Genomic DNA, 112,408 nt, shown 5'->3' on the forward strand with positions numbered 1-112,408 from the left:
ATAAACACGAATTAAAATTCCTGTGCACTGTATTAACAGTAAAAAAACAGAGTTTACTCTCCATTATTTCTGGATGCCTTACCCAGTTTGGGAATAAGCCATGTTACACACAGAGTGGTACCTAAACTGGTTCTGCACTTTGCGGCTTAACTGAGCAGGATCTTTATGCTAGGGCACAGTGCTTATGAACAGGCCAACCCTGGCCCAGAGGTACTTGTATTATCTAGGTATTCCATCTTTCAGTTTTTTCAACCCCCTGTTTCCCCTGATAATGGAGGGTTGATTATATATTAATTTCACAGAGGATTACATTTAGGGTATTGAATTCACAAAAGATTAAATTTCAGGTCACAGAGAAACAGACAGGTTGAGGCACGAACCAAAGAAAGGTCTTAGTTGGACTCAGAGGCATATTGACTTGATATAATCTTTTATTCTTAGATGTGTTTCCTTGCTACTGTGTAACTCTATGGTTAATTGAGCTCTTGAAGCAATGAAGTTATAGCTATTTTTGTTATTTGACGCTGAACTATTTGGGGACACAGTATCCTCTGTGTGCCTGGCTCCATCACTTTTCTACTTTATGGTCCTTTTCTTTTTCCTGGGTTCTGCCTGTGCCTTTGTTAATCTACCCTCCTAAAAATTAAATATTCTGGCTGTGAGTTCATGTACACCAGAGAGCTGCATCTGATTTATACTCATGCAAGTTGAAACAGCAGTTAGATCAGGATTTCTGTCTTAGCATGCAGACTCCCACAGCTGGAAAACCAAAAAAGGCATTGTAAAAGGTGGGGGGGATTTTTAATCATATTTGGAGATGCAGTAAGCATATTAATCTCCGCTGAAATGATTAGCTAGGAGTGTTCTTTGCATGAGCGCTCATTAACACCCATGGCATAGATACTTTGAAAAAATGAACAGTTTTAATTTAAAATCATGGGCATTTAATAAATTGGACATCAGCAACAGGGAAGTCAGCTGTTTGCCAAGTTCATTGCCAAAATCACCATTAGCTGACAGTTACACTAACACAGAATGCGACTCTAGCCAAGGGAAAAAACCTGCAGGTAGGATTTCTCCAGGTGCGTAAGTAACCGTGTTCCGTATTAGGAGAAGAGGAACTGGTACAGCAGCTTGCGTTTGTTCAGTTCTACTGCAAAATCCAGATCCTAAAAATACGGTGTTTGGCCCAGCTACTGTTCTTCCTCTCTTATGGCAGCGCTCCAGAAATACTGTAAGGCTTGGACAGAAAACTGTTTATGTTGATTTCTTGAATAAGAGAGTCCATGAACCTTAGTCAGCCTGTGCTTGTTCACAAGCAGTAATACACCCACCTGTTTATTGCCGTGTAGGACAACCAGTGAAATACCTCCGCATCCGCGTGAGCCTTGTGTTAGCGCCTTCTGGTAAGGCAGGGACCAGCCAGGGGTGAGGGGGCTCAGTGCCTCTGCCACACCAGATCGTGCCAAGCCAAACAGCGTGGTATGGCAGAAAAAGAGGGAAAAAACCTTGACAAAAGGCAGGCATGGGGATGGGGACTGTGGCTTTAAAGAGAGTGAATGGAGAAAAACTTTGCGGAGTTTTACAACCCCATGCTGAGTCTGAATGCCGAGTTGTACGCTGTATGTATTAAATGCAGAAATAGTAGTGCCTAGTAAAACACACTTGATCCATTTTTACGAGTGATGTAATATAACTGTCTGCGCGAAGTAACACGTTCTTGTAACTATCCACCTCCTAATCCAGGGCCGTGCATTAGTGTCATAGCTGGGCTCTTGCTGCCCTCTGGGCCATGAGTCACCATCTTTCGCTTCCTCAAATAATAACAGGCAGCAGAAAGTGGCTGTCCCTCGGTCTCTCAAGGGCTTTCTCTGCTGCTGTAACAAGAAGGAGATTCACACAAAGCCACTTTTTCTGTGGATGATCAGCGGACACCTGAGGCTCACTTTAAACCTCAGGCAAATGGAGCACTGCATGCCAAACCTTTTGTTTCCATGCGTTGCCTCACCTGTCTGCCAGATCTTCTCTTTCCTTTGCTGGAAGATCAGCCATCTGTTAGCTACGCAGCGCTGACCACCCCTTGGCCCTCACTGAACCAGAAACAAATAATATTGCCAAGTTTTCTTCCTTGGGGGAAAGGATGTGAAGCTGGTTTTTGCATTTCTCAGAATACAGTGTGTGTTGGACTCCATGATCTCAGAGGTCCTTTCCAACCTTAATGATTCTATGATTCTAAGTACTGATTGCCATTCGTTTTTAGAAGGCGTGTGCGGTGTTACTTTACTACTAAGTTACCGTGCAACTGAAATACGGCCTGATTCTCCGCTGCCTTGCACCTGGTTAGTACTCTCCATCTGCAAAATGCAAAGTACGTGATAAACGCAAATAACTTAAAATTTTCCAGTCACCGGTGGTAGTATTTTGTACCCATTTACAAGGCTACATACTTGTAAATGACTACGCCAGGTGCAGAGGGGAGGAGAACCTGACCCCCTCCCGAATTAATCTTTCTCCTGAATTAGGATTAATTTTTCAAAGAGGCCAGGATGTTTCTGCTTTCCTCGGTGTGTAAGCGTGCGTGCGTGTGTTGGGGGCAGGGTGCACGGCACACAGAGCCAGCACAGGAGCAAGTACTGAAATGGTCTTTGGCTCATCCCTAACAGGCAGAGCCCGCTACAAAGGGAGCAAGAAGACCTGGAAGGAACATTTTAGTATTACTTATTCAGTACGAGCAGCGCAATTTCTGCTCCATCGGTCATCTGAAATGTCCTCCCAACACACGTGCAAGTAAAACCTTTTTGTCACACCGTATCATCATGCGGCAATTCCAGTCCTTAATCCGGTGTTATTACAGCAGCGGGTAAAGCCTTGCTGGGTAGGTCTTGATCCCGCTAACGCACGTGGTTGGACGGGGGGAGCCCAAGGCTGACGATCCTTTATTAAAAGCAGGTCGTTTGGTTGGGCCCAGGTTTGGGATTTGCTTTAGGGATGGCTCTGTTACTCGAGAAGGTTTGTATTGTTGGCTGGGGCGTACTCTCCTCTCCCGTTTTGCATCAGCTGACAGAGCCTATGTCTGATAAGTGACTAATAACATTTCTGCAGAGGTGCTACTGGTGAGGGATTAAAATAATAAGCGCACTTTTTCCCCCGACCCTTGGGAAGGGGAAAGATTTGATGTTTGTAAACCACCGCCGGAGCCGCTCGCTCCTTGCCACGCCGCCCTCCCTCCTACAGCCCAGCCCCAGGCCGCGGCCAGGTGCGCCCCGGCCGGACCCGCCCGGGGCGGGGGCCGCTCCCGCCGGGCAGGTGCCGGTGCCGGCGGCGGGAGGGAGGGAGCGGGCCCGGCGGCCAGGTGGGGGGGGCCGGGCCAGGGCCGCCGCCCGCCCCTCCGTCCCCGGCAGCAGAGCCGAGGCTGCCTGCGGCGCCGGCCGCCCCCGGCCGGTAGCGGCTGCCCTCCCGCAGGGCGGGCGCAGCCGCAGGGGGTTGCCTGTCCCGCCGTCGCCAGCCCGGCCGCAGCCCGGCGGGGGGGGGCGGCGGGGGGAGCGCGGTTGCCTCCAGGGCCGGTGCTCTGCCCCCTCCTCCCTCCCTCCCGCCCTCCCGCCTTCCCTCCCGCCGCCGCGGCGCAGGGCTGCGCGGCCGCCCGCGCCTCCCGCCGCAGGGGCCTCCCCGCATGGTCCCCGCCGCTGCCATGAGCCAGGCCCCGGCCCCCCGCGGCGCTGACCCGCCGGAGAGCGATGCCCGCAGCGGGGCCCCCAGCCGGGGCCCCGGCCGAGGGATGCCGCCGCCGCCCAGCCTGCCCCAGCTCCTCCACAAGTAAGAGCCGCCCCGCGTTCCGCCGGGCCGGGAGGGCGGGCGGGCGGGCGCGGGTCGCTCTCCCTCCCCGGCGGCGGTTCCCCCCATGCCCTCCCCCGCGCCCAGACTGACAGCCCGGAGGGCGGCCCGGCCCCGGCCCCGGGCGAGCGGTGCCCCGCGGGGCTGAGCCGCGCCTCCGCCGCCCGGCGCAGGGGCCGTCCCCGCTGATGCGGGGCGCGTACCCCCCCGAGGACCGGCACCGGTCCCGCTGCCCAGCAGAAGTTTTCTGCCCGAAAAGCCGCTCCTGTCGGTTTTCCCGGGGCTCGCCCCGCCACCGCGTTTCCTCCAGCCGAGAGGGTCCGCGCCGCCCGGAGCTCGGTCGGGAAAGCTCCCCTTCGCCTTTCCGCGGTCGCTGCCCCACAGCCGCTGCCCCGCTGGCGGGCTGAGGCGTCTCCTCGCCAGGCCTGGGGCGAGGGGGCTCCTCTTGTGCCAGAAGCGGTCGCATCTCTGCAAAACTGTCACAGGAAAAAGTAGCCTGTGCCTGCGTGGAAGGCTTATGAACGAGGGCAACGATGCGAATGGCATTTTGCTGTTTCGTTTTCCATCCGGAAAGAAAGAGAGGGAAAAAGTATTTTTGCCACATAGATGCAGTGGTGTGAGCGATACTTTTCGGGCTAAATGAGAAGCTTGAAGACAAACCGAATGCTCCGTAGTTCGCATGTGAAGCATGAGTAACACAGAAGTTGATCTGTGCCGATTCAAGATGGTTGCGTGCACTGAATCTGATTTTTCTCAAGTTGTAACGTGTTAAAAGAGATAGGGGCTTTTAACAGAGCAGTAAATCTACAACGAGCGCCCAGTTACGGAGCTGATAGAATTGCCTTATATTACTTTAAGATTTACTGCTTGAATTGACGAGCAGGACACTGGGCGCTGTGCAGCGGCGTAGGTTGAGAAACGCTTGTGACATTATGTCCCAGGCCACCGACTGGACTGAGCCTGTGTCCGGCCATCAAGCAAAGCGCCGGTATGACAAAGCACTGTTGAGCTGCGCCGGCCTCGCAGCTGGGCTTGCGCTGCTTTCCTGCAGCAGCCCCTCTCGGAGAGGCGCTGGCTTAGGCATCTCCTCTATCCCTTTGTCAACAAAACCCAACAACGTAACTAACCGAGCAAACGCTTTCACTTCTCTCACTTGTATTTGCAAAATACATGCGTGCACATATATAAATATATATGTGCGTGTATGCTTTAGCGTTACAGCAAACTTGGAGTATGAACCTTATTTTAAGTTGTTAATCGTGTTATCTTTTATAAATATGTATGAAACCGGACTTCTAAAGTTGCTGTGGCACGTGGCCCGTAAATTTCTTGATGCTTTGTTTTCTTTTTGTCTGTTTGCTTTTAAGTCGTGTTTTGTAACTTAATCATGAAAACGTTAACCGTTCTTGTTACCCATGTTTTTATTCCTAATTGGAAATATAGACTTGGGAGTTTGCATTGAAACCGAAACATTAATGGTGGCTTCCTAAGTCCGCTGGGCAGCTGCAGTGCTACACGTGAATTATTGTGCAACCAGAAGGTAATTTGCACTTACTCAAAATCAGTCTTAAATTTTAAACTATGGTCTCTAAAGATGTCCCTTATTTTTTCACGTTTATCAAGACTTTATGTGGACGTGTATTGCAAGTCAGATAGGTGAAGCTGTCGAGACTGCTTTATGATTGTATTTCTAATGCGGCGCATGTTATGTACAAAGGCATCGCGGTCTTGCCGGTCATGCCTGCTAGCAAATTATAGGTAGGGCAACTTGAAATGGTTTCCTTTCGAGCCTATCTTTAATGGAAGGAGAGAGGTGCCATGTTCTGACCGTTCTTTGTCATGGTAATGCGATGCAGAATGGCAAATATCGAACGTCTCCATCTATGGTCCTGCAACTTGATCATACAGTTTTGCAACCATGCGGCATAATTTGGTGTGCGCCTCTGTGTTTACCTGATAATTAATGAACCTCCACCCTGCCTTTAATTGGAAACACAGGCAAATTTTATTTTGGTTTACTGATAATAACTTGGTGTTTTGCAATCTGAATTGGGTATTCAGTGATTGTTAGCAAGTGAGATGTTAGGGAATATCTTAAATTGCTCCTCTGAATTTATTTCTAATATGCTAGAACAGGTGTTATGACTGGCAAAATAAGATGGAAAGGAAAGCAGTGATTCTTCTACAAAATGAAGTCGCGGTTTCATTACTAGGAAAGAAAACGTTGACCTCTTTTCCCAAGCATTTTGATTTTCTTGACTTTTTTTTTTTTAACAGTTGCCATCTTTTTGCTTTGCGAGCTGCAGTAAACAAGCGTGCAATTTTAGAGTGCTAATTCAGAGCGGTGTAGGTCAGAATATTGTGTGGTGTTTAACTGGACCTCCCTGTTTCAACACCTCTATTTTTCCTTTTGCTGTTTCAACATAAAAAGCTCTCTGGATTCCTTCTTTCTTCCCCCCAGTACTTTTGTTAGAAATTTTTACAGGTGTTAGGTGAAGACCAACATAATTTTAAAAAATGACCTCCTACGTGGGCAACTGATAAATTTTCACTGTGAACGCTGAGCATTGAACAAGGATTAAAATTTAGCAAAACCGGAGATCTGAATTGTTTTTGGTAGCAGCTACATTGGCTGAACTCGTGCAACGCAGGTAGCATGTACCACGTTCTTCAAATGTGTCTCTGTTTTAACGTTTATAATGTAATTTTAATATTAAAATATAACCGAATCCCTAGTTTGAAATTCCTTGCTGATAGTACCCAAATACAGTAAGATATAATTTGAAATATGCTGTTTACATGTTGTATTTTTCCCCTGAGTGACAACGTCATTTCAGTTGATAATAAAGGTCCAATCGTAAGATTTACAGGGCAGTTAAAGCTTTCTATGTGCACAGGTTGTTGTGATGTTTGATGGGAAAATACTTCTAATTTTCCAAAAGTAAAAGCCTTATTGCAGTCAAAGCCCTTAAGTTGTAGAGCTGAGAACGAAAAGCTGGTGGGGAAGGGAAACCTGAATTTACACATTCTGGAGGATGACTTACAAAACCGTACGCTTGCATATGAAATAAAGCAGAAGACTGCGAAGAAGGACGGTGGTGATGGTGTTGGTTAGTGTTCAGAACCGGTTTCTGGTGCGGTTGTGGGGAAGGAGTGGAAATGCAGGGTAGGGCCTGTAGCACCAGCAAGCGAAACACGTGTGGGAAATCTCTGAAGAGACCTCAAATACCTGTTCTGCACAAGAAAGGTTTTAATACGTTTTTGGAACTGCTGGTTGTTGGTTTGTTCCCCCCCCGCCTTTAGGTAAGTCTGCTCTTATGAGAAGATTTTTATTTATAATTTGGAGGTGGTATTGCAAAATGTAATTTTTAGATGACAGCCCAGTGTGTGACAAATTTTAGCACCTGCTGTTAGATTGGCTGGAGTGCCTAAGCAGCATGAGAGAGTGGAGAGTCCTATTAATAATTCCAGGTGTGTGATTCATTGCAGTCTGATGGAGCAACTAGCTGGAAATAACTGAGAGAAAGGACCGAATGGTGGCTGTGGGCTAAGTATAAAGATGTTGCACAAAGAGTGCTTTCTGTGAAACTTCTCACTTAAAACATGCCGCAAGTAAACTCCATAATTATAGGAGACCTAATTGTATTGAAATGCAATCTCTTTGTATGTTTTAGTGGCTGGTTGCATGCTTTCGGTTCTAATGATTTGTCATGGGTAATATCTGTCCAGTGGAAATGGAGCGGTTTTTAACTCCCTGTGCTGATATAAGAGCATACATTTGTTTTACAAATTGAATAAAGACGTCTTAAAACAATGGGGGGAAAGACCAAGTTAATATTTTTTTTCCTAAGGGGTTGTGCCCTGGAGATTTTGAGCTCCTCTGGAAGGAAGATGGAATTTCCAACATCTGCGCCCGAGTCGTCATCAGTTTGTGCCAGTTCTGGGGGCAGACAGGAGTAAGCAGGCTGGTGCTGAATGCTTTGAGTCCTTGATTTCCTATAGCAGCAAGGAGGAAACTTGTTGGGAAAAACAACCTCCAACTTTTTTTTTTTTTTTTAAGCTTGAACCCGTTATGTTTAAGCATGTGATTTTGATTTTTTTCCTCATGTGTTTATTTTGTGTAAAGTGTGGGGTTTTCTTTTTCTTTTTTCTTTCTCTTTTTTTTTCCCAACTCAAAGTCTCTCAGGAGAGATAAAATATGAAATGTACTCCCATTATATACATTAGTCATGGCAAATAGTTTGGCATACATGGCAAAGGCTAAACTGATACTTAACAAGGGGACATTAGGAGAAACACTGGTTTTACTGTTTCTCTTCTTACTGTTAGTGATCCAGGCTTTCCATATTTATTTGCCTTTTAAAGTACATCTCCAAAATCTGAGTTGCTTCCCTACCCGACAGAGCCCTGAAAACTCATCGAGTTTGTGTTGTAACAACTGTAACGGCCCTGAATGGACATGAAAACAAACCAGAAAGTGCTGTAGCTGCCTTAGCTGAGAAGCCTTACCAAAACAAGGGAGCACAGGAGCTGAAAAAGCAGACTTCATGATGTGGGACTCGCCAGATAATGTGGGAACTAAACCCACGTTATTAAACAACTCCTTGTGTTTCCCATTCATCGTCTCTGTGTGTTACGGAACACACATTTTAAGTCCTGATTTTAATGTCAGGTGAGGTCTAAGGAGAGTGTGTGCGTGGCGGGACAGGGGCACCTGGGGGTGCTTCACTTTAAGTTTAGTTGCTTACAAAAAGTAGCATCAGCGATGATAACTTCAAGTCAAGTAATTAAAATTTCTCTTTTCTCTTAACATTTCCTTTTCTTAACATTTCTCATTTAAAATACTTTTTTTTTTTTTTAATGGAAACCAAAGACGCCTCCTGTGTATCAGGTGTGACCCAAAGCTTAAAGCTGAATTAATCATATGGATATTCTCTGTTTTAAACAAAAATTATCAAAAGTGTGCGTTTCTTTGTCTTGAAATCTTTTGGGTTTGTATTTTCTGTTTGTTTTGGTTTTTTTTTAAAACTCTTATTTAAAACCCAACAGCTTACTGGGAGAAAAGCACGATAAAATTGAATTTAAGGCTTGAAGAGAGAGCCTTCAAAGTACAGAAGTACAGAAGTACAAAGTGGAAAGGGGTCAGAAAAAAGAATTTAGAATAAATGCCTTGCATGCAAACTTCTCCATGTAATCTGGCTTATATTATCTATTATCAATCAATTCTTAGTTGCTCAGAAATGTCAAAATTCTTTCACATATTTTAGTGGAGAGAGAGATAACAGCAGTGATATCAACTTTAGTAAAGAGTTAAATAATACGTACTTTATAAGAAGGAATGTAATAAGTGGGTTTTGGACCATGACACATGGCGATGACTGTAACTAAGTTGCCTGGATGTTGCTCTTTTATTGGAAATGTAATGCTACTGTTCCCATCAATGGGAAGACTGGGAAATGTGTTCTTTCAGTTTTCCTCTTAATTCAACCCTTGTCCATTCAAAGCTGCGTGCATCTAACAGTGAGTTGTTACGTGTGACCTGCTGAGCTACTGCTACTTCGTGGCGATGATGCAAAAATCTTTCTGACCCCATTTGGAGGCAAGGAAAATGGAGATGGGTAAAAACCTCAACACCTTTTAGTTCTGATCCTTTCTGGGGGCTGTCAAAATGGGAGGAACTAGATCTTCAAAGGTATAGTTATACTTCATAGAGGACTGCAGAAATTTATTTAGGAGGGTAAAAAATTGATTGTTTGCATGAAATAATAATTTTAGTCACTTTAAAATACTCCTTCAAATATAATCTGCTTTTTCTTCGCTTTCAAGAGTAAGCTGTCTTGATTTTTTTTTTTTTTTTAATTCAAACAAACTCCTTTGATCTGATTTGCAGCTAGGCACTTTATCAGACTGACTTTATTCCCCTGAATATACTCACCCCTTTTTCCCCCCTCTTCATCCTTTGTAACATTTTATAGTTGATTTAAGGATGTAATCGCTCTGTTAGCCTCTGCCCCTCTATGTCCAGCTGCTTTCTCTTTGTCACACTAATGACCCGTCACAGTGAAGCTGTCACTTGACACACTGGGTGAAGCCAGAAAACCTGCCCCTTTGGGTTTTAGGAACGTTTAATATCTGTCCTGGCCTGACAACTCAAGCCTAGCCTGTTTTACAAATGCGTCTTGCCTATTCAGAAAAAATGCCAAATAAAAGCATTGGGTATTCCGTTGCAGGAAGGGGGCAAAGGCCTGTTTTCTCAAAGGATCAGTACTTATGAGTGCATAGGCAATTATTTTGTGGCAGGCTTACTGCATTTGTGTGTGTGTACGTACACTTGTGAAATGTGAGTTTAACTGATATGAATGTACCGCAAGCTGCGTATTTATCTCATGCATCTGAGGAACCACAGGGAAGGTGGGTTTGTTGTTAGTTTTCCGCATGTCCATGTTTGGGAGATGAGCTGCACGGGCAGTCAGCGGGACTGGGGTGGAGTTGCACTGTGTGGCTGTTGTGCTGAATGATGCTGTTCAGATTTGTCCTCCATCATCTCCGTTGTTTAAAGACATGCAGGTGTCTCACCAGCCTTTGCAGAATTCTCCAAAGATGCCATGAGCCCTGCCTGACTCTGGGGGTGATGGGAATCTGTAGCTATACTAGTTGTGAAGTGTAGTCCCTCTCCTGCATGGTTTTAACCCTAAAGCCTGTGTTACATGAAATGTTAATGATGGTGGTTGCTTTAAGAGGGATGGGGTGATATTCTGCTTCATCACTTCTGGATATACTTCTTACTAGGAAAAGACAGGGACAGGATAGAGAAGTGTTGAACTCTTGTTCCCTTGGGTAAAGTCTTCTGCCGGCCAGGATGGACAGAGAAGATGGTATTATGGGCAGGTTATGAGCAAGCTCCCTGGCTGACTTTTGATCACCTGGACCCTTCCCTGGCTTATGGGCTTTTGAGGTACCAAAAGCATCTGATGTTATCTAGTCTTAGCTTTCCTCAACTTGCCATAAATCTTGTGATTTTCTGTACAGTAGGCTGAAGAGTATTAGAATTCAGGCAATGTAAAATGTCTTAAATTTGGTACTGTCAAAAGCTACAGTTTTACGTGTTGTGGCTTTTTTCCTGGAGGGGGGAGATGTGTGAGTTGATGGTGTCTGTGAGCCAGGGCTGCTTCTCTGGAAATGTGCAGGAGTTGCTCTTGCATTTTTACTTACGTTTGAATCTTTGTTTTAAGAAATAGACTTTAAGTACTTCTGCAATAAGTGGCTTGATGGCTGACATTTCCTTTACTGAGGTAACAAATACTCTTCCGTGGCTTTTGCATGTTTTATAGTTGAAAAGCAGCAGTAAATTGGCCACAGTCTGTTTCTGCAGTAAGAAACATTATTTCCCTCTCTGCTGATTAACAGGATCTCTTCTTACAGGAAGATGTGCTAAGTAATTTTATGAGGTTGATGACACATACAGTTCATTACACTGACCAACTTCTATTGTTCTCTTTTTGGCCTTAGTTTTAAAAAAAAAAACTGTAAAATAAAATTAGAAAATACTTATTGAGAACATAATGCTTTAATAATGTCTTTTTCACCCTGCTTTCTACTCTGCCTGGAACCAGAGTGAGAGCAGATTAACTTCTGGTACAGGGAAGTTTGCGCCAGTCCGTGCAGAGCTGTGCATAGCTATGTGTGTTTGCATGGTTTGCAGTCTGGATGCCACTCAGAGATTTTTCTCTGCTCCCCCCCATAAAATTCGTTGTCAGAGATTATGCACAATTCAGACTGAGGATGAGATTTGGAGAAAAGATGACTCTTGTCTCCTAAAACTGTAGAGAGAAATATTAGCAAACTAGGGTGAGATTTTTTTCAGCCCTAGGCTCTTCTTATCTTCCAAACTCTTCCATTAACACATCTTAACATTCACACCCCTGCTATCCATGTGCTCTGCGCCATCCATTTGTGCCCCACTCATGGCACATTCTTGTAAGGTCACCTACAGCTTTCCACCGGCCTGCCAACCGACAACCAAACATTGGGCTCTTTTCTTTATTTACCGCTTCATTCAAGGTCACTATTCTCTCCTGTAGCAACACCTTCTCCTCATGCTGCAGGCAGGGCTTGCACTTTTGCCGGCATCTTTCTGTTGACTCTCTGAGATGACCCAAGGAGTTTGCCTCGGGTTACTCTGACATGCATTACGCTTAGGAGAATGTCACTGATGTGTCGAGAGGTGAACAGGTTTGTAAGTAATACAGAAGAGTAGTGGTTGACGGGGATGGTGTTTATAGATACCTCTGTTGGCAGCATGGACAAACAGGTTCATAGGTAAAGTGGTGTAAGCAAAAGAATAAAAGTTCTGTGGTACATGAATCCAAGTCAACTCTTGTATTTTCTCTACTGTTTTGGATGTTATTTGAACATACCTTCCTTTTCCAGCTCCTGGAGAAGTGAAAAGTACTAACTAACTACCTCAAATTTGACAATAAAAAATTAAGTTAATCACATACCAGTGTATCTTTGATAGATCAGACTTCTAAAAGACAAGGGATCATTACTGTTCAACCTAGGTTTTGTTGGTTTTCTGCATTGCAAAGTATTAAAGGATTGAATTTCCTTAAAAAAAAAAAAAGGAGTAAAACTGAAATTTGCAAGGGCTAGAAGTGATTTAGTCATTTTGTTTAGATAGTTAAAGTATATCTGTGCAGAGTAAATCAACATACCTTATATATTACATAAATATGTTAGGTGGCCAAGCCAGTTTGCTTGTCATCGGTGTTTAAGACTTAAATTCCTGTTTGGATATAGTGTATAGACTATGAGACGGATCTTGCAAAGCCTTATTCATACACATGAGGATTATTTATGTGTGTAAGACTTTGGAGGATCAGATCCTATCATCTAAGTCTGCAAGGCTTCATGATTCTTTACTGTTATTTTTTTTTTGCCAGGTCAGTAAGAATTTTGCACAGAAATGTTAAGAATGGTAGCTGCTGATAGGAGAGACCTAATACAGCAGAAGCCAAAGAAAATAATAGAGAGTTACCTTGTGTTCCAGCATCAAAACTTCTCTTTTAAAAAAGAGCATGGAGCTATGTGGGGAAGAGTATGGATCCCTGCTCCTTTGTGCTTCTTAATAGCATATTAATGGTCTGGCATGTTTTAAAACCAATATTCTGGAGTGTTAAAGCCTCACTAGCTATAGGGATTTGTAGAGTCCCAGTTTGTAGGTGGAGAGGGTACAAAGAGCCCATCAGCTCCTCGGCACAACGCGGCACTTACAGGTGGCCATCACGGCTGTCTTCCACTTTGTGCCAAGCATTTGAGAGAAAAAAGGCAGTGTCTTACATCTCTCATCTAAGCTGGCTACTTGCCTTGTTTGCTGTGTAAGTTCTCAGGATTTTTTTTTTTCTTACATTTGCTGCCGTTTTTTAATGTAATAACATAAAAATAACAGATACAATTTTCTGGTATTATTTTACAAATAAAAAAAATTATTTCATAAATTTTATGAAGATCCCATTTTATCCTAATCCATATGGCAAGGACATAAAATATCAGCAACTAAGATTACTTTCTGGATTGCTGGCATAATTTATGGGGGGAATCTGTTGTAAACTGCACAGCAGCCGTTTACAAACAACATACTTTTCTGTACAACATACTGTCTCTTACTGTGCGTTTTGGCAGTACTTGGCACTGGTTTGTTTGTAATCTCCTCCTGCCCCTTAGAATATAAGACCCTTTTACACAATGATACACACAGAAGAGAGACTCCCCCCGCATTTCTTATTGATCTGTTTAGTATGATAGATTTTTCTTTTGTGTGTCCTCCTTTGAAGAATTAAAACCTACTGTTTTGCTTTGGCACTTCTATAATTTCAAGCTGTATTATGGGAAAGTTGGTAGCAGTGTTCCAAAGCCGAGGACTTGATTGGCAAGTTTTAGCTGTGAGTAAATTTTCACAGCTGATCCATAAATCCCCGACAGACCATTAGGAGCTTCAGAGCGGCTCTGGCAAGCTCCCCTACAATAATTGTAGTTTTAAGTTTGTTATATTTAGTTTTCTCAGCTCTTAGCTGGATGCCAGGGGGACCTCACTAGAAGCAAACCAGCTCAATATCTCCTTTCCCCTCCAAGTCGTCAGTTTGTACAAATAGCACAGCGTGGGAGGAGCGCTTGCTGGTTGACTCCCAGTGGACAAGGCAGAGACCGTCCAAGGGTGTGACTTGTGACAAATGGACCCCAGATCTGGGATTAGACATTTCAGTAATTTGAGGAGACTTGGAGTACATCACTTCTCGCCCCCCGCCTCCAGCCCCTGCTCTTAAGAAATAACAGAATCATCAAGGGAGGCAGAAAGAATGCTTCTTCGAGCTTAAACATGACAGGGTTGCATATAACTCTGTGAGACAGAAAGACCACTTAATTTAAATTTCCTGAGGTAATTGTACTTATTTATCTGTAGCGAGGCTGGCAGAGTGACCAGCTTTTAGGAGTGACCACTACTCTAAGAACAGAACTGCCTGGGTGGCAGCGGTGAGAGCAGCAGGCATTTCTTTTGGGTGCCAGGGTTTGATGGTAACGATGTTGCTGGAGCAGGTGGAAGCCTGGCTTCGAGACCACATCCCCTTGAGGCTCATTGCTTTGTACGCATGTAGTAAAACCAGTGACTATACTGCATCTTTGATAAGCCCTGGAGAATGCTTCTTACCTACTAGGGCCCCACCTGGCAGCCGAACAAAGCCAGAGGAGAGGGTCCCATCGTTCCCCTGGATGTGGATCCTGCTGGATGGGCTCTGGTAGCAAACTCAGACTTGGCTGCTTGTCTGAGCAATTAATGAATGTTTTGTACGTTTCCTTCTGAAATCTGAACTGCTTTGCCAAGGATGTACTTGCCACTTGGTGGAGTCTGGTGTATTACCTTGCTGAAGGCACAAGGGGACTGTGTAGAAGGAAGGGCTGTGTCTGCATGGTAAACTCTTCCAAGGGGATATTTTTTCCCTTTCTAGAAGAGGTAAAGATAAATTGAATCTCTTTAGCCTCTGCTACACAAAACCAGCCTCTCATACCTATAACCCATGAAAGATTTCTTTACACAGGAGGGTGACAGAGAAGCATTATCTGAACTGTTTATGAAAAGGAAAGGAAGAAGAATTGGTGGTGGTCTTTTAATTGAATTTTAAAATTTTTTTTTTTTAGAGCAAGAAAAGTAGAAATTTCATTCATATTAAAAGCTCCCTTGAACAAAAATTCCTTCATGTTAAAATTTTAATTTAGGAGGGTCAGAAGCTTTGTTGATTAGGGTCTTGTTAGGATAAGGATAGAGTAAGTAACTATAAATAGTGATACAGTGAGTGATGATCTCACCCTACAAACTTTGTGTTGAACTTAAGCAGGAGAAGGTAAAAATATCAGCTGACAAACTTCTTGTAAGGAGGCATCTTTGATTAAAATAGAGGGTTCTTCAGTAAAAGAAAGAGAATTGGTCATCTCTTTAATCCTTAGTTTTAAGTGCTTTAACTTCATTTAATGCAAGAAGTCAAGTGGAAGATGTCATTCCTGTGGTGGGGAGAGAGTGCTGCTGATGCCTGGGCCAGTTTTGGTATCTGACACTTAAACTAGAAATGCTAGGAGCGATAAGAGTAAATGAGCTAATTACACGTGTACAAATGAAATGCAGAGCATGCTTCAGCTGGAAGAAAAGACGATGCCCTTCATCTGTATCTCGTAATGGAGAAAAGTTTTCACAACTATATGGAACTTCTAACATGAATTGGGATTGGGGTAGGATTGTGGAAAAAAATTAAAAATGCAAACCGGTTTTAAGATTAAAAACAAAAGATATCAGGTACGTGGGTGTAAGCAAACTATGTACAGCTTCCTAGGTTCGCCTGCGTAAGTGTTGTGCTCTGCTTTATTTCCTCAAGAACTGAATGGATGGGAAGCAGGTCACTAAGAGGACAGTGTGGACCTCCTATGCTTTTGGCCAAACAGTTCACTAAGATAGTGGGCTATGGATAAGAAAGGCAGGGCATCCTCACCTAATAATTGCTGACCAGCAGGATGTTAATGCAAACTTGCACTAACTCGCATTTCATCTCCCTGGCAAATAAAATTTGCAAGTGCTTATTCACAGAAGTAGCTGGAGTGAATCAGTGGCCAGTATTTACACATAGAAGTTTACAGATGGAGCCTCAGATGAATTGAAAGCTAAACATAAGAGGGGGTGGATGAATCTAGCGTCTTACTGCTGATTGTTGCTCTAAAATACAAGCAAGGGAATGCAATTGTGGAAGATGAGGGGGGAGTTTTCACCGCAGGGTTAACTCAGATTCCTCCCTATATTTCAACCATTGCCATCTATCAAGCAAAATTAGTCTTAGTTAAAAAGGTGCTTTTGAGACAGTTGAGGATTTTGGGGAGAATCTGGCCTTCGCTTGGATAGCTGTCACTTTGGGAACAATGTCTTAGAAAAATAATCTGCATGCTGGTTTATCCTCCATTTCCACCATTCCCTGAAGAACAGAAAAGTTGTCCATGAGTTGCTATTGACCAGGAAGGGTTTCAGCCCTGCCCCAGGGCAAGAGTTTGCCAGACTGAAGCAGTGTTGGATGGGCCGGGACCTGCTGTGTGGAAGGTTGTATTTGGGTTAGATTAATCAGAGATAGGTCAGGAAGGTGAAGTGGGTGAGAGGCGTACCCAGAAGAAGAACTGGTCTGTCTTTATGCGGGGAAAAGCCTGTCTGCTTCTCCCCAGCTTTTTCGGGAGAGCCTAGGCTGTATGCTGGCATTACATCAAACAACTTTTCTTTTTACCTTTTTTTTTCCTTTCTGCAATGTAATCTTGGTCTAGCTGGTATCAACGTTTTCTTTTCCAGCTATTAATTAAAATGAGAAAGAAGTTAAACTTATCTCAAGGTGCAAACTCAGCCGTTTGCTTTTTCCTCTTCATGAGAGAAAAAGTGCATATTTACAGCTTTAGTAATTGCAAGAGGTGACTGATGGGAAAACTAAATAAGTGTCTTTTCCTGTGTGGATGTTATTTACCTGTGAAGTGGCCGGGGCAGTCGGGAGGTTCTCCAGCGTGTGTGTATGTCTTCGAGAGTACAAGCGATTTGAAGAAACAAACCAGAACTTTTTCCTGATTGAAAGGGTGCCTAGACTTATCTAGGGCTACAGCAGGTTATTAATAGTACATACTGCATTTCCTTTGCATAAAAATACGAAGGGCACTTTGCTGAGAAAAAATCCTGCTGTGCCTTTCTGTCTTTGGGACCAGCTCATCACCCAGCTAAAATTAAAAGGTGAAGTCAGGCAGTTCTTGCTCTCTATTTTTAAACTGCTTCAGCATATGAATGTGAGTGTGAAATCTTTCTTTAGGCCTCTCTTAACTTAATTACCTACTTATTCAAAATATTCTCTTCTCAAATTGCTGATCTATAATTATATTCATCTCTTCTGTGGACACACTTTAGCTACTCGATGTTTGTTTAATTAGTTTTATGCTTAATTTGTAGTTCCGCAGTTATTTACAGTGATGGAAGCCTCGTGGTAAGTGTTTAAAATCTGTTTTGATCTGTTAAAAAATTAGCAAGTAGATGATGTTTTTGTATATGTGTTCCATGTTTTTCTTCCAGAAAATATTGTGAAGAAGCACTGTTTAAAAAAAAACACAAGTAAAAAGAATCCAAACAAATAATTTTCATTTGATCTTAATAATAGAAAATGATGTAGTAACCCAAAATGTTTTGTTACACTTCTTTTCTTCAGATCTTTTGTTCTGTGCAAGCTTATTCCTACTTTATTTTGTTTATACACCTTTTCTTTTGTTTGGGTGGAAGGGGTGATGCGGTCCCAGCACAAGAGGTGCAGTGGAACTGCTTATAAAGCATAGATTTGTCCTGCTTTTCTCCTGATTTGGATATACTGAATTCTTCTTCCTGCATTCAGTGAATCTGTGAAAAATCTCTGTCAGCCACCTTTGAAATTAAATTGACTCCTCTTTGCTCGCATAGAGAAATAATGCTTTCTAGTCTTAGTTTCAGCCTGCAGAGGGTGTGCTTTCCTCCTTCAAACCATCATCGCCTGGCCAGAGCCCGTAACACACTGTCCAGTTAGCACTGTGCTGAGAAGCCAGCATTGCACCCAGAGCTATGAAGGAAAAAAGGTGTCTGTCCGTCTCTGTCCCCTGTGATATCTGTCCCTCGATTTCTTTGACTAGCAGCTATTTGAAGCACAGGCTGTGGGACTCCTTCCCAACTGACCCCTTTCGCAGTGAAAGGGACACTCCTGAGAGCATACAGTGTTTCTTTGCATCCTCTTTTGGGACTGGCTATTGATCCTAAACATAGTACAAAATGGAGATACGTGCTCTTTCCTTCTCAGTGTTTTCCTGGTTCCTTTGCTTTTGTCAGTGGGAGCAGCTGTGGTGTTGGAGATCTTGGGAGAGCCTTCCCTGCAGTTTCCCGTGTCTCGTCAAGGAGTCGTCAGGCTCCACTGTGCTGGGTCGTTTGTGTTTTGTCAGGTACCTGAAGCTGGGTGAGGTGGTAAGTTTTGAAAGGCATTTCCTTCAGCATCCACATACTCCTGGAGTGTGCATATGGGAGTTTCTATGTAGTCCCACCTTTGACAGCTAAATGAGTACACTGCCTGCTGCAAACCGCCTTTAGGGTGGCTGGTACCTGGGGACGGCAATAAGTGTGGTTACACCTCCCCAGGCAAATCCCACGTGCTGTTGATCTGACTGGTATACTTCCACATACCTCCCTCTCCCACTTCCCAGAAATACCAAAGATTTCATAAGCTTGGGTGTTAGATGACAGCGCATTTGTATTGCTGGTGAGAAACATGTTGCTATTCATGGTGTTTAGTGGCAGTATAGTTAGATAGCTAGACGGTGATGTTAAGTAACACAAACCTGGAGCCGCAGTCTTTTGGACACATCTTCCCATGCCAATCTTGGTGCTTGGAACAGTTTGCCCATTAATTTGTTCCAAGCTTCCACCCCCTCCCTGCCCTCTCCAGAAAACCCTTGGCAAACCATCGCTTCTGTAAATCCTCCTGCCTTGGCTGGCTGCTGCCTCTGTTCATGCTGTGCTGTCCTCTTGCCCATTTTTGACTTCAGATTGAAAATTTGTCAGCACAGAGATTTATGTGAGCATTTTACGTCTCATAAAGAAATACACAGACCACTTATTCTTTCAGAAATGAAAAGTTGCGTTTTAAGACTGAAATATGGACACGATGTCCACCTATACAATGGGGTTTTTATAAGGCTAGTTATATGCATAATTTTATTTTCTCCAACTGGAGACTGTAGTCCAATATTAGAAATGTTATACTAAGAGTACCCGCAGAACTTCTGCTGCTGTCATCTTTGCATCTTCTGCTGCTGCTTAGCTTTCAAAACTGATTTTTTTTTGGTGTTTGTTTTTGTAAATGAACATAGTTATTGTGCATTAGTGAAGCACATGCTTGACGAAAGCATCTTGACAAAATCAGTGGGTTTTAATGGTGTTAACATACCTCTCTGCTTGAAATGGAGCCTGAAGAATTTGTTCTCTGGAATCTTACATTATGTTTTGGCCATTGGAAATGAAGCACCTGACAGCATTAAGCTATCAGAACGATTTCCAGTCATGGGCAAGCAGCCATTATGTATATGTTGATCCACAGTAGGAGATTTGGACAGCTTTTGATTTACTAGCGCTCATCTGTTCAATATAAGCTGGAGATCTGCAGAGGAGTTACCTTTAAAATGATCAAAAAGCACTGATAGGGAAAGGGGAATTTTATGGGTATGATGCAAATCTAGTGGAATTGCTAATTGTACTTCTAGATAATCTTAAAAGTGCATTTCTCAAGGTGGCCGAAGGAACTATTTTGTAATTACTATGCCTGTTTAAAAATATATTACGAGCTTTGTCTCATTTAAAGCAGACACTTTAAATTCTCTTATGTCCTTTTCAATAGATTGGATTAAATAACTGAAGAACTAGAAACTATATCTGGCTTGAGCACTTACACATTTGTTTGAATGCTGTAGAGTTTACACGAACAGATTTATTAGCTGAGCTAAACATATGGTTTTAAAACTAGACTATAAAAACTCTTTATGTTTTCTTCATATTGTGGCTTTAAATAATTTTAATAGTAGACTTTATTTGAAGAATTTGAAGCATCCTCATTTTTATTTCCAAAAACGGTACATGAAATGTATTTATTTAAGTGGGTAATAAAACTAAAGAGCCAGGTCATAAAGTGGTGTTCACTAAAGCGTACAAAAATAATACAAAGATTCCTGTCACGTAATCTGATAACAAAGCCAGAGGAAATAACTTTCTTGTGTAGCGTATCACGCAGGTGGAATAGAAAATGTCTCAACATTCGTAATAAATATGTATGTAATCTATCAACATTTTTATGTGCACATGTTTTTTGGGGGGTGTGGGTGTGTGCGTTTGTGCACTTACATACAATTTTATTTTTTTAAGGAGCTCCTATTTTAGAGGCCATTCACAATTTCAGCTATTAATATTGCTAACCTTTCCCAACATATAAATACTCCATTGTGGTCTCCCACGCAGCTGTTGTGTCCTCCAAAAAGACCTGTGCTCATTTAACCAGGGAATTGTGTAAAAACAGCGTTAGGATGATGACGTATAGGATAAACCATATTGTCCAAAAGGTCCATTGCTTTCTTACCCCATTTCTGGGGCAGTCTGGGTCAAAGCATTGATGAGATGGAAACTGTCTTTATATTTTCAAGATGTGATTTTAAAACCAGACAGACCTGAAGTGTTCCGAATTCCCCCTAATGCTTTGACTTTTCTGTCAGTTGAGATTTCAGATTATTGCATGGCCTGTGGCACAATGTAACTTTTACAGCAACTTCTGTAAGGTACTCCTTCTACAGGTTTTACCACATTTGTAATAAATTTGTGATGAGGTTAGCCTGACCTGATTGTTGGAGGGTTGGGGATTGTGGAAGAGTTCAGCTGTTGAGAACGTTGTATGAGCATGGCTTTGTGTAATGTGTGTGTATATGTATACATATATACACATATACACATCTATAAATATGCTTTCTTGTGCTGTGGATAGTAACCCGGTTGCATATCTCTTTAGGTATACTGAAGTCTTGAAAATAAAATGGGAATGGCTGCCTGGGAAAGCCAGTCCAGAGCTTTAATTTGCTGAGCTCTCTGCAGGTTGCCCTGTCAATGGCTTGGCTTTGTCTTCCTGGAACAAAATGTCTCAAGGAGCATGGTGGGATGTGTCAGCCCAGGGCTATCTGTAAAGGGGATCCACTGTGAAACTAAACCTCTGTGTGTTGTTGACCCATGTTGGCTTTCAGCCATGGAGCAAGTTTCACAGAAATGGATCTAAGTGCTGTTGTATAAACTTTGCTTTGCATGTCAGAAGTGGTGCTAGTCCCTTGCTGGCAAGGAGCATGTCTGGCTTCTCTTGCAGCACGAGTGAGCCCTGCAGCACACGCATCATGGGCCAGAAATAACATAGGATGCTGGGCATTCCTGATGGGAAAAGTGGGCAATACTAAAGGCAACTGTGACTATACAAAACACAACGTTGGGCGGCTGAGTTGCTCTCCGGTGCATTCTTTGGGCAGCATTTCTCTTCAGCAGCTGACCATGAGCAGTCACGTCTGCCCCTGCCAGCACAGGGATAACCTATAGCCCAGGAATAACCTATAGCCCCTGTGGCTGCAGTGGCTCTGCCTGCTGCCAGCCTGTCCCACCCACTCACTGAGCTGTTTGGGGCAGTGACCTTAAACTTCTGTGTTGCTCTCAAGTGCCATCACACTTTTGAATCTCGCTGCATACCAAAACCAAGTTGCTAACTAGTCACTGGGGAATCTTCAAATTACCTTGCTCGTCCTGGAGAGCTGTATCCCAGAATGGTTTCCCTGAGCTAACTAATCCACTGCAAGAATGGATATAGCAAGATAATTTATCAATGGAGATTTGCATTGGTATATAAATGGTTAAGGAAATAAGCTGAAATTCAAATTTGTACTTAGATATGGTTTTTATTTAAAACAATATCCTACTTAGGATTTCAGTAACATGTTTTACATATCACTCTTCAGATGCTCTTTCTGGAGCTCAAACAGTTACATTATAAATGAAGAACGGATTCAGGAGGCTTCACAGTACTAGTGATTATCTTGTAATGTTTTCCAGATGGCAGAACATGATGTAATCCATACTGCCCAGTTCGTTTCACTGCGCTGTATACTCTGTCATACCCAATAAGTAACCACGAGACTTTAAGAAGCTCATCAGGCTGTTATGACGATAGCTGGTTAATCCAAATGTTCTTTATTACGTTATGAAAACTGCAGATTAACAAATCACTTGTTGGCGAATGCAGGAAGATTGATTGCTACTCAAAGCTCTGCGAGAACTAGATATGCAACTCGGATTAGTTTAGCTCAAGCTTCACTTTGGTGAATGAATTCCATTTTCCTCAGGGCTATGAAGTAGTTTACATCTGTTCAATTGTAAATTTCTCTAGCAGCACTGGGTAATTTTGATTCCTGTTCTTTGGAGAAGTGATGGAAATGTTTATTTGTTGTTGTTTGCATTGATCTGAAATAAAACCACAGCACTAGCATCACTGGTTGTGTGGGCATGGTGGCTAAGGTCAAATTAATTGCAGCTTGCAGTTGCTCATAATTCTGCCAGTGTTCGTGCAATAATGTTGTTTACTAACTGGTGCTTTTATTAGGCTGACAGACCATCATTTGAATGGCAAACCCATCAACTTTAAGTAGGCACTTAGCTTAGGATTTTCTCAGCATTAATTGAAGGCGCCAGGGGTACTGCGTTGGGACAGGTGCAGGCTTGCTGTGCAGAGGCAGGATTTGAGGAGTACAGGGGGAACGAAAGCCCCCTGTGCATCCTGGCATTCAGCTGTGTGGGGTTTCTCACTTGAACCCACATCCAAGAAGTCTTCAAGGGAGGCTAGGGCTGGGGTGGGAGGTTTCAGACTACTGGCAGTTATGCTGTAGAGTGGGTTTTGTAGGCACTTCTTTAGGCTATCCGACCCTTTGGTTAAGCCCAGAAAAATGTGATGGAGAGAACAACAACAAGAGAGACATAAATACCTGGTATTAACTAACTTCTGGAAAGGAGGAGAAAATTTCCTGAAGTGGGTTTAGTATCTTTTGATTGCCTCATCACCCATGGAGCAGCTGCCCGTAGGTTGCCATTGGTAGGACCCAGATCGCTGGGCTGGTTGATCTGATCTGGCAGGGCACTTTCTGCCCTGTCTGTATGCATTCAGGCAAGGAGGGTTGGAACAGGAGCCAAGAAACACTGGAAAGAAGAGCAGTTTCCAACACAACTGTCATTTTGCTGGCTGTGCCGTGTTTTCTTGTGTTGCTGTTTTACCCAGTGACTTCCTCATCTGGTTTTTATCATGCATGGTATTGCTTGGCTGGTAGCTGTTTTTATTTTTCCTTTATTATGTCTCTGGGGAATTCCACAGTTCAGTGTCAAAACATCCCCTCGTAGGGGAGGAGAGAAAGAGGAGAGGTTTACATGATGCCCTTGTCTCGTTTTACGGTTTCCTGATGATCTTCGGTTTGCCTGCTTGTAGGGAGCATTTTTTGTTCATAGTCACTCAGTCCGGGCTTGTTCATTGACTCAAGCTGTCTTTGCTCACTGCGGTATTGCTGGTGATGAATGTGCTTTGCCATTCTGATTTCTACGGCTTGCCCTGTGAAACAGAATTAATGACAGTGGCTTTTGGAAATTGAAGAGTAGCAGAGAGCTAATTAAATTTTTCATTAAACAGTCCTTTGAGTCCAGGGAAAGGGCTGTGATGCTTAGTTTTACACAACGTCTTTGCCTCTTTCTCTGCATCTTTTGCGAAGAGTGTGTGGAAAATGGGCTCACCAGTGAAATAGGGGCTGGGAGAGGGGACAGAGGAGGGGAAACAGTCCTGAAAAGATGGTGTTTTCATGCCCTTCTTCCACAGCCCTTCTCCCTTTCCTCCCCCACTCCTCAGCAACTTTTCCTTCAGGTTTTCTCCCACGCAAAATCTTTCGAGTCTTCCTAATGCCCTGTCATGTCCCGATCTGCCAGATCCCTAGTTTCTCCTCTATCAATTCTTCTTTGGTTTTAACTTTTTTGTGTAAGAATCGGCTGCTTCTTCCTCAAAAGTTAAACCTTGTGTATAAAGTACAAAGAAGAAATATCCATTGCTTTTTCCTGTTTGCAAGAAACACCATAGAGAATCACAGCAGATTTGACACCCAGAAAGGTTTTTGCTCAGAAATCCAGCCCACTGGCTTGGTTTAAGATGGTGGGAATGAAAATTCAGCATTTGTTTGTGTGAGAGAGGCCAGAGATTTTCAAAGTTGATAGAAAGAGAAAACTTCATGTTCTGGAAATGTAACATTTATCAAAGGCCTGAAAATGCTCTAGTAACAGCGGCTTTCTACCGCTACAGGGTCTCTACTCCAAAAAAATTTGACTTTGTTGATGGAGGAGGGAGTGACTGTAAAAGACATTACCTTCCTGGGGAGGAGCAGGGAGCCCTTTCCTGTATTTTAAAGAGACTATAAAACGAGTTGAAATCCTGCCTCGAAGGATTTTTTGGCGTGCAGAGCACTGCTGTAAGCGTAGATTTTGTGTTGGCTCAGTGCACAGACTGCAGGTCTCATAGCTGTAAGCGCAAAAGGTCAGGATTGCATTTAGCCCATAACTATCAACTCTGTGATACACTATTAGTCATAGAAACCTGAGAAATTTGTTAAGATATTCTGAGTTTGATTTTGATATATTGGGACAGCTTTTAAAATTCCATCACAGTTTAAAGTGGTACTGCCAGTAGGAAAGTCAGTTGATTGAAATACAGTGTTTTTAAAAGATTTTACTCCTCTTACCCTTTTTTTGAATTTACAGTCATCTTCTAATTTTAAGAGAAAAAAGTTATCTGCAAGCGTAAAAGCTGTCTGTCTAGCAGTAAATTCTTTATGCATAATATGGTTAAAATACTTTCTCGTAACTTTTCAGTTGCAGGAATAGTACAAGATCATTTTAGCAGCAATAGGTTAAAAAATTATTCAGATATAAGTGAGATTTTTTTTAATGTTGCAAATGTTCCTTTAAAATTCTTAATTACATTTTTCTTCCCACCTCAGCCCCCAATTTCTAATTCCAATTAGGCAATTTTTTTTTTAATCAGTAGTACGGTACTGTATTTTGTTGTTTTTTCCTAGGAGCTGTGTTTATCTAAAACAGCTATGTCAAACCGTAACTTTTATAGGAAAGCTACAGAGCAAACCATAAACCACTTCTCCTGCAGAAATAATTTATTTTAGCCTTTAAACGTCAGGTTGTACATATTAACCTTGCCTTTCTTCTGTTTAAAAGTGGAGGTTTTTGTGAAGCAGTCATGTGGTGTGGTCTGTTCAGTCTTTTGTTCTACTTGCAGAAAAAAGAATAATTTTTGCAGAAATCATAGAACAGGATATCAAACTGTATTGCTCATTTTTTCCCCACTGATAATAGATAAGATCAAACTGATAACCATCCAGAAGTCTTGTTCTATGCAGAGACTCTTTTGAGTAGGTTAGGGGGGAGTGATGGGCCACTGCAGTGTGGATGGGACAAGCAAAGGATAATCACTCATGTTTATCCATCAGTCAACAATAACATACTGTAGCACATCAGACAATTTTGCTGTAATTAAATATTTTCTATTTAGATACATTAAACAAAATAGTGTCTCATTTGTTCATATTATAGCTCATTACTGCTTACCATATCAGTATATTTCTGCTCTTGTAGGCGATTGCAAAAATGTACCATTCTTGTGCTTATTCTCTAGATATGTTGAGCACAGAAATTTAAATCTTTAGCTCAAGAAGCTATTAGTTTCTGAGAGATACTGGCTTATTCTTATTTTAAATTGTTTCACATTCTTGTATATATATATGTGGTGCAGAAGGAAAATACATGGTTTTGTCTGTATCCCATCAAGAGGATTGCGTGTTATTGAAAAAACCCTCTTCCAAAAGCAGGAGTTTATTTTTCTGGCAAAGGAAGTCCCTTTGGGGTTAGAATCATATAATGTGAAAGCTATTTAGGCATGTCTGAATCTCCATGGTGCTATTTTAATTATTTTTCAGAGCACATATAGGAAAAACCTTGAGAATATCTTTACATTCAATGATTTCTTTTTTTTTTTTTTAGTCAGGCTTGGAAATAACTCATTTATTTAAATTTGTGAATACAAATCCTTTAAATAAGAGGGAGTGTACATTCAGGAACAAATTTCATGGAATAATGCTAATTTCATCTGGTTTAGTAGGGATTTTTGTCCTGTTCCATATGCTGATACTTTGTCAAATGTGGCTGGTTAAGTACTACCGAATAGTACCTGTCCTTTGAGTTACTATATACAGATGATTTTCCCCCTTGATTTAATGAAATTTTTGTTCTCTCTGCATCTGTTCAGTACCATAGAGTGCCACTATACCAGGACGTTTTGAAACTCAAATATTAATTATTTTCTAAAGCTTTCTGTTAAATATCAAGGTTATTGGTAGAATTTTCTTTTAGTAAAAATTCTGAGTAAAATGCAAATGGAAGTTTTTTTTTTTTCTTGTACAATTTTAAAAATCATCCTTCAATACTTCTTATAGTGAAAATGTCTTTATGCAACAATGTGATCTAGTCACAATGCAGAATTCCTAAACTATTACAACTTTGGAAGGTGTTTTTAAAACTTGGTTTCTGGTCTTGAATTTAAAAAACGTTATAGAAATGTATGTTATTTTGAAAAAATCTATCAGTACTCAGTTTATAGAATCTAGAATATACTATTTTAAAATAAAAGCCAAGATTTTCCTTAAAAAAAAAAAGAAAAGGTTTCTCATGCAAGACAGCCTTGCAATGGAAAAAGCTTTGTTCTGCTGTTTTGCAAAGAAATCTGCATGTCTCGGCTAAAAAGCACACCACCTTTTTATTAATTAAATTGCATATCTCGGGAATTTATTTATTTAATTTTGTTTTGAAATTATAAAACCCTGTGATGGAGAAAGTGTGGGTCCAATACCTGCCTATTCGAAACAGATCAAATGATTTGATTAGTAATTGGTAACATCTAGTGGAACCTGGCAGATGATCTTGCTGCCAATGCATTTACTTGATCGTTAATCTACAAACTATAACATAAGGTTAACTTACAGGCTGTCCTGGCCTTAAGTTCTGTTTCAAGGACCCTGTTCCCTTTCAAAAGATGAACTTTCCACAGGCCAGTGCTTATCTGCCTGGCTTCCCGGCTGACTGAGATTTAAGCTATACGGGCTTGGACAACGCATGCAGTTGAACCTTGCTAACTTATGTGAGTGCTCAGCAAGAACATGGGAAATTACTGAATTTTTATCAGTAAGAGGAAAAGCTCAAAAGCAAAGATAATGAATCAGAAAAGGTAGTGTATTCATTTAACTTGATGATATTGGTTTGTTATAATTACTTCGAATAACATTTAATAGTTAACGATGTTTCTTTCCTAGGTCCATAAAAAGGAAGCGAACGTAGGGTATCTTACTGCTGTGTGTGGCTATTCAGTCTTTCGTTAGAAGCATTTGTGCCTCCAATGTGTAACATTATTGTGTTGATTAGCAAAGGCAGATGAAGGTCTATGTGTCTTGGTTTTAATTCTTATTGTGAATGGGATGGTGGTGGCGTTTGTAAAGAAGACATCTACTTCTATTGAAAGCATAATGCACAGACACAAGAGAAAGGACTTCAAGGTAGGATTTATTTTTCTTAATTGTTCCTATTGCCCTTGACAAACACGCTTTTTCTCAAACGTGCTTCAGAGTTGTTGTTCCCAAATGACTTACAGCAGATAGGGATGCCGTTATATGAAGTGCTTAATGTGGTTTGCAAAACAACTAACAATGAGATAACTGTGGAAATGTTCTCTGCTGCTTTCAGATGCAGACGGTCTATTTTTGACCTGGAGACCAATATCAAGCCCTGGATTTTGTCAGGTCAGGGGGTGGGCACCGAAGACCTTATCTCTTTTTCCCTTTGTTGACAACATATCCTTATCCTTCCTGGGTCCTGGGGTGACTGCTTGATAGTGCTGGTATTTCAAACACCTAGAAAGGAGAAGTCACGAACTTCTTTTTCTATTTTTAAGGATGCTTGTTAAAGTTGCTAGCAAGGCTCAGTGAGCCGCAGGGGTGCGGGATGAGACTGGGGGAGAACACTGCTAATGAGCCCAGAAAGCCATAGAAAAGCATGCTGCCTTCAGCAGTGCTTTGCGAAACAGAGATGTATTAAAAGCATCAATTAGTGTTACATAAGCATAAACAATTTGCAAGTATTAAATATTTTATACACGTCTTCATTTATTTATTTATTGTTTTTATTTAATAGGTGTACTTTAAGGAAAAGTGTCTTTCTGGTGCATTTGGGAAATTTTTAATTAAACAGTTAAATTTTTGTTTGTTTTAAAGGAGGACCACTGGAATTACATAGTGTTATTTAAGAAAAAGTCATTTATCTGCATTTTTTTTTTAAGATTTACTGTTAGATAAGCAGTGAAAACTCAATTATACCCCTTCATAAAGGTAAGGAATTGAAGGAAGCTTCAAAATAGCGACTAGAAGGAGCACATCAAATTCTATGCAAACCATTAGAACAAGTGAAGGAGTGCTTGGTCTGTGTTGGAGGCTGGTAGTAGCTAGATTCACTCACGTTATGTTAAATGAATTTTTTTGTTTAACCATTTAGTGTCTTGGCTCGACATTGCTCCCCTGCCCCAAATTCTTGGACCCTGCAGTGTTGAAAGCGCAAAACAGTTTAACTACAGAGTTACTACTCTGTCTCTGCTTGTGGGGTTAATAATAAAGAATTACATAACTAAGAAACTATGTTCTAATTGGCTTTATTTATATTGGGATTTAAAACTAGAACAAAATAATGTAAACAAACTGTAACTCTGTGAAAATTTAAGAAATCTGCAGCTATAAATAATGCACAGTTTTCCGAAAGAAATGATGGGTATCAACTAAAAAAAAATCTCCTAAGAGGTTGTGCATAGCTTCTTATTGTTACAGTATCAGTATGGATAAATATTGGTGGTTTTGGAAACATGGTAGTTTTTCCTCTGTTTTCAGTCTCTTTCATATCATAACAACTCTTCCTTTACTGGAGGGGAGGGGGCAAAGGGAAAGAGAAGAAACAATTCATTCAATATGGGCGTTTAACTGGTAAATGGTTCCCTCTCTAAAGACACATTTGCAAAATTTAAGCAGGACTTTGAAGGAAGAAGTGAAGATGCATCAACTTACGTGTTAACAGAAAAATGAATGCTCTTTAGTGTATTCAGACTGTGTAGAAATGTAACTATTAATAATTGTTATCTCTTCAACTTGATCATACCATGGAAAATATATTACGGGAATATTTTCCTCATGGAAAATATTTCCTCATGGGAAAATATGGAATTTTCTTTTTGTTCAGTGGTTACTGAGGTTTTTTTATGCCATTTGTTGGCATGCCTACCGATGTGAACAATCATTGTGTAATCAGCATTAGTGGTGAATTATACCTACAAAACAAAACTAAGGTGACAAATAATATGTATTTGAACTTGTGTTAGTGAAGCCTGGCAGTATTTAACACTTGCATCTGAATAATCTTATTAGGCAATGGATGCAAATCTCTGTATGAGGAGGAAATACTGCTTTGAACAAAAGAAAACAGAATTTCTTCTGTCTTTCAATATAAATTCCTAATCGGAGAAAACATGGTCATCACAGTGGCAGTTCACACAGTCCAGTAGCTCATCTTCCCTGGACGTCTTCAATGTGGTAACTGCTGTCTGTCTAAATTTTCGTTATCTACAATATTAACCTCATGGGGTTTTGTGTGGACTGGTTTAAAATGGTTGCAGAGAGTTTTATGAAATCTGACTGATGATAATCTGACTCAGAATATTTCTGTAGCGAATGAAAACAAGTGCTACAAGTTGGCATTGGGTAAGATTAAAAAGTAGTTAGAAGAGCTGAACAGATATTCCTTGATATCGTACTTCTTATTTATATCAGTACAGATAATTTCTCAGTTACAGTCTCAGGTGAAAAACAGGAATTAAGTTAAAACCACAGAATAAATCATAGCTTAATTATGCCCCTGTTTTTCCTGTAGTGACAAAGGTCTTCATATCCTTTAGGAAAATGATGACAGTGTATCTTATTAATTACTATTATGATAAATTGTTTCTGTTGCAGTCATCCCCATGAATGCCACTCCCGTGTTAGCTACATACGGTCCTGGTTGTTGTGTTAACTAAAAAATCCAAATCACACAACTCAATTGCTCCATGTCCTGGGAGTTTGTAATTCCAGCTACATAGATTTGTTAAATGTTCTTATAAAAATTATACATTTAGCAGCATAGACTGCTCTGAAGCGCTCCCTAATCCTACGGATTTTAAGTGTAGATTAATCCCCAGTGACTCCCAGGACTAGATGAGTAGATAGGAAAACGTTTACCTGTTAAAAAGTGTACAGTCTGTTTTTCAGTGGATTGTACGTGGTTTCTGGTTAGAGAACTGTAGAGTTGCCGTATGGACGTGTTTATCTTTTTTAATGTTGTTCACCTGTCTTGAAACTGTCATTAAAAAAAAAAAGAAAAAAGCTTGGAGGGGAAAAAAACAAGAAAAAAGAATTATAGTAAAGAATGAGCTGCTTTGGTCCCAGCCAGATCCTCTCTACCTCTCCAGTTAGAGAGCTGGGATTTCTTCTTTAAGCCACCTATCTTCAAGGATTTAAATAGCTAAAATGTTCTATTTGGGTAGTAGAAATGGCTTAACATCTGCAACATATTGGTATTTTCTGTGTTAAAATTTGTCATGGTGACTTTTTAAATTTCCCAAATCCCAGCTTTCAGGCTCTTCATGTATCAAACAGGTAATACAGGTCAGCAGAGTATTAGAACTGTGCTGAACGTAATAGATTCCTTCAGTGGTATTTTTCACTCGGAGCTTGTTTTCTAAAGCAATGGCCCGTGTTTTTCTACTTTTACTTTAGCTGGAGTGAAAGCTAGAGAAGTTTCTTTTTAGCGGAGTTTACCGCTGATCTTCAATATGGTTTGAGTATAATGTTTCCCAGTAAATGGACTGGCAAAGAAAATCTAATAATCTCTTTGCTGATGCAGCGTTGTATGTCTGAAGACCGGAGTTACTAAACTATAAGCTAAACTTCCCAGTGCTGGCAGCGACCTGCTGCATACAGCGCTGTAAGCAAACCTGTGACGGAGTTTAAGCTGCAAGTTGCTCATTTGCACAATATATCAAATATCGCCTTGATGGGACGTGAGGTTTGTTTGTCTTTTAAAAATACTCTGAATTCATTGTTAAGGTAAACTAATAAAAATTAGGAAGGAATTATAGTCCGTGGGAATAATTAGCTCTGGAACAGTTCTTTCCATGTACTCGGTGCGTATACATTATAGGCATATAACGAAGCAAATCGTGCAGTTTTAGAAATCCTATTTTACCAATAAATATATTCTGTCCTGTTGCCCCCAAAGGGAGCATGAACTCTTCCTGTCCAGGAACATATGAATACATTTTATATTCCTTTCTGTCTCTTCATCATATATCACAGTGAGCTTGTACCAAGAATTAAAGTTTTAGAGACTCCTGTTCAACTCCCTCAGAATTGTACTTGCATGCAAAGCTGCCAAAGGCAGTTGGTTTGGGGTTTTCTGTTTGTTTTTCATTAGTCCTGCTGGAGCTTGAAAATTTCCTTTTTAGAATTAGCAGTTCTTTTTCTGAATCTTTGCTTGAGGAAAGAATGGGAATCTTGGCTTTGTTGAGCAGGAAAATAATCTCGTTGCATTCAGTTAGTGATTTCAAATATTCCTTTATGAATAAGTGACGTGGGACAATTTGAAGCCCAAGCCCAATTAATTCTCATCGATGGATCTTAAATCTTAGAGCTGTTACATTCATGGAAATTTGTTCACATATATTTTTGGGCTTGAGAGAAAAAGCAAAACAAAAATGAACTTAAAATAAACCAACCGACAGACCTGTAGAGGTGTTGGTAACCTTGGCCTCTCTCATTGAAAAGTGCTCCCTAAAGAGCCTCTGGAATTAGTGATTTTTTTTTTTTTTCCTTCGTAGCACAACTAGGACACAGAAACCCTGTTTTCTTTAGCGAGAATGCTTGGATGCCCTCCAATCGAGTGGGAACAAAGAGTTGTCTGTCAGGGTCCCGGGAGCCCCCACATCTGCTTTTTAGAACAGGATGTGGGGAAGGATAAAAATCCTCTCCATCTGTGACGCTAGCGCGGCTTTGAGAACACCTGGAATTACTAGACCCAGCATTTGAAGCTTATCGCTGGAGCTGATTTCTGATAGACTAGATGTCTTTAGGGGCCAAGTTTCCATGTTGGGTGGGAGCTTAGTGGTAGGGCAGATTTTCCACTGGAGAATCTGGACCCTAAAATCTGAACCCAGTCCTCCTTTGGAAAATTGTAAAATAATTTCAACAAGTAACTTCTGGGAGACTGCTTAGCCTGTTTTTAGCATTTATTTAAAAAAAAAAAAAAAAAGATAATAAGAATAAAAAATCCTTTGAGTAATTTTTAGTACATTTCACTATCCACTCAGAATTTCATAAGCAAATGCATCAAAGCTATGCCTTTATTTTTGTTATTTGCTTTCTGTTTAAGTTGATTTCACTTGTGTGACTGTCCAGCAAAGCAGAGAACATTAAGCACATGACCAGGTTGTTTAAGGGAAGTTCCTTCCGTGGCTGGAAGAGTATTAAAAAATACCTGTGCATTTTCAGTAGAGCCTGAAAGTGTCTGCTCTGACCAACATGCAGTGAGCATGGCCCAAGTACGTCATATTATCAGCCAGCTTTTAACAGAATGTAATTCAACAGTTTCTCAGATAATTGTCTAGCTAATAAAAAGAAGAAGAAATATTTTGGTGGACAATTCATGAAAGGAAAATTGTTTCTAGACTTCTTTATATTAATTATTCATCTGTCTCCATTTTCAACTAAAGATGCTGTTGGTGAATTCTGTCAACAACTTCAAATAAGTAGTGATACTTAATTTGATTAAAGCTGTCTTAGGTCTCTGTGTATCGTGTCAAAAAGATTTGTTGGGTTTCTATTATTTTGTTTGTTTCATTTGCAATGGGGAAACAATAATGGGTTACCGCGTCTTGGCTCTAACACTTCTAGATTTCAGGAACAGCAAAAATAAAGCTTCTCTGGGCAACTTATAAAAGCTCTGCTTTCTATTTCAAAGATTGTTCATTTAAATCAGTGGCCTAAGTAGCTGCATTCTAATAAGTGTAGAATTTCTTAATATAAAAATAAAGAATCTCGTTCAGAATACATGTTAGAATATATTTTAGAAAGTAGTCATAATAAAAAAATGTGGTTACAGTCATCTTTATTTCTGGAATTTTAAAGGTTGCAGGAAAACTCTGAAATGGAAAGGTTGACAGCCACAATTGTAATTATGTGTTCTTGAAACTAGTAGGTGAGTATGTTAATGACTGCTTTTTGTATTCACTACTCATCATTTATGATAACACATAATCTTAAAAGTTCATCAACTTGTGTTTGATGTTTTTAATATTGAAAAAAACCCTGCCTATTAAGGAGGATATGCAGTACGGATTGAGAGGCGACTGAGTGCGTTAATTCTTGTTGTTTCATTTTAATGGTAAATCCCAAATGTTTAGGATGCTCACTGCTTTGTCGGTCAGCTGAGCTCCTGCTGTTTTTCTCAAGTACAAGTCTGAATGTGCTCAGAGTTTTAAAATGTGATTGTTTTGGAAGTCAGCTTCGGTTACTAAGAATGAATGTTCAAATTCATCTCTTGTAGAATTGTCGTCTTAAAAGAAAATCTTTAAATTGCCACGAACTAAAATAGAGTTAATGTGTTTGCTGGGTTGGTTATGTCCTTCTTAACAGAGAAGTCTGAAATACTGAAACTATAGCACTGAACATATCTACTTCATAAGTTCAAATAAAGACAACGATAAGATTGTTTGAAGGATTACTTTTAAATTTAAGAAACAGAGAATATTTTAAATGGAAAAAACCTATGAAAGGTGGTGGGAGGAAAATCCTGGTGACAGAGCATTTGTGTTAATCTGGCTCACAGCTTGCCTTTGCTCTTTCTTCTGACAGTCTTAATGCTGTGTAACCCTCCATAATCTAAAACTGAGTATGCACTGCTTTTTCTGTGAAATAAAATATCAGCTGGGGGGGGAAGAGTAACAGTTAAAAACAAAAAAGTCCGTGTCTATAACAGAGGTTTTTCTAATTACTTGGGAGAAAGTATCGTAGATGCTATAACTTTCAGCATAATTTTCCATTACTGTACTGCTGGTAATCTAAACATTTAAGAAATTTATATGTCTGTATTGCTGTTCTGAGAGGTTTGAGTTGCACATACAGCTAGAAGCTGCTATGCTGTTGGCTTGTTGGAAAAAAGTACAATGAAAATGTCCCTAGACCTTGGCTGTTATACTAGAAACACCTTCTTTAAAAGCCATCTCATTCTTTGTGAATGCTCTAAAAGTAAACTGTTTATGTTAGAAACTTGTTTTTAAAAAATAGTAACACCTGGCTTGAATTGACACTTTATCCTTTTCAGTCAAATATTTTCAAAGTAATATTTTTAGTAAGTTTTAAGTATATTTCTGTATATTTCTAAGAGGCACAGTATAACAGAAGTATAGCACAGATGAAGGACCATTGAATGGGGGTGAGGAAAAACAATGAATCTCTTGAACAAGGCATTTCATCAATATGTGAGAGCAGTTAAAATGTTACATAATTTCTGTTTCTTTGAAGTTAATATATTCATATTAATGCTGGCAACAAAGTAAATTTTCTTAAAATCCACCCTGAGCTCAGTAGGTAGTGTTCTGTGCTGTCCAGAGGGTACAGGGAACGAATGCAAAAGCATTTTGATGTTATAATTAAATGTCAGAATACTACAACGGTTGAGCAATACGACATGTCAGTCAGACAATTCTTTTATGTGTTTGGCATTAGATTTAGGGGGGGATGTATAAAAGGTATATTACATAAATATTGTTAATTACCATTAATCCACATATTATAATACAGAAGTCAGCTAATGGTTATGTTTAACCATTACAGTGTTTTTAATGTTGCATTTTAAAATTGTAAAGGATAGAAACGTTGTTTTCCTTTGTATGCATTTAAGTATCTTGAAAGGAGTTTTAATTTTCTTTCAGTTGTATAGATGTACTTTTCCTTTATGGAGCCAGTTTTGTTCTTCTAGCTTAGGGGAAAGTGTTCCCATACAAAAATACCATAGTGTGTTACCCATACCCTTTAAAACGGAATGGAAGTACAAAGCCATCGCGTATATCATGAATTCCCTGTCTAGACACACACACACATACCGTACAATCTCTTCTTTCTTCTGTATATGGTGATTTTTTTTTTTTTGGAGATGAATTTAGGAGGCTTGAACCTAGCTGGCTTTTTTGAAAAACAGAGTTTGTATTAGAGTCCTGTTGATTTTTATATCCAAACCGATTATCAATGCTTTCTTTTCAAGTACTTTTAAAGGATATGCAAAACAAAAATACCTGGGAAATATCTGGTAACTCCTGTAAGATCTGTGAAGAGTAGTGATTGGAACATAGAGAGAATGAAATTACAGACAATGCAATAATCGACCATTATACTGCAATAACTAATTAAAAATGTAATAACTAAGTAAAAGCATGAGGACATTATCTTTCCCACCATATCTAGGGCAGGAACAGTCTGTCAGTGCTAGGAAAAGAGCGAGCAGTTGCAGTAAACCTGCTGTATTACCCACCTGGCCATAGGCGTGTGGCAGGGGACTCCAGGCGTGAAGACTGCTCACCCCTCGCTCCGCAGCGGCGTCACTCGTGAGGCTGCCGGCGGGGCGGGCAGGCATCCCACGGCTGCGCCGACAGCCTCGTAGCCAGAGCTCTCGCCCTCTGTATCGCTACGGCTTAGATCGCATGAGGACTGAGAGGTCTCGGTGCCATTCCCATAGGCGCTGTGCACATCTAACAGGAGCGGTTGCCTCTACCTCAAAGACTTTGTTAAGGATTAGAGGGCTTTAGCAAGGATTGTGTGGTTTCGTTGCTCTGAGTGTTGGAAAATGCAGTTGTGGCTTACGCGGGTAGAGGTTACAGTCTGGTTTGAAAGATGAGCTACAAGAGGTTTCCATAATGCCGTGAATTAAATAATGTGAGTTGAAGCACAACAGAGAAGATCATACACACAGAGAGAACAAAGGAGAGGAATAACACCGACAAGTGAACTGGGCACACAGACTAGTTCTGGGAGGGCTCGGGTTGCCTTGAGACAATAGTAAACAATTTAATAGTCATTTGGCAATATATATTGGGCTACCAGTAAGGCTCTACAATATCTTGCATCCTTTTTCGTTTACATATTGATTAAAAATAGAACATATTACTCTTTCTCATGTGAATGAACTGGGATACTCCCCGAGTGCAGTTTAAAAGATCAGTATTATAATTTAAACCGTAGAAAACACAGGTGCACAGAACATAAATAAGATTGCACATGCTTTAGCCATTCCATATCATGAACTGCTTAATTATCCTTCTTTGCTTGTAACTGAACCCAACTGAACTGAAGCCAAACCAGGCTTGTGTTTATGAACAGCAATGGGTGATATTTCTTATGACATTCCTTGATGAGATTGCCATATTATCTGACACTCTTGACCAAAAGTCATTTTCTTACCTCCTAGCCTGTCAAGAGCAGTAGACTTTTTTTTTTTTTTTCAGCTTGATGACAGATGAGACTAGTATGCTGCACATGGGAATCTTCTTTGTACTAATATGTAAATGAATGAGTTTTATAGCAGAGAGTTAAGAAGGCTTGCACCTTTTTATTTTAAATGAGCGTGAAGAGCATTGATGTGGGTCATTAATGGTAATGGTCAAGTCTAAGGAGAAGGCACCTGTCTGGATGCTTCATGGGGGTAGGGAAAGGCCGACTGTGTTCAGGCCACAGTTTTGAGTGTAAAGCCCTGTTGTTAGTATCTGAAGCTGGTCATTTTTGGTAACTCCTGCGCAGCAAACTGATAGGTCTGATTTGTATTCCTCGTGAGTAAGCATCTGTATCTCAAAGCCTGGTTATTGGTCTCAGCAAAGGGAGACTGCGTTACTTTAACCTCTGGAAGGAGTCAACCTTCTCCATAGTATGGGAGCTGCTTGAGTTTACTTTATCCATTCCTGGCTGTCTTGCTGCTATTTGGTGCATCAGTAGGATCCTGGTGGCCAGGCTAGCTGTACTTCCCAATAGATTGAGGACCTCTCTACTTCACCCTTTCTAGACAACCAGGATTTACATGTGGGTTTCAGCAATCTTCTCAAGATGCTAAAATGGCTGCATTTTGCTCTGAGATGTTGCCCATCTCAGCCAGTCACAACTGGGCATTCTCCGTAATTCATATAGAAAGTGTTAGAGAGACACAAAATACAAAGAGGGATGAAAGCCCTGTTGAAACCAGTGGACTTCTGCAGTCAGGGTCAGAATTGCAGTCAGCTTGCTTATTAGTAATTAAGAGTGACATTTGAGAAATAATCCCCCCAAAAGCAGACCTGCCATCCCAAACAAGAAGAGAAACATCACCTTCTCTGGAAGTTTACTATGTGGAAACAACTTACAGGCTTTTACATACTTTTTTCAGTTTGGGGAGGAGCTAGGTTTATTCAGGCCAGTGTTGTGCTGGAGAGAGGTTTGTAAAGAGGTCACCAAGCTGTTGGGAGAATTACTGTGACACGGCTGCGGTTAGTGGATTTGTCACTTCGGGGCACTGGAGTGACAATGTGGCTGGTTGATCTCTTCCAGAAACCTCTGGACTCCAAGAATAAGTTTAAAGGTGACTGTAGTATGTCATATCATTTACATAACTTATCTATCAGTAACACTTCCCGTATTGTCAAATGTGTGTGTTTATATGTATGTCTGCTGAAAGGATTGGGTTCAAAGGATAAACTCTGACAGTGATGTGGACTCAATTTGACCTTGTAAAAGGTAAGTACCTCCTCCTTGGTTGTATTGCTTTTCTTAAAAGAAAAAGCCAACGCCTACGTTAGCCATTTCTTCTTCCACTACACAGGCTATGCAGGACTTCTTGTAAGAGAAGGGAGCAAACCTGATTATATCCCTTGACTTAAGCTTTTGACAACAATCTGTTTTGGTTTTTGTTCATAAGCATTTTCTGTTGTTAAAGACTTGACTCATGATTAGGATAAACGGCTGGAATAACAAGGATTTGGGTCGCTGTTGATAGTCAGCAATGTCTGTAAGTGCGGCTTTTCCCCAGGCTTCATGCCGTATTAATCACAAAGTTTGAGAGCAGTGGTGGGACGTGTCTCCTCGCTGTCAGTCCCCGCAGCCTGTGCGCTGGATGCGTCAGCACAATGCCACTGGCAGATGGAAGAGTCGCAGTAAATATGCACAGTTATGGTTTAAGTGAAAAAGCTGTGGGAAAGGAAATACATTAATCCATTGCGGCTGTTTTTTCTTTTAAGTAAGCCTCTGTAAGAAATTGCAAGTTTTTCCTGGCCTTATCCTTTATATTTCTAGATTCCTTTCTTGAGTGGGGGATGGAGTGGAATAGAAATTGAACTGAAGCATAAAAAAATATTAAAATACAGAAGCAACTGAAAATTAAATTAGGTCGTGCATGTGGAAAGAAATCCCCTCCCCTATGATCTCTTTTATGAACACGCTTCAGGAAATCCTGGTCTAGCAGATCATAAAATATGCACTATGCATACGAGTGCATCGTTTGTTTAGGTGGTGTTGTAGAGGCAATGTTTAGGAAGTGCTTTAAAGCCAGAAAAAAATGGATCCCGGAATCTGGGAAGAGCTAAACTTGATGAGCGATTGAGTATGGGCTTGCTCTTTGAAAGTATACTAAACATTTGGTCTTTTGATTCTTTGGGTTTTAGATACTTTCTTCCTACATAATCAGGAATTTCATGTCTGATCCTCTTTGTTTGATTTTTGCAGTTTTAAGAACATTTAGCATATATGTACTCTGGCCAAAAAGGAGAGGATGTTGAATATTTTACAAAACATTATTTTTAAATGCAAAACTGTTAGTATGATTTTGAAAATCCTTTTGTTTCTCAGATGCCTAATTTTCATTTTGATTCTTATGTCATCATTTGGCTATTTTTCCAGTTGTTACAATTTTTATATCCTAGAAGGACCAGATATCCTAAGAAGGCAATTTCCTGTGCCATACAAATGTCAAGAAAATTCACGTGTTTTTGGCTCCCATTTCACCTTCTCCCTTAGTTGGAAATCACCTTTGAGGTGCATGAAAACTTTATTCCTTACTTTTAAAAATCCTGTGACCCCTGCTCAGTGTGGCAGGGATGCAGGCTGCCTGCTGTTGCAGTGCGGTGTCTCCATACGGCTCTGCAGTGTCTCCATAGGGTAACGCGGGAGGGGGTTAGGCTCCCGCTCTCTGCAGATGCCACAGCTGCTGTTGTGGTATGTGGCACAGCTAATTTGCCTGTTTGATGGCGATGTGGGTGTTGCTGCAAGGGCTTGTGACAAGTGGCTGTGCACTGAGGACATGGGTAGCAGGAGCCTAAACTTCCTCTGCCGAAGTGCTGTTAAAATTGAACAAAATACCTGCTCAAAGATGGGGTAGAAGCAACAGAACCTGCACACGAAGCTGAGCTCAGAGGTGGCCACTGACCCAAGCCTAACATATCTGCAAGCTGTGCCAGTTGCTTTTGGTCCTTGTTGGGATAGATGAAGCCATGGCAGAGCCCTGTGTTGTTACATCTAGACCCGTTTCTTGTGCTCAAGCCAGTTTATTTTAAGCTAGCTTGAAATATCTCCGTGCTGCACCATAGTGGGCAATGTATGCAAAGTCATGCATTTCAGTGGTGGTGGTTGCAAATTACTGTTCTGTCACATGGAAACCTTACAGGGGAAAAAAGATAAATAGAAGTAAATAGTGTAAAACTCTAGCTAAACTGTTGCTGACTCTTAAATATTGGTCTCTTGCTTTCCAGAAATTTTGTGGAAGCTGGAAATACTCTAGGAAAAGGTGGCCAGTTAAGGACACTTGGCTGAATTAAGTCATGGCTTGTGTGAGTTCTGTTGTGTCAGTAATTTCATATCCTCCTAAGAGCTTGTTGATCTTCTTACAAGGGTTTGATGTGAACAAAGTCAGGGCAGAAGCTGATGCAAAATATGTATTACACAGCCAAGTCATGCACAGCGAAATGGGTAAACCCACATGCATTTGTCCTGCGGGCGCTTGCTCATTGGTTAAATGTTATTTTTGTCAGGTCTGTCGTGGTACTTACATATGCATGATGGGTTTTGTTCACCTTCTGGTGGCTCTCCACCATTGAAAATACATTGAAAAAGTGCAAATATTGCCTTAATAAGCTAACACTCAGAAAAACTGTAGCAGTGCTGATTTTTTATCTTTTTTTCTTTTTGCTTTTTCCTTTTTTTTTTTTTTTACTTTACTGTCACTGAGGTACATTGTGAGCAGAATAGCTTCAAGTTCAACTCTCAAAGCAGCTTTTGTCCTTAGAGAAAAATGCCTTCCAGAGGAAAACTGCACGCTGGCTAGTGCTAGCTCTAATGCAGATGGGGCACCTAATTCCCTTGTGAAGGAGAAATTGTAGCCATGCAAACAGGAGGAAATGCAGATGTTTTCCTTGTTCAGATCCGCTCCTCAGATAATGCTGTACTGTGCACCATGTGTGCACTGTGCCATGTGGATCCTGCAATTCTCAGAGGGGCTTTCTTTAAACATACACTGCAGCATTCCAGAGCTGTGGCGACATGGATGCCCATCACAACCTTTCTCCTTCATGCGTCTTTTCTGGTGCTTTACCCGTGCCAGATACATAAGTATCTTAGGAATGAAGCTTTTACAGACTAATTTGCCCTGCTGCTTATTTTCTCATGTAGATTTTATTCCTTTTTCTTGCGTGAGTTGTATTTGTTTGTTGTTGGATGAGAGGTGCGATTTCTTGTTAGCAACCAAGGTTGCAATCTGAAGTTTCATTAATGTTTGGGCAAATTTCTGCCCCTGTGCATTTTGAGATATAAAATGTGAAGCTCTTCTACTGCACAAGCTCAAGGGTTACTTTTCTTCTTAAGTGTTTAATTGTTCTGTTGATCGTCAAAGTGAGATAGCCCAGATGTCTCCTCCCTACCAGAGTAGGGGAGAAGTTTCCTTGACTTCAAGAAAACAGACTCCTATTTCTCTCAAGAAAAAGCTTAATGTTTTGGTGGGGCAGTAAACCTTGATTCTGGCCTTTTGGCAGAGTGCTTTGTGAGCAGCATACCTCATGGAAACGTCTGCTGGCATACATGGAGACTGAGAGGAAAGATAATGCTATCTTTCTGAGGCTATTTCAGCATAAAGGGAACAGCTTCATCAGCTGGGGGAAAGAAATCCTCATTCTGTTGAATTTTGGAAAATTAGCTTCAACTTAATTACTTAAAAACGTTTTTAAAATACCTTTTGTTGCATCAGGGAAAGGGAATATAGCGATCTTATACCAGCTGTCTTTTTGATAAATGTCCCTACATAGACCAGCAGAGGCTGTGACATTCCTCTTACCCCCTCTTGATAATCTGAAAATCTTCTGTGCTGGAGCATCTGCTCCAGGGCAGTAACGTAGGAATGTCAGATAAATTCTGTGTTTCATTCCCTGGTGGATGGATTAGCCAGCAAGTTATACAACAAGCCTGTGTGGGGAAAAAGGGGTTACACCAAAACCTAGTGGGATGTCTTCCCTAGGAATCAGAAAATTAGGAATATGTTAATGGCAGCGCAGAAAGATATTGATGACTAGAAGAAATGGGACTGACTCATGACTTGATCACATTATCTAAGAAGGAAATCTTATACTAATCTTCAGAAAGAGTATTGTAAGCCCACTGCTTAATCCCTGTGTATTATATCAGAGCCCTAGCTCTGCTCCACGTGGGCTGGAGAACTCCATTCTGCTGGGTGTTCAGTTTTCTGAGGACTCTAAAATCAGTAGCTTTTCTTGGGCTGTCCTGAAATCTGGGGCCTCGTTGCATGAGACGATTAACCCTTCTAAGTTTAGGGATCTTATGCTGTCATGTTCCCAAAGTGCAGCATCCCTCCACCATAGAAGCTTTCATTTCAGCAGATTTCACTGCTTTTTTTTATATGAACACATGGGAATAGCGCTATTGTTCTGATCACACCCCAAAAGCAACAGGAGCTCTGCGTGTTCACCTGCATCGCGCGGCACCCCCTTCATCTTTACCAGAGCAAAACTGAAAGCTTGAAAATGATTTTGGGGGACAACAGAGGCAGGAATCTGATGTACAGGAGATACAGATGATCCTACATGTGCAAAGATCATGCTGCCAAAAGGGCTTTTAGTCTCTCAGACATCATGAGAGCTGGATAGTCCAAGGAGACGTACAGCAGCCAGTTGAACATCATTTCTAACCAGCCAATTTCAGTTCTTTACTGTTGGTCTTGTTGATGTGTTTTAGCGTGTTCATCAGAGGGCTATGAAGCTTTTAGCCTTCCTCTGAAGAACTGGCCACTGTTGACAAATACGACAGAAGGTTTGTTCATCAGTAAGTGAATGTTCATTTTAATGAATGAAAGTCATTATGCTGATTAAGTAGTAGTTGCACAGATCAGTGAGTTCTAACAAAATCAGCACAAAGTGCCCTACTTTTTCCCTTGATTAATCTGATCTCTGAAAGCCTGTTAGCACTCAATCTCTTTCTTACGAGTTACCTCTGCTTTTTTTGTAAAGACATACTTCAAGGCATCAGTGACATCTTGCCCTTGTTCACCTCTCCTGTGCTCTGTTAGTGTTCAGAAGCTCTCCAGAGCCTGTGGCATTGCTCTTCAGCCAGTTGTTCAAGCGTGCTGGAATGCAAAGTGACCTTCGCTCTTAACTAATGCTATGGAGATCAGTGGAAATGCAGCAGCGTATCCCAGCAGTAAATCTGGCATCCTTAATTTCAATTACATGTATATTTCTAAATCAATTGTGCAGCCAGGCTGAAATTTGGGCTCCATGTGGCTCAGTAGTGTAAGTTAATTCTAGAATTAAGAACAAATTCTATTTTTCAAAGTTTTCTTCAGTTCAGGCTGGCTTGACAGGAACACGGGTTTTGAAGATATTTAACTGTATCAATAAACAATTAAATGCAACAGCCCCAAACTTAATTATCTTAGAAGATTTTTTTTAAACAAACTTGAGAGCTGGCACAAGACCTCCATAGCACAAAAGTACGTGAGAATGATGCATGATTATGTTGTTGCACAATCCGAAGTGCTTGCCAAGGAGTAGAGAACTATAATCTTCATAGAAGAGGGAGACAGTAAGCTGTTAATGTATTTATTGTCCCAGCTACTAATATGTGCAAACATCAGATTATTTTGAGAGGTACATCTGTATGTGAATATATGTAATAAATAATTTCTCCCACGTTCCATTCCAGGACAAGATTATTATAATATGCTGGATTTGGCACAGAACATGAAATCATTTAGAAGATAAAGCCAGCGCAGAATGTGTCAGCTTGCTTTTTTAAGCAGTGTCACGTTATGAAAAAACACAGCCTATATTATGCCATCTGAGCTAATGGGCTTTTTGCTTGCAAGCATTTCAGATACAAAATTTCTGACCGGTCATTTTTTTCCTCTCAAACGATCCCAGGGGGAGCTCCCTTCTTGAAAGAGGCACTGCCTCTGCATCCATCGCTGCACTGCAGCTGAGATCTGAGTTGCTTTGGCCCTTTTGCTCAGGAGGCTGAGGGTGGAGGAGCTCTCTGCAGAGAAGCTGCAGTTCCCGATGGCTTCTGCAGCACATGCCTGGGTTCCCAGGGCATCCAGCCTCCAGCTGCAGAGCCAGGAGCCGAGCCAGTGCTTCAGGTTCCTGCCTCCACAAATGCGAGACTCGGTCCTGCGTTGCCCAGCCCTCTGCTGAAGAGTCAGCAGACCAGTCCCAATAGCCCTACCTGCAGCCAGCTCTCCCAGGGTTTGCCAGATTTGCTGCTTGGTGGTAGAGAACCAGAATCCTAACCTCGGAGGCTGGAGACCTCAGTAATCTGGCACGAAACCCCAGAAGACCTGCCGGCATTGTCACGCCCAGTACTTTTGCACAGAATATTTTGATTGCAAATGAATTAAGGTCACAAACAACACTTTTAAAGGCATGAGTGTATGATTAAAAGTCTTGATTATTTTCCATGGAAATAAATAGAAATCTTTCTCTTGGCTTCAGCAAGTTTTGGAATAACATCAGGATAGTTGTTTTTAATTGCCCCGAGTCTCCTAAGGAATGAAGTTGAGGAGGTCATGGTAATTATTTACATAGTAGATATTAATTCACTGTATAAAATTACTTACATTAGTATTCATCTAAGCACAACAAGTGATACAGACTAAGCTTGGGTTCTCTGGACATTAATTGCTGAAGAATTGTGTCCACCCAGATAACAAATGAGAATTCATCAAGAATAAATTATATGGTGAACTGGAGTTTGTGAGGAATGAAGGTGGAAGTCAGATTTCAGATTTGTTTTCTGTGTTTAGAGAATGGATTCTTGGTGAGGCTGTGTACCTGGTTTAGACACAAGACGATCTCTGCTTTATTTAACATGAATGCATTATGAAAGGAAGAAAAACAGGTATCTAACTGTTTTGTCTTCAGAACCTCAAGTTCTGTTCATTAGGCTTATAAAGAAAAGACCAACTTGCTTTTATTTCTTGTGGTAATTAGTCATAGAGAAATGTTACATTGTTCCCAATCTAGGCAATCCAAAACCCAAATTATAACCTTCACATGTCTGTCTTTGTTGACCATCAACTTTATCTATTGACTACAAGGGAAACCGAGGGTGACTATGAGGCTTATCATATAGGTAGTGTGGTGGGCAATAAAATAAGGCAGTATTCCCAGGGAGAATTACCTTGATTTGAAAAAATATGCAATTCCTTCCTCCATCCTTTCTATTATTAGTAGATTGAACCACAGAGCAGCTCTTCTGGGCTGAAATGCAGTCACTGTTTAATAGAGCAGAAAAGACCCACCATAGAGCAACTGAGCTCTGATTCTGTAAATCACTACCTATGATCAAATTCTTGTGTTTGCCCAAACCTGTTGAATTAAGATCTTCTTGCCCTTCCCCTCAACCTCCTACCCAAAGCAGTCAGCAAGGGAGAGGTGGGCCAGGAGACTTCTTTAGGAAGTTCTTTGTGAGTTTGCGGGGGGGAACATTGGGAGACGGTGATGGACAGCAGGAAGCTAATACAAACGTAATGGGTAATAAAGGCAGTAGAGAAGATACTTGAAAACAGAGTGCAAAATAAATGGCTTTGCTTTTCATATCTGAATATTTCACAGGGATTTAAAATTACCTGCAGGGTTAACTTGAGGTGAAATAATACTGCAATTGATAAAACATGAAGTGGTGGATATTCAGCAATGTACTCTGTTCTCAGGTCTGGGTTCTGGACTTCTTTCCACTGCCTCTGCAGATGGGCTTGCTTTGTTTTCTGGATAATTTATCTGCTGTCTCTGGGAGCTCTCCTGCGAGGGGTTGGCTCTGCGTGTCTAATTGGCACTTCCCACTTGAAGACCTGAGCAGCATGGAAAGCTTGTAAATCTGAGGTCAGCGATTCCCCTGTATGTTTCTGTAGGCATAAGGATTAAAAGACATACTGGAGGGACACCGCAAAGGTCACTGCTGTAGTGTTCGCTCGGGAGCTTTATGACTGAGAGAGAAGGGTTAAATTTATTTGCCTGTTGGAGAGTAATAAACAGTTGTCACTGATAATAAATTATCTAAACTGCAGGTGGCCTTTGGTAATGACAAATGCAGACTTTATGACCTATGTTCAAGCTAGTAAACGCTTCAGTGCGACTCTGTGCTAGCTGGGCTAAAAATAGCCCCTAGCCCCAGTGAAATCTACTTTAAGGATTTCTGTACTTAAGTAACATTTGTGTTTTACTGTCTGCACTGCAAGAGAGAATGAATAAGAGGGGAAGATCAAAATAGGTAAAATCATTATGGAAAATGAGAAAAATCTAGGACAGGAGTGATTGCAGCAGCCGTGTGCAAAGGCTGATGGGTAAAACTATAAAGATTTGTTTATATTTGTATCTTAAAGTTATGGCAGTGCTAGAAGCAAGGAAGCAATTTCCCTGTAACATCTGTAAAATCTCAATCAGCAAGACTGCCATTTGCTTTAAATTGTTTCTCAGTGCTTAGATTATTTTTAGGCTGCAGGATAATCATTTTTATGTGATCATGATTCCAATTAACTATTAGAAATCTTAGAACTTCTGCATATGGTTATTAATTGTAGCTGCAAGACAAAGAAATGCAACAAGCCTTAGAATAGGCAAGCAGTCCTGGTTTCCTGGGACGTTTCTGGAAGTGGCAGTTATCTGCCTTCTGCGTTGTTTCGGTCCGTATCTAGATAAGCTTGAATGAGCAATGAACACCTTTGCTTCAGAGCACTATTTATTTAACTTGTGGAAGGCTTACTGAAGTCGCGTGGGTACACCTCCTGCTAGTTTAGCATGCGTGCTAACCCGATTTGTTTAAGAAAATACCAGTGTCATGGTCCTGCTTATGGTGGATTCACTTGATTTCTGTGCCTTCCCTCTCTTTGCTCACCTGTAAAAAGTACGTTACACTCAATAGTCGGCAACCCAAAACTGTAAAACATAATTAAGCAAAATTACTAAAACACCTTGGAGCTCTTGAGTAAAGAAAAGGCTTTGCAGATGATTGAAACGCCAAAAGTTAACTTTGGGGAGGCAAGACCAGCAATACAGATCTTTAATGTGGGAAATCCAGGCTGAAGTGATTACTTGACCTCTTATGATGTTGCAAGACACAGAGGAGCGGGACAGCAAAAAGTTAGTTCTGTGTATGTTTGCGTAGTACCTACCAAAACCTCTGTGCTTTGCCGTGGCTGCTAGGTGCTAAGGGAGGATGAAGTATTTTGCCTGGAATCTGTTTTATTATTTCACTGGAAAGTACTATCCCCATGCAAACAAGGACGTTTGCGGAAGGCGTGGGATTCAGTTGCATCTTTCTTCAGCAACGCGCTGAGGCTGTCGCTCATCCCCTGGTGGGAGTGGGAAGGAAGAAGGAAAGTTTCTAAAACTCAGCGTGGGGAAGTGCGGAGAGTATTTCCAAACAGTGTTTTTGTTTCATTTGCATTCTCTATTATGAGTTAAAATTTACTGAAGTGTTTGGCCTAACAGACAGGTTTGTCTACTTGCAGCTCCTTATTCTGAAGACTCTCTAGCTGCTAGATTGACACTGCGCTCATTCCAGTGCCCAGGAGAAGTGCGTCCATGCTGTCCCTTTTAACGAACGGTATAGGATGCCAATAGTTGTTGACAGGTATGTGGTCCAATGCCCTGTGGATCTCAGTAATCCGTGCCTGCCTTTATCCACAGAGCTAAGTCATTGTCTTGTAAAAGCGGAAGACACAATAAATGTCAGTTTGTATAGAGTTACTTTAATTTAATTTGGGTCACATATGCTTCACTGTCCCCTGTTCTGAAAGCATGTATGCACATCTGCTCCAAGAAGGACCTGTAAGACAGGTTGTGGGAATAAACTTATTCCTGTGCTTTTATCTCTGCAGGTTCAGGCTCTAGGTGTTGAACGACTCACAAATGGGTTTAAAATAACCCAAAGGGAAGAGGGGAGATGATACACTGTTTCTATTGTAAGGTGGGCTACTGAGAATTTTTGATGAGGGTTACTTATACTAAATTATAGCGCTCAGAATAATTTCTCTTCCTGTAACTACTTTGAATAGGGGAATGGAGAGAAAGAAAAGGGTTCTGTACATTCTTTCTTGGATTTATGCTTTTTCAGTGTACCGAATTAACTTCCTTGCTATGCTCTGCAGCTTGTAACAATCACCTGCTGCCCTTCTTGTGGGAATGTGCAATCCAATTCTGCTAGGTCTGTCTTGACTCCTGGGAAGCTAAAAACAGCTTGCCCATCCATGCGTAAATGTTACACACTGTGAATTGCCCAGGGGCAAGTGAATCCTTTTTTGCATCTGTTTCTGTGAAAGGTTTGATGTTCCAGGTTATTTATATCCTGCAGTTATGCCAAATATATGATGTAATTTCCTAACTTGTGGCCTCATGACTACTTGCTGATGTTATTCCATTTCACAAATAGCATGAATGAAATACAAACTTCATACACCTAAAAGAAAACTTGTCTCGTCTGCTTCTCCCACCTGTTGTCTCTCTGTACCCATAGACGATGCTGCTGCCATTGCTGGCTTTAGAAATCATGTAGTGAACTGCTCCTCCAAGGACGGTTCTTGTATATATCAGGCCGTAAGAAATACAAAATACCTTTTCTATTTTCTGTTTATATATGTTGTAAATTCAGGGTTCGGTTACATCCCAAGATGCTGACACGCATCATTTTATCCATTTCCATATGTATTTCTCTTTGTCCAATGGCCTTGCATTTCTTGAATTGGCGGGGTCAGGCAATTTTAAATCCACTGCCCTTGTAAAAACAATAATTTTATGGTTTATAGCTGCACGGCGTGTGCACAGTAGGCTAAGCTGATTGGTAACACCAGGGTTTCCCGTGAAGCTGGTGGGATTGACAGCCACAGCTTGATGATGAAGACAGATGGAAATCTGCTGTGTCTGCAGGCGGTCATGCCCAGAAGGTTTTAAGGCTGCAGCTATGTGAACACCAGTCACACAGCAAAGTCAGGGTCCCAAGCCCCTGGTCCCTGGAACTGGTGGGATACGGAGAAATGAAAACAGCTTTCCCTAAGTGCCTTTTATTGTTAGGCTTCTTGGCTGGCTGCTCTGGAGAGCTAATGCAGAGATGCTGATATTAAGACAAGCTGCAATTAGTGCAGCAATCGCATTGAGGTGAGGAGTGAAGTCTAGATATATTTCTCCTTCTTTCCCCAGTGAAGATCTAACCTACATCTACTTCACTTCTGTTGTGGACTCATTTGGTGAGAACCCACCAGGAAAAACTGGTGTCACTTGCCGTTGCTTGTCTGGGACGACTGTTACCTCCTCCCGTGAGCTGGGCTGGGGCAGGCGGCAGCCAGGGTTAGTCAGTGCTTGTATTTGGTGGTGTATCATGGTTGTCTCTTCTGAGGCACTAGGACCTGAACGCCAGTTTTAATCAACACGAAGAAAGTTTCCTTTATTCCTCTGTGTCTTTTAAGGCAGATAACCAGAAGTGACACTTTTTTCCAGCCAAGAATAGGAAAAATTTTGTTTCATACCTATCATATTCATCTGCAAGAACATTTTTAAAAAAAACCATTATTCTCATTTTCCTTCATATTTCACATATTTAGTTCAATTTTTCCTTTCCACCAATTTTAAATCAAAATATGGACCATGTCCATAGGAAAATGTATGTTTAATTTCCTTATATTTGCCTCCTTTTTTTAACATACAGATGCAGTCACTCTGAGTATGTGACAGCGTGATACAATTAAGTTATTTACCTTTACACATTAGCATCCATCCCTTAGTTCTGGTAGCCGGCTTTAGTCTCTCCATCATCATCTAATTTTAGGTTTGCAGATTGTGCCTTCTTACCTTTCTACTCCTGTCTACACAAGATGTCTGTAGGTGTAGCTAAGAAAAAAATCCTGTTGTTCTTCTTGGTTCTGATCTATAACCAAAAGATAATTGTCAGGAGAAAGGAAGAAAAATATGCAGCAGCTTATAAACAGTTTCCTTATAAGCCAAAAAAATTCATCCTGATAGTAGAGCCTGAGTACAGCTTTGAGCCACGTTCCAGGGAGATGCAGAGTTCTGCATGCGGCAGCCTGTACTTCAGAAACTGGAAGGCAAAGCCTGTCTGGACATTATAAGAAGCAAATATGAATTAACATTTAATTTGCAAGATTGTGTGCTATCGCCAAGTCAAATGTACAAACTGAGCTCAGCTTGCGGTGAAAAAGCTGATCCCCTATTACGAAATACGCGCAAGAGAAATTGCTGACATGGTGCTGATGGGCTGTGGAAGACCAGCAGGAAGGAACTGATATTCTCAGTGATTTTAAGAAAAGTGTATTGCTGAAACCTTGGGGAACTATTTGTGTGACTGGGGTCATAGAACTCATGGGATACTTCAAGGGTTGAACTACTGCCAAATCAGGTTATCTTGACTGAACAGTGGCATTGAGCACTAGATGCAACTTTTGCAAGGAAGCTTACCCAGCCCCAGTGGAAGCAAATTTACATCTGCCTAAGCCAGGGCTCTGTCATCATGCTTTCTGGTCCTTGCCTTGCTATATGGTGCCCATTCATTGCTCATACTTTCAATTGCACTGCTTGTTCATGTGTGTCTGGTGCAATGCAGTTTGCTACGGGGTATACTCTGTAACTTCTCTCTCTGCTCATGTGGTCATCTGTACTCTGAGAAAGGATGAGCATAAAAAAAGAAATGATGCTATATGTTGTAGTATTAAAGAATTAATGAGTAACTCATATCCACCGAGTTTTGACTGCATAAGGATTAATTTGATAACCAAGTTCTGGAAAAGAATCCATTAAATAAAACCAGAGACCGGTGGGAACTAGTTTGTTGTATGGCAGTGTGTGGGAGAAGAAGGAAAATGGATATGGAATATTTAAAAATGGGCCATTCAATATACCCGAGATCTGATGCAGCCAATAGTAGCACACTTAGCATTGCTAAAAACAGATAATAATCTTTTAATACAAAAAACACAGCACACGATACCAGCTGAATCCATTTCAGACGTCACGAACAGGGATGCAGATGAACTGATCAAGGGAGTGAGATTTGGTGGTTGCCTAGGGACCGGTGAGCATGACCTACTTCCCATCGAAAAGGCATATGCTGGTTTGTACGGGTTAACACGCTGATTTGGTGTTTTCGAAAGGTTGAATTTCATCACTCTGGGGAAAACCTTAGAGCAAAGTTGATTGAGAAGAAAAAATTAGAAGTGTATAAATTAAATTGGTTGTTTTTTTTAAGAAGCACTTGCAAAATATCTACTGCACTCCTCCCACTCAATAACCGAAAACCCAACAGGGGCATTCTGGCTGGGAAGTTAAAAATAAAAGAATAAAATGCACAGTTGATGGAAGAATTTAAATGTTTCAGGAGAATGACGCTAGAAGGGAGGGAGACCCAGTACCAGATAAAGACTGTAAAGGGGCTAGAATTGATGCAAAAAAGGCAGAACTCTTCAATAAACACCCCTCTTTCTAATAAATACTTCATTTTCTATTTGGAAAGGAGCAGGATAACCTTGTTGTATTGAATGAGGTTGAAACAGTACTCTGAAGTCAATACTTAATGAGGATACAGTAATGTTTATCCTAGTAGAACTGCACTAAAAATCAACCCATCTGGTTAGCTGCACCGAAGAATATGAAGAGTTGGATCTGGAAGTTCCCTGAGATTTTTGTCTTGAGAGTTTAAAAAATCATGGAATATGGGAATAAATCCAGACTAGTGAAGAAGGGCTAACCATTGAAAAATGATGACTGGGGTGGTCTGTGTAGCTGTAGTGAGGTTAGTCTGAAACAAGTAAAGGAAAATATTGCAGGAATTTTTAAGGTGAATACAGTTGACAAAGACTAAAACAACAAAAGCTTAGAGAGTGGAAGTATAATTATTTCAGTCAGCATAATCTTCTGTTAGAAGGAGTTTGAATATTTTTTCCTTTAAGATTTTTTTGTTTTGTTTGATACAGGTAGATAAAGAGATAATAAGTTTTCTTGTTTGCAACGTATTTTGCTCCGTGTCTCCCAGTCTTCTGATTTTTAGGAAAAAAACCACATTATCAATACAGCAACTCCTACCTGGATTAAAAACCCCAAAACTTAAAGAAATGTCTGGGAACCATTGGCAGTAGTGAATTTCCTTCAAATAGGGATCTTTTCAGTGTGATACCATAGAGGCTTGGAAACAGTCTTATTCAGTATTTTCATCAACAGTTTGGAGTAGACCTAGGTGCTGTTTGTTAGAGGCATAAAGATTACTGCAGTTTTAAATACCAATAGGACTGTAACCTCAGCTTGTGTAGCAAGCTGGGTCCTTGTTAACACAACACGTTTTAATGCCAAATCCAAAGTAGGAAGTTCAGAAATGGATATTTAAATTGGAATAAAATTCCATTTTAATAGTAAGGGTAATTAGCTACTGCAACATACCAAAAGGAGACAAACCCAGTCAATTCCCCCTCTCTTGACTAACTTAGACCAAGCCGGTGGTGTTTTGCAGGAAGTCTTGCTTGCAGGCAAATGTGTGTTACTGGGATAGCTGGGTGAAGCGTCCCGGGCTGCGGCACACAGGGTAACGTGGGGTGACCCAGTGGTGGGTCCAGCCTTGAACTTCACAAAACTGGGATTTTGTGCAGCATTATGAGAGGAGGAGTGGAAAAGGCAGATGAGGCAGAGGGTCAGGATTGAACCAAAGCTTACAAAAGGAGGAAGAGCTTGAACAAGTGTTTCCAGGTAGAGACAGGAAACCTGAATTGCATTTATCCAGCAGGGAGGCAGTGAAAGGATTAGAAAGGGAGAAGTGGTAAAAAGTGATATAAATCTCTCATCATCCCCAACTGCTTTTCTCCCTCCTCTACTTTGATTTCTGGCTCATGAGCAAAGATTTTTGCTAAAATCCTGTTTCTGTTCCCTTTAGAGTCATGGGAACAGCTTGATCACCAGTAGTCAGCGCTGAGTACTCGCTCCTCATGCTGTGGTATCGTATCCTTTTGTGTTGCCCATACCCGTGTCAGAACTAAACCCAAGACACGTTGGGGATGACCCTAATTTTCTGTCTCGGTAGAGCAAGACAAGCACTGGCTGAGGAATGCCGAGATATTTGACGGTTCAGGTATGCCAGTCTCCAGGCTCTCAGACAGGGGCTAACTTGCAGTGATTTGTTGTTGCCATAAATAGGGTCGTTCACACGCTAGTGAGCTGCCCGCGATGGGGTGTAATTACAAAGGTCACAAGTTTTTGAGTCTGTCTGGATCTTATGTGTTTGCTGTCGCAATATCAGAGACTTGTCTATAGTTTCCTCTTGGGCCGAAGATCTTTAGGTTCTGTTAAGGGCATTTGTATTGGACAAGTGGATGTCACATAAATACTATATACGACTCAGCTGTTGTATGTTGTCTTTGATATGGAGGAGTCTCCTAACTTAATGGAGTGTGAAGAGATGCTTATCTAGCTCATTTTGCTCATACTGAAAGATTAGCTCCTCTAAAGTGAGAGTGTGTACATGTCACCGCTAGGATTTCTGCTTTCTTTTCCTGAACACTTTATCCTACAGTAAGGGTAGAGCAAATGCTGCTCTGGAGTAAATGGTAAATATAATACCATACTGCAGAACTTCATTGACTTGTAGTGACTGGAGTCTAAATCCACCAAAGAATTTCAGTATTGCTTATACTGGAAGCAACAGAAGTGGTTATTTGAGTTATTCCGCTGGCTTTAAACCCATCAGTAGCCTATTGAACATTAAACACATGCTTCAGTGGCCTGGAAGAATTAGTGGGTAAGCAAATAATCACACAATTTTTTTAGGTTGTTCCAGCTTTTTCTTTGGCAAGTTTTCAGCTCTAACCATGGGTAGTAATGCTGCTTCGAAGATACTGGACTGTCTTGTGAGGGGATTTTATAAAAATTTGTCAATGAAATCTTAAGTTTGTGGGCCTAGTAGGATGTTCAATTCAGCGTTTTGGAAGGGAGATATGTGTTTGTAAGCTGTGAAACATCAGATCACAATTAGCAAGGTTCCTCTGTGCTTCACCTAAAGCAAGTTACATTGAGCTGGATGGGAGTCTTGGGCTGAAATTGTTCCAGCGGTGTAGAGGAGCCTGTGCTTTTGTTGAGGATGTAGATGTTGTGGAGCAGTGTGAAGCCAGTGGGCTTTGCCCAGGGGCCGGGAGGTGATGCATTTGGTATTGGGAGATCAAACGGGTCAGTTTTAGTTCAGAGCTCTGAGACCTTTCACAGGTACAACCTGCATGTTCTTGTTAGGCTTCTTGAAAACACTGAGATCTTCTGCACACCCCACTTCTTAATAAGGACTTAGTTTGTAGGCTTCAAGCAAGCTCTTCCTCTTTCTTCTTTTGACAATGCTATGAACATCTAAAGGAAGAAAAGTAGCTATCTACTACAGTGGTGATGAGTGGCTTAGACCATAAGTTGGGCAGGCTTAGATGGTGAAAGTGCAAGTCCCCTGACCTTCAGAGAACATCACAGTATTGCAAAGCATTGCCCCTCAAAATGGGTGAAGCTATCTAGGAGGACCAAAGTAGCCAGTGCTGTGGTCTGCAGCTGCGCCAAGTCATAAAAATAATTTTGAGAATGTAGTCGTCTTAATGTATTTTGCGTATGTGTCTCTTAATGTGTGTATTATATCTGCAGTTGTTTATATTTACATAGAGACATCCATGTATATATGCGTATTTCATCACAGGGACTTTTCATTTCTGTTCCATTTCTACAGTTTCTAAGAGGTATTTGTCCTAATTTCAGTTGCTCATTTTTGTGTACATTTTCATTTCTTTATGAAAAAAAAACCCTCTTGAAATAACTTCCAGTATTTAAAACTTTGTCTATATAGAACATTTCTAGAGTTCACTTTGTCTGCACGCATACTACTGATATCAACTTTAAGTGGGCTCAGCCCTTTCACCGCTCCAAAGATAAACTTCTTATTATGAGAACTTAACAGTTGTTGACCCGGCTGATATCAGGTGGATTATCAAAATGTACAGGTTTTCCCTGTCACTTAATCATTTCCTCTTAGCTTTTTTCCTGGGTTCAAGCAAATCAAACTTGACCAGATACTACGTTGCATCCAGCTCATCTGCATGGCAGCTAATATTCTCGTGTTCATAGATAGCTTTTTCTTTCCCTTCTGTTCTGCAATAAATGGCTGCTAGGCCTCCCTGATGGGTCTTTTAAAAAGAAGAAAAGGTCAAATATGTGTACAGAGTACTTCAAAATTACAAGAGAAATGAATCTACAACATTATTCAGTTGAAGAGGAGTTGCATTGTTTGTAAGCACTTTCACTCGCTGCATGCAACTCCCACGCTGGAACAGAGAGGGCACAAGGGCAGTATTGTTTGCAAGTCCTGGTGTAAATCTGTCCTTGCTGCCCCAACACCCTGGAGCAATGCAGAGACAACTGCAATGCTGCAAGCAAATTGCTTTTTGCAAGCAATTCAGCTGCTGCTCATGAGAAACTGAACTTCAGTAGCAGTTTGACTGACTTTCGTATAAACGAAATGTGGTCAGAAGACATTTCTGGTGGGGTTCTGTGAGTCCCGATGATTTTACACTTCCACACCACCCTGTGCAGATGCCAGGGTACTGATCTTGAATGCTAGCCCAAAATTCCCAGAGGGCCAGTGCTCAAGTGCTGGATGCAAGGTATGAGACTTCTAGAGATGATTGCAAGGTGGTTTTTAAGGCACTTTTGAGAATATGAGAGCTGGCACCAAAATTATTTTGGAATGCAGTCCATCAGAAAGATGTGATATAAAACAGATTTATGTGTGCTGTTACAACTTAGTACAAAATTAATCTGGTTTAATTAGTATCATCCAATGTAAAGTGAGATTGTTTTGTGGTTTCTCTCTGCTTTTTATGAAAGTCTCTGAAACACAAGGCATAACAGCATGCTCGGAGATGAGCTTCATTCATATGCTGGATGAAGAGAAGGCACTTAAAGAGCTGCCTTCCTCACTAGCATGAATGGTACAATTTCACTGGAATTATGGCCACTTAACCAACAGTAAACTTGATCAAAAAGGTGGTCTAGCAAACCTTCGTTCATTTTGGGCCTGATCCAAGGACCAGGCAGGGAACTGGAAATACTTCTACCCATCAGTGTTCTGGGTCAAACCCTCTATGACAACCGTTTTCTTAGCTCAATTTTTATGGCTTCATGTGTCCTGTAAATTAGTAAGAGCTGGCATCCGTAGGTGTAAAATGAGTTAGCAGATGTACCTTTTGAGAACTGGGACATGGGACATTTTAAAGTTTGAAACGGCATCTTTGGTAGAAGAGGTTAAGTGATGAGCATTTGAGAACTTAAGTGAGATCCGGAGCTTTGCAAGGGCTTGGCAGGAAGGGGATGCTTTTCTGTGGCAGAAAATCTAAATCGAGATAAAATTCTGTGTCCTAAAGTGTCGTCCAAATCACATGCTGCAGCTTGCTTCTCTTTCTGGTAATGCTATTTGACATACTGTCAGCAACACCAAGTATGTTTTTTCCCTTCCTCACCCTGTATGTGTCAACACATTTACAGCTGTGATTAAGAATCCTCTGTTTCACGTTTCATACGTTTTTGGATTATATTACACTGAAATAAGCCGATCTTCATCCGATAGTGCTAAACTCTGTGTACATCCCATTGCTTTTCCATAATAAAAGAGCTCTGAGAATGAACCATATGTGAAATAATAGAATCGTATGTGCACACCTAGGGAAAAGGTTGAAAAGGTTGACGAGAAGGCTGAAGACGAGTGTAGCTGAGCAGAAGTTTACTCCTACAGTATGTTGAAAAAATGCCATAAATGTATTCACAAATTCTTTCAATTCTGGAGGGAGGCCAGAGGGTCTCTAACGTGACAAGTGAAGATTTACCGCCATCTACCGTGCAGCTGAACACTGGTTATGCATAACACATTCTAAAAAAATAATAAATCGGGTTAGTGTATGCTGTTTTGAAGGGGCATATGGGCTAGGACTTAAGTTATTATCTCAAACAGACAGCGGGGTTTGAAATTCTGCTTCAGCGATGGCAGGGCGATGGCGCAGGGCAGAAGCTGGTGCATTAACTTTCGGACCATGTGCGTGACCAAGCGGATTGGTACAACCCTGGGCTCTCCCACACGGGGTTACAGCTACAGGTGCCGGGGGTTTCTTTAAAGATGTCGTCCTTCAAGTGCTAGAAGAAGCCGCAGATGTTTGTAATGGATCTGACTTTTATTATCTTCATAAGGTAGGTTATTAATCTTAAAAATCCTACTGCGGGTGGTACCTATCTCTTAGCAGATTTGTTACTAAATGGACTCTTTCCCAGAGGTAGGAATTCCTTAAAATTTCTGCATGTTTGTTAAGGTAAAAGGCAAAACAGTGAGTGGGAAATAGTTAAAAAGCGTCTCAATGCCATGGCAAGGAGAGGAAACCTAGAAAGTAGATTGTTAGTTACTGCCCTCCTACGTGTAACGAGGAGCCTTTTGAACTTCTCTCACACACGTTTTGCCATGATATGTGACTTGTTACTGCAACATAAATCTCTACTTAGTACATAACTGAACGGGCTTCTGAGCACTTGCATCCTCCAACTGGGGCCGCAGGTCCCTTCACGCGGGCCAGGAACACGGCCCCGCAGCCCTTCGGATTACTGAATTCCTGTGCCGCTCCAAGGCCAGCTGCCTCCCTCCTTAAACCTGCTTCAGGCTCTGCCCTGCCTCCTGTCAATGCAGGCTTGTTCCAAAATTCAGAAGATGCAGCGGCCAGTCAGGGTGCCTGTGCCAACTGCTGAATCCATACCAGCTCGCTGCAGTGGCCGGCCGGCGGAGAGGAGCAAGCGGGTGTTCGGATGCAGGTGCTGCTGTTCAGACTTTCCTTTCGGGATCTTTATTGTGCTTCAAACTTCAAACTTTTGCTAGACAAGTCTTTGTAATCTAAGAGAGATATGAAATGGTCCTCCAGTATTAATGCATCTTTTCTTTACATCAAAACCATGCATTTCTTTTAAGAATTAATTAAGCCTAGAATTGGCTTTAAGGCAATTCTAGGCAATGGGGAAGTTGCAGTGAAATGATCAAGGAACTCGGGCTGTTGTGAAATCCTCTTTTCTCCCAAGCGCAGAAGCCTCCAGTCGTCTTTTCACATGTCTTCACCTATTTGGGTGCAATGTTATTTGGAATCAAAACTTAAAACCTAGTTTAATATATAGAAAAAAACCCAAACGCATAGGTTTATATTCTTGCAGTGGAAGGTCAAAAATTGTTTAGGGAAGAATCAGGAAGGGTTCGTCTACCTTTTGCTTCTTGCAAGATTATAATTTCTTCTGAAAAATTCTTATACGTAGGCTTGCAAATGACTCAGCGCTGTGCCTCACAGCGTTTTGGCAGAGTGAGTAGCTTTAATTTTCTGCTGTTTAATATTCTGCTGTATAGGGTCTGTGGTGCTGGTCTTATTACAACTGTGTACTACTACAGCTCTATTGCATCTAGTTTTTACTGTAAAGGTGCAGTAAATTCTGATAGTAATAATGCTAATTATATCAGGAAGGAAAATAAACAGTGCCGGCATTAGAGAGGTGAAATTTCACACTTCCAAGACACCATTACAGAGAGGTGAAATTTCTTATTAAATTGTCTGGAAAAAAATTGCATCTCTCTCCTCTTACCCTTTCTACCATGTTGTGTAATCATCTGTTTATCATCATTTATCTAGCAGTTGGCTACAATTAGAGATTTCCACAAGGATAAAAACGTCTGGTTCCTAACTGAGGCTGTTCCCATCTTCTATAGAATGTCTTATGATGGGGGTGTGCTCTTTGTAGTCTGGGAAACATCGGTCACTGAAACTCTGCTGGATACTTGTGTGTGCATGTCAGTTGTTAGTTTAATTTCTCCTAATTAATTCTCAAATGTCTTGATAGATCACTCCTGAGGCCTGTATATAAAGCATGTTAAAAAAAATCCCACTGTTTCTAGAAAGCAGGTCTTGGGAGACTAATGAAGTATTCGGATCGTCACAAAGGATGGTGTGGAAAGATAGATTTTTCTGGCTTGCTTTTAAGAGTTCTGCCCAGCTTTATTGTACTTAAGGCTTTTCACTGCCATATTGGAGTTCAGTGTGAAACTCTACAGTAACTATTGTGTTATTAATACAGTTTGCTCCTAGTCTATCAAAGGGACATCTCAGGGTGCCTACTGTAAATGACTTCCTAAGGTAATAGTAGGGCTCGTGCACTTTCAGGTTATAAGTGAATAGCATGTACTAGAAATATCACTGTATAATTTTTGCTGGACTACTTACAATTGTGCTACTGAAAATAGTGCTGCTTAAAATTGACGGATAGTTTTAACAGCATTTTGGGTTTTCACATTCAAAACACAGTGGCGTGGCATTCATTCGTTTGGGGGGAGGGATCTTACAACATCTGCTCATCTTTTCTCCTTAGCTGTGCACCCTGCTGCTCTAAAACCTGCGGTTCCCCGGAGCATATTGGGGTTGCAAGATCCAGATGTAGAAGAGGGACAAGGATTCTTTCCCCAGTGGAATCTGGCTTTTTGGCAGGCGCTATAGACAGACAGGTGTGGGCAACTTTGGAGCTGGCTTTAGGTCTGTCACTCGATAGGGCTGCTAATGAGCTGCTTTATGCTTCCTTGCTGTAGTGGATGATGTTGTAATTCCGAGGACGGTCTCAGGTTTCCTTTTGGGAGTATTGTCCACAGCTCCTCAAGAGATCTCTGCATAGGATCTTTCATGGAGCTGTAGTTAAAGTCTTTTCTGATGCTCACATACAGTTACTCTTTTAATAAATCGGAGTGCCCACCCAGATACTGGTATGCTCAAGCATAATGCGCTGAATTATTTTCTTCATGCCTGATGGGAGGGAATTCCACAGCGTAATTGGCTGCAGAGAGCACTGAGCAGGACCGGAGCGCGGGGGAACGCTGTGCCTCGCAAATGGTGCAATGCCATGAGCCGGTCTGAATGTTTACCAGTGTGAATGTATGGAGTTTTAGAATCCCAGCCAGTGCCTGTAGTTGAAAATAAGCTAGGGAAGCAATGTAAGGCATCCCAACTGGGTCTTGATCCGTTATACAGTGACCTTGTCGTGCAGTTTATTTTGAATATGAAGTGGATTAAAATGAGGTCTTTCTGTATGTAAATATGTTTTTAATTATATTGAAAAAATTTATTCTGTCACTGTGGTGTGACATGTTGATGTGCAAATTTTGGACTAAATCTTGTAGTGTAAATGCACTGAGGCTCCCACGTGAACATTAACAGCATCTTCTCAGATCTCAAATATGTTACAGCAAACTCCCAGTGGAGGCTGAGTCTGTACTGCTGAGGTCAATAAATATTTTTTCTTTGGCCGAGATGAATGGTAGAACAGGAACCCAGCCTGCAGTGCTTTCTGTATTTACTTTTGCTTTCCAGTAAGTTGAAAGCCATGACAAAACATACTGGACATTAACTATTTCTTTTTTTCTTTTTTGTTTTCTCAGAGTTTGAAAACCTGACCAAATACGTGTTATCTCTGAAACACGAGTTTAGAAATAAATCCAAGATTTTGCACATTAAGTTGAGGGAAACTTTTTTTAATAACCATTTTTCTTAGTTTTTTACCATTTTTCACTCTTACACAAGGGTGTTTTAAAAGGAGATGCCCAGCTACTTTCAAAGCAATAAACAGTGGTGTTTTGTTTGTAATCTTTTGCCTTGGGTCAAAGAAAAACAATCAATGAAAAGTTTAAAAGGTTTGGTGTCTTTTTTAGTGTGTACAAATATTGGTTAGAAAGTTTTTATGTGAGTAAGTGAGTAAGTAGTTTTCAGCTGGGAAAAAGCTGGGAAAAAAGGAAGGTCTGGAAATACCCCCAAATCTGCCTGTATTTCCAACAGGGTTCCACAGGTGTCTTCTGTGGGCTTGTTCTTAAGCGTACGAAAAGCTGTTGTGAACTTCTCACGTGCTCTTTCAAAGAAAGTAATTATGTTCAGATATGTATCGTTCCTGCATATGATTGCATCTACGGGAAGGTGTGATCAGATTCTCTTGCAATTACAAGCTAAGACCAACAATACGTAAAGGTGAGCACACAGAAGGAGTCTGACATCGGTGTGCATCCTTCTCTTGACATATACTAGCATTTTTAAATGCTGTATGAAATATTTTAAGTATCTCTGAGTAGTTCCCCGCTGCTCTACTTCTCTGTGATTATTTGGCCACTTGCTTTTAGGCACATATTAGAAGAGGGGATTTGAAGATGGAGGGAAAAGGGGTCTTGGATTTCAATGCAGAGGGCATTGCACTTAGAAGGGGGAAGAGGGACAAGTGAGCAACTGGGCCCCAAAGCTGATAAAGTGGGAAGGAAAAGAGCATTGCCAGTGCTGTGAAGAGTTTGAAGGTGAGGACTAAGAACATAGCCTTCATGCCCCGGCACCTACAGAACCCTTTGAAGATGGGGAACGTATGTGCAGGAACTCTGTCATGGGTTGAAGGGGTGGGTGTCCCATTAATTGCGACAGGAGATGCGTGTTGAAATTCTAGCTGTTACCTGAAAGGAAAAAGACATGGATAGAGAAGCAGCAAAATTTGACCACCAGATGCTGGAGGGGAGAGGAGAGGACCATAAGGTTAGCAGGGGGGAAAAGAGGACAAGCAGACGTGAGGAGGACCAAGAGCAGGTGAAGCCACAAAAGATACCTTGTCGGAGAAGAGAGATGGTCAGAAGCATGAGAACCTCCCAGGAGGTCTGGGGAGATGCACCAGCAGTTTGGGCTTGTCTGGATACTTGTTGAAACTGTTTTCAGGTCAGTCTGGGAATACGCACATTGACCTGATACCTGTTTTCTACCTGTTTTCTCTCATACTGTTTTTCTATCCCTTGCAAAATATGAATCAATTCATTGGTCTTTCACTCAATCCACAGAAAGACAAGGAGAAGGCAAGTGCATGGGCTCTTTCCCCTCTTTCTCCTCTTTCCCCTCTTTCCTTTTTTTTCTTAATACTCTGAAAAAGCTTTATTGCAGAGGGTGACCGAGGCTCCTCTTGGGTTTGTTACATTCTGAAGCCAGACATCCCCATCTAGTGGTTGTTCCACCTTCACTCACCGAGTACCAGTTTGGGGAGAAGGGTGCCTTGCACACCCGCACAGCGTAAGACCAGTTGTAGCCCCTCTGTTATCTCAGTGTTTTCCTTGTGGATGTCTTAAACTGCTGTGATACAGAATAAAGTACTTAGGAATTTTTTACAAAAGGAAATTTTTTTTACTGCTTATAATTTGCATGTGGAAAATAATTTGCTGCTATATTGAAGGGAATTATTTTACTAGTGCTTCTGACACAGCATATGCACATGAAAAATGTTTGCCATCAGAACAGTATGTAGAGTGAGAAAGTAAAGCAGGATCAGGTTGGTTGGTTGGTTTAACAACAAAATGACAAAAAGAACTGGTTACTAGAGAGTACTTTGTGAATTAAATTGTTACATTAAAGTAAAATCGTTGAGACCTTGTAGCATGTATAATAATGCAGAATCATATTTCTGATGCACATAGCCCTTTGTGGCCTTTTGGAGAAAAACATAATCACTTGCTTGTCTTGTTGGAGTCCTGCTCCCTACAGGTTTCACCATAACTCACTGGGTTTTGTCCCGTGTTGCTGATGGGTGTTGGCGTTCGGTGTGAGTCAGGAGCAGTTCAAGGCTGGTGTTTGTCTGAGATTTGTCCTGGTGATGGCCGTGGTGCAGCCGTACAGCCCTCCCTGGCTGCGAGGGAAACAGTGCTGACAAACACGGCCAGGTTGTCGCAACCTAAGATGGGGAGACATTTTTAGGACCGCTTGGGACTGGAGAGGGAAACAAGAAGGGAACCCCCCCTCTTACGCAAAGGCAAAGGCAAACTCAAGGCGTGCGCTAGGTTGGCGATGACAAACCCCTGGCTCCTTCCCCGCAGGAAGCTTTGTAGTGCTTTCTCCACCGTAGGATCCCCTCCTCGCGGGCAAGGAAATCTCTCGTGGGCTTGACTGCAGGAATGCAGCTAGAGTTTTCTATTTCTCCTCAGTCTTGGCCTTTTAATTCCTTTTGCTTCTCTTCTTGAAGGCCCTTTTGCTTTCTCTACATAGATACATATTCAGAGATCACAAGATAACTTGTTGGATCCTTCTCCTTCCCCTGAATTAACAACTCTCGAGGGCCAGTTGGTATTTGCTTTATGTCAGGCGGAGCTAAAGTGTAGGCAGGCTTACAGCTGCCTGCAGTTTTCAGGGGGTACTATCCACACAGCTTCCCCCATCCGATACCCAGCGCCTGTCACAGCACCTGGGGATAAGTATTTTCTTGCTGTGTAAACTGAGCACTGAGTTTCTCCATCTGAAAATCTGGGTTGGTTCTTAAATGTCTGGGAAAAAAATTGCCCAGAGGCAGCGCCTGTTACTGATCAGGGACTGGGGTGTAAGGGGAAGGAGAAAGCAGCTGTTTATCCCTTCTTCTGCAGCGGGGGGACACCTTCGGAAGGGCCTGGCTGAGTACTGGGGGCAGGAGCTGGTGTCTGCACGAGTGTCGCTCACCCGTGTTTATTGCTGGAGATGGTAGTAAGAATGTTCCGCTGAAATTCCGAGAACTTGCTTCATTTCCACCTTCCTCAAATGAGTATTTTTGACGTGTATTTTATATAGTCATTTTTCATAAGATCTCTTTAGTGGAAGTATTCTACCCAGGCACTTTCTGTTCCCATAGCAGAAGCAGAACTGGTTCCACATTACATCTGCTTTTATGTTTTGGGGTTTTTTTAAGCTGTTAATGACAAAAAAGCCATAGGGTGGCAGTATCAGCCAGCGAGCATCTCAATTAGTTGCCAAGCTAAATGCAAAAGTCTAGGTAGGAAAGATTAGAAATGGCAAGTTTCTTTATATGGAAAAAATGCATCTGTTTGTATTTGAAGAGGTTCTGTTTAACTCCACACCATGTATGTTTTGAAAAATCTTTTAAAAAATTATAACTAATGAAAAGATATAATGCATTACAGCAGGTTTGTAGTTGCAAGTAAGGCTTTTGAACTTGAAGTTCTTCTTTTCTCTGCAAAAGTTCAACCAGAAAGCGAGATGGCTTCCTCTGATTGTATGGTCTAAATCCAGTGAAATACCAAAAAACCCAAACAAACAAACAAACAAACAAAACCCAAACACCAATAAGAAAACAATGAACTTTCTGATTATATCAGATATAGGAAGGTAGTTACTAACCCTGCAACTACTACCAAGACAGGTGAGTTTTTTTGAAGGACTTGGCAATAAAGAGTCAGCTGGTGTCATTCCTTTGTTGTTGTTAAAGGAATTATTCTGACGCCCAGAGCTCAGACCTGGCCTTCTGTTTTTAAACAGGATGGTGACCTTTTTGCTCTAATTTTTTCAAAAGCAGAAATCTTAATTTGTAATCTCAAAAAAAATATTTTTTTTTAAGTCCCTATGAATGTAGAACAAAATTAATTACATGCTAAGGATAAAAGAAACTGCCATGCAGGAGCGGTGCACTTAGGGTGCCTTTAGGGTGTGCTTGCAAAGGGGCTTAAGTGCTGTTTGAGCTTCACATTCTGAGCTGTGCACACACCTCAGGGTAACAGCATCTGGGCTTCACGTCATACATTTATTTTCATTTTCCTTTTATTCACTTTTCAGTTAATATAAAGCTCACTCGTGTTCAGCTTCATGACTGGAAAATAGTATTTGTGATGACCCACTATTGAATTCTACATTTGGAAGCAGCAGGCTTTAAATATCAGTGTATTTGTAATGATGTAAAACTTGCAAAACTGACTAAGAGTGCCCACTTTAGGCTCTATTTCTAGATAAGGTTGTGTTTTCTGTAATAGGAATCATAGTTATTTTTGTTGTGGTATATGGTGTCAGCTCAATTATGGGCATTTTCACAGAACTACTGTTCTTTACGTTCATGTTGTTCACTCTCAGCACTCTCTTCTAAGTTCAAACTGGCAAGACTATGAAAGCCGCAGGCAAATTTTAACTTCTTCGTAATATCCTTCACTTCACAAACCCCATCCAAACGGGGACATTTTGTATGATACCAAAAAAAGCCCCATGATCATGTTGTTCACATCTTGCTTTCAAATGCACCAGATAATGCCACTTGTTTAAGCTTAGTCACGTCTGGGGGAATGTCAGAAGCCTGCATCACATGAGCTGCTCCTCAGATTTCCCAGCCCGTATCAGCATGTTTTCCTGGGGAGAAGCAGACTGGAGATGTTATTAAAATGGCTCATCCTATATGTTAGTATTGACATTTAAATCTCAGGCTTATTCCTGTGATTTTCATTCAGCATTTCACATTTACATTCAGCTGCTTTATGTGAAAATACTTTAGTATCTTTCTTTTCTTAAGGTGTGTGTATCAGACAGAAGAACATATATTCTAACTACCCTGCTTGTGTTCTTGTTGACATTTTCATTTTCTGCTCAGCCCCCAGACTTACCACCTTAGGGCAGCTTTGAGCCTGCCTTTAGCTTAATTTTAAACACTTCTATCCTCTCCACTGCATGATCTGTTTATAGACCTGGTGTTGCCTGTCCTCCTTCCCTCCTTGGAGATCAGGAGGCCAAGAGGGCCGTTGGCACGTCCTCGCTTGTGTTCTGGGTCAGCAGCCTTCTGCAGAGCAAACATAGCATGCGATGGACAGGGGAAGCGCCCAATATAATTTGGCTTTGTTCCCTACTGTCTCCGGCCTTCATGGTGCTCGTGATAAATGCACTACATACAGAACTTGGAGATGCTCCAAACTGGACAGATCGTTGAGCCTTTCCTCCTCAGCATCACTTTCAGATGCTCAAGTGCCACTGTACTCACCATGCCAGCTGTGCAAACCCTAGACAGGATGAGAGATGAGGAACCAGAAAGGCTGGCTGCACTGAAGCGCTGGGCTGTCTTATGCCTTGCTATTGGGAGACTTTTATTCAGGACAAAATCTGGTCAGCGTGTCCGACTGCCCCAGGGGAAGGTGCTGGCTCTGTTCCCAGGGACTCTGATCCTGTTTCAAGGCTCAGAAATTGATTGGCGTTGCTTCCCAAGGCCCCGAGCGTGTGCTTTGTCCATCCCGTCCCCCCAGTCCCTCCCCCGTGGTGCGTATGGAGTTGGACACCTCGCGTGTGCCCATATAGGGAAGGGTGTAACTATCTTGTTGACATCAGCTAATCCAGCCAGGCATGCAGAGGGGCAGCAGGGTGTGATGCTCACATGTAGCATGGCAGATGGCACTTGGGACTGGCTGTCTCCATCACACCCCCCAAGACCAACATACAAGACAGGGAAAGAGCTTTTTTGCTTACCTCTGCACGCTCCCGACAAAGCTGCTGAAGAGCTGGGCTGTGGTAGCCCCACGTATTGAGCCACACTCATTCCTAGAGGAGAAAATTAATGAATCTTTCCGGTGCTGCAAATTAATGGCAGCTCTGCAGTACTTTTAATTTGTACAAAATCTATGTGTTGTATTAGATGAAAATAGCTGAACAGGATAAGAAGTCTTGCAGAAAACACTATCCTGTATTGGTGAAAGCCTAGCTGACCATGTCCTTCTTTTCCAGATGTATGGCCAAATGGGACAAAATCCCACTGAATGCTTGGTTACTGAGTTGTCATCAATGACATCTAGGTAGCCCTCCTTGAGTTATCCATACACTAATGCTGGGATGGGCAGCAGAGCTTATTGTGTGTATTACTCTTTTTCAAACTCCAATGATGAACGGAGGCTTTGCCTTCAGCAGACAAATCAGAGGCCAAAAGCATCTGAAAGTATTACTGACACAGACACCACAGGCCAGATCACAGCCAGAAGAGCTGACTCAAGGCTTACTACATCTGATGAGAGAGAGAGACTTCAAGACTGATCTGTTGTGCTGATGGATTTTAGGTAATCCAATTAGGTAATTCAAAAAACAGGGCACCTATGGAAACTGCTCAAGATCTCTTTATAATTGTGCTTAACACTTATACCATCTTCATCTGATGTCACATCCACCAGATTGTTTCCCTGTGTGGTAAGGAACCACTGCATTCGCTGTGGACTACAATATAAAACCCAGTAGGAATGACAGAAAAGTAGGAAAAACATCATTAAAGCAAGTAACCGTCCTCTGCCTGTAGATGCGAACCAGCTGCAGTAGTGCGGAAGGTCACTGTTTCTCTGCAGTGAAAGGTCTTCAGCCCATGTTGCACACGTGTGACTGGGAATTTACTGGTCCTGTTTAAAATCTAACTATTTTCTCTGCTAAATCATATTTTCTATGGAGCTAAAATACTTGTATTAAAGTATTTGATTAGCGCAGTAGTTGAACCAGCTACAGAAGAAGCGTGGATGGTGGACACACAAGCAAATCCTGCATGCTTCCTTTTGGACATTCGGAGGTTCACGCTTGCTTGTCATCTCAGCTCGGTAGAGGTTTTCTTGACTAGAAAGGGCCATTAAACAATTGAGTCTGACCTTAGGTGTAAGACAGATGTCTCATCCCATTGCACTCAGGGGGTGCTTTGACCCTCCAAAACCCAAGTTTTCCAGCTCATCCCAGGAGGTCTGATGCCAGGGAGCGGTAGTGACCCTGACCCTGGCAGCAGCACTACACTCTAGTCTGGGTAGTTTACACTGGCAGTTAGATTTGATGCTGCCAATCTCTGAAGCCTTACTCTCTACAGACACTTGAGCAACTACAAAAAAAGTTAGAAAAGCTGATATCTAACAGCAGTTGCACCCATAATCCTAGAAGACTATGATAAGGTTTGTCACTGTTTCTTGATGTCATGTTAAAAAGTATTTATGAACTTTGAATGGGTTTGCTAGTGGTCCTCTAAGAATGTTGATGTCCAGGCACCCAAAAATTTTGGAATCGCAGTTCTGTGGAGTATTTCTGGTCTTTAGTTTATTAGTTGAGATACAGACATGTAAGACACATGTTCCGTTTTCCTGTCTGTCATAAAGAGGCTGTAGATGAAGTTGTCTGGTTCCAGTCCAGTAAAGAAACTGGGTTGCTGGCCTGGCCAAATCAGGCTGTAATGCTGGCTGCAAAAAGAATTGTAGCTGGATTTTTTTTTTAATCATTGGTTTGAATATTACTATACGGAGTAGGATGAGAGCTCAGGAGGCGTGACTGGCTGCAAGTAAAAGCAGAAAAAATACATGTGAAGTTTTCTGCATGAACTACAAAGACAGCTTCTTTATCTCTTCTTTCTTAAGGGAAGAAAACACTGCTCTGTTTTACTGCATGTCATTATAAAAGTTAAGATGGATGTAGCAAACTCCTCTAAAAGAACTTATTCGATGGTTATAGAAATACAGGAGATCCAACCACAATTCTGTCTGTCTGCCAGCATCTCATTTCTTAGGGTATTATAGAAAGCATGACTATAAAGCTCATTTTTGTGGAATATGGAGATAAGCTTCTTCCAGCCCCCACCCTGTAGATGGTGGTTTATGCCAGGAGATTTTCAGGCTCATGTTCCATCCAGACATCGGGCTGTGTCATTTATTCAATAATATTCTCCAAGTGGAGATGCTCCTATATCTGGAGATCTCTGTCCGTTTTTTTTTTAATTCTGCTGTTTAAATACTCAAATTGATCCGTCACATCCCTGCTTGGCTTGCATTGATGCATCTGACTTTTCAGGATGTTTTCCAAATGACGTACTGACGTTTTTTGTAACTGTAATGCTATGATCCAGAAGCTCCGGAAATAGGGGCAGAATCTGAATTTTTTTTGTGCTTGCTGTAATAAAAAGAGATTTTAAATGCATTAAGAGATATCAGAGTCCAGAGATTATGCTAGGCAATTTATATTAAAAGATCGACCTCTGAATTAGAAAGTCATGCGTAAGCAATCCCCTAGCAGTGTGTTAGAGAGCAAAATTTCCTGAAAAGCTGCACCACAGGACTTCAGCTCCTCATCAGATATATTATTACCTTTGAGTCAATGATTTTTCTCCACATGTGCCAACGGCTCAGTTAAAATTTGTTCTCAGTCGCATTACTTCATCTTTGCTTTTTTTTTTTTTTTTTTTTTGGTGATACAAGTGGTCTGAATGATTTTTTTTCTTACCCCCACTAGTACTCAAAGACTGCCAGTGAGCCTTTCTAGTCTCACCAGCCCCTGGAAGCATCATGCTACCTTAGCAGAGGGCGTCAGGCAGTTGGGAGACCTCGCCTGTGCCTACAAGGTGGGTATTGAGACTAGCACATCGTTCCTATCTGCAAACAATGGAGGGGCTCCCAGCTGAACTTGAACCAGTTGAGAGGCTTCACTGTCTCTCTCTCAAGTGGACTTACTTTCAAAAGTAACATTTTTTTTGGTCGCTTTTAATTAAGGTGGCAAAAAAGACTGGAAAGGCACATTATAGCGAAGGTTAACTGATTTATTCTGAATGGCAGGTCTTTCCTTGGGGGAAAAAGGACTGGCTGCTGGTTTGTTTCTTTTTTTGTTTGTTTGGTTTCGGTTTGTTTGGGTTTTTTTCCCCAGCTCAGCAGATAGATGAGGCGAGAACATGCCACAGGGATGAGATTTCCCAGATTGCCTGGAACGCTGTTGTTTTGGCGCAAGTTCTTTCCCTGGGTGTGAAGCAAAACATGAGTATCGGATGACAGATGAAAATGCAGGTTAGGGAAAACCTAAAAAAGTGAATCTTTCCCCTCTCCAGAGAGATCAGCAAGCGTGCAGCCTGCACGCTAGGTAGCGTTTTCTGAAATCAAATCGCCCGTGTTACTCGCATGGCTTTCCTTCGTCATTGGCCCGCTCCGACTCGGTGGAAAAAATGCAAGTCCATCTGCTGACACAGTGCAGTTGGCCGGCCCTGCCCGTGCCGCCGATTGGGCCGGCAGCTGCAGGCAGGGAGGAACCTGCAGCGTTCAGTCACAAGCCATATGCGGGCAGCGGTGAGGATTAGCTCTGCTCCTGGCCGGAAAGGTCCCAACGCGGTTCCCAGGCTGAACTCACCATATGTGTTTCACGTGATTGTCCTGAGGGTGACGTGAAATGGAGGGTTCAGATTCAAGTGAAAGTTGGTTTGTGTTTCTTCATCCTGTTTAATGTAATGCAGATGCAGAGGAGAGCGTGAGGGCATCTGTGCCGGGGGGAGATGCAACAGGCTGTAGAAAAGCCCCGTAGGTTTTGCTAATTCCTTCTCCTTCCCCTGAATTTTCTGCTGTTTCCTGATGGGAGTTGCATGTGTGAAGGAACACCCTTGGACCACCTGTTAGGCGCCCTTCCCTTTTCAGTCACGGTCTTTGTCATCTCTTAAAGATAGGGCTTTTTCATTTGGAGAAAAGCCAGAAAGTCGAACAGTAGTTTTCTCCTTCAGAGAGGTAGGGAGAGCACTCTGACATGGCATGTAAAGAAAGAAAGAAGGCAAGAAAGAAAATTAGCAAACCTGGATGGAGGCCCCTCCAGGCTCCACTTTGTGTGAAGTATTGCAGAACAACGAATTTTTTTTAAAGGTAAGATGTGCATATTCAGAGGCTGATTTAGTTTGTGGTTTGCCTTAGTGCAAAGTCATTTTGGCAACAGCATCTTCCATAGAAGGATCATGTCATGTATAGGATGCCACTGCTTCTGGGAAAGATTTCCAGACTAATGCTGTTAATTGCAAAAAGAAAGTTTAACAGGCTTGGGCTGTGTCCCAGGAGGTTAGTCGGGTGACCAGCTAAACAGCTGGAAGGAGTGGTCTGATGGGCCGAAGGGGCTAATTTACCCTAGGCAAAAATAGGAATATTTGGCTTATTTTGATCTTTGGATATGGGAGAACAGCTCATTTATTTCTTAATTGATGTATATACTGTGGTATGTTAGAAGCAGGGACAGAAAAACAGCTTTTTTTGTGTCTGTTAATTTTTGAGTAACGTGACATATGGGAAAGATCAATAATTTTGACATCCAGATGTAAAGTGTAAAATATTTTGGTCTAGGAAGGTGCAAAAGTTGGTCTTGAAAAGCTTTGGTTTAATGGGGATGGATCATCAACCAGGGGAGACCTGCTGAGATAACTCCTCAAATACCGCATTCAGGATGTGCAGGTTTTGCATCGCCTCTTGCCCTTGCTTTAGTCCCAGCAGAGCCTGTGGCGCAGGTCAGCGTCCGTATGCATTTGGGGCAGTGGATTAGCGCTGGACGATGAATTTCCTCTCGACCATTTCTGAGAAGGCGGATAGCTGACTTTAGCAATAACATTAGCCCAAATAACAACGGTGTCTTTCCTCAAAACCTCAACTGTCCTTGGGAGGCAGCAAGTCTGAACGTGGACAAATCACTCAGGGGTTAAAACATGATGGTTTTGAGTGCGTGTTTTAAGAAATTGTTAAAACTTTAGCTGGGAAATTCTTGTTTCCTTCCAGAGCAAGGGCTCGCTCTGTAGAAGTCAGTCCCTCTCGGTCTTCGTTAGTGTGCCGCATTTTTTTCACAGTTCGCCTAATCAGACTGTGACCCTCTCCCTGGTAGGATCCCATGGTGTTACACTGTGCAGAAACAGGATTTTGGTGCTGATACGTGAAGTGACCGAGAACATATGGCATAAACATCAACCGATATTGTTTGCCATCCACACTTGCTGCGTGTAATGCAACAAGACCGGCTCCCGGCGGCCACGTGATCTGCCTTCCAGTCCTCCATTTGGGGTGGGGTGGGGTTTTTTTTTTTCTTTTCATTCCTAAAGTTGTGACTTTCTGGAAGGAAGCTTGTAAATAGCCGGGGCTCAGAGAGCAGGTAGAATGTCAGCGGGATGTTACTGGGCGGCATGTTCGCAACACTGACATCGGCTCCTGGCCGCGCTTCCTCCGCACCAGCTCGCTGCTCCCGGGAGCCCTATATGTTGCAAGAAGGTAGGATCGCGTTGTGTCACCCGCGTCCTCCCACCGCTGCGCCAAAACGCTTGTCTCCCCTGTCTCCGGCAAGGAGGGACGCTAATCTGCCAAGCGGAGTATCTTAGCAGTCTTTAAAATTTAATTTTAACGTACGACTCTTGCTGTAGTGAAGGGAAAAGGCAGGCATGCGCAGCTCTGGCGGTAGCAGCTAACTGGGATTTCAAATTAACGATACGATCTCGTTTGTGCAGTGGCTTCTTATAGTGCTTAGCTTTTTTATAATACCAGGGCTTTTACACTTTAAAAGACATTCCATACCAAATTGTATCCTATTGATTTGCCATGGTTAACCACCCTGTAATAAGCCTCATAGTCCGTGTGAGTAGGCACAAAGCAGAATTATATTAATGTTGTTTACAACCAGTGGGCACAGAATTATTTGCAAAACGTGAAAGAAGTCAAAATACCAAAATATTTCAAAAATGGTTGAATTTGGAAATGCTTTCATTAGACTATGAATAGAGTTCCTTGGAATAAAAAAAAAAGAAAGAAGCAGAGCAACATTATTACTTTTTTTTGTTTTGTCTTTTTTGTTTGGTTGGTTTTTTTTAATAACTGATACTTTATACTTCAAGACAGCTTTTTATTTTCAGAAGTAAAGCCTGGGAAATAAATTAGATTATTTTAAAGAAAATAATTATATATTTTTTTAAAAAAACGATAGCGGTCACAACTTTCTTAGGCATCTTTTCACACAGAAAACTGAATCTGAGTCCCAGAGTGTTTTGAGATTAAAAGAGACATCAGTAACACAAGGTGTAACATCTACTATGCAGGCCAGCGGAATCAGTTGCAACCTATTTTTCCTTAGTCGTACAAGCTACTTAGACATGCAGACTACAGCTACTGAGCAGAGCATGTGCATTATAGTAAAAATGGACAAACCCAGCAAGCAAAAATGAAGAGGCAATAATGCACTGCTTAACCAAAAAGTAGCGGCCGGCCGCCTGCACTGACAGTTTGGTCAGCAGGACTGGGCGAATGCCCAGCTGAGTGTCGTGGACGGGTTAGTATCTTCACACTTTTTCCTTCCTCACAGCTGCCACATGCAGTGCTCTGAAACTTGATATTTTTCATCAAAAACTGATTCTTATTTTCCGTCTTAGTATACTAATCAATTTTACCGTGCAGAGCTTGGAGCATATTAACTGTCAGTTACTCCTAATTAAAACTGAAGGCAGACAAAAAGGGAGAATAAAATAATTGGCGTTATTTAATATAAAATGCCTCTCCCAATTTTATTTCCTTTGTGGAAAACTCTTTTGGTCCCTGTTCAAGATTTAAGCGCTGGCCTGTTTTATGTTTTGTTTCACAAGGTTGATTGAGTGGCAGTTTATTATTCAAGACAATAAATTAAACCTCTCAAAGCCAAAGAGTTCCAGCAGTTCTGGCAGAGGCTGTTTTCTGCCAGAAGGAACATGCTCAGATCTGATTCATACCAACTGTTGCCCTTTAACATAAGAAAAAGAAATAAAACCTCCTATATATCTTTCAAGATTCACATTAAAATTTCTTTAGCATAGAAATTGGGATGCATTAAAGAAAAAAGTGAGCAACACTCATTGCAAAATAGATAATGAAAGCTTCTAGGCCAAAATATACTGTGTATTACTTCCGTGTAACAGAACGAATATTATGGCCTAGTGTTAAAGGCTGATTTCAAAGAGATCATGAAAAGAGAGCAATCTTCTTTGATGTTTTATGTTTAAATTAAATATAACTGAAAAGGGGTACAGGAGCATTGCTCTTGCTACAGTGAAATCAGGAAAGGCTTTGCAGCACGCTTCAGTAACAGCTGAATTAGATCTGGGCTTCATAAGATTCGTGTATAATTTATGTATACCAGTAATGCGTGCGGGTATGTAAACAATAGGAATTTATGACATTTATGTGCTTTTAAATATACATAAAAGGAAAACTGAAAAACAGGCCTAAGTATATAGTTATGTAATATATATCTTAGGAAATCCTCAGGGGTTCTGGTTTTCTAATCAGAAATCTGATTAAAAAATAAGTGAAGCTTTCTTTTCTTTTTTCTTTTTTCTTTTTTAATTTTTTACTTTAAATTGCCTACTTTTAAATAATAGTGGTAAAGAGAAAGCAACTCGTATTGACCACTTCAGATAGGAGCTATTCCAGCGTTTCTCCTCGTGCACTCTTCTGCTGTGGTGGTTGGTAACACATAGCATTTAAACAGCTTTTAGAGGAGGTGGTGATACTGCATTAATTATGAAATGATTGAGATGCTCCTGGGTGACTTTTAGTCGCAAGCCGTCGCTTTTCGGCTGACCTAGGGTACAACCAGAAGACCTCAGGTTTGCGCGCGATTTCTGTAGCCTGCACCATTACCTTTATGAACGCTGACTAGTGTTCTCCTAGAGACTTAATTTATTAATATGCTTTTTCATTAAACTTTTCAAATATATCATTGGGACTAATATTTGAAAATAAAAGGACAAAAAAGGTGACTTTAATATTTTTTGTTTTTTCCACAAATGGCAATCCTTTCTTTAAGCACAAATGAAACATACTTAGAAATAAAAATCCTTCTTAGTACTTTACCCTTTCCACAGTTATATGTCATTTTCCTATCTACAAACTGAAGTTATTACCTTTGTAAAAGGGCTTTTATATTGTCTTATATTACTGTGAAATAGAAATGCTTTATTCAAATGAGGAATTATCTGCCTACCACATTATGCTTCCTACTGTCGACAGACAAATGAAAACGGCTGCGCCTCCAGACAGCGTGAGATATTGATACACTCAAACTTATTATTTTTGTAGTGGTTAACAATACCACGTGGAAAACACATTAGCAGAAGGTGCGGTGAGATATTACTGCAATATCTTTTCTAGTAAGTACTATATGCCAAGGATTATTTTTTCAGTTGGGCATTTGTCTATGTGCTTGTGTAAAAAGCCTTTGAAGGGTTTCTGACGTGTTGGTTTGTTGTTTTTTTTTTTAAAGGCTGCATTTTCTTTTTTTCTTTAAGTTATAATAAGCTTTCCAGATCATTTCTCCCCAGATTTCTTCTGTTTTCGAGGGGAGGCTGGGAGCAGCGCAGCGAGCACCGAGCCGTGTGGCAGAGCAGCAGACACTGTCCCCGAAGTAGGGGTGCATTTGCTGGAGCCGCTCGCCCTGTTCCCACCGGTGTTACCTGGCTCTGCCAACGCTATTCCCTGTCCCGGCCTCGTCGCTCACCCTACGGATTTACATTGCCGTCCACACCACCTTTTCCCCTGCTCTTCCCCTCCCAAAAGGCTTCCTGTGCCCCTCTGCCTCTGGGCAAGTCCCCGGGCTGTGCCCTTGGCCGCCTGGGGCAGCAGCAGGAGCGGGCTCCCGTCACGGCGGCGCTGCCGTCTGCGCGGGGTCCATGGCCGTCAAGGTGACAGGGTTATTGGGGACCCCCAACACCCCTTCTTACAAGAGGCCTGCTGGGATGCTGGTTGGCAGGGATAATCTGGCCTGGGGGCTTTGCACCATAAAGGGTATTTGAAGGCGAGATGATAAGAGCTGTTGCAGGAAGGGTGCTGGGGAGGCAGGCGCCGGGCAGCTTGGCACTGCCGGACCGTCGCGGCATGCCCTGAAAGCTCCGTAAAACTGTGCACCATTTCTGTGCTAATTTAGATCTTTGCAACATGTTACGGAGGGCACCGATCTGGTGCTATAGCTATTTCTGACAGTTTTTAGCATACGTTTAAAATACAGTTTTTTAAATACATTTCTTTAACTTTGGTAAATAAAGAATTATGTTTCCTTGGGAAGCAGTTGCAGATAGATGGTTGCAGTGTAGCTAAAGGAATTTATATGGCTGCCTACTGAAATTTAAAATGTAGACCAGTGTTCCTGTGTGCACGCTAATCCTCAGAGACATCCTTAACATACTGTGGCACATGAAACAACATTTAAATGTCACGGAACAAAACAATAGCTTTCCCAACTTCTGAAAATCATTACCTATTACCTTCAGTTTAGGTGGTAGGTTCGCTAGACTACGTCCCTTACTTGAAAGGAGTTGAACTTCGCCTAATTAAGTATTTATGGAGAGATGTGTTGCATGAGGGAAAGCAGAAATAAGCCCAGTATACAATCTGGAGATCCATGCAATATAAGAAACATATTTCTGGGGTAAAATGTATACAGAATAACAGGGGGAGGAAGTGTGATGGCAGTGGTACCTGGTTTTGTTGTTCTCGTGCTGTAAATGTGGGTTCTTGTCCATGGCACTGGATTCAGCATTTGAAGGCGGCTAAATCAAATAGAAGCAAATGTTGCTGTGAAGAAACCAGAACATATAGTTGATTTTAAACAGCAGTCCAAAACAACTGTCCCAGAACCACAGAGCAAGAGTGGTTAATAAGAAATCAGGCTCACCAGAGATGATCCACTCTTTTATTCTTGCACCTGCAAATAGGACAGTTGCTTTTTTTTTAGCAGAAGTGACAGCCAGGGAGGAAAGAGCATGGTCTCTTCAGCACGCAAAGCAGAGCTGCGAGGTGGATGAGATGTCCTTGAATTACTGGTGTTTGGAGAGAAAATAGAAAGATGCATTGTGGTTCCCTTCTTGGGAACAGTCTTTAGTTCATTTGACACTTTCATTGATGGCTTGGGTGAACAAAGCGTCCATTAAATCTGCAGCTAGTGCCAAGAGGAGAGGATTTACAAGTGCTCTGGAGACAGCACAGGAATCCAGAGTAATCCTGAGAAACCGGATCTGACATAACCTGGATGCAATATTGGTGAGGACGATATGAAATGGTGATAGGAGAAATCCATTGGGCAGTCACAAGGAGAAAGGACTGAGCTAGCCTGTCCTGTGTGGGAAGTCAGACCAGCTGAGCTGCAGAGATCCCTCCCAACCAGCATCTCTGGGCAATAGCTCTTCAGGAAAGGGGCTGGGTTATCAGGGGACTGTGCTGTTACAAAGAAAAGCAATCATACTGGGCGTTATGAACCAATGCCACACAGAGAATGTGCAGAGAAAGGAGCTGGGATGGTTGTAGAGAAGATTTGATAGCATCTGCAGGAAGACAAGGGCAACCCTTCTCAGCATGCACGGGAAGACTGGTTTATGCTGTTAGCAGAGAGCCACCATAGGCTTTCAGAGGAGCTTTAGAAAACGAAGGGGAGTTGAGCGATTAATTGTCCCTGGAGGTTGTGAAATGTCCACGAAAGAAGGTTCCTAAGAGTAGATTAAATAAATATGTCAAGAATGATTGAGTTCAGCTTAATCCTACCTCAGGAGCTGGTCTAACCATCCTCCTAACATCACTTCCAATTTTATTTCTGTGATCACAACCATTATCCAAGATGTAGTCACTGTGTTTGCCCCTTTATCTTGTCCTTTTCCCAGTGGAAATTGTCTGACTTCTCTGCATATAAACAAAGGCAGAGAACATTTTGGCGGAAAGTTTCGAAGGAGCAAAAAGGACTCTTGGTAGGAGGCAGGCACTTAACTCCTATGAGCTTTGTAAACCTCGAGTTCAGCAGCTCTGTAATAACATTTTACATTCCATCTTCCAGCTAACTGTTAGGTTGGATGACTGTGCAGATAATAGAGTTTACCATTGCCAAACATATGCAAAACTCACTTGGCAAAGCACATGTGTACATTGGCTGATGTTTCATTTTACTCCCTCAATAGTTTGATGGAGGGCTTTAGAAATTGTTATTTGGGATAAGAAGGGTTTTATTTGCAGCTTATAAACGTATTAAAGTAGCTTAAGGTTTTTAGTGTTCCCCATCATTAGCTGAACTTACTGTGAAACATGATCTCTTTTTTTTATCAATTCTAACCAGAACTCAGCAAAAAAAAAGCTTGGCGGCGGATGATTTCAGAGCTTAATTACAAAGGTGGAGGAGTTTTCTCCTTTCAGCAGACTTTCCAAGCTCTTCTGACCAAGAAAGTAATTTCACTAAAACCTAGAGAAAATACTTCTTGTGGAGCTGAAGAGAAAGAAAACAGTCATTTAGTATCAGCCAGATGCAGTCTAGAGTATGGGAAAAAGTTCCTGTGTCCATTTTTTAACCAATGCACCAGTCTTTATTGACGTAAGTGCTGGGTTTATTCAACAGGCAAAAATGAACGTAAACCCTGTGTTCTTAATGGGATCAGCAAAACGGGATAACATAAAATATCGTTATAATAATTAATTATTCTAATAATTAATATATGTTGTTGAGATTGCTGAACTTTATCTTTACTTCTAGCAGTGTTTGAAACACAGCTTTGTAGTTCCCTTGAATTCAAGAGGCCGAATTCTGTCCTCGCATATAAACATGTAACCTCACTGAAGTACTGTCAAATGGTGCCTTTTTATTTGAAGACTAGGTTTACCCTTAATATCTTATCAACTTCATCTATGTAACAATTGATTTGTTTATTTTAAAGGGTTTTTTTTCCTCTTTTAGTACAGTGGCGATTGTTTTGGATGAGTTTAGAGAAGGCAGCCCTGTGTATTTTGAGTAAATGATACGTTACAGGGAAGGGATGTTCACACTTCTGTGTAACAGAATATAATTGATTTTGTGCTTGGATAATTAGGAAATGGTTCTGTTTGATGTGTTCAAGAGTCCTGAATTAAAAATTTAAAGTTTGCTAACTGCTAGAAGCATTGATTCAGAAACAGCTTTAATGGATGTAGAAACAGCATGCTATTGCAGATACGGTCTCCCATCTAATACTGTGCTAATGCAGAGTAGTCATCTAGGCTACTTGGGTATCTTAATATCCTTGGCCATTTTAATTCCGAAATCAACACAATAATACAGACAGCTTGGAAAAAAGTGCACATTTTGGAACAAGAAATATTAAAAATTTGTTTTTCAAAGATTTTGACAGGTAGATGTAATTATGTGTCAAGGCAAATGTGTCATGGGGAGGGAAGGCAAAAATCTTAGAAGGCATGCAAGATTCATGGAAAATGCAAGAAAATAAATTCTGCACCGCTATGGATTAATCTTTTTTTTAAGTATTCAAATTCACACCCTATGCAGCATTACAAATATTTGTGAGTATAAATACTTCCTAAATAAATAAGTGCAGCTAAGATCATAACTTTATTAGTTCAGATTTTTTTATTTATTTCTTAATTTTGAAAGGTGCTGGGCAGCACTTTAAAATCCTTAATTTTGTCATTTGAAAATCAAGCTCCAGGTTGTCAGTCTCTTCTAATAGACATGTTTTGTGTTCAGCCTTTTCATCACTCTTGTAGACAGAATTACTCAAATAATCCAGCCATCTAGATACTTTACCTCCGACACTGTGTGTTGCTCGCTGTTCTTGGATGCTAAAAGCATAATAAGGATTACAGCGGTAGCAGATGGGCTGAATTGATTTATAGCGATATAGCCTTGCCAGCGTTTGCAATCTCATTGTGAGTATTGCGATAGTTGATGCATATCTTCAACTCCCATCTTTCAGAGCTGTGCGAAAACTTGCCTGGCTTTCTTCATGGAAACCGTACGGCAGCACTCTTGCCTGTCCTTATTTTGGTAAAGAAAGACTGTTTCTGGCTTTCCTGGTTGTGCAAAGAGACTGCTGGCATAGCCCAGCTGTACAACGAATGTTAAATAAATAAACGAAGAGGACAACTTCTGTTTACTTTTTACATCGCTGACCTTATAATCGGGAATGTTTTGCGCAGGATAGAGCTAACTTTGGCTGACGCAGGCTAATTCCCTGGGCGCTCAATGGAGAATGAAAGCTTCATTCAGCTGCTTTGAATCATCTCGCGACAGAGACCCCCCACGAGCCAGCGGGGGCTGCGTTTCGGTAACCTGAGGACGAGCTGGGGTGGGAGGTGTGTGTGTACGAGTGGTGAACGGCCCCCACAAAATGCCTTAGCTGAGTGCTATCTTCAGTTTGTGTTTGCAGTTTCCAGTATTTTACTAAATCTGTAGCAGGATTATTTACAAAATGATGTTATCATCAAATACATAAATATTATGATTGTAGAACAGAAAGAGGGAAAGAAATTTTCAGAGCTGTGCATGTTGGTCCTGTGTGTCTCTTCTGTGCTGTATTTCGTAACAGAACAGAAATCCTCAAATTTGGGTGTCACTCTAAAAGATTCTTTATACACAGCTCTTCTCCCAACTTTCCATCTGCATATCTGCTTTTCCCACTGACCCATGAACATGCCCTTTGCCTTGATTAGATGATAAAATATTCTGTTTCTGCTGTGGAAGGATAAAACGTGCAACCTGAAACACCCTGAAATCTGGAAATTCATAACAGACAGCTGGATTTTGAAGCTGTGGCCATTCCCAAACCTACTGGTGCATGGGAGCGACCCTCTTCGCTAATTCTGTCCCTCTGCAGGTGGCTTGGAGGCTGCAGCTTCTCCTTACGGCATTTGTTTTTCTGCAGGTAAGGCTCCCTGCAGCCCCCCAGCCCTCCCCGCTGCTGGCTTGCAGTCCAGGGATGAAGCCGGCAGGCGCAGGGAGCAGAGCGCTGCCCCGCTCCACAGCAGGACCTGAAAGCTGTTGGCCTGAGCCGGCTGGCGGCAGCCCACCGTGCAGCTGCGCAGGGCGCTCCTGCCCTTGCCTTCCCCGTGCCCAGCCGCAGAGCCCAGAAATGATTGCAGAGCTGGGGAGCAGCAAGCCCCCCAGGCGTGCCCAGCCGCAGGGTGCTCTGGCAGGGCACTACTTATGTGCTGGGGGATTTTAGAGACAGTGCTCCAAAGCTGGTCAAACTATGAGGAGGCTGAGGGAGCCTCAGGGCTTGCGGCAGCATCAAGCGAGATGGTTTCAGTGGAGAGAGGGAGCCCGTGCCCGTGTCCAGCAGGTAGCTGCCAGAGCTGGGAGCGGCTGCAGCTGGTGGGATGTGTGCGCTGCTGCGTAGGCTTGCAGCACAGCGGAATTAGATTGCTGGGAACAGGAGTCCTCTGCGGCTCCTGAGCCTGAAAACATCATATGCTGGCTGCTGGCTTTTCTTTCTATTTTAAGACCACCAGGCAGTTCTTATTTGCATGCTCTATAAAACTTTTAAAAAGAGTTTTACAGCTTACTCAGTGTACAAAAGGTATGACCAGCTATAAAATGAAACAGTTGTCAGGACCGTCTCAAGTCCTGCGCAGCACATCATATAAGCCAGGACGCTCCAGATGCCGGTGGCACAGGGTCGTGCCACGTCCCCCGGCGGTGATGACAATGTGCGCGCCAGTGTGGGATCCTCTGCTCACTGAGCCCCTTGCACCCCACGGGGCTCCTCGGTAGCTTTTGGGGGTCCTCAGGATCTCATGGGCTGGGGTTTCTGAGAGTTTCCATGTTGTTTTGACTGTACTTGCACCCTGACTCTCATCTGCAATCAAATTTACAGCAACCTGCGCTGTAAGTGCAAGTCAGAGAGTAAGCGATGGAAACCACACGGGAAAACAAAAGGCACCTCAGCTCTGAAGCACACTGGCGTCAGCTTGTGCTGGCAGGGAGTCTCGTCACTACATAATGATGCACTTATCCAAACGGCATTTTGTATTTTGGGAGACAGATGTGCCTTGCAGTTGCTAGTGGAAGTTAAATGTTAAATATGAAACCCATTCATTTTCTCTTAGTCATACTTTGGATTTAAGCAGATGTTTTCCTAATTTGTGGTTTTCAAATGTAGCATGCTGACAAGACATTTATCATTAACTACAACTTCATCCATGCAGTTTAGCAAATTGGCCAATTATTAACAGTAAGAGTTGCATGGTGGTTGATGCATAGCTCCTGCTGCTTTGAAAGGCCTAAATTGAAACTCAATACATTTTTACAATATAAATTAATTGAGCTTTGGACCACATCCCTGTTATTCGAGTGCTCTCTGCTCTCATTTTCAGAATGAACAGCGATTTGTAATGCGCTGAGGAGCTGTGTTGTCTGTGAGCAGAGGCTCCTGGTGGTGGAAAAAGTGATGGCTAATATTTTTCTGGTAGGGGCATGAAAATGGCTGATGATGGTATCCAGGCGTAGGCAGGATGCCATACAGAGGGAGCGTGGCTGCGGGACAGTGTCCGCACATGCGGGCCAGGCTGGCTCTGCCACAGATGATGCGGGAGGCATCCTGGAAGGGCGCGGGGCAGGCAGTAAAAGCAAGGTGGGTGCAGCTGCCTGGAAGCTAGCGCTGCCTAATATTTTCTATTATAACATTTCTCTTGCTTTTAACTTTGCTAGACTTTACCCATTTTGATTTATTTTTTCCTGTTTTATGTTTGCAGGGTTGACGGGGTGGGGGAGGAAGGGTTGGTGGTGGTCCTGTGAACTGGTGAGATGTCCCAAAGGTGCTTTCCAAAGTCAGGAACCACCACATGCCTGAAAATATCCTCTATTTTCCCAACTCTGGAATTCAAGCAGACAATTTAGTCATCATTTATTCATCCCATGTGCAAGACTTGAAGGAGAACACTCAGTGCTCCTCTAATTTCTAGAAAATATAAAGACCTTGATTTTCACCAGCTGGCACTGCAGAAATTTTGCCTTACATTCCAGCTGAACTGGGAAGACTCTTCGGGACGGTTTGTTCGTAGTTGCTCCAGCTTCTGGCAAATGATTCGCTTTTTTTCCTCCTCTGTATTTGCATCTGCACTACAGGGAAACTGTATACTTTGTTACAGAACAGGCTGCCATGCAGATTAATTAAATGGGAGCTGTAAACAATTAAGAAAAATACACGTGATGTATTTCATCTGGCTTTATGCAGCCAGACGTGCTAGGTGCGAAATACCTACGGGGCTGGCTTTACAGTCCCATTTGATGTCCTTTTCTTCACATCCCCCTGCTCTGTGGGAAAAGGGAGTAATGGTAGTGTCACAAAATCAGTCAGGAGCGGGGATGTCTCAGCCGAGAGATCAGAGGTTGCATAAAATGCAGAAAAGAGGGAAAAAAGTAGATTTGGGGCTGTGTTGCCACTGTTCTTGGTCTGCATTAGAGATGTGAGCCCTAAGGGTACTTAAAATGAGCTGAAGGCCTGATCCGGAGGGATGCAATGGGGGTTTTAAAGAGAGATCTTCGGCATAGTTGTCTCCCTAGTAAATTTTTGATTGAAAGGGGCGTGGCAGTGGATGTTGAAGGGAAGATGATGGGTTATGGTTGCGTTGTCAATCACCACCTTGCTTTCCCTGGGTTTAGATAAGCTAAATCTCCAGAAGCGGCTGTGTATCCTATGCCAGGCTTTAGTGGGAGCGCAGGTAGACGTTGGGCGAGCTTGGCTAACCCAGATCCTGATCCTTTGCAGCGCTGCCAAGCTCCTGGAGAAGAGTCCGTTCTCCGTCGGCGCCCCGAGCCCCCTGCTCCCCTCGCCGGCCAGCCTGCAGCTGGCGCAGCTCCAGGCACAGCTCACGCTCCACCGGCTGAAGTTGGCTCAGACCGCCGTCACCAACAACCCGGCCGCCGCCACCGTCCTCAACCAGGTGCTCTCCAAAGTGGCCATGTCCCAGCCGCTCTTCAACCAGCTGAGGCACCCCACCGTGATGAACGCCCCGCAGGGCCACGCTGCAGGGCCGACACAGGGACCCGGCATCGCCGGCACAAGGTTCGCCTCCGGCGGCATTGCCTTTCCCGCCCAGAGCCCGGCCTTAGCCACGCCGGGGGGTGGCCTGGGGCCCGTCCAAGCCCAGACCCCCAACACCATCGTCATGGGTCCCTTTGGAGGCGTCATGGCTCCCACCTCCAGCCAGCAGCCTGTGGTGGTGGGTCTCAACAAGGCGGGTGCCTCCAGCTCTGCCGCCACCGCTGCTGCCGCAGGGGGCTTCTACGAGTACAACAAGCAAAACGCCGCCACCGCCACCCCTCAGGCATATGCCTCGGAGGGGGACCAGCCCAGCCAGCATGGCTTCCTCACCGGCGGGGCCCACTCATCCTCCTCGGCGGTGGGGCCGCGCTACGAGGGCCATTTTGGTGCTCCCAGCCAGCTGCAGCACGAGGCGGCGGCCGCCTTTCCCAAGGAGGCCTACGGGGTGGCAGCGGCGGCACAGCACGGAGCGGCGCGGGCCTTCCCCAGCGACCCGCACGCCGGCTCCCATCCGAAAGGAGATCCTGGCCCTGTCTTGCATGGCAGCGGTACAAGCAACCAGTGGGAAAATATCCCTAATTTCCCCAGCCAAAACAAGCCTGACCTCGTGCCCGGCGACAGCCTGTGGCCGTCAGCGAGTCAACAGCAGTATGAAATAAGAAACGAGCTCTACAACCCCGAAGAGCCGACACCTGACACAAAGTTCAGCGCGGCCGCCCCCCCCGCCTTCGGCCGCCTCAACCACAGCAAGCAGAGCTTCGGCAGCCCTCGCATGAGGCAGAAGGAGGAGCGGAGCGGCGGCGCGCCTGACCTGCCCGCCCGCTCCCTGCTGCCGCACCAGCTGGGTGACCTCCACGGGGCGGCCCCCCTCCACTTCCCCCACGTCTGTGCCCTGTGCGACAAGAAGATCTTCGACCTGAAGGTGAGTGGTTTTAAGGTGCCCCCAGGGCACGGTTCGGACCTTTGAACGGGCTGCCTGGTGACTGATCTGGCCGCCGGCTCCCGCCACCCCTCGCCGCCAGTGTCCATCGCCACAGCGGTGCCCCGAGAGAAGCGGAAACAAAGGGCCATAGTTTTGCTTAGGGTGTCGTACATCTGTTTCATGGCAATTACCAGGCTTTCGAGACCTGGTTTTGTTTCACATCTCGCTGTGAAAGGCAGGGAGGTCACGGTGCTGGTGTGAGAAACGTGAGGGTTGGGCTGGGGTCGCAGGTCATCTCGTGGGCCCGAAGCGAGGGGAGGAGGACCCTGAAGCTGATCCCCTGGTTCTCAAGCTGGTATTGTAACCACATGTCTGCGGTTTCATCTGCCTCCCCCTTTCTCTTTGCGTTTCTGATCCCGAAGGCTTCCCCCTAACAGCCTTTTAGAAGCAGCTTGCTTAAACAAAACAGCGCTTTTTGATAAAATGATTTTAATAATTCCTCTGTTGGGATCTCTTCCTCCTTCTAGTAGCTCTAAGGAAAATTTAGGACTCTGGGTCCCCAGTGACTTTGGCCTGGAAGCAAGAAGCTGCTCGGCATGTGTGGTGCAGACCACGCTCCCACTTCTCTGCTCATACTGCCAGGGGAGCTCCAAATTCAACCTCACCCTCGAGAAGAAGCTTCCCGGTTGCCCGGAGAGCCCGTGTGCTAGGTCACGTTATATAGGTCAGGTCTGGAGAAGCCTCTGAGCCCCGCAGCGGTAGCTGGGTGCTGGCTGGCGTTGTTCTGTCCTCCTGGTGAGCCCCACTCACCAAGTCCTCGCAGCCTTTTCCATCGCATCGCAGGAGCGGCACCTAACTGCAAAGGCGTCTGTTTTCACGCTGATGGTAGCCCAACAAAAACGTTACAACAGCATGTATATAGGAAGGAAGATGGCCAGCAAATGAAATAGTACCTGATACTTAACACACCCCAGGGTTTTCAGATATTTGAATGTATTTACTCTTTCATGTTTCCCTTTTACTCTTTGAGCAGCTGCTTGTAAAAGGGTTTGCTGTGGTTACTGCAGCTACAGGACTGGTCTGAAGTAACCCCTGTCTAGGGCATGCTGAGCATTTCTTTTTTTCATTAAACATTTTAAAAGGGCAGGGAAAATGTTGTTATGGTGAGTTTCGGTTGATCTGTTTGCTGGTGTTTAATACGTTGCCTCATTTGGATCACAGGAGTGTAAATAGCTAAATGTACTTTGACAAAGTCTGCAAATCTATTGAAATGAATAAGCGCTGCCCTGGCTGCCCTGTGTGCTGAGCACCTTCGTTATGGACATTGCAGGAGTTGAGGGTGCTCAGCGCCTTGCAGGATGAGCTCTTCAGCTAGAGTGAAGTACCTGAATTAATAGAAATACACTGGATTTAAAAACTAATACAGAGAAGCTCTCCTTTTGTAAAGTAACTGATAAGTTAACCCACAAATAAGGAATCAATAAGTGCATTGGATGAAGGTGCGCTTGGCTCCAGCACCACACAGTTCGATCTTCAGCATCTCAGTATTGTTTTTAAAATAAGGTAAACTGAATGGAGAAGCAATCTCTTGTAAATTTGTCTCAGGATTTTTCCTATGCTCATCATCTCTTTGTTTCAACATAGGACTGGGATCAGCACATTAAGGGAAGTCTTCACATCCAAAAATGTATGGCTTTTTCAGATAAGTAAGTATTATTTTAGAGACACTCTTCCAACTGAATTTCTAACAGAGCATCCCTTACTTCAGTGGCTTTACACAGGGAATTTACTGTCTAATAATTATGCTTTAGTATTTATGGCACATTATGCATGCTCCTAAAGTTCTTTTCTTTCTTTTCCAGCACTGGTATCCGGTGTGTGTTAAGCTCAGCAGATGGAACATTGCATTTGTCACCAAATAATGCAGCAGTTTTCAATCCGTCTAGTATCGAAGGTGAATGGTTGTATGTGCAATAGTAAAAAACACTTTTTTTTTAATTGAAAGGGAAGTCAGTCTGTGGGGAAAAGTGGACATTTTAAATGAAATGTGATACAAGTTTGCAAGGAAAACTTTTTAGAGGTTGTGCATGGAAAGGCTAAAAGCCAATACTGTGCCTTTCAAAGTATGAATTTATTTTTCTTTTAGACAATGACTTGTTTTCACAGTACAATGAAACAGTCTATAATTTGGTGTAGAGACTATGAAATTAATTATTATGTAAATGAAGCATTGCTTACTGAGCAGACTAATGCAATTAATATGAGTCAAGATTTTCACGAAATGTGTGTAATCCATTGTTTAGATTATCCACCAAATGTCGGCTCATCTTTTATCACTACGTCAGCAAGATCCTTTGGCCAGCCAGGTCCTACATTTTCTTCTCCTCCATCAGGGGTAAGAGTGAGTACCTAAGCAAACTGATCTCTGCGTCGAGATTCTTGCAGAAGCCACTTCTACTTACTGGAATTAAAACTGTGAAGGCTTCCTTTTAGACAATAACCTGAATATTCAGTCTGTTATTTCAACTTACCTGCAGCTCTTTTATGCTTTTGATTTTGGCCAGATCAGAAGTTGCTTGTAGGTTTTTTTTCCAGTGCTAAAAGTTGTTCGCTTGTTAAAGAGATTTGGGGAGGGGGGTAAATGGTTTTGTGTGTATATCCCATTGACTTTTTCCCCCCATTTTCTGAGTCTTTTCAACCCAGCTTCAGCTTGGAATGAAGATTTGGATTAGTTTTTACTTACTCTGAGTATTGATCCCAGCAAGCAGCCTGCCATCATCTCTCCAGTTATTTACTTGTAGCAATTGCTCTCTGCCTCTCCCATGCTGGGGTCCTTCTACCAGGTAGCAATAGTGGCAAAGATCGTGACTGCAGCTTCGCTAGCTGTTACTCACCTGGGGGTCCCAGATCAATTCATTATACTGGACTAGCTTTTTCTTATTTTATTTTAGTGTACCATTTATATCATCTGCTGCCACTGGTAACCTTTCAGCAAGTTTGCTTTGCTGTACAGCCTTCCATGGTTTAGGTTTATCAGCGCCCCCAGCATTCAGCACAGGTCCCCAGTTATATTGCTTTAATGTGCACTTGAATTCCTAGTCCAATAATCAAAAAATACCAAGGAAAAAAAAAAAGATAACATTAAAAGTGGTTCTTACACTGACAAAGCAGAAAGATTTTAAAAGGGAAAAAAAAAAAAAGAAAAACAAGACAAAAAAAGGCAAATAAAAGCAAATCATATACATAATGGAAATACAAAGTTGTTAGGGTTAAAATGAAGCTCAACATATATCAGCAATCTACAATTAAAGCTGGAGGCATCAAGGACTCATGTTAGGACGTTCATGGAATAGCAGCAGTAATCCAGGGGTTCAAGTTTTCACCTTGTTAGCTTTTGTGTATATATCCTGATGCGGTCTCAGACACTCTGGAAAGCCAGGCTGAGCTGTGTCCCTGTGCCGCTCCAGTTTGCATCAGGCATTGCTTACAGAAACGTCACCCGGGTTTGTTTAAACCAACCGATTTTTCTACTGTGTGGCTTTGCTGTGACAGAGGTTATCTGAAGGGGTTTTAGCTTCTGCCTGTCACAGACACTGTGTGTGCACAGGAGCAGAGCTGCTCATGACGGCTGCCTCCAAGGTCAGAGGTGGAGTAGCAGCGGGTGCGGAGGAATGTTCCTTTTCATCATGTCTGTCAGCCTCGCAACAAATGAAATTACTGCTAATGCCAGTATCATTTCTCCTTAGAATCTGTCACTATTTATCATTTAAGCTGCCTGCAGAGGTCCTCCTTCTGAATGACCGGCAGTACTATGAGAGATAAAAGAAACAATAACTTTGATTTTCCTGTACACTGTAAATCCTCTTTTTCTTCAGAAGATCATCGGGTGGACAGGGAGCTATATTAGAGGTGTTAAGATTGATTTTGCCAGCTGTCATTCACCCTGCAACCCAGGTGGCTTATAATTTATTACACCTTTGCGCGGTAGTATTCACTTTCAGCTAAGCTGCTGCCATTTAACTGAGCAGTGGGAGATTATACTTGACCCTGCATGTAATCATAAACAAAGTGTTCAGATTTCTGGAAGAGCTTGCTCTGTGCTGTCCATCTGCAAATAACTCTGTCCCTCTTCAAAAGGCAAATACAGTGCTGCAAGTCTCCACGCGGGCATGGAGAGCCATTAGCACTGGAGGGATGGGACTTTCAGTTTCTTATTATCTTTAGAAAAGATTCATGCGAAGCTCAAGAAAGGGATAAAGAATTTGAAAAGCAAGAAACAAAAAAAAAAATGGAAAAAAAAAAGCTATAATAAAAAATAACTGGACTGGATTGGTGAAATAATATGGCAAATGGTATGAGGTGCATTTCACTGCCGTGCATCAAATTTTTTTTTAGTAGCTGTCCAGCTGCATTGGTAAACCCCTGTAGACATCAGTTGCAAAGAAATTTAACTTAGAGTCTTATTGAAAATTACATTCAGCACTTGACCCACAACAGCTCCTCTAACTTCCTGACTGTGGATATGGAAGGTGTATATTCCTTTTCTGGCTGTGATTTACAGCTCTATTTAATTAATGGATCCAATTTAACTTCAATCAGCTGACAAGATTATTGCTTGGTACAGCCCATCGACTTCTGGTGTGAGTATGTGACCACTTCTTAATCATGAATTACAGCAGATTTATGGCACAGCATTTTAATTTAAGCCATTGCCAATTGTGAGGAGGTGGTAACATCTTACAGTCATTTGATTTAATGTACTGCTGAGCGCATATCTGAACACAGGCTCTGGAGCCGACGTGGGGAACAGCTAAGTCTTTCTAGTCCCATAGACTCTTAACATACCATCTCCTAACAGATCTAACAAAACAAACAGAAGGTGCCAGCTGACCTGGGGTGTTCCTACACTGGGACTCCATTTGCTGTCAGGAAAGTTGCCTTTTCCTCTGCTGGCTGTAGTTGTATTCTTCTGTTGTGCGCTACATGCTGCCTTGCCAGATGCACGCAGCCGTCGCTTCCTTTTCTATTCAATACTTAAGTAGCTTCATCTTTTCCAGGATCAGGTCTTTGTTATTTTTCTGCTAGAGAAAATATCTTGCTTCTGGACTTTGGCACTTCTTTGACTTACGTTAGGCACCTGGGCAGGGTCTGTAAGATGCAAGCTAAGAAGCAGACCACTGTATAATACAGGGTCTGGCTGCAGCAAAAATACACAAATGGTTAAGTGGTGAAGCCTGGAGGGAAGGTAATGGGATGAAGGTGTAAATAAGATAACATTAGCTCTGTAACTTGTGAACTTGCTGACAAGCCAAACATTTGTGATGGCTCTGGTGAACTTGATCCCACAAGATTACGTAATTTGCATCTTCCCTTGAATGGCACAATTTTAACGGAAGGTAGAGTTACTTCTTCAGTAAAATCCTAACAGCAGAGGTCATAAACAGGGAAGTAGTCTGGGAAGACTTAATCCTGGGTGAGCGATGTTTTGCATGTCATTAGCTGGGGTAAATTATGTTCCTCTCTGAGTATAACCCTGATGCCTCTTTGCACAAGGAGTGTAGAGCCTGCTTTCCATGTCAGGGAGACGGGCAGCTCTTTGGGAACTGCCCCAGCACTCCAAAATAGACTTCCACCCTTGGGAAGCGATTACCGCACTGGCAGCCGTGTGCCTGTGCCAGCCCAATTTGGGAGCTCTGCCTCTCTGCGTGCCCAGTGGTCACTCGGCCCCCAGGGGAAAAGTCCCTCCTACTGCGTGTTGTTGCAATGAGAGGGGAAAGTAGTAGGTTTTCCAATCTGAGGTACAGCTGTGTGTCCTCTCACAAATTAAATGGGGTCACCTTTACCCCCGGCCCAGGTTGTTCCACCAGGGCAGAAGGAGGATCTAAATTCAGCCCCTGCTATCCTGAACACCTCTGTAGTCACCTGAACTGATTTCTAACGTCCATAAATTCAACAGGGATTGCAGTGAGCATCTGTTTCAATTTCCAGGCGCCACCAGCACCACATAAATGGGTGGTTATGGAATACCTGAAAGGACTAATTTTTTGTGCATTGCTTGCAAATTATCTGCTAAGGGCCTTTTACTCAGCAATAGTGCATGGTGCCTTCCTGTGTGGGGAAGGCACAGAGCCCCCAGCGGGACAGACAGATGCAGACGGGGTGAGGAAGGCCGTCTGACTTGGCAGAGGAGCTGTAGGGGTTGTGCTGGTGTACCTGCTGGGTACTGGCCCCGCAGGGAGCTCGTCAGGAGGGGCTGAGACCTCCCCATGGCAGAGGCACCCTCTGTCTCCAAACACCGAGAGGCCTCCAAGCTCTGGCTGGTGCTGAGTACAGCGCAGTGGCGTGTGCCCGTGGCAGCCCAGCCCTCTGCTGTGACATGCCAGGGAGCTGAAGCCCTGGTGTCCATAAGGTTTGAGGTGGCAAGTTACCTTTTGCAGCAATATTGTTAATCCTGTTTGAACAAGAGCATCTCTTCTAGAATTCCTCTCTGGACTTTGTAACGTCTGGAGATGGAGACTCCATTGCAGGCTGCACTGCAGTTAAACATTTCCCTTCCCATTTGTATTTCTAAACCAGGATGCTAAAATGCACGGTTTTAAAGAAGGATATTTGTCCTTAATAACAGGTATGCAAAACAGAACATTTCATTTTTTGCAGAAATGTAAGGCCTTATCAAGTGAATGGAATATCTAAGGTAAAAACATTGTTTTGAGTTGTTTTTTTCCCCAGTTTCCCCAGAGGAAATCTACACTGGGTCGAGTTGTTCACATCTGCAACCTCCCCGAGGGAAGCTGCACAGAGAATGATGTCATTAACCTGGGCCTCCCGTTTGGGAAGGTCACCAACTATATCCTCATGAAATCCACTAACCAGGTACTGTGCATTTGGGGTCACCAGTATTGACGTCTATTGCTATAAAGACATATTGACAGGAAGACAGAGTCTTTGGGGAAAATCTCTTTTTTAGTCATAGAAACTTAAATATATGAAACCTGCTCTTAAAGTAAAAAAAAAAAAATTGGTGTTCGCAGAATAAGACGATGGCATAAACATGACCACTGCCTCATAGTTCTTGTTTAAAAAACCCAGAAATCTCAATGAAGAAGCATTGTAAAAACTGTACTTTTAAAAATAATGATAATAATTTTTAAAAAGTTAATAACTTGGCCTTCTTCTCTCAGCCATTTGTTAGGGTTACTTTCAGACTTCTCTTGTTCTGCTTGGGAGGTTTTTATTGCTTTCTTACCCACACTCGTAGAGCTGAACTGGGCATTGAAGAATGACTTGCATACTAGCCTGGTTCGGCTGTCCTGCACTGTTTGCTGAACTGTTGTTACAGCAGAGGCAGATCCTGCAACGGTGTAATTACAGTTACAGGCTGGTGGCAGAGCCCCCAGGCCACGGCTGCGTGGGGTGATCGGGCACACACGTGCTAAAGGAAGGCTGTGCCCTTACAGGGGGCACTGACACCTCCCTCTCTTCTAATCTGCACCGGGTTGTAGTAGAGCTCTTTCTTCAAGGTAGCTTAAGTCTAGTTTAAGTCTACCAGTGGTGGTAGGCTGAGAAGACTAGAAAATCTGCTCTCAAATACCTGCAGCAGGCAGTACAGATGGATGTAGAATCCACACCAGTCGGCAATGTTTGAGATATTGTAATGTTTCAAAATGCAGTCATTACACAGCTGTGAGTATATTCCTTGACCAGTTAAACTGCAGTCACATCAAGTGCAATTTTTGTGTAAATAAAAGTGCTAGTTAACATAATTTGGGTTTTTTTAAACTCTTTTTTGGCTTTGTTCTGGCTGCTCATGCTCTAATGTTCTGCTTTTATCTGGAGCCCTTGCAATTCTGCAAGACACAGCTGACAATCTCGGGAGCAGCGCACGCTGCAACATTGCAGTTCTGCATCCTGTCAGCAGCTGACCATGGTGTAGAAGCACCAGTGAGGAAGTGAGGGAAAGGTGATGTTTTCATATATCGAGAAAGATTAGATTCCAGGCATTTAGTTTTTAACTAAATGGGCTTCTAAAGTTGCATATAGACTTTAATAGCTGGGTTGAAACCATTATTTGCAGTTAAAAGGAGGCTGAGCAACGGACTGAGTGTTACTATTTCAGCTCCAGGGCTGGAAAGCTATCCAGTTCTGTACTATCAAGACATCTTCCATGAGAAGCATCCAAATTAAAATTATTGTGCTGCCTTTTCTCTCTTACACTTTTTCTTAATTATGTAGTAGATGTTAAAGCTCTCCCCATTTGTGCTAGGCCTTTCTGGAAATGGCTTACAGTGAAGCAGCACAAGCCATGGTGCAGTACTACAAAGAAAAACCTGCTATGATAAATGATGACAAGTTACTTATTAGGATGTCTAAAAGATACAAGGAATTGCAGCTCAAGGTAAGATAGTAATTCCTGATCAGATTTCCTGATTTTCCATGGCACGTCCTGGAGAATACACCTAAAAATCTTCGCTGATTACTGATTTCTAATTAATGCTTTAATGTTATGGAAAAAGAAATTAAGAAAGATAAATTAATGAATGTATATTGATGGTCTTTTATACTTAGCTGCTTGCTCTTGTTCTGAATTTTAACTCTTGGAAGAGACTCCATTTTCTCTGGTCCTCTCATACCATTATTTCAAAAATCCCTTCTGAGCTTCCTTCTGAGCAGGCTCCCCACATTGCTTCATCTAACAAAGATCTAAAACATAACCATGTGTAAGATACAGCATGTCAGCAAAAATAAGATGGTCCTGTCCTTTTAGTCAGGCATTAAGCCTGAAGCAGTTCTTTTCAAAGCTTGCATGCTTGAGCCATATTACAGTCTCTATACCAAGCAGTGAAGGCAGGGCTAAACATCGCACTGATTCCTTTTTCTTTCTTGTGAATGACCTAAACTAAAAGGCAAGATTTTTTTATTTTTTACATAGAGTCAGAACAGAGCAATAGTCTTTGGACTTTCTGTAGAGCGTGTGACACTTCTGATGTGGACACCTGAGTGATGTCCAAAAGTCAGTGCTCTTGTGAGCATATTTATGGAAGCTTATGTACTGCCATGTGTAATGCTAAGAGTATTTTTTTTCATGGAGGCTTGGACTGGAACTGGCAATGCAGAGCGGAAAAGCTTCATATTATCTAACACAGCACAAAGTTATTTTATAAAATAACTCTGTAATATTCCAAGTTAAGAGGTTAAGGGGCCTTTTATGAGCCTTGAGGCAAAACAATTCACTCAGATGGTTTGGTTTGACCTTTGGAAAAGTCTCTCTCTCTCTCCTGTATGTCTATAATAGTTTAAGGAGACTTAAAGGAGTTGCCAAAAGTGCATAAACCAGGGCAGTCTTTCTTTGTGTGGTATGGTGAGGGGTTCAGATATAGGGTGGCAGAGACTGTGCATCTTAACATAGAGGCGGAACAGGAATTACCCAGAAGGGTGTGTGTGTTTGCCTAGATTTCAGGAAGATCGTCAGCTTTTCCAATGGCAGTTTTTTAGGTCATGGAATTATTTTTCTCTGCACAAGCAAAAGCCCTTTCTCTTTGTTAAAAACAAACAAACAAACAAAAGTGCAAGTTGGAAGGGGGAGTATGCATGAGCTATTTACCACTACAAACTGCTCTGAGTTCCTGCATGATTATGTTGCTCAGCTGTGCATGCTCCAAGTGTTTGACGAATTGCAGCCTGGAGTAGTGCATCTTTTGTAAATGATCTTGAATCTCAAGGAATCAACACTTCCCGTACGCATCCTTCTTGCACTTAGCTTTTCTGAAGCTCTTGTGTCTAAACATAGTCTTTTAGAGCTATACTCCAGAATGAGCTAAACTCTGAGATAAAGAGAAGGCAGTTCATTCCTAGAGGGTCAGAGATAGGCTGTTATATGTATTTAATTCAAATTAATTCTAATAATATTTGAAAAAGTGTCTGGTTTGTTTCCTTTTACATCTAATTCCTAGGCAATACTCTGTAGTGAATGTGTAACAGGGAAGGACAAGCTAGTTTTCAAAGCCTGTTGCAGCAGCCAAGGGTGAGGAGACAGTGCTACAATGTAATGGAGCAAATTTTCCATTTGTATCGTTTTACTGCTTTGATCGTGTTATTGAGATACCAGCTGCAGAAGACTGTAACCACAACACTGAAACCAAATATTTCTCAGTAGTAGTATAATTGAATGATGCATGGATGCTGTTTTTTGAAGGGCAAATCACCTATATTAGCTTGGGGAGTAGTGCAGCATGCTAAAGCGTCTTTGTCTTATTTAGAAACCAGGTAAGAACGTGGCTGCTATCATCCAGGACATCCACTCGCAGAGGGAGAGGGACCTGCTGCGTGAAGTGGACAGGTAAAGTTTCTCCATAGTTTGTAACTGGGACCTGGATAAGTCTGTAAACCTGCAGGCAGAAAAAGCATTATCTGTGTCCTTCCCTCTCTTATCTCATTTCCTTTCTTAACTTGGATTTCGCTTCAAATCACTGTAAAAATATAAGTGAGTACAATAGTAGGTACAGGGCCTATATAATGAGATCAGATTGAAACTGTGCATGTTATGAACATAAATGAACTCTTTCCTCCTGATGATGATGACTCAGAAAATACTCCTGGCATGCGAAGAACACACAAATGAAGCTGTTCCCCTTTCCTCCCCCTTGAGCATAAAGGCTGGGGGTGCTGTGAGACCTAGCGGGAAGGAGCCGGTTCAGATTAAAATGTATTTGGGTATATTTCTGATCTGACTGACTTCTGGACCTTCCAGTGAAAATGGAGAGGAATCATAGTCCTAAAACATCTCTTTTAAGCAGGTGACCTTTGTCATTTTTGTCTCAGAGATGCCCTAGATGAGTGAGCATTAAGGGTACAGCCATTAGGGTCATTGTAAAGGTATTAACATATTATAAGCTTTTCATGCTAAACCCCCATGAGACACTTTTAAGAATGAATGACTATATTCTTGACGGATCTGTGGGGATTTAGTTAAGCTCTGTGGATGTGACACTGCCTTTTCTCCTGTTCACTGTGTTTGCAGCTGTGCAGTGTGTGTCTGTGAAAGGCCTGGGGTCTCAGGTTGGCAGTCCCCAGGGCAGTCCCCATGTGTTTCCAATATACAAGAACTTGGTAGACTACAGTGGGTCAGCCAGTTACAGCTGCCTTTTCCCTCTGCAGCAGGTATGGCACGGAGAGGCCCCGCTCTCGCAGCCCCATAAGCCGCTCCCTGTCGCCCCGATCCCACACTCCCAGCTTTACTTCCTGCAGTTCACCCCACAGCCCGATGGGGACCGGCAGGACCGACTGGGGAAATGGGAGAGAGTCATGGGATCAGTCCCCGTATTCTCGACGGGAAGAGGAAAGAGACAGCAGAGAATGGCGAGAGAATGGGGACGAGAAGAGGGACAGGACTGACACATGGGTACACGAGAGGAAACATTATTCCCGACAGCTGGACAAGTTTGATTTGGATGAACGGATTGAAGGAGGCAGGGGGCACAGAGAAAAATATTTAAGGAGTGGTTCCCCTGGCTCCCTTCACCCTTTATCTGGCTACAAAAGCAGGGAAGATGACTATTACCGAAAAACCTCTAAGTCAAAATCCGACAAGTTTCAGAGGCAACTGCAGGATTTACCTGGGAGATCTAAGAGAAAGGAAGAGGCAAAGTTAAGGGAACGCAGGCATTCTTACAGCGAGGATGCTGCCAGGGAGGAGGCAGCTGAACAGAAGCACAGCAAAGTGTCTGAGGGCTCCAGGCAAAAACAAAGTGATAAGAATAAGGCGAAGAAAGCTGAAAAAGACCAAGAGGAAGATGCTGCTGCTGAAGGTAGTGATGTGAAGGAAACCAAACCTCCCGAGAATGAGGTAAATAGAGATCTCAAACTGTATGTAAGAAGAAGGTAAATGCTGAAGTAATACATTTTCTGAAATATCTTAGATCAGTTGTTGTGGGTGTGGTGCTGGTGACATGCAATGTTTTGCCATGATAAAATCAGAGAATAGAGTCCTAGAAGAGATCTTGGGAGGTCATCTTGTCCACGTCTTTGCCCAGATCATGCAGATTTATTACACCGTTGTGGTGTTGGGTACCTGGACATTGTCTTTCTGTGTCAAGCATAGAACCTCTGGGTAACCAGTGAGGGGAACAGGGCAGACAACTCACAACAAAACCAAGTGACAACCTGCTGTTTGCATGCAGGTTGTGTGTGCAGGGGCAATTGCCCTACTGCTCTCTTTTCTAAGCCTGTGCAGAATACTCCATAGCTGCTTTCTCTGCATCCATCACCTCCTTCCACTGCCTGTGATGTGGATTGAATTATCTGGGAATTAAGCAGTATTTTACAGGGATGCACAATATTTGTAGGACACTACAGGGAACTGGTTGTTATACTGTTAAAATGGGGAATGAACTTTTAATGAGGAACATTTTCTTTTTGGTCAACTCAGCAGAGCAATTCGTTTCTATTAATCGTATGTCCCTACCCTCAGCTCTGGCAGGGATAATTCACACCACTCCCTTCAATGTGCTGGCAGGAATCTCCTCCTATGGCAGAACCACTGAATCAGCTCACCCGTAAAATTATGGGGTCTCTGGAGAAATACTCCCAGTTGGTAAAGTGGCAGCGCTTGTGGGTTTGATTCTCCACTGGGAAAAAGTGGAGAGGGAACAGATCAAGATGCCTCATTCGCTCAGTCCCAGTACAGCCCATGCTCATTTCCCCACCCTACGGGGATCTTGTTACTGGCTCTCGGCCACCTTGCCTCCCCCGGTCCCCCCTGGTGGTACACTGCCGCCATCCACCCCCGGGGATGCTGGCACAGGAGGCTGCAGACCTGCTTTGCTGACCGGGGGTCCACCTCTAGCTTGTGACTTTGTGCTGCCAGGGCCACCTTCGGTTGTTTTTAGTTGACCTTGTGTTCGTTCTTCTCATGTGGGAGCAAGGTTGGTGGAAATCTCTAGATCCTGTAACTCAGCTAGTCTCAGTAACAAGCAGCAGCACTACCTCATGCCATAGACATGTGTGTCTGTAGCACCTTTTGTCATCTTTCTCCTTTGGCTGGTATTTCACTGTGATGGATGGTTCCTTGGGATGAGATGTCAGAGAGAAATGTCAGACAGCATCCTAAATAACCAGTGTTGCACACTCCTCTGCATGTTTTTCAAGTTATTTTAAGGCTGCTTTGTTAAAGGCACACCTCTCCAGGGACTACAGCTAATAATTTATTTTAAAAGGAAGAAACAGGCTTGAATGTCTCGAACTCACACTTTTGCTTCGCCCCTCTTTTACCAAGTGCCAGGTAGTACTGTGGTTTTGTTCTTCCAAAGTATGAACTGTGCAAGCAGTTGCATTCTTGACTGATCCTACGTCAATAAACAAAACTGTTGAGGTCTTTTGTAGAGTTTTAACACTGCTGCTCTCCTTACCATGTCTGAGCCAACATAACAGATGTGGGTAGAGAACAGAGGAGTGGAGGCTGGAAATTTTAACGAATTCACATTCTCCCCCACCTGTCTTCTAGCCAATTCTATGATGTAAATTACATCTCTCTAATGTTGTTTAAATTTCTTTTTCTTAATTCTTACTTGTGCAGCTTTGCTAATGGAATCCAATTCTTGGGTCTTTTCCCACAGCCCAGTTGACTTGCATAAACTTTAGAAATAAAGAATGTGACCTTGTGGTGACTTTGCTTCCCTAAACCCAGAATAGAAACATAATAGAGCACCACTGTGTGTTGCCATACGTGTATATGTTGTATTTATTTTAGCTTGGAAAAGAGGAGCATGTTCCAGAGAAGAGCTCACCTTCAGCTAATAAACAAGGAAAAGAATCTGGAGAGATTCTGGAAAACACAAGAAAAGAGAAGGTTGGTGACACGTTGTTGGTGAAGCTTCCACGACAAAATGAGTGAAAACCCAGGTTTGGTAGCACATTCTCCCAACTGAAACATTAAACCCCCACAGAAAGTCATGTAAAGGGGTTGTAGAAGGGGGTTGTCTAAATTAACTTGCCTTATCTTGACCTCTGCTTTAAGGGATAGCTTTTCCTGAAGTCTCCAGAACTCTTTTTTTAGTTGCTCTTTGCCCATGTACATTGCTTCACATGCATAGCCCTTGGCACTGGCAACTGTAGGTAACGTATGCCCAAGTGAACTGTGTAACTTTGTGAACCGTGCCCAAAAGTAGATGTGGTCAGATGGTGGAGAAGGAGGGGATGAAAACTTTTCAGAACATTTGCCTTAGATGGACTATGGATAGTAGCCTCTTCTGATTGTTTCTGGTTTTAATTAAATAATGTCTGTACAGCACCCCTACTGCAGCATCGCAGTTGGGGACAGCAATGTCCTTGGAATTGCTCCAGCTTCATATCTGTAGGGTCATGGGTTGATGGTCAGATATGGAAGCTATTGATATCTGTTGCCGTAGAAAACTGATCTCCTGGCAAGAACAGTGTCAACTCCCAGAGTTTTCGTGCTGTTTTAGGATTCTAGGAGGGGAAGTGTGGGAATGGCCAAACAGGAGGAGAATACAGATTATTAATAGATTATGCGTACACGGTGAGTCTGGGAGTTGAAATCTAAGCTGCAAGTGTTTCTTAAAAGTATATATAAAAGTATATATACTTTATAATTCCAACATTTCTGAAGTCCAATGTTAGTGTCTGAGTCCTGTAAGTCTATAACTGCATGTATGAGGTATTTCAGATTATGTACCTTGGAGTATAACTGTAAAACTGATTTTTCTTAAGGTCTAGGCCAATCTCTACCAACACAGTCCCTGGCAGAGGGCTCTTGCTGGTGGAAGGAAATGACTACAGAAGGTAGCCACATTTTCTCAGTCACCGTAGGAATTTAAAGGACCTAGTCCAGCAAAATGAAAGCCACAGCAGCTAGACTGGGATTCAGTATACTCTCATTGTGCTGCCTGTTGCTCACCACCCTGGGATGGACGTAGAGGAAGGGGAGAGGTTCATTTCCTTGGGGATGACAGTGTAGAGTCGGTTGCATAATAAAGTATAACAGGTTGTGCCTTGTTCCACTGCTTACAGAAAAGTAAGGAGCAGGGGATGGGAGAGACTGTAATGCCCAAGGCAGTTACAGGATCTCCACAAAGTGAAGTTTGTGTGATAATTAAAAAGAGATTGCTTGTCCTTGTGCATGAGGTTTAAAATCAGAACACCAGGGCATATTGTTCTTTGAAACTAAAATACAAGAGCGGCTAGGCATGGCCAGATCGAAGTTCTTCCTGGTTACTGATGTTCAAAGCCCACTTTTTAACAGTGGTGATTTATAATCACTGTTCTCTCAAATGTTTTACATCTTTGTGACAGGACCGAGACTGGGACAGTGGAAGTGAGATAGAAGGTGAGACCTGGTATCCTGCTAACTTGGAAGAATTAGTGACAGTAGATGAAGTGGGCGAAGATGATTTAATTATGGAGCCGGATATAACTGAACTTGAAGAAATAGTACCAGTTGATCAAAAAAATAAAACTGCTTCAGAAATGTGTCCCTGTATGTCAACCATGTTAGAACTGAAAAACGATCACAGCCACTTAACCAGGAGTGAAGACAAATTTGCTCATAAAGCTTTAGAAACAAACTTCAGATCAGCAAAGGGCAGCGTAGCTTCTAGCGGCTGTCAGGATGATGATGAGGATGATGATAATGAGGATGCTGTAACTGAAGCATCAAGCCTAAATCTGGACCCTGAGCAGAAGCCAGAGGAATTGCAAGAAGACCAATCTGCTAAGGAGTCTGATCCCCAGCAGAAGGAAGGAAAAATTGATAAGAGCTCTGACACTCGCTTGGAGCCCGAAGATCACCATATACCTTCTGTTCATCTGAAAGAAGAGACTCTCCAGCTCCCTGATACATTTATAGATGATTACAAACAGATGGGATCACAAGGAGCTGAGAGCAGAGAAGTTATGGAAATGCTTGTTAAAAACGCTAGTGAAGAAACAAGACACGGAAGCCAAGAGTGTCCAGAGGCCAAGGGTAAATACTGTTTTTTTTCTTTTCAGCCCACAGAAAGCCTTGCATGTTTTCTCTGACAGTAGACTGAAATTTATTGCTAACGAGAATAAATGTTGCTAATAGTATCAAGATTTGTCCTTGGAGCAGCTCAGTAAAAGAACCCCGGTGCCTTTCGCCAAGCTAAACCATTAGAGGCTCTTAGCTGAATAGTGTAAAGGAAATATGATAAGCAGCTTGCAAGCTTTCTGAAAGGCATAAGCTGCTATAATTGTCATGTCAAGGTTCACATGAGTTTAGCTGAACTCTTTCAGTGCCCTGCTAAATTTATTTTGAATTGTCAATGAAATGAGTGACAGTCTCTGAAGGTCAACAGCAAAGTATCTGTAATGTCTGGCTGGCTCCTGGACAAGGTGGGTATTCTTACACACTGTACTGAAGCATTAGTAACATGGAAATCATCCGTAGATTGTTACTTCTCAGTCCCTGTTCACGCAAATATGTGCCTTTTGTCAGGACTTGCCTTATCATCTCCTGTTATCCACCGCATGCTGCCTTTAAAATAACTGATAGGACATGCTGTGAGATAATGCCAATAAATGTAATGATGGCTGCCTATTAATATTTTAGCTGTCAGGAAAAAAGAGGTCTTGAGTGTCTGAAAGTGAGCTCAGTTCCTCGTCACACTTTCAAATGAAACTTGAGCGAATGGGCTGTGTATAATGAGGCGAAGTGGAAAACAACACAGAGCGTGTTGGCCAGGAATGCTCCTTTTTGTTGCTACTGGAGTCCGTGTGATGGAGAAGGATTTGTGAACAGAAGTTGCTGGAAGATTTTTGAGGGTGCAATTTTCCACCAGAAAATGCTGGAACATTTAATGTGAATGTCTGATTGAACTAACTTCTTCCTTCAGGACAGATTTGAAACTTGCTCAGTTTTCAATGCTGTTTGGCCTCAAGACCCCTTGCCAGGCTTTGCATATTTGGAGATAACACTACCATGCAAACTCCCTGGGACTGGGGATGGTGAGGTTGGCTCCCGTGGGCTGCCCACTTCATGGACAGCCAGCTGGCAAAAGAGTTGGGTATCTCAAGAGCACAGTTACTTCGGTGTTTTTAGCATCTCAGCTTCCACCTTGACTGCAGGGAGCCTGGAAGCTCCAGGGGAGCTTGTGCTTCCCAGGTTTCTGCCATGGGCTTGATATCTGGGATCTGCAGTGCAAGGCTCCAGGCTCTCTGCAAATGCAGCTGCCAGCTCAGAAGCCCAGAAATCAACTTAAGTGGGACTTAAGTTGCCACAAAGGCCCTGGGTGTCTTAAGAAGAGCTAACTGAAGCTTGCAGGTTTTCCAGGATCTCTGCTGCAGATTTGGAAACCTGAGATGGGCTTAAAGTTAACTTGAAAGCCAACCAGTCAGGATTTTATATTATTTTCTTTTAAATCATGTAATAGACATATTTAAAACAATGAAGAAAAATTCATTCTCATAGCAGAAATTGCAGATCTTTGAACTACAGACTTGAAAGACAGGAAGGGTTTGGTCTGGGCAAAAATATATTTATTTTATGAGAGAATATATCCCTTATCTAGGTGAAATTTGCAATGCAATAGAAATTTTGTCAAGGTAAGGGAACTAGTTCTTTGTTGTAAGAACTGAAGAATATGAATCAGACGAGTTTATCTGTAATTCTCTTGCTCTGTGATAACATTTTTTTTTTTTTTAAATAAAAGCAATTCACATGTTGGGAAGGGAGAACATCTGTTCTTTTGACTGGCTTTATCTGCCTCAGCAAATCAATCCACTTTTTTCCACACCTTGAATCTCCTGCCTGTGTCCGTTAATGTCAGTCAGCAGGGACCAACAATCCCATTCCTACTGGCCAGGAACCAAAATCTTCAAGTGGCCAAGAGTGATAAAGCAGAAACTATCCCTTGGAGAACTGAGGATGGGAGAATGGCTCCAGGGAGAAGATGACAATGGTGTTGCAGGGGTCCTACCAGAGGAAGGTTTGCTCTGCCCATACAGCTCCTTAGGCAGTTTGGGGATTTGCTCTCAGCAGGTCCTGCTGGCCCCCCCTGTGTTAGCCCAGCTCCATCACTGGTCCTGCAATACCACACGTGGTTACGGAGCTGCACCTGGACCACGCTTGTGCCAGAGGGATGTACAATGTTATAGGACTATTTAGAGATTAAAATATGAAAAGAAAAAACGTAATGAAATTGAAATTAGAAATAGAAAAATCGTCTACTGGGAGAAATAGGGGTGACTGCACAGTGTAGTATAGCTGTTGGAGTTGCATTGAGTAGGCCTCTGATTTGAATGTAAAAGCATTTTTTCCAGATTTTACTTCATTTATAGATCCACCCAGAAAGTGTTCCCAAGAAGTTTACAAACGTCTCTTTAAACTAATAAACTGTTTTCATTCAATACATTTATTCATTTGTTAAGCAAATTCTAGGTACCTGGAAATGAGATCTCTGGAATACCCGGAGGTAGAGGCTAAAAGAAGGCATTCTCCACCAGGCTGGGAACAAGAGGACGTCTTCACCGAACTCAGCATTCCCCTGGGTACGTTCGGACGCCCAGGCTGCCCTCAGCCTGCGATGCCGCCCACTGCAATACCTAGAGCTTACAACAAGATGTCACTTTAAGGCTACTTGCTATATTTATTTTTCAGAATAGATGTGAGGAGAGCGAAGGAACAGGGTATATGACAGAGGGGTAGCTGTTGAAAGAAATAGGCTTTTGATTATAGATCATTGCTAATTTCACTCCAGATGAATGGCAAAAGATAGCTGTTAATGTCGCTGATGAGATGAAATAAGTTCCCTTGGACTATATATGAAATGTATAAGAAAAATACTTACTAATTTAAAAGTCTTTGTCATAAAAGTATTGATTATACTTTTAGTATAAGCAAAAGTATTGGTTTTACTGTGTAAACACTGATCATGAGTAAAACACCTGGAAGAAGTACATCCTAAAGAGCAATCTGTGTAACTTAAGCATGAATTTACTGCTAATAAGTGCTATTGCTATTCTAGCCCTTGAGGTTACACAGTGAAGTTTCCAGTCAACATTATGCATGAGAAGGTACATTTTTAAATATGCATAATATCTAAGAAAGAAGTGGAAGGTGTATTTGCAATGCACAGGATTTTAAACTGTAGCTCAGTATTGCAAAATTAGGGAAATCAGAGAAGTGAATCCAGGATTCAGTCTTCATATCTGTGCCGTTTAACTAAACAGCAACTTTTTTCTTGGAAAACAAGTTTCTTGTAGAGGGGAAGGGTTTCAAGTGACATTTTAATGTAATTCAGAATTTCTCCACAGGTGTGGAATTTGTGGTGCCTAGAACTGGGTTTTACTGCAAGCTCTGTGGACTCTTCTACACAAATGAAGAGACAGCAAAGACAAGTCACTGCAGAAGTACTGTTCACTACAAAAATCTTCAGGTAAAAACACACTTGAAGCTAGCTAACAACTAGCTCATGGGGTGGATTGTGCGTAAAATAGATGATACGACAAAAAAATTCATTTTTATTCTGTGGACAGAGTTCAGATGAAGTGAAATTTAGATAAGCAAAACTTTTCAGTAGTTCCAAATGTTAGCACACTAATTTCTCACTCCCAGATCCTTGAAATCAGCTTCTGGATCATAAATAAAATGGGGCCAGGTGATAATTTGATCTTCTCATCTACATTTGGTCCTTGTCACTAGCACAGCATGCAACTCAGATCTTTAATTCTCTGTTCTTGAGGGTCCCAGACGTTTCTATCACTGGGACTGAGCCCAGCAGCAGCCTTTCTTATTTCTTAATTTCAGGACCATTAAACATGCCACTTGTTTAATAATGTTGCCAGACTTATTTTTGCATTAGCGTGAATTTCTGCAGCATGTTTCAGCACGCGGTACTTTGTGCCGCACAGGCTCTCCGAGGCATTTCCTGTGACCTGCTGAAATCCCCTCCCTGTGCTACAGAACAGCACAGCGGTTCAGCCGCGCAGAACACCACCATCGAATAATTTCTGTAAGGATATGCAGAAGCATGTAATTACTTGTATGGTTTCCATAAGAATATACCATAAGCACATCAGCATTTGATAACAGCACGCAGAGACCACAGGTGCTTGCAGTTCAATCAAAAGACCCTACCTTTATTGCTTTTCAGATGCACAGCTGATAGCATCAGTCATGACAGCGTGAGCATTCGCTGCCCTGTGCTGAGGACTCCTCAGAGGAGGTAGCCTTGCCTCTCATCTCCTTGAGTCCCTGCCTGTGTGCAGGGTGTGTACACTGCAGAAGACACTTTCGTTGGCATTTGCATACTCTTAGCAGAAGTCATGAAAGAGCAAAGCGAAACTGCTCCTTCTTTCTCTGTTCTTTCCCTCTGCCCATAGTAAATGCTGGAGCTCTGCTTCTCTTCAAGGACCAGCTATCTTTCCCTAGCTGACTAGTAGGCATTGGCTTTTCTAGTGACACTCACAGTCAAATAATTTCTCTGGGAGAATTTTCTTCTTGACTTTCCTGAAGTTATGTAGCTGTAATCATACAAAGGCCTCTGGCTTTCAAAGACTGTGTCTGCAGAGCTGCGATGCTTGCTAATAATGGATTCTCCAAGTGTAAGCTTGAAAAACAGGTGCCCAGTTTGCATGCCTTTTTTTGCTTCACACAAAAAAATCCAGAGGGATTCACCAGAGGTGGCACCACTCAGTGCAGGCTGTCCCAAAGAAACTCATGCTAAAGCAAAGATTGCAACTCCAACCCCTGCCCCTGGCAACTGGTCCCATGGGAAGAAGAGGGATTTTTTTCATTTTCTAAGTTGTTTTGTTAAAGTCATAGAAAAAAAGGTCCAAATAAAACTGAATCAGTGGGAAAAAAACCTCTTTTTCTCCCCGTTAAGACATTTCCCATGAGCACCTTGGTAGGTATCTAACACTGATGAGATAAAAGAACAAAGACCACAAAAGCTGTTAAAATTAAATCCATTGAATATGGTAATGAAAACAGACTGTTCTGTTGAGCCGTACCTCTTATCTTACTAAATGGAGGAAGTAAATGTCTCATCCAACTTTTGCCCGCTCAAGTGGAAACTCAGCAAATTTTAAATAATTGTTCTGAATTACTAGAACCGTTGTAGTTGCAATAATGCTTATTTATGCACTCTGCAAAAAATGTCAGTCTTCTGTGATGATGCAATTTAATGAGTGTATCCACCAAAATACAAACTATGGACTCTTAACGTTTACTGTGTGTGAAGCTATGGGACTGCTGCTGCAGACTTTCTGTTGTCTTACCTACATGACAAATACCATTGTCCAATGACAACGACATCGTCCCAAATGCTCTCATGGCTATGAGTCTTTTATAGTTGATTTGCTATTTGTCGTCTTGCACGTGAACTCCTTGGAGCCACGTCCAAAATGTATGTTCAGTGTTTGGATTTGAACGCAAAACTAAACAGTTTGTTTACGGGTTTTCTTCCAAAAGCCTTGCTTAGATGACGGTGATTTTGTCTTGAAGTAAAATAGTCAACCTCAGCTGAGTATGGTGCCTCTTGAAGAACAGCAATCACTGAAAAAAATCCAACTGTTTCTTTGTCAGCCTTGCAGACTTCTTGTAATTTTCCATTTTCTTCAGCTTAATAAATGATTTTCCCAGGTGGTATTTATATTTACAGATCCAGTACATTTTCCATGTCCAAAAAAATCCATCATTTGGCCACGACTCCCACCACTACCACAAAAAGCTCTCAGATTCATCTGGTGTAAGCTACCTTGGCAACTCAGTGCAGCATTTTATCCTGTTTTCCACTGGCTTTATGCAGTATTCATCAAAACTTGTACTTAAATGAAAAAATATATTTCCTTGACTGTCATTTTGCTATAAATTAATCTGCATGTCTGGTCTGTGAACTTCAAAATTGGCGTTTGTGGTACTCACATGATAGCTGACAACATCAGCTAAAGGTGGTGGATAAACCTCAGTCTTATTTTGGTGGGTAATCATTAAAGAACAAAAACGCATGGGTTATCTGATCCAATGACAAGCGTTAGTGATTTATTACAGTTCATGGTGTACGGATCACTTCTCCCAGCCTTTATGGATCCTATATCTCTGTATACTACTGCAACATTTACTCTGGCTTTCTGCCACATGGCATTTTGTACCCAGGGATCAAGATTGAGAGTTGTGTAATTTCCACAGCCAAATCTCTATATTCAGAGTAACAGGGGTGCAGTCATCATTTTGTCACAGGTATGCCTGTTCATCACTGTTACTGAGTCCCTTTCAGATGTACCTCTTACATCCAAAACTTGTATTTACATGAGACAACCTGGCAATCCTAACACAGCCCTCCGTTTTTTTACATCCATTTCTCATTTCACCTCTTCCCCATGGATGCCAAAGAGTAAACTGTACTCTGGGGGAATCCTGCAAATAGATAAAATTTTGCAGTGATGTGAGATGGTCTTCTCAAAACGACTCAGAATGAATAATCAGCCAGAAAAGAGAGTTTTATGATCCTAATAATGTGCAGGTCAGTTATTCTTGCATGTGGGATATGCATAAGTCATTAATAAGAACATCTCTCCATTATTATGTGGGAATTTCCCATGTGTCTCTCTAGACTAGCTGCTGCTGAAGAAGCCTCTTTCCATCCATTTCTAGGTCTGTTGACCTTGAATAAATACTTTGAGCACCATTTTCAGACCCACACCAGTTCATCTTCCATTTTGTGTGCAGCTCTGCCAACTCAGAGCACTGCCAGAAGGCTGAAAGCCTCATTGGCCATGTCTGTATTTTTAAATCACACTGAGTACTTAAAGCACTGAAAGGCTTTAGCTTAGAGAAACACAATAAATGTAAATACTCTAGCCAGACTGCTAAATTGTGTTAATTATTATTGAGTTTGATTATTCCCTTAAAACAAATGTTGTTGTGCAAAAGGTATATCTCTGAACTGGACATGCTGAAAATGTAATATGCATGCTTTAAATTGTGACTTGGAAACTGTGTCCATTTTCTGACATACCAGTCTTACACTAGCATAATTCAGTTGACTAACTCCATGGAGTTAGTACCTGCCCTATAGCATATGCGAGTAGAGAGTTTGCAAGCAGAAAAGATGAGGTCTAGTTACACAGACTGATGGGGAGTCGTGGTCCTCCTGGCTCTGTCACCAGTTCCCCGTATGGCACAGAGTAAATCACTGAACTTCTGAGGCTTTCCATGTATTAAGGTAGTTTGCCTGACACAGCTATATTTCCTGGCTTGAATTTTCATGAAAATGGGGCTTCTATGTGTTTTCTTCCCATTTGAGATGCTAGGTGTGAGAGCTCTGAACAGGCATAAAGCATCCCATGTTGAATAATCTCAGTTCTGGTAACAATGCTTTGTTTCTGATGTGATTGCAGAAGTATCTATCCCAGCTGGCAGAAGAGAGTCTGAAAATGAAGGAAGAAGGCAGCCATCTGCCTCAAGATGACACTGGCATTGTTCCTCACTTTGCGAAGAAAAAACTATGATGTGGATGAACTGGAAGAGCTATAATGAGTGAATGCTGATACTTTATTTTTTTTTATTTTTATGATACAACTGTCAATTTGCACTGTACAGAGGAGGGGAAATAAAGAGCATGTTCCATGCATCTATGCCCAGAGTGCCATTAAAAACCAAAATGCCTGAAACTGTTTCCCACGGTGAAGCAATGCTGGCATATCTGTAAGAAGTGGAGCAATTCTTTCTCACACTCTGCGTGCTGGGAGTGGTTTCCTAGATTAAATCAGAATTCTCAGGGATTCTTAAAGTTTTAATTCTGATGTGACACATCAGGTCAGGCGGAGTATTTAGAAGCACTCAGCATCCTCCAGTGGACGCTGGAAGGAAAGGAGATGCGACTATAAATAGGCTTTAATGTTGCTTAAAATATCTTCAGCCATTCACTCATTGCCCAGTGAGAAGTAGGATTTGCATAGGACATCTAAAGCCATTGTGCTAAAATTAGTCAGTAGATGGCATAATACAAACCCCATCAGCATCCACCTCCATGTGTCTTAGAGCTTGGTGAAATGATCAAATGTTTGTGTTGTTAAGCCCTGACTGTGTTGTACGAATGCAGAGGGAGCCGCAGTCTGTCCCAGGGACCTTACAGCCTGAACCCAGCGCAGTGAGAGCAATTCGAACGCACGGGCTGACAGCTAACCTGCTCTGGTTTCCAGCATTTTCCATGTTGTGATCAGGATGTTCTCCAGGTACCGTTGTGTTTGAAACTCTTCTTTTTGATAATTCTAAAGGGTGCCAACTTTGAGTCTTACAGACTTGAAACTCTCATGAGAGGCGTTTTAAAGTGCCACATGTTCGGACCATGTCTCTTTTAGACATTCAAGATCCTTGCTTTTGGGGTCTTTTTGTTTTCTTTCAAGCTTGCTTTTCCTCAGCTTGGCAACATTGAATTTTCCTGGTTTTCATGGAAAGACGCCAGACTTTTAATATTGTTTTTGTATTTTATTTCCCTGAATTTTTTAAGGCAAATGCAACAACTGATGGCTCACAGAGTGCTGCACTGAGAACACAGGATGCACCAGCAGCTCTGGCATTATTATGAGCTATTGTTTCTGCACAGTTGTTGCTTAGTAGTTTGCAGAGTCCCTTTGAAATGCACTGTACAAGTTTCTGGTTCATTTCAATAGGGCTTTGTGTAGCAAAGTGAATGCGTACGCAAACCATTGCCAGAATTGATCCCGGAGTTATGCTTTTATAAAACGCTCCACGCAATCTAGACAGATGGGGATTTGCAGATGTATTTCCACTCTTTGCCTGACTCTAATATTCATCATGGTATGTTCTGTAAAAATTGCTGGTGCTGGATGTCCTGTTTGATGTTGTGGAGAGGAAATAGTTTCCCAGAAGGTTCTAGCCATCCCTAAGAACAATGTGGATGTCGCAAAATATTGCAGAGTGGCTAAATTGCCAAAACTGCTTCCACCAAAATATTCGTTCCATTATTTCTTGTGCCAGCAGCGATGCTTGTTCTCTGAAGTACCCTGTGGCCAGGCAGTGTGTCTCAGAGGTGCCTGGTGTTGCCTGAAGCCCTGTTCCATTTCATGGCCTGTGCTTTCCACTCATTTTTACCAGAGGTGGGTTCAGATTTCATATTTGGAATTCCTGCTTCTCGCAAGCTGAGGGATTCTTTGCATCCCAGATTCAGATGTGACCTATCCAAAAGACAAGGGGAAATTAAAAACATTACAGCCTAAATCCTCCTTTGTCCAGACTTGAAGTATGTTAAGACTTGGGTCCATGTGTCACTTAAATCAGCTTTTTTTTTGTTTTTCCCTATGGAAAAAAATAATATTGCAAACGAGGTATTTTTCCTTCAAGGGTTGGGTTTTTCTTTGACTCTTTGTTTTTCACATTGCAGTGAAATTTGAGGACAGGGCTGTTAGGGCGAGAGCTTGTATCGCAAGCTGTAAGATTACGAAAATGGCAGTAAAGATTGTGCAATTGTCTTGTAAAGCACAGCTCTCAAGCTGGTCATGTATCATCTGACTGTGAAGCTCCCTTCATGCCCTTCAGCATATTCTGAGCATAAGGGAAGGAAATCACTACAAATGCAAGCATCAAATCTTTGAAGCTAACCCTGCTATCAAATTGGGGCTCTCACCGGCCTAATGGGAGCTTGTTAGACCATGTGGTTAGGCTTAATTGGATGTGAGACATAGCTGACTGTATATCAAAGTCATATGCCTCCAGCAACTTTATCCCCAGGTAACCTCAAATGAGAAAAGTATCACTGTTATTATTCTTTATTTGTATTGCAGTAGAAGCTACGGGTCCGCTGCCTTTATTATAGGCACAGCACAAATCCACAACAAAGACTTTCCCAGGCCAAAAAGCTTTAAATCAGACTTTCCAAAAACAGACAACAGGTGGATACAGGCAGGCAGGGAAGGCAGTAGGTAACCATGAGATTTTGACTGGCAGCAGCAGAATAATTAAAATGAGTGTTTACCCAGGGGCTTATTTTTGGATTTACGGGAGATGATTCAAACTACTTTCCCCATCCTCTGGTTCTGAACCAGGATCACTCCCATTCTTCACAGCTTGCATATTTAAACTCCTTTGTTCACCTGGCCAGCTGCATTAGACACGCAAAATCCTTTCCTCAGAGTGGGCCTTGGTATCCTTCAGTCCCCCATTGCTTAAGTTTCAGTTTCCATCCAGGGCTCCAAAAGCTGGAGTCCTGACCGAGGCTCACTGGGAACTGTCCTGGCTCCAGATAACCTTGTTTGGGTCATGGATACAGGCCCTAGCTTGCCGCTGAGGAAGGAGAAGGCTCCAGACGGCATCTCTGCCCTGCGTAGTTTCCTCTTCTGGAGGGAGCTGACTCAGGGGAGTGATGCAGGTGCAGTGCCCAGCCCCGCAGACGTGATCAGACCCAGACATTTGTAGAGGTGGTTTGGACACCCCGTGGCTTTGGGCTCTGTCCTGACACAACAGCAATCTGCAGAATCCTGGGTACAGCCAAACGGGCAATTCCCCTTCTGAGAAGGTCGTTTCTCCCCCTAAAACTCAACACTTGAAAGCAGTTAAAAGCAATCCCAAGTCTCAACTAGCTCCTAATGATCCCTATGATCAGTTTTCAGCCTGATGCACTTTGAGAACTCGGAGGTAATCTCCTTCCCTCTCCAACAGGCCATCATGCAATGCTGACAGGCACTCAACTCCTCAACTTCTCTCTACTACCTATTCTGCTGAGGAAGAAGGCCACTGTAGGCAGCCGCTTACCTTTCTCAGCTGGTGTAAAAATGTGTTGTTTCTTTTGGTTTATTATATTTAAAATCTTGACTTTTTTTTTTAGTTGGCATAATTCATCATCACTATAATCCACGCTGTTTATTAATACATATATATATATATATATATATAGCACAAAGCAGGCTCAGGTCTAGCCAAATAAATATCGATATTTAAAAAGGAGCTTCCTTTATATATACAAACCATTTCAACACATCTCAACCAAAGATTGCACTTTTTGAATAGGGACTGTGTTTTTCATCTTTGTGAAACCTGTATTGATCTCAAATAGTCTTTAATGTCAATCATCTGCAACTTACTTTCTTTGGAGTAAAAAATAAAAGAATTAAACATTTGCCCCATAAGATTAGACAAAGTCTCATATTGGCTTTAACACTAAATTAGTGTTAGGCTGGTTATATTCAGGGTTTTTCTATTCTCTAAGGATTAAGGCTGTGATTTGTTGAATTATACTTGAACTGGACCAGATGTACTATTTATTGAGCTTATATAATCTTGTTAATTTAAGTTTTGGCTTGTAAACAGTTGGAATTTGTTAGTACTTGTTTTAATTATGTAGGAACTGTCACCAATATTAACTGATCTGTGTAACTGATTGCAAAGTGTTTCAATTTGTGTTTCTTAAAAAGAAAGATTTTAATAAAGAGAATTATGAAGTATATACATTGGTGGGCAATTGTCCCAGCAACAACATGCTTCTAGCTTCCCAGGGGATCTATTAATAACCAAAATGACTAAAAGATAGTTTGGGGGTTAAGAAGGAAGCAGGAGGCCAAAATGTTTGCTTTTAAATATAATTTCTAGAAGTTGTGATTCTTACCAGGTAGCTCCTGCCATACAGATCGCAAGTGATTGCTGTCATCTGGTGCTGAAGCTGAAGTGAACACATCTCAGCGGTTCACTCTCTGATTGTTATTAATTGTTATTACCCACTCCCGCCCCTCTAGCTATGTCCTCACTTCCCTTTTTCTCTTTATTTCTGAATGAACTGGGCAAGCTGTCTGTCCCCACCGGCTTTTCTCTGTCTCCATCCAGGTTGTCTTCTCAGCCTTCTGAAAGCACCATAAAAAATCGGCCCCAGCCAAGCACCTTCTCCACCTCATCTCAACCTAAGTCCCCCCGTTTGCCCATTTACCCTGTTTCCCTTGGGCTCTCCCTCTGCCTTTGCTGATTTTTCTTCTTTTCAGCAGACTGTCCTCCCCGGCGCCCTCCCAGCTCCACAGGGACCTTTCCCACTCCCTGTCCTTCTCCCTGGCTCACCTCCATCGCCAGCTACCGGAGCTCCTAGGAGAAAATACCCAGCCTCAATCAGGGTGATGTAAAGACGTGCTTATATTAAATATTTAAAGAATGCAATGAGGACAAAAGCTGAGGGGAAACTTCACCACCAGCTTTGATGAATTCACTCAGCAGAAAACACTAGAAGGAGAACTGAGACAAGGCAATGTCCAGTCCATGTGCAAGGCAGGGCATGGGGCACCATCAGAGCACGAGCTATGGCTCCCGCCACCCGCCGAGGGAGGGAGGTGGGTCTGTCTGCCCCACTGAAGGGACAGGGAAATGGGTCATGGGCAAAAAGACTGGCACTTGGGTTTTCTGACTCCCCAATTCATTAAATCAGTGCTT

General features: G+C 42.2%; 1 protein-coding gene across 12 annotated transcripts; it reads left to right on the forward strand.

Annotated features, from left to right (window-relative positions):
• The first annotated feature begins 3,624 nt into the window (after positions 1–3,624).
• RBM20 (RNA binding motif protein 20) lies at positions 3,625–111,443 on the forward strand. 12 transcript variants are annotated; one of them, XM_087768192.1, is made up of 16 exons: positions 27,196–27,290; positions 33,316–33,385; positions 47,204–47,325; positions 82,812–84,009; positions 85,654–85,715; positions 85,872–85,963; positions 86,313–86,404; positions 90,739–90,882; positions 92,273–92,404; positions 94,266–94,345; positions 95,164–95,851; positions 97,754–97,852; positions 99,316–99,985; positions 102,409–102,528; positions 103,294–103,415; positions 107,380–111,443. In XM_087768192.1, the coding sequence occupies exons 3-16, from the start codon at positions 47,306–47,308 to the stop codon at positions 107,488–107,490; spliced, it is 3,630 nt and encodes a 1,209-aa protein (XP_087624318.1). In that variant the 5' UTR covers positions 27,196–27,290; positions 33,316–33,385; positions 47,204–47,305; the 3' UTR covers positions 107,491–111,443. The 12 variants fall into 12 exon arrangements, with proteins under 12 accessions (XP_087624310.1, XP_087624309.1, XP_087624311.1 ...); XM_087768184.1 differs by lacking the exons at positions 27,196–27,290; positions 33,316–33,385; positions 47,204–47,325 and adding an exon at positions 3,625–3,813 and having other exon boundaries at positions 107,380–107,518; positions 108,084–111,443; XM_087768191.1 differs by lacking the exons at positions 27,196–27,290; positions 33,316–33,385 and adding an exon at positions 3,680–3,813.
• Positions 111,444–112,408: the final 965 nt, after the last annotated feature.

This window comes from Nipponia nippon, unplaced genomic scaffold (assembly GCF_047370975.1).
Source record: "Nipponia nippon isolate SJK-2023a ecotype South Korea unplaced genomic scaffold, ASM4737097v1 scaffold_3, whole genome shotgun sequence".
Lineage (NCBI taxonomy): Eukaryota > Metazoa > Chordata > Aves > Pelecaniformes > Threskiornithidae > Nipponia > Nipponia nippon.

Excerpts from the sequence above, each read along its gene's own strand:
- RBM20 (XM_087768183.1), top strand. The coding sequence starts at position 3,671 with ATGGTCCCCGCCGCTGCCATGAGCCAGGCCCCGGCCCCCCGCGGCGCT. Across the intron at positions 95,852-97,753 it reads CCAAACCTCCCGAGAATGAG|CTTGGAAAAGAGGAGCATGT; the intron begins GTAAATAGAGAT and ends TATTTATTTTAG. Across the intron at positions 103,416-107,379 it reads TTCACTACAAAAATCTTCAG|AAGTATCTATCCCAGCTGGC; the intron begins GTAAAAACACAC and ends ATGTGATTGCAG.